Source organism: Apiospora aurea, assembly GCF_038362705.1.
Source record: "Apiospora aurea strain CBS 24483 chromosome Unknown utg000009l_segment0_segment0, whole genome shotgun sequence".
Classification (NCBI taxonomy): domain Eukaryota; kingdom Fungi; phylum Ascomycota; class Sordariomycetes; order Amphisphaeriales; family Apiosporaceae; genus Apiospora; species Apiospora aurea.
The window spans coordinates 2,542,312-2,681,829 of NW_027117396.1; the positions used below are offsets into that span (position 1 = coordinate 2,542,312).

Here is a 139,518-nt window from a genome sequence, read left to right on the forward strand (position 1 = left end):
GGTACTTCGTAAATATATAATTAATTTAAATATTCGAGAGATGCCTCTCGATTTCGCTAATATAAAAAATATAGCTAATTTTTTTACCGCGTCGCGCGGCGGCGACCGCGTCGGTAAGTACTAGGTTAAGCGTTTTATTAATCGTAACCCGGACTTAAAGATTAAAATAAATTGTCGGTACGATTACTAAAAAGCTTTTTACGAGGATTTTAAAGTTATTTTTACTTAGTTTACGCTAATCGTGAATATAAAAGCGAAATACGGGATTGTTAACGAAAACATTTAAAATTTCAACGAGACCGGCTTTATAATAAATATAATCGGGTTAATACTCGTCGTAATACGCGCCGAGCGGCGTAAAAAAGCGAAGTCGGTCCAGCTTAATAATCGGGAATAAGTAACGACGATTAAATATATTAATTCGTAGGGCTAGTATATTCCGCCGTTCTTAATTATTTAAAATTAATATCACCTTGTAAACTAGTCCCGCGAAACCGATTTACCGGGTAATTAAATAATTAAGCCGATTTTTAATAACTAGATTAATAACGAAATAAGCTTAAACTAAATTAAGTATTTTAATAAATATACTAAATTGTAAACGAAGGGTCGTTACCGCCTTTTAATTCTCGACGGCCACAAAAGCTATATTTCGGCCGAATTCGAGGTATACTATTAAAATAACGATATTATTATTATTAGTATACCTCCTTATTTATCGCACTTGCTTTAACTTTTCGATATAGTATTTTATTTGCTTTTAAAGCGTGTTTATTCGAAAGAAATCGAGCTATTTATTAAGGCTTTTATAAACTATATTATTAAGCTCGAGTTTTTTATCGCTTTTAAAGCCGCGTATTTTATTATTTTTACGGAAATTAATATTAAATCTAGATTTAGCGTATTTAATTTAATACCTTATAACCTTAACGAAGTAATTAATAAACTAAATATACGTTTTTAAACGCCTATACTTAACCCATCCCGTCTAGGGACGGCTAGTACCTACGACCTTTAAACGCCGTCTAACCCCTAATAAATAATTAAGCACTCTACTTATATTAAAAAGAGGGTATTTACCCATTAAAAAAGCTCTCCGACGCCGATTTTAAATACGGTAGACTAAATAGCGAAAAATATAACCAAAATAGCCTATAAAATAACCCTTATACGTAATAAAATATATATATTAAAGGAAGCTAATTTAATACTTTTTAAACGCCGGAGAGCTAAAAAGTCGCGAATCTAGTTTAAAAAAGCCCTTATTATTAAGGAATCTCAGCAGCTATAAAACGAAAAAGCAAAAAAAAAGCGTTCAGCGCTTAATAAAAATAAAAATAAGGGTTCGTTAAAACGGAGGGCGACCGGTAAAAAACGTTATAATATCTACGGCGAGATAAGTCATAATACGCGAACATGTAAAAAGATATAAAATTAAGCGAGGAATCGGATAACGAGTAATTTTAATTAATTTTAAACGTTATAGTTAAATTAATTTATATAAAAGGGTCGAGAAGTAGAAAAGGTGCGTCGCCAAGTGATATGCGTCGCGTAATAGTAAACCACGTTAATCGAGTTAAAGTTTATAAATTAAGTTACGTGTTTTAAATTACTTTATCCTTTTATTTTATAAAATATTCGATCGTTATATTTAATATATAAGTTATTTTTATTATAAACCTTAATATAACTTTTATAAGATTTAATTAAAAGTATAATAAGCTTACTTTTTTATAAGCACTACGAAATTTTAATAATAGTATAACTCGTTAAATAAGTATAAACTTAATTACTTTATCCCCTTAATTTTTAAGTATAACTTAAATAGTAAAGAGCTTTAATAATTTAAAGACGTTTAAAATTTAATTTTAATTAAAAGCTAGCTTTACTATTTAAATCGTAAGTAGTAATTAAAGAAATACGGAATATATTTGCCTTTACACAATTATATACGTCAGGCCAGTTATATTAAACGGTTAGTTCCATAACCTTTCTGTCTGCCGAGGTCCGGCTCGACGCCGATCAGCGGGACGAGTGAGACACGGGCCCTTGGACCATGCGACGCGCACGGCCTGATGGAGAAGCCCGACCCGGACCCGAAGGCAAACACGGACGGCAAACAGCGCGCGACGCCGTGGAAGAAAGGTTTTCAAGACACCCTACCGAGTGCTTGGTCACAAATCCCCTGCCAGCCTTGCATTCTTCTAGTTCCAAAACTCGATACGGCAGACCCTGCATTTGGCTGAACCCAAGATGGACATTTAAAACAGGCCACGTTTGTGCACAGTTGCTAGAGACGAAGAATGCGACTCTCGTTCTTGATGTCATAGCTATGTCTAAGAAGCGATGCTGTAATCAGTCTTTACCGTCTAATTACCTCTAGAGCTCTCAGCATGTTCCCCTACGTGGCAACCCATGTCTTCGTGTGATTACCTTTATTTTTTTACCCGCGATCTAAATGGACCATCACCCCTGAACTCGCTCTATTAAAGTTGCCTCCCTTAAGGCTAGGTCTAGGATTTCTATAACCTTAAACGGACGGAGACCCGCTTATTTCATCGTAATAAAACCCTTTTACACCACTCCGGGTAATATAAACTCTTATAGAGAGGGCGAGCTTATCCGGGACCGTTTTATCTTAATTACGGGCTTATAATATATTAAAACTTATAGTGTATAATAATATAGGCCGCCTTAATAAAATTAGTTTTAATATAATAAAAAGGGTACACGTATAAAAGCTATAGCTATTATAAAGATTAAAATAACCTTTATTTTAATATAATAATTAAAGTAAATATTATTACTTTTTAAAGGTTAAAGCGTAATAAGGTTATAAAATATCCTTTAAAATGAATAATAGATTAATATAATTATTAATCTTAAAGTTATATTATATTTTTATTTATTTTATTTAGCGAAGTATCCTTTTTAATAACCGTTAAAATTAAAGTAAATATAACGTAGTTTATTATTAAATTAGTTATATTACTTCGCCGATTACTTTTTTTACTTCTCAACTTTTTTATATAAATTAATTGAATTATAACGTTTAAAATTAATTAAAACTACTCGTTATTCGATTCCTCGCTTAATTTCTTTTTTTTATACATTCGCGTATTATAACCTATTTCGCCGTAAATTTTATAACGTTTACCGCCCGTCGCTCGCCTTTTTAACGAACCTTTATTTTCGCTTTTATTAAGCATTAAACGCTTTTTTCTACCTTTTCGTTTTATAACTATTAAAATTCCTTAATAATAAAAGCTTTTTTAAATTAAACTTACGACTTTCTAACTTTTTAACGTTTAAAAAATACTAAATTAACCTCTTTTAATATATATATCCTATTACGTATAAAGATTATTTTATAAATATTTTAATTATACCCTTTACTATTTAATTTATCGCATTTAAAATCGGCGTCGAAAAACTTTTTTAATAAATAAACACCTTTTTTAATATAAATAAAGTACTTAATTATTTATTTAAAGTTAAACTACGTTTAAAGGTTATAAATACTCGCCGTCCCCGAACGGAATAAATTAAATATAAACGTCCGGAAATATATATTTAGTTTATTAATTACCTCGTCGAAATTATAAGGAATTAAACTAAAAATATTAAATCCGGATTTAATATTATTTTTTATAAATATAACGAAATACCCGGCCTTAGAAATAAAAAAAATTCGAGCTTTATAATATTATTTATCGAGGCTTTTATAAATAACTCGATTTCTTTCGAATATATACGCTTTAATAGCGAATAAAATATTATATTCAAAAACTAAAATAAATAAAAAAAGTAAAAAAATATATTAAGCGTAATAATATTATTATTTTTATAATATTCCTCGAATTAGGCCGAAATATAGCTTTTATAGCCGTTTAAAATGAAAAAGTAATAAAAGCCCTTTTTCGTTTTTTTAATATATTTATCGAAATACCGAATTTAATTTAAGTTTATTTTATTATTAATTTAACCGTTCGAAATCGGTTTAATTATTTAATTACTCGGTAAATCGTATTTACGAAACTAATTCGCGAGGTAATATTAACCTTAAATAATTAAACACGGCGGAATATATTAATTTTATAAATTAATATATTTAATAACCGTTAATTATTCCCGATTATTAAACTAAACCGATTTCGTTTTTTTACGTTAATCGACGTATATTACGATAAATATTAACCCGATTATACTTATTATAAAACCGGTCTTATTGAAATTAAAAATATTTTCGTCGAAAATATTATATTTCGCTTTAATATTTACGATTAATTTAAATTAATCGAAAATAATACTTAAATTCTTATAAAAAGCTTTTTAATAATATAATAAGGTTAAAGATTAACGGGCTTAGTATAACTTAAAGTAATTAAGCTATACGTGACTATAAAGGGTATATTATTAAAAAGCTTAACGCTTAGTATTATAAAATAATAAGATTAGAAATATACACTCTTTTCTCACTATTTACGATCACTTAATATTTCTCACTATTTACGATCACTTAATACTTTTACACTTAATTACGATAATATAGTAAGCCGCGTGCTACTTTATACCCTATATAAAGTTAACGAGTGCCGACTATAACTCCCTCGTACGGGTTATATATTTTTAATAATCGTATCGATAATTTATTCGGGTTTTAAAATATAAATTCTAATTAATAAAACGCTTAACTTAATATTTATCGATATAATCGCCGCCGCGTAATATAGTAAAGAAATTAACTATATTTCTCATAGTATTAAAATTAAAAAGTATCTTTTAAATATTTAAATTAATTATATAATTATAAAGCACCTCTTTTTTTATTATATTTAATTTATATCGTAAATATTAAACTTCGCGTTATAAAGGTTAATTACTAATTCGGTAATTTAAAATAACTCGGGGAACGTTATATACTTTTATAATAACTTATTTATTTAAAGAATTTATCGGATTTCGCATTATTTAAATTATTAAAACGATTTTATTTTCTTTAAATTAAATAAGCATTATAATTATAAAAGTATTACTTATTAATGTTTAAATATATAAGAAATTAAAAATAATAGCCCGCTTAATAATATAACCCGCTTAATAATAAACCACGTTATATATTTTTAATATAATATACCTTTTAAATTCGAGTAAAACACGGTAAATTTAATAAGATTTAAAAAACGACTTAGAATTTATTTTACTTATACGCGTTACTTTTTTAATATTTATTTATAACATAAAGCGATACGCGCGCGTAAACGTACGTATTATTACTTAAATATTTTATATAAACGTCATTAAAAGCTTATAATTATCGTATATAAAAATAGAACTCCATTAAAACGTACGGCAATAATGGTATATATACTCCTAATGCGACATAAGTTTATACTTATCCACGTCCCTAGGGGAATAGAGAGTTTGCCGACAAGCTAATAGATTTACAGGGTAAGGGTATCAAAAGCGGCCCCTTACCGGCCAATGTCACATGCAAGTGACAGTCAAGAGCTTTCCACATCACGTTGTTTCTAGGCATAGTTACTTCTCTCTTTTCTCATATTCAGAAAAAGTGAACGCCTGACATATAGCCCGAGGGGCGAGATAGGGAGGGAGGGTCTGGCGAGGTCAAGGATGCTTACACTAGCTTTCGGGGTATATTGCATAAAGTATCACAAGGCAATAATGCAACATCCCGTCACTCTAAGCTCAGCTTCCTTCCCGTAAAGCCACAAAGTGCAGTATCCCGCTAGTCTAATTCCGCTTCCTCCCCGCCCGATACGGCCATCTTCGGCGCAACTGAGACTGATCGACAACGCACGGGGGCGGCCGAGGACGAACGGCTACTGCACGGCTACACGGCTTTTGACATTGTCGACGCACCGACGAAGTCAATGTGAGAAAATCACCCAAGTTGCATTACCGATCGCCGATTGGGTCGGAGATACTGCTAGTTGCAACCAACTCGTACTGTCGGACGAACCTGCAATGGAACTGCGGCACCATAACTTGATCAGCGCTAAGATTCCACGCAACAAAAGCCAAACCCGAAGAAATGGTGCTGCCACTCACGGCCTTGATCAGCATTACCGTAGCCCTGGAGGTGGCATCTGTGATGGGCAATGACGTTACCAGTAGCGATCCATTGAATCCACCTCGCTGGAGCTGCGGTCGAAATCAAGGGTCCCTCCTCTTGATTGGATTGAATGTAGATATTCATATTTATAACCATCCCCGATCTCTGAACCTAGCCACGAAGTCACTTTCCTCGTCATCTACAAAACGCCATCTTACCTACACTATATACTCGTTTACACTGTTGGTCTGTTACTAGACAAAAGCCACAGCATTGGAGTGGCGACAACGATCGAATCTGCTTATAATACTACATACCGCATTGCTTCCGCAAACATGGCGCCCGCCTCCGTCATGTCCGGCACGGCCCAGCCCCATACCCTCGTGGGGATGAGCATGGAATCCATGATGATGTCAAACTCCACAACCTCGCACCGAGAGTCCTCCTCTCGCTCGGTCGCCAGCAGCTCCGCCGCCATGATGGAGACGCCCGCCATCTCGAGCGTCGTCTACTCGCTCAAGCGCCGCAGCGAGGCCGAGCTGGGCCCGGGCATGTCGGCGCAGATCATGAGCGAGACCCACCTCTCGATCCTCGACTGGATCGCCGTGCAGCGCATGAGCCACCTGCCGGCCGAGGGCAGCAGCTACGACAAGGTGCTCGCGTGGACGCAGCTCTTTGTCGAGCGGCTTCACGCCTTCGAGCTGGCTACTGACGAGTTCGCGGGCGGTAGCAGCCTCGCCACTCGGGTGGCCTACGGCTACTGCGCCATCTTGCTCAAGGTCGGGATTCCTCCCTATCCACCTCGCTATCCGACCTCCATCCGCTGACATCATATCTGCGCATTCCAGTTGGGCAAAGAGAACGCCTCGGGCTTGCTCACTTCCCTAGGCTTTTTCTACAGCATATCGACGACGCTGGCGGACCTCCTGGAGCGCACCGAGATGTTCCGCGTCTCGCAGGAGATCCGGGAGCACCTGGTGCTCGCCACCACGGACCTGGTGACCGTCGTGGCCAGCGTCGCCACCCACTTCTACAAGGCCATCCGCAGCGCGTCCAACGAGTCCGTCTCGGTCAACATTTACACCACCTTCGCGGAACAGATCAAGACGTTCCGGGACCGGTGCGACAAGATCGCCGACGCCATGTGGCGTCATCAGCTGCTGGCCCATGACATGGGCGCCGAGACAGTGGCCGATGTCAAGTCCATCAAGTCGTGGCTTGCGCCCGAGGACCGCGTCCTGGCCAACGTCACGGGCGGCGGGGTGTCGCTCCTGGCCCAGGAGCGCGAAGAACTGACCTGTCTCTGGGTCGCGCCCCAGCTGACGCGCTACCTACGAGGCCAGGACAAGGTCCTGTCCATCAGCGGCAAGCCGGGCTGCGGCAAGACGGTCGCCTCGTCCGTCATTGTCGACTATCTGCAGCGGCCGATTTCAGGGGTCCACCACAGCGCCCTATACGTTCCCATTGGTACGTATTTCCTCACCTCCCCGAGTCCTCCCCGTACCTGTCCCATGCTAACTACGATCGCCTATGTTCCCAGACGGCAACGTCCCCGTCGAGACGGCGACGCGCGCCATCGCCAAAGTCATCATGAGCCAGCTCCTCGACAAGCGCGTCGGCAACATCCAGCTCCTGCAGACCCTGCGCGACGCCTACAAGGCCTGCCAGACGGCCGCCACCAACGACGAGTACGACGACGCCGTTTGGTCGGCCATGGGCCGCGCCCTGAGCGCGGGGCTCCCGGGCGCCGCCCGGGAGGTGGTCCTAGTCGTCGACGGCATCGACGACGCGTCGTGCGACGAGAAGGCCCTGTTCCAGCGCCTCGTGAGCGCGACCGGCAAGGCCGGCGGCAGTGTCCGGCTCATCACCCTGGGCCGGGCCAAGATGGCCGAAGCCCCCGGGCAGGCGGACATGCAGATCAGCGACGCCCTGGTCTCCGACGACATCATGGCCGTGGTCCGGGGCCACTTCGAGTCCGACACCGAGTTCGGCCAGATGTCCGAGTTCGAGCAGGAGTCCGTCGTCTCCGCGCTGACCGAGGCCTCGGCCGGCTCCTTCCTCTGGGCCAAGCTGGCGACGAAGCGCCTGCGCCGCGCCGTCGGGCTCAACGAGTTCCGCGCCGCCGTCGAAAAGATGACCAAGGCCAAGCCCGCCATCACCGAGTTCGTCCAGCAGTGCGTGCACGCGGCCAGCATGACGGACGAGGCCCGGCTCATGCTCATGTGGCTGGCGACGGCGGAGCGGCCCCTGTCGCCCAAGGAGCTCGGCGCCCTGTCGTGCGTCCAGGCGGACAAGGGCGGCGCCCTCGCCGACGCGGGCGGCGTCGACGTGCTGGCCACGCTGAAGCCCGTGCAGGGCCTCGTCATGATGCAGCACGGCCTCATGTGCCTCCGCCACGGGCTCATCCGGGACTCCCTGCGCGAACTGCAGGGCAAGGGCCAGCTGGTCCCCGCGGTCAAGGACGCGCACGCCGACCTCGCGACGCGCCTGCTGTCGTACATCAAGACGGTGGCGCCCGAGCAGCACGAGCCGTCCGTCCGGCTCCTCGACGACCACGACAAGGCCCAGCTGCTCAGCCGGTACCCGCTGCTCGACTTCGCGGTCCGCCACTGGCCCGTCCACCTGACGCAGTCCAAGGCGTTCGAGAGCGGCGGCGACGCGGGCGCGGCCAGGGCGTTCAGCAAGGTGTTCCCGACCACGGTCACGTCGCTGCGCCTGCAGGCCACGCTGTGGCAGCACTGCCCCGTCCCGCTGCTGCTGTCGTACCAGGCGACCGTCACCACCATCTACCGCGAGTGCTTCACGGCCAAGAGCCCGCTCACGCTGCAATGCATCGTCTACCTCGGCATCATCCACCGCCAGATCGGGCGCGTGGACGAGGCCGCCGACCTCTTCTTCGAGGCGACGACGCTGAGCGGCAAGCGGCGCCCGGTCGACCCGACGTTGACGGCCCAGATGGCGGATTACTATATCCAACTGATCGAGGGCAAGACCACTACAAGCTCAAGAAAGGACGTCTTGTCTAAGCTGGACGAGGTCTTCTCCATCTTGGTCGAATGCTACAAGTCCAAGGTTGGCCAGACGTCGAGCCAGATTGTGGCTGCTACGCTCCGTCGCCTGGCCGAGCACTACCGCTCCATCAAGGAAGTCAGCAAGTACGAGCAGGTCATGGAGTCCCTCCTCTATCGCGTGGAAGCCGAGCCAGACACTGGGAGTGTCGTCACGGAGACCGATACCGACCTCCGAGTCCAGCTGAAGGGCACGAAGGAGACCACCATGACGGAGGAGGGGGAGGAGGAGGAGGGCGGTGTATTGCACTTGGAAGTCGAAGAGCGTGACGACCTGATTCAAGGGTCCGGCGACTCCATCAAGGAGGCTGAGCGATGCGTCGCAGAGGGCCTCATCGACGCTGCGGAAAGGGTGTACATTGACGCATGGCAGCGAGCGAGTCGCGAATACAGCGCCCACCGGTCCATCATCTTGGCGGAAAAGAACCTGAAAGTGGCGCTGAGCTACTCGAAGTTCCTGCAGTCTCAAGAGCGAACCTCGGAAGCGTCGGCGCTCCTCGTCAGCGTCTCGGAGGAATACACTCGCCAGTCTTCGACTACCATGCTCACAGAGACTTCGGCCTCGCTCTTAGTTCAGGTGGCCAAGACCGTCAAGTCGATGGGTCTCACTTCGGTCTCACTGGCCATCTCCAAGTCCTGTCAGCAGTACTACCGATCCACCAACCGCACGCAGACGTCCATGTACAAAGAAATTGAGGAGACTATTGAGGTTACCTCGCAAAAGGTCTTGAAGTCGACCGATTCCTCCTCTCAGACGGTCACTTCGGAGAAGAGTCGCGAGGAGTCGGTCTTCCAGTACTCTCGCTCCATCACCACGATGCGGTCTACAGCCTTTGAGCAAGCCAACAGCCTGATTTCCCAATACATGTCCCAGCACCGCTGGCAACAGGCAACCGAGTTCATGATCAAAGTGCTCCGCGGCATCTGGCCATCGTTGCTCTCCGTCAGCATGCAGGACATCACCCTGGTCCAGGACCACGTCGAGGACTGCATCGATCTTACCAGCCGCTTGGCCGAGTGCTATTCCATCCGCCGCCGCCGGATCGACGAGGGCGATATTCGTCTGCGTGTCTACCGCGCTTTAAGATCCGGCCGTGAAGTGGACGACAAGCCGCGAATGGACGCCACTCAGGCGCTTCTCTCCTTCTACGACAGGACGTCCCAGCCCGAGCCCGGGATCGCGATCCGCCAGGAGGTCCTGGACGATTTGATGGCGCGGCACGGGGAGCAGCACGACACGGTGATCCAGCTCCTCTGGGACCTCGCGGAGCGCACTCGGCCGCGCCCCGTCTCGGTCGGCTACTACCAGCGGATCATCCGCGCCATCAACGGCGACGCCAAGACCAGCAAGCCCGAAGCCTTGAAACCCATCACCTTTGTCGCGACGGAGCTGTGGAGCAGGGGCGCCTTCTCGGAGGCCTTGCCCTACTACAAGACCCTCTTCAACACCTTCCTGACGGAGCCCAAACCGAGCCCGGCGCTCGAGGACCAGACGCTGCTGCGTGAATGCTTCGACCGCTACCTCGGGTGCTTGCGCCATGCCAACATCGCCTTTTCCGTCCTCCACAAGATCACGACCGAGTACCAGACGCAGTGCAAGACCGTCTTCGGCGCGTCGGCCTCCATCACGATCCAGGCCACGCTTACTCTTGCCAGGGTATGCCAGGAGTCGACGACCACCGTGTCCCAGGTCATGGAGTTGTACGAGGAGCTTCTCCAGACAAAGACGCAAGAGATCAACCTTGAGGAGATCTCATCGGATCTAAAGATCATGCAAGAGGAACAGACGGCTGCCGACATGGCATTGACATCATCCTCCAACTCGACCAACCTCACGTCCTCGCAGATTGAGCGAAGCGTCGGGATCCTGCGCAAGCGCTTCAGCTCGGTGAAGGAATCGCGCGGCTGGGCCCACGAGGAGTCGCTCACGCAGCTCGAGGAGCTCGTCCGCTTCCAGAGCATGCAGCAGCATGAGACCGAGACCATCACGCGCGAGCTCAGGGAGGCGACGGTCAGCATCCTGACCACGTCCTCCAAGTCCTCCCCGACCCAGCTGGTCGCGGCGGCCAAGACGATCGCGTCTAGCTACACGACGAGCAACCAGATGACGCAGGCCACCGAGATGGCGGACGAACTCTACCGCCAGCTGGTGATAAAGGGCACATCGAACGCCAACAGCAGCCAGATCGACCTGTCTTCGTGCGGGCGCGAAAGCCTCGTCTTCCTCGCCCAGCTCGAGTACAGCCTTGGCCGCACCCCGGCCACCCTGACCGAGATCATGGCGGCGATGGTCGCGCAGTACACCTACTTCGCCGAGTTCCAATCCCTGACCCAGTCGAAAGCCAACGATTTCCTCGAGGTATCTAAGGCCGCGGCACGAATTTACCAGTGCCTCGAGAGCTCCGGCCGACACGCCGCCTCGGCGCGCGTCTTCGAGCAGTACGCCTCGTGGGTGCACCATGCTGACGCGAGCCTTCTGCCGATGGCCAAGCTGTCTCCGGGCCAGGCCAAGATCCTGCTCCAGGCCATCTTGGGACACCTGAGCACGCACAAGTCCACCGACATGGTGCGCACCGTCGGTATCATCGGCAACACGCGGGTGGCGGAACTTCTCAAGGAAGAGCGTTACGACGAGGCTTGCGGCCTCGCCACCGCCTGCTTCAAGGTCATCGCCGTCAAGCCCGACTACTACCGAACCGCCGCCATGGCCAAGCTCGTGCTGACCATGAGCATGCTGGTCGGCCGCTGCGCTACGAACAAGAAACTCGCCCTCGCCCCCGACGCGCGCAAGTCCCTCCTCGAGACCTCCAAGCCCATCCTCGAAGACGTCCTGCGCATCATCCTGCCCGCCGACGACCAGAGCGAGAAGAGCGAGAACAGCAACAAGAAGATCAACACCCCAAAGACCAACACCAAGATCAACCTAGCCAAGCTCGACCCCGCGCACCTCCACCGCCTCCTCGTCCTCCTCGGCGCGCAAGAAAACTACCCGACCCTGTCGCGCCTCCTGACCGCGCTCTGGGCGTCGCGCGAGGCCCAGCACGACTGGGCCCCGCGCGCGACCTTTGCGCTCGCGGGCCGCTACATCCTCGCCCGCTACGTCGTCGGCGACGCCGCCGCCGCCCTGCGCGTCGCCGAGCACATCGTCTACAACTGCCGCCGCGTGCACGGGCTCTGCCACCCGGCCACGCTCGAGATGGCCGGGCTGCTCGCGCGCCTGTACGCCGGGGTCGCGCGGCGGCACCAGGAGCGCACGGGCACGGGCAGCGCCGGGGCCGCGGAGATTGCGAACCGGTATTACCGCAAGAGCGCCGCGATCTACGAGGATATCCTACGCGGGCTCACGGACCCGGGGTACGCTAGCATGGACGGGAACGGCGGCGGCGGCGGCGGCAGCAGCAGCAGCAGCAGCGACAGCAACACCCGCCGCAGCAGTAGCATCGGCAGCAGCGGGTCCCCTGGCGGCGGTAGCAGTGGCTTCACTGGCGACACTGGCATGCTGTATTATGGCAAGATGAGCGGCAACGACCGCGGTGGCATCTTTGCCGCGCCAACCACGGCCAACGACGAGCCCGAGCGGTCCGACGGCCAGATCGCGCGCCAGCACCTCTGGCTGCTGCGCCTAGCCCTTGAGCGCGCGGGCGGCTGGTCCAACAAGGGCTACGCCGAGTACGAGCGCCTCAACGCCGACGTGTTTGCGCGCTACCCCGTCGAGATGGAGGGAGCCGCTGGCGTTGAGCGATGGGACCTCGCGGCCTACGGGTGCGGCCGGGCCCAGTCTGATGATGATATGCTTAGGGCTGAGGAGCTTTCACAGTGGGGGCTGATGACGGAGGCGGAGGATGAGGACATGAACTGAGGTGGTGGGTAGGGGGGGGAAAGTAAGTGTAAGAGTAGCCCCTGCGAGGGATATATGTGTAGGTGGAGGAGGAAAATGTAGGGAAGTTATAATCGGTCGTTCGAGAGCCTATCGTTACGGTTTCCTTTGTTATTTTCTTTTTGTTAGTTATTAAGATTATCCATATACAACACTCTGGTTAACTAGATGAGAATTCTTCCGGCGTGACCCGAGAAGCAGTTTCGCCTACCCTAGGCATCCGACAATGGCAAATCGGGACATGCCAACTCACTACCCCGATCTCACACGCAGCATCACCCTTTGCCACCCCCCTCCCCTCTCTTTATCTATCACGATAGACGACGCTCGTCCCCTCGGAAGCGCTCGTCCCATTTCAGACTCCACTGCACGCCTCCGTTCCTCCGACAAGCGCGCAAACACCGCAGCCGGCAGGCCCCTCTCGCCCTCCTCCCGGAAAGCGCGCAAAGTCCCCTCGCACCGCATCAACCTGGAAAAGCCCTCCAAGTCATCCTCCCCCAGAGCCGCGCCCCGCCGCAGCAGCGCGACGGCCCCCGCGAAGTGGACCCGCTGCCGCAGCTCCATGTCCCGCAGCCTCTTGCGCGCCAAGCGGCTCATTTCGCCCGGCCCCCCTCCGCGGCGGCGGCGCCGCCGCCGCGCGCCCGGGCGAGCGCGTCGTCGCCGGGCAGCCGTGCGAGGCAGCGGCTTAGCGCCGTCGTCGTCGTCTGTTGGGTGGGGGTGCCGTAGTAGTAGTAGCAGCAGCAGCAGCAGTAGCAGTGATAGGCGGCGGTATGGCGCGGTCGAGGTCGGCGCCGTGCCGGACGAGCACGTCGAGGGCGCGCTCGGCGTCGCGCATATGGGCGTCGGCGTCGGCGTCGGCGTCGGTGGGTGCCCCGGGCCTGTCGTCGGCGAGGTCGGGGTGCGGGTGGAACAGGTAGTGCAGCGGCGCGAAGCCGGCGTAGTCCGGGAGGTTGGGATCGAGCTGCAAGCCGCCCCCGTCGTTGGGGTTGGAAAGGAGGAACTCCAGCAGGTCCGCATTGCACTCGGCAGCCGCTTGGTGGAGGACGTGGAGGACGGCGCCCTGGCCTTGGTAGATGATGCGCTCGAGCGGGATCATCGCCCCGTCCGTGGTCAGGGACGAGCCGGCCCGGATCAGCTTCTTGGCGATCCCGAGGCGCCACCGGCGCACCGCGGCCGCGTCGAGCTGGGGCACGGGCATGTGGGATGGGTACAGGCGGCCGTTCAAAGCCGCGGCCCACGGCTGGACGGACATCAGGATGGCGTAGTAAAGCGGGTTGACCCCCGGGTCGACAGGGAACGACGACGGTGATGATGACGATGAGGGGGAGGACCGGTACGCCGGCCCATAGTGAGCCGTGTAAGCATCCAATCGATGCGTCATGGCCCGAGAGACGCAGCACTTGGAGAGCTTGGGCCCATGGTCAAGAGCAAGGCCTCCCCTGGCCTCCCGGCAGGTCGGGGGCGGCACCATGTGCCAGCAGTATGTCCACAATGTCCTCGTGCCCGAAGACGGCGGCCCAATGGAGCGCCGTGATGCGGCTGCGCAGCGGCACGGCCCGGGCGTAGCAAGACCCCCCCCGGATGGCGGTCCCTGTCGCACTCGTGACGTCCGTCGTGGTGGTAGACCGTGTAGTCCACCTGGTTCACGCGGGCTCCGTTTTCGAGGGACCAGCGCACCGCCGCGGCGCTGCCCTTCCGGGCCGAGATGAAGAGGGCCGAGGCGCGGCTGTATTTGACATCGAGCTTGTAAACCTCCGGCGTCACCACGTTGTAGAGACGGCGGCAAGTCGAGGCCAGGGCCAGGGCGACTGGCCATGCCGCAAACCGGTCATATTCCCATGACGCGAACTCTCTCGAGACGTCGGCGTGGCTTCTCGGACGCGAGAACCAAGGACGCCCGTAGCCCAGCTTCAAATGATTTTCTCTCTTAACGCCATCGAGATCAGGACACTTTGTCCGGTTGCTGAGGATCATTTCCAAAATTTCAAATATGATCTCAACAGGCAACATGTCCAGCCTAGGATGATGCACCAGGAACTTGACTTGCTCGCCGGCCACGATTGGCTACAAGTTTCAATGGTCGATGATGATGGTTCGCCGTAGGTCTTGCTTGTTATAGAACTCCTGTGTATCTGATTCCATCTGAAGAGAGCATCCCGAGAACCAGTTTGAAGGTTTTGTTTTCAATTCATGTATGCTATCCCTTTCATCCCGCTCAACCTTACTCCCCATTTGAGAAAGCAGAGCAAGATGTGATTGTAAGGATCCAGGAAGGTCATAAAAGTTGTCAGACCAAGGCCTAAACCAAATCGCGACAAGACGAAACCACGAAAGCTCGAAACTTGTCATAATATGCCCACAAAGGAAACTAGATTTTTGAATGCAATCAATTGATACCTCAAAAAAATGCTCAAAGCAACTCATCCTGGGTGTTGATCAACCCTATTCCCACAAAGGGGATATAATGATACGCCATACCAAGTGTGTGCTGTGGTTGTACTAATACACTCTCTTCTTCCCATGGCCCCCCTCCCTCCACATCGATAGGTAAAAAGGGGGATGCAAATCCAACAGCCTTTATCGTGCCCAACATCAACCCAACGTTTCTGATCGCAGGCTTACAGCTTCATCCCCGACATCTTGGCCACACGCAGACTCTGGCGCATACTGAGATCAAGCATGATCTCCTCACTACCACCAGGGATGGCGTACGCACGAACGTCGCGATAAAGCCGCTCGACCTTGGCGCCCTGCCCGCCGCGCGAGTACGACAGCCCGCCAAAGATCTGCGCCGCCTCGCGGGCGCAGAACTCGAAGCAGAGCGTGGACTGCGCCTTGAGGCCCGCAATCGGCCCGCCCAGCCGCAGCATGGCCTCGGTCTCGCCCATGCGCTGGCACTGGTAAATCAAGTTCTCGAGCCAGTTGTACGAGGCCTCGATCTGGCGCGCCATGTGGGCGAGCTTCATGCGGATGACGGGGTGCTCGATGAGCTTCTTGCCGAAGGTGCGGCGCTTGTTGCCGTACTTGACCGACTCCTCGTAGCACACGCGCGAGAAGCGCAGGCACTGGATGATGATGCCCATGCGCTCGTGGTTGAAGTTGGTCATGATGACCTTGAAGCCCTGGTTCTCCTTGCCGAGCACGTTCTCGACCGGCACTTTCACGTCCTCGAACGTGATGTACGTCGTCCCGCTGCTCCAGACGCCCTGGCAGTCCATGCGGCGCGTGCTGACGCCGCCGAAGGAACGCTCGATCAGCAGCAGCGTCACGCCGTTCATGCCCTTGTCGCTCGTGCGCACGGCCGTGGTGAAGTAGTCGCACCAGATGCCGTTGGTGATCCACTTCTTCTCGCCGTTGACGATGTAGTGCTTGCCGTCCTCGCTCAGCTTGGCCTCGCACGTCAGGTTGGCGACGTCGGACCCGGCGTCGGGCTCCGTAATGGCCAGGCAGATACGCTGCTCGCCGCTTAGGATGCCGGGCATGATGCGGTCCTTGAGCTCCTTCTTGCCGAACTTGATCAGGGGCGGGCCGCCGATGCCGTAGCCGCCAATCATGTTCCAGACGAAGCCGCCGGAGCCGACGCGCGACAGCTCGTCCGTCACAATCATCTCGTGGAACAGGTCCCACTGCTCTGGCGGCACCGACTTGACCGTGTTCTTGGTGTACTCGACCGGGTAGTGCACGCCCAGCAGGCCGGCGAGGTAGCCGCGGCGGCCGGCCTCGAGAAAGATCTCGCGCGGCACCTCCTTCTTCTCATCCCATTCTGTGACGTAGGGCTCGATGTCGCTCTCGACCCATTCGCGGATCTCGGCTCGGAGGGCGGCGTGGGACTCGTTAAAGTAAGGAGAGTGGTACTATATCCATTCCAAAGATAGTTAGCTTCAGTTTCTTCCGAAGGCGTGCGCACTGCCGAATTGCGAGGAGGCAATAAAGTAGGAACAACTTACGCCTTGGTACCAGCTGGGGTCGGCGAAAGGAATCAGATCACCGTAGGGCTCGAGGGCCTCGGCTTCCTCCTCGACGGCCTTCTTGGCCTCCTTGGTGGGCTTGGGCGCGGCGACGGCGGGCGAGGGCTTGGCGGCCTCGACCTTGGGCTTCTTGGAGTCGAGGGAGCCGACCTGGAGGGACTTCTTGTACTTCTTGAGGATGCCCTCGTTGTGGTATTTCCAGAACTGCTTGGAGGCGTCCTTGCCGGCGACGCGCGTGAGGATCTTCTTGCCACCTGTAGCAGCCCCGGCCGAACATTGGTCAGCATGCGATGCGATGCGATTCGCGCGAGGCGCGACGGGAAAGGCGGGAAGAGGTGGGACGAGCAGCAGCTAGCGGCCGCAGGAAGTAGCACGTACCTGGGTGTTCGTCTTGGAACTTTGTCAAATCGTACACATCTTCATCGACAATGACCCACAGGTCGTCAGCCTTGTTGTGGGCGGCGACGTTGCTCGCCTTGAAGGTTTGAGACATGGCGGAAAGTACGGGTTGTCCGAATTAAGAAAAGCCGTCTCTAGGTGAGTGTCGGTAGGCAGGCGGTTGGTGGGTTAGGAAAGTAGGGAAAGAAGCAGTAGCAATTGGTCAGAGATGTTCTATATTCACTATCTCCAGAAGAAGAAGAGGAGGAGGAGGAAGAAAGAAAGACGACCGACACACAACGGACCAGGGACGAAGTATGTAATTGTCATGTCATGCTTGATGGCATGGCGCTGGCTGCTCCTCTGTCTTTTAATAACGGCTGACGAGATGAATGCGAAACCAAACTAGCCCGGCCACTGTCGGCAAAATCCCACACGCCCAAGGCAGCACGCGCCCCAAAAACCAGCCCACAATCACATGCCGCTCGATGGAGAACCGAAAACAGACAGCAATTCCATGTTCACATTCCGGGGACCACTACTGCCCATGACCCATCAGCATTACATAGGCGATAATGCGCCAGTCAGTGACTTGGGGCGTGGCTGCTGGCTGCTTGGATCCTACCTAGGCGTGGCACATGCCACAGCAGCGAAGAAGCATTTCGTGCTTGTTCCCCCACAGAACCCTCCATTGGAGCCTTGCCGCATGCCGCTGCTGCCAATCTCCGGGGTAGACAGATGTGCCTCCGTGGGGAAGAAAGAATCTTTTTTTCTTTTCATTTGGGGTCATGTGGTTGCAGTGTGTTCCGAAGCAGTGCAGTGCAGAGTGTGTAGAGCAGCAATTCAGCTCGCATGTGATGGCAACGTAGAAGGCAGCGAGAGCTGATGTCATCCCCAAAGCCGCCCAGAAGCACAGCGCGTGTCTAGTGATGGATTACGCAGTGCTTGATTGGTCCCAAGAGCGGTGGTGGATCTCTGCACTTTTGCCGAGGTCCATTAACCTTAGTGCTGGCGTTAGGGGATCTTCTGCTGAGCGGCAGTCAGGAAGATTTCCCCGGCTCATCCTCTACAGGATGCCTGCATATCTCTCTATCTTCGCCGACGCCATCGCTTTCATATGACTTGACTTTATCCTAGTCACTGCATGCATATAACGGTTGCAATTCTATGTTGACCAGGTTGGAGAAACAATAATGAGCCTCGATCTCCAAAGATAGTACCTACCTACATGTCCCCAAACTGCTGTTGCTCCATGTTGCAGCCGTCTTGTGCTAGGGCGCCGCGGTTCGACCCGTTCGTTTGGGGGTGGTCCGCCACTAAAAACCCTCGGGCGCGCTATTGACCACATCTTCCAGGGGTTTCAACCAGCTGACCCAAAACCTCAAACCTGGGGTATCCGGCTGGCCGAGAACGCATACCACCCCCCAGAATGGCAGATGAGTAACATATGCCGTGGTTAAACCTTCATAGTTGATTGAATGGGAACTTGACCCTGCACCATCCGCTTCGCTATTCTAATGTACACTGGTTTGAACTGTACAAGCCTCACCCATTCTCCGATGCAACGGTTGTCGCGCGTACGATATAATGTCTTAGGTGACACGATGATACCCACCAATGCTGCGTCGGACCGACACCACCCAAACCTCGAGGGAAAAAAAGGAGGGACATTTAAAAGGAGTGCATGCATGCTTGCCGAGGCAGACTTGGCCAGAAACGAACTTCGAAATCATGCTGCTTTGGCATGAACCGCCTCGGTTAGCTCTCCCCCGTCCACGGGAGGAGCCCCGTCCACAGCGCCGTCGCCGTCCGCCTTCTCCTGATACAGCTCGTCCATAGCCGCGTCGAACTCGCGCCGGAACGCATCCGCCTGCTCCACGAGCGCGAGCTCGCGGAGGTACTGCTCCACCACGCTGATGGCGCGGATCTCCAGGCTCTGCTCGATCGGCCGGTCGCGCCCGCCCGCCGCGCTGCGGTGCTTCGAGACGCACATGTCCATGACGAGCGGCGCCAGCCGGAGGATCTCCTCGTGGTCCAGCTGCTCGCGCGCGTGGCCCAGCATCGACAGGTACACGTAGGCGCGGAACTGCGGGTGCGCCCCGAGCTGCGCCGACGCGAGGATGCGGCCCGCGTGCCGCGCGAACTTCTGCGTCTCGCGCATCTCCTCGTAGATGTTGAGCAGCTGCAGGTTCGCTTTCAGGACCTGGTCCCCGCCCACCTGCGGCATGGCCTCGAGGCGCGCGAGCAGGCGCAGGTAGTACGACTCGGCGACGCCGACCTCGACCAGGCCCTTGAGCGCCTGGTTCAGCACGGGCGCGCCGCGGACGTAGACGATGGCGCCCGCGAACTCGGAGGCCGGGTCGAAGTGGGACTCGAGCTCGTCGAAGTAGAAGTCGAAAAAGGCCGAGAGGTTCCGCTGGAACTCGGCGACGCTCATGCGCGACATGCGGTTCAGGATCAGGTAGAGCGGGTAGTAGGGCGACGCGGCGCCCTTGAGGCGCAGCAGCTCGACCATGTGCTTGATGAACATGACGACCAGGTCCGGCAGGTTGGCCGAGTTGTAGACGGCGGCCGAGAGCAGCAGCACGATCAGCCGCGGGTCCGGCGCGGGCGACTCCATCAGGCTCGACAGCTGGTCGAAGCAGCGCGATATGACTCGGAAGGCCTCTTTCGTCTTGCCCTGCTGGACGATCATGTCTCCTCCCAGATTGAACTGACAGTACCCTAGGAAGCGTTCATCAGCCAGTTAGCTATACATCTGTGCAGCAAATTGCTCGATGGCAAAATGAAGAAATGCGTAGCTCGGTATTCCTGTCCAAAAGGGGACGGGCGGACTCACAGCCTATAATCCCATTCCATTTCCCCTCGTACAGCGTCACGTCCTGGTCCTTCCTCCACAGGCCCACGGAGAACAGGCCGCGAACATACTTGCGCGCGAGGAACAGGGACTCCTCGGGTGCCTTGACGAGCTCGGGCGTGGCGATGGGGAACAGACCCGTGCTCCATCCGGGTGAAGGCGGACGGTTCAGCTGCTTGCCGCTGGCGGATGATAGTCCCGCCATGCGGGCACCGTGGGCTTCCCGCCATTTGCTGGGGTCTGTCTTGGCGTCGGACCTGGTCTTGTATTTCCTCAAACCCCTTTTGGTAGGAGGTCAGTCAATTGAGAGGTGAGCCAGGCGAAACCACGATTGCCTGGGGGCAAGTGCAGGGAGGTAGTCTGTCGTGAAGGAGAGTAAGAAAGAGCGTACCATATCCTGAAGCGCATCTTGTACATCCTCTCCCTGCGCATGATGTTGTTGTCAGGAACATTCTCACTTCGCATCCAGGCTGCTGAGCAGCAGGCGGGGATGGCACGCCATGCATATGTGGCACGAAGAAGCTTACGTCGCGACAAAGTTGTGCTGCTCGCGCATGATCCGACAGACATCCGGCAGACCCAGGCGGCGCTTGATGTAGAGGTCGACGATGGTGTCGCGATGCATCTCCCACTCGTCCGAGCCGGCGTAAGCGACGCGCGGCGGCCGGCGCACGACGGTGAAGTCCATGGGGGCGTGGAGGCCCCCCGGTGTGGTCGCCGGGGTCAGCTGCTGTTCGACGTACGTGCTGCTCATGGTCATGGCTTCCAGGTCAAGTAGGCCACGGTCTGAAACTAACATGGCAAGGTACGATACGGTACGATACGATGCGATGCGATGCGATTGATTAGCCCGCGGAGGAATTACATTGAAATTGTGGAATACAGTGGTGAGGCGTAGTCTAGTTCGAAATGTCGGATCATCATGGATGTTATGTCAGGCAGGAATTGCAGACACGCAGGTCCAGCAAGCAAACAAACAAAGCAGGCTTTCGATCATTTCATCGTTTCAGCTTGGCTGTACGACAGTCCTCGTAACCCCCTTCCCTCCCTCCCCCCACTTCAGCCCAGCTCCTCTCCGTCCTGCTCTGATCTGACCTTACTGTACTTTCTTCTTGGCAAACAAGGACTGCTGACTGGCTGGTCATGTGCTACGTACGTGCTGACCTGACCTGTTGCCTGCAGTTGCTCAGTGCGTTTGATGGCTGTGTAATGATCGAACAGCCCTTGATTGGGGCTCGCCTCTCCCTTGCTTTCCCGCGGGTGGCTAAAAACTCCCCAACTGCCGGGGCATCCCATTGGTGTGCGGGTGGGTTGAGGTTGTAGACGCGCCCGGGGGCTTGGATGGATGGCGCCATGCGTTTATTAGCGATCCTTGGCGTCACCGGGTGCTAACCTAAGTACTTTAGGACTCCATACGATGGACATACAGTACATACCTTCTCATGCCGTTGCTCTACCACAGCACGCGAGGCGGGGTTATGCTTGTCTGGTAGTAGCCTAGGGTGCGGTGCACACTCCGCATGCATCCAGCCGGCAACTCGAAGCCGGCGGCCCAGCAGCGGGAAGACCTCCATTCTGGGCCAGGACAGTGGGTACTCCCGAGGCTCACCCTCTCACCCTCTCACCACTCACCAAGCCTTTACTTGAATCCACCAAGAACCTCAACCTCACCTCAATGCTACATGCCTGCACCGTCGCATCAGATAGGCGAGATATGCTTCACCGATATTTCGGAACAGCTACCCCTCCCTGCAATGGCTTGGATGGGAGCTGCTGGCAATCAGATTCGGCTTGTACTGTATGACCACGTCTGCATGGCCTCCATCCTCATGCCGCGAGGATAGAGCAGCTGCTCCGCTGACGAACGTTGTTGCCGGGGGCTACGATGCGGCGGGGCATTTGGCGGTTGGTTACAAGAACTAACCTCCGCAGTGCTTTAGCGTTGCCATCAGGCAAAGCATCCATGTATCAATGATTGGGCCGATCCGGAAACGACCGTCGCCAAGTCACTTCCATCGAAGCGATGCATCATGCTGGGGCTGTTCGCATATGACTCGGACGACAACGTCTCCAAAGTTCGGATGAACCGACAACGATCCCGTGCCTAGTTAAAGGCGGAGTTCTCCTCGCCCCGGTCTTTTCCTTCCGAGTGATCCCTCATTTTCTTATCGCCCACGGCTATCCGGCGTTCCTGCTGTCTAAAGGTGTGAAGCTCTTCCGGCCAACTGCGGTGATCTCGGTGGCCGCCATGCCAGAGGCGCTAGGATAACCTCTTACCCGCTGACCTTCTACAACTTCGTCACCTTCGACGTTATCTTCGGCACCGCTTCCCTCTACATCGTATTGAACGTGCTGGTCATCAGCCTCCGCCTGTTCTCCTCCTGGAAGAGACATGGCCGCTTCGCCATGGGCGACTGGTGCGGGCTCTTGGCTACTGTACGTGATACTTACCGTCATACAACAGCACATGGAGTATACCCTAGACCCCGGCTGACCCAGCCCTAGTTCTTTACACTCGGCATGATAGTTATCATGTTAATAGGTATGCCTACCCCTCTTTCCTTGTCCGAAGCCTCGATAAAGGATCGCCATGCCTAATCACAAAGGGGCCAGGCGCCAGCACTCGGAGCATCGGAAGGCACGACATGGACGTGGGCGACGAGGTAGCAGAGCTCCATATTTCAATGGTAGATTACAAGGTACCACCACCACCACCGCCACCACCCAGGCCCATTCATGATAGATGCTCACGGAACCTTGGTGAAAGTTGCACTTTGCGTACAACATCATTTTTACCCTCTCCGTGGGCTTCATACGGCTCACCCTTCTCTTCTTGTTCCTCCAACTGTTTCTCCACCATCCCCTATATCGGGTCATCCAAGGCATGATAGCACTAGTCGTTATTTGGGTGGCGTGCTACATGGTCATGGCCTTCTCGTGCGGCAAGGTCCCGGATACGTCGGTCGTGTCCCCGCACAATGTCCCGTCCAGGTTGTGCCCAGGTTTCCGGCTGGGAACGCCGACGCTGCAAAAGATTGGCTTCTCGGTCGCCCTGACGGATTGCGTCATTGACGTGGCCATGTTTCTGCTACCGCTGTATCCAGTGAGTGCCTGTTGCCCCATATAGGCCTAAGTAGTTTGAAAGTTGATCATCGTCACTCCAGGTCTTGAAGATGAATAGTTCGTCCAACCTGTGCTCGATGCATTCCAGCCACTCGTCCACCTCAAGCTGACGGGTCTAAGTGCGAGGACGAAACAAGGTGTGGGTCAGCATCGTGTTTCTTCTAGGCATATTGTGAGTAGGCAATACCCCTGTCGGAACTGCCTCGAGTCTGTTGCTAACACCTGCGCGGCTCCATCACGGCGTCCATCATCAAGCTGGCAATCTTCACGATCATCAATACCCCTATAGGCACGTCGTCTCATGATAATACGGTTTCATTAAGAATGACCAATGCCACTGTAGGCTCGCAGGCAGCAACACCGTTAGGCATCAACGACGTGAACGGTAAGCCGCCCTCTCCTTCCGGTCTCAGACCCCAGGAAGCTCTAACCGCGGGGAAAGCACTCCAGGAGTCAGCGGGACCATTGCGTGGTGGACGATGACGGAGTGCTCGCTCGGCAACATCACGTGCAACCTCCCCATCATCTCGGGATACATCTTCCAGCGCTTCTTCAGGGCCCGGGTGACATACGTCTCCTCCCATATCGTCACCATAGGGCGCAAGTCGCTACGGCTGAACCCCGTGGTGCCGCCGGATCTGACGCTGGATCTGACGCTGGACCAGACGATGACGCAACAAACGCGGGCTGTCGCCGGGACCGAGGACGGCATATCGCCCAGCACAGTCGACCATGTCGAGTCTTCACCACTGGAGATACCACGGGGGCAGACATGAGGCAAACATCTTGGCTTGCGAAGTTCCGTTCACCAAAGTGCCGGTGAGATGCGGGACGTGAAGCGAGGCGGGGATGACGGCTGTAGAAAGCCGACCCCGTGGGGATAGTGACGAGCGGCTTCGGGCATCGAACGAACCAATGCCTGCGAACCCAACTAGAGGGCTATCTCGAGCGTGGGACAGAGCTCAACTGGTCATGACCCTCCACGCGCGCAGTCAATTTCGGAGGCTTTGTTAAGTTAACATCAACCAAGTCCTAGGGAGGTGGGAACTCCCGGGCAACTGAAGGTCGATGTTGTCGGTTGATTACCGGCAGCATATGAGATTTCAGCGGCGTCCTTGCTTTATTGCCAATGTCTAATCCGCGACGAACCTAGCAGCAATCCTGTCTCACGGATCTCGGAAATGGCTGGAATGCCCATACCCACGAAGAACGCTAACCCTCTGGCCGTCGGTGTTCATCTCTTCAGATGGGCATTAGTCGTCGACATTAACGTTTCTTCGCCAGACCCCGATAGCGGAGCGCATTGCGAACGAGAGATTTCCACCAATGAATAACCCGGCTCGTACTCGGCCAATGCGGGCGTATGGGCGCCATGGAGATGGAGAACGGAGCAGGGTGGCTCGGTACTGCGATATGGCCTGATCGGGTAGGTCGTTGTTGGCCAACTGCCGACTGTGGTAGCTGGCGCCATCTTGGCCCTCTTGGCGGGGGTCCTTGGCAATTTAGCCAAGCGATTCCAACGTTGGCCAAACCCGATAAGAGATTGGATCCAGGGGAAATGTAAGGGAATACATGGATGCAACAAGACAGGAGCAATTTGACAGGATGAGGGAAGGAGAAGAATGAAGTAACATTACGAGCAAACGGCAGAAAACGAGGGAGGTTCTGCATCGACATATGTTAGTTGCATGACACGCACAAGGGGAGGAGCCGCAGCTTTTCCACGAGTGACGAGTCCCAGCTATAATAGCCCCGACACGTTGGATGAGCACAAGGATGCCATTGCTTATCGGTTAGCGACCCATGCACCAGATGCAAGTTCCATCCACTCCGCAATCTATAAAGCGGAGCCCCTCCCGTATGACGTGACTCTATACAGGAGATATCGTCGCTCACTTTTGTCCGTTTCGGCGCCTTGATTGGGGCGGGACCTAACAGGGAGATTGGGCACGCTCGTTGAGGAGGGTATATCAAGCTGGATCTTACCAGCCGTCCAGACCGTTGTTTGGGTGGCGGGGAAAAATCAGGATAACTCGGCAAGATAATGTTGCTACCCCCGGCTTGAAATTGCTCAATCGCGGCTCTAGCGTTCACTGTTCGGCTGGTTCTGCAACCACTACGAATCTGCCGCTTTGATAACAGACGCCCTCAGCTATCATCCAGGAACGGAGCGAAGGGACCATGGGGCACTTTACCCCATGTAGGATAGGCCGCGGCAGGGTCAGGTGAGCATGACTCCCGGGCTGCCGAGATTCTTGGAAGCGCCGCACAATACGATTGAGGAAGGTTGCTAAGCTCCGATATGGGGATCCCGTACGGGCGTCGTCAAAAGCAGAGCCTCGACAGCTTCAAGCTCCGATCCAACCTTCCTCTTCCGCCCTAGGTCCGGCTTTCCTATCAAGGGGGATTTGGAGAAGAGGCCAGGCTCTTAACAGTCCCCGGGCTCAGCCATGAAGTCCGGATCGATGTATAAAGACCCGTTGATCATCGCCCCTAGTTCCCGTTTGTGTCTGACCATCCACTCGGCACCCGCGTACCGTCACTCGCTTTGGCTGCCTCCCGATTGGTCCCCTTCCTTCGTTGATCCCATAATTACTCAGACAGTCGATTGCCTCCTCCTCCCGCTAGGATGCAGTTCAAGTCCCTCTTCCTCGGCGCCGTCGCGGCCTCGAGCGCCCTGGCCGCGGACCGCCTTTGCGGCTTCAAGGAGCCCACGGCCGAGGACGTCGCCATCGCGCAGAGCTTCGCCGCGCAGGAGGCCGAGGCCCTGGCCGCGTCCAACGAGACCATGTCCCTCCAGGCCCAGACCAACGTCAACGTCTACTTCCACGTCATCGCGACTTCGCAGTCCACCAGTGGTGGCTACATTAGCGTAAGTACTTCGCTAACACAACCTTTCATTTCATTCTCCAGACTAGAAAGAAAAGCACTAACCTGAAGCGCACGCAGGCCTCAAGCCTGACCAGGCAGCTCGACGCCATGAACGAGCGCTTCGCGCCCTACGGCTTCTCCTTCACCCAGGCCGGCGCCGACTGGACCGTCAACAGCGCCTGGGCCCGGGACGGCTCCGAGCTGACCATGAAGAGGCAGCTGCGCAAGGGGGACGTACAAGGACCTCAACCTGTACCTCCTGGCCGACATGGACTACCTGGGCTACGCCTACCTGCCCAAGTCCGTCAGCAGCGGGTCCTCGGACTTCTACTACGACGGCGTCTCCGTCCTGGGGTCGACCGTGCCGGGCGGCTCCTACACGGGCTATAACCTGGGCCTCACCGCGGTCCACGAGGCGGGGCACTGGCTCGGGCTGTACCATACCTTCCAGGGCGGATGCTCCGGGCAGGGCGACTATGTGGATGATACGCCGCCTGAGGCTAGCGCGGCATCGGGGTGCCCTATCGGTCGCGATACGTGCCCCGGTGGTGGTGTTGACCCTATCCACAACTACATGGACTACACTCAAGAGTAAGCAGCGTTTACCTCCTTTTTTGGGGGTTCAACCATTACGTTTTGCTAACCTGGTGGCCTTTCTTCTTAGTTCCTGCTACGAGGAGTTCACTCCGGGCCAGGTTACCCGCATGAACAGCTACTGGAAGAACTACCGTGCCTCCAAGTAAGCCTCGGAGGCATGGGGGTTCTGTTGCTGATTATCAATGCCCTTGGCACTTGTGTCTCTACCAGAAATCCATGAGGAGTTCGGGATGGTGGCTATTAATAGGCGATCCTGTACATACATTCATTTACTCTAATGTTGAAGCCGCCCACAGGGATAGAGCCTGTAAATACAACAATGTACTTATGGGGAAGCCTATAGCCCCATTAAATATGGCGTTCTTCGATGTGACTTATCAGGTACCATCCTCTTCGCCCGCCAGAACCTTCCCAGCCAGCGTCTCGGCCATTTCCTTGTCCCAGGCCTCGGGAAACCACCCCGCGTCCCGAAAGGCCTTTCGAATGCCATCTAGCTCGTCCGGATCATGCCACGGGTTGTCATCCACCAACAGACAGCCGTCGGGGTCTACATAACCCGGGTACCACTCGAGCGAGCGCAGCCTCTGCTCGCACGCCGCGAAGAACGGCTGGATGCGGTAGTAGGCGTACTCCATCTCGTCCGGGCTCCACGGGTTGGGGTCGGGGAAGTCATCCTCGACCTCGCGCTGGACCTCGTCCTTGCACTGGGGGATCCCCAGCTCGGACCAGACGTTGCCGGCGTTCTGCTCCACCAGGACGACGCCGTTGCTTCGTGTCGATATAGACTTTGTAGTAGTACTCTTCTGTCTCCTGGTTGCTTCCTAAGAGTACTAGCCGCGGCGGTATGCGCGAGGTCGGGACCGGAATGTATTGAGTCGAACAATTTGAGGTAGGACGAGAGAGCTTCGACTGCTTCATTATGCGGATGCATGGTTTCGCACTATTCCGAAGAATGGATAGGCGTCTCTTCACCCAACAATAGTTCTATTAAGCAAACAGCTCGACAGGGAGGTTTACAATGGGGTCGGTTAGATGGCTTAACTTGACACGTGCAGGAGTACTCCTCTCACCCGGCTCAGCGGAACGTAGTGCATGCAGATTAAACTAAAGTCCGTGGCTACTGCTGCCGTTGGCAACATCTCATCTAATAGGCAGCTTTTTGTCGGTTTTTTGGTATATTAGTACACATGTGATCTGATGCTATTAGTTTATTCCAGGTCATGCAGTCGAAATAGTAACTAGTCGGGTTTTTATCAGCCAACAACCATAGTAATGGGTAGAAAAAGCGTAACAGATTTACGTCACCCTGTACCAATCTGGTCTCGGTCTGGGTCGCAAATTTCCTCAGCATCCAAACCTCGTTCTCCGTCAAGCTCTCGAATCATCCACTGCGCCACATCCTTGTTCCACGTCTCGGCAGGCCACCCCGCGTCGCGAATGATCCTCCGCCTCTCCGCCATCGCGTCCCTGTCGAGCCCGTCGCCCGCGTCCTCCACCAGGCCGTGGTCCCAGAAGTTGGGGCACCACTCCAGCGAACGTAGTTTCTGCTCGCACGCCTCAAAGAAGGGCCGGATGGCGTATACCTCGTAGTGCACCTCCGTGGCCTCGTCGTACGTCTCCTTCTCGGGCAGCTCGTAGTCCTTGTCCTCGATGTCGACATCTGTGCACTGCGGGATGCCCAGGTCCGGACAGATGCCCGGGTCGAGCTGCTCGACGAGGATCACCCCGTGCTGGGTGTCGAGCATCACGTTGTACCAGTACTCCTGCTCGCTCTGGTTGCTCCCGAGGCACACGAAGTGGCCCGGCATGCTGGGGCTGGGGAAAGGGCGACCTTGGCGCATGTCCTCGCTCCATTGGCGTTGCCTCTCGAGGAGCTTGGAGTTCAGAAGGCTCACGAGTTCCAGCCTTGGCATGAACTCCGGGCCATCACTTTCCCATTGCGGTATGTGACGCAGAAACTCTAGAGCCGCATCCGTGGTGCCATCGCATGCAAAGACCTCCTCGGTAATCTATGGCCAGCCTTCCGGTGGCGGGAACTTCAGTGCCTTGAGAGAGCCGGGCTGTGCCCGGTGAAGCAGTCTGATGTATGAAGTGAATGCCGCAACCGCTTCCTCATGCGAGTATCTGGTCGTCATAGTGCACAAGAAACGAAATGTCTCGAAGTTACTCAGATCCTATTGACATGGAATTTAGAGTAAGTGGAAGAAAGTGAACAGTCAGGAAGAAACTAAAGTACTGGAATGGACGGAATGGCGAAGTGATAGGTTCTTAATTCTGTAACGTTAACTTTTTTTTAATTTCTTTTTTCTTTTTACTTTTCGACTTTTATTAGCGTAGGCTAATAGAAGTAAATAACTTAAAACCGAGTAAATTTAATATATATCGACTTAAAAAAGTATTATATTTTAATATTTTTTAAACTTTAAAAATAATTTAAAATTTACGATTTTTATAAATTAATAAAGTCTTTATAGCGGCTTGCGGAGAATACGTAAAAAAATAACTTTTTTCCGTTCTCTTTTTTCGATCGTAATAATTTAAAAACCTACGCATAAAAGCTTGCCCTCGATCCTTTTTTATTTATTTAATTTGAGCTTTTTACTAATATATATATTAATTATATTTATTATTTATTAATTTATTTATTTATTATACCTATTAATATTAACTACTTTAATTAATATTAAATATTTTATAACCGTTAACGTGGTTTACTATTACGCGACGCATATCACTTAGCGACGCACCTTTTTTACTTCTCGACCCTTTTATATAAATTAATTTAACTATAACGTTTAAAATTAATTAAAATTACTCGCTATTTAATTCCTCGCTTAATTTTATATCCTTTTTATATGTTTACGTATTATAACCTGTTTCGCCGTAAACACTACAGCGCCTTTTACCGGTCGCCTTTCGCTTTGACGAACCCTTATTTTCACTTTTATTAGGCGTTAAACGCTTTTTTTTTTTACTTTTTCGTTTTATAGTTACTAAAATTCTTTAATAGTAAAGGCTTTTTTAAACTAAACTCGCGACTTTTTAGCTCTCCGGCGCTTAAAAGTGCCAAATTAGCCTCCTTTAGTATATATATTTTATCGCGTATAAGGGTTATTTTATAAACTATTTTAATTATATTTTTCGCTATTTGGTTTACCGTATTTAAAATCGGCGTTAAAAAGCTTTTTTAATAAATAGATACCCTTTTTTTAATATAAGTAGAGTACTTAGTTATTTATTAAGGGTTAAACAGCGTTTAAGGGTTATAAGTATTAGCCGTCCTTAGACGAGATAAGTTAAATATAGGCGTCCGGAGACGTATATTTAACTTATTAATTATTTCGTTAAGGTTATAAGGTATTAAACTAAATACGTTAAATCTAGATTTAATGTTAGCTTCCGTAAAAACAGTAAAATACGCGGCTTTAAAAGCAATAAAAAACTCGAGTTTAATAATATAGTTTATAAAAACCTTAATAAATAGCTCGATTTTTTCGAATAAACACGTTTTAAAAGCGAATAAAGTGTTATATCGAAAGGTTAAAGTAAATGCGATAAATAAAGAGGCATACTAATAGTAATAATATCGTTATTTTAGTAATATACTTCGAATTCGGCCGAAATATAGCTCTCGTAGCCGTCGAAAATTAAAAGGCGGTAGCGACCCTTTGTTTACGATTTAATATGTTTATCGAAGTATTTAATTTAGTCTAAACCTATCTCGTTATTAGTCTAATTATTAAAAATCGGCTTAATTACTTAATTACCTAATAAATCGGTTTCGCGAGACTAATTCGCGAGGTAATATTAATTTTAAACGATTAAAAACGGCGGAATATACTAGCCCTACGAATTAATATATTTAATCGCCGTTGCCTATTCTCGATTATTAAATTAAACCGACTTCGCTTTTTTACGCCGCTCGGCGCGTATTACGACGAGTATTAACTCGATTATACTTATTATAAAGCCGGTCTCGTCGAAATTCTAAATATTTTCGTTAACGATCCCGTATTTCGCCTTTATATTCGCGATTAGCGTAAACTAAGTAGAAATAATTTTAAAATTTTTATAAAAAACTTTTTAATAATCGTACCGACGATTTATTTTAGTCTTTAAATCCGGGTTACGGTCGATAAAGCGCTTAACTTAGTATTTATTAACGCGGTCGCCGCCGCGTAACGCGGTAAAGAGATTAACTATATTTTTATACTAGCGAAATTAGGAGGTATCCCTTAAATATTTAGATTAATTATATATTTACGAAGTATCTCTTTTTTAATTAAATTTATTTTACGTCGTTTCGATCAGATTTCGCGTTTTAAAGTTCAGCCGTAAATTCGATAGCGTAAAATTAATTCGGATATATTATAAGTTTTTATTATTACTCTTTAGTTTATTTAATTCGGTCCGTTTCGTATCGCTTAAATTATTAAAACTATCCGATCTTTTTAGGATTAATTAGGCATTATAGTTATAGAGGTATTACGCGTTAAAGTTTAATTGTATTAAAATTAAATTAAGGTGCGTCGCTAAGTGATATGCGTCGCGTAGTGGTAAACCACGTTATAATAAATTAATATTTAATACTTTATATAAAACTATTTATAACGTGGTTTACTACTACGCGACGTATATTATTTAGCGACGCACCTTAATTTAATTTTAATATAATTAAACTTTAACGCGTAATACCTCCACAACTATAATGCCTAATTAATCCTAAAAGATCGGATAGTTTTAATAATTTAAGCGATACGAAACGGACCGAATTAAATAAGTTAAAAAGTAATAATAAAAGCTTATAATATACCCGAATTAATTTTACGTTATCGAATTTACGGCCGAATTTTAAAACACGAAATCCGACCGAAAAGATATAAAATAAATTTAATTAAAAAAGAAATACTTCGTAAATATATAATTAATTTAAATATCCGAGGAATGCTTTCCGATTTCGCTAATATAGAAAATATAGCTAATCTCTTTACCGCGTCGCGCGGCGGCGACCGCGTCGGTAAACATTAAATTAAGCGCTTTATTAACCGTAACTCGGACTTAAAAACTAAAATAAATCGTCGGTATAATTATTAAAAGGCTTTTTACGAAAACTTTAAAGTTATTTCTACTTAGTTTATATTAATCGTAAATATAAATAGCGAAATATAAAATCGTTAACGAAAACATTTAAAATTTTAACGAGACCGGCTTTATAATAAGCATAATTAGGTTAATACTTATCGTAATACGCGTCGAGCGGCGTAAAAAGGTAAAATCGATTTAGCTTAATAATCGGGAATAAATAACGACGATTAAATATATTAATTCGTAAGGCTAATACATTCCGCCGTTTTTAATCGTTTAAAACTAATATCACTTCGTAAACTAGTTTCGCGAAACCGATTTATCGGGCGACTAAGTAATTAAGTCGACTTTTAATAATTAAACTAATAACGAAATAAGCTTAAATTAAATTAAGCATTTCGATAAATATATTAAATCGTAAACGAAGGGTTATTATCGCCTCTTAATTCTTAATAATTACGAGAACTATATTTCGGCTAAATTCGAAGTATACTATTAAAATAACGATATTATTACTATTAATATACTTCCCTATTTATTACACTTACTTTAACCTCTCGATATAGTATTTTATTCGCTTTTAAAACGTGCTTATTCGAAAAAATCGAGTTATTTATTAAGGCTTTTATAAATTATATTATTAAGCTCGAGTTTTTTATCGCCTTTAAAGCCGCGTATTTTACTATTTTTACGGAAATTAACATTAAATATAGATTTAGCGCATTTAATTTAATACCTTATAACCTTAATAAGGTAATTAATAAGCTAAATATACGTCTCCGGACGTTTACACTTAACCTATCCCATTTAAGGACGGCCAGTACCTACGACTCTTAAACGCCGTTTAACCCTTAATAAATAACTAAGTACTCTACTTATATTAAAAAGAGGGTGTTTACTTATTAAAAAAGCTCTCTAACGCCGATTTTAGATACGGTAAACTAGATAGCGAAAAATATAATTAAAATAACCTATAAAATAACCCTTATACGTAATAAAATACATATATTAAAAGAGGCTAATTTAGCATTTTTTAAGCGCCGGAGAGTTAAAAAATCGCAAATCTAGCTTAAAGAAACCTTTACTATTAAGGAATCTCAGCAGCTAAGTCGATGCACCCCCTTACGCTTACACCCCTTAACGGTTATCGGCGAAAAATAAAAACACCACAAGTAATAACATAGTAAATTAGTCTATAGAAAAACAACGAAAAATAGTAAAAATATAGAAATAACGTTATTCTATTTTAATTGAATTAAAAGCCTTACTTTCCGTATTAAAACTTAATTCCAGTGTTTCTTATAATAATACCGGCGAAGTTACACGCGCCGGCGTATACGAGCCACTTATATTCTCCCTTTTTGTTTCCTTTACCTTTATTATCGATATATACTTCCGGTTAAGGTCGAGGATAAGTCTTTTCCTTTTTTTTTCCTCTTTTTTTTTAAATTAGCCTTTAGCTAAGCCTTTTCGTGTTAAAGCTGGCCGATTTAACCGTTTAAAGAGTTTAAGCTTTTTTAAAGTTTTCGAAATAGTACCCTCCGTGTTACGTTATTAAATCGCATATTATTATTCTTTAACTTTTCGGCTAAATCTTTAATCTACTAGGAGTTAATTAGAATGGCTAATGGAAGTGCCGTATATTCGGCCTCCGGATCCGGTGTTAGCTTCTTAGCCGGTTTTGCCGTTTACGAGGCCTCGAATTTTCGGAGCCGAGAGTTTAGGGGCTTATTAATATTACGAGGGAAAATGCTAGCTGTTTTTTATTCGCCGGCGATAATATATAGCTTAAAGGTAAAAGTTTTAACCGCCGCGTAGTACCTTAAAAACTTTTTTTACTTATTCTTATATTATTAAGCCCTAGGCAGTGTAGTGTAACCTCTCGGTGGTATTTCTTTTTAAATATACTAAACACCTTTAAATTTAAGGGTTATAAGAGGTGCGACGTGTAAACCGGAAAGAAGAGGAGCTAAATTTTATTCTCAATATACGTTAATAAAAACTCCTCGGTTAAATAAAAAACGTAGCTATTTAATATAAAAAAGCGCTACTAGTCGGCATTATCGGGGGTAGTTTAAAAAAGGAAGGTTTATTTAAATTATATTAACGCCAGCTCGTTACTCGTTTAGCTTTTCGGTAACGCCGCGAAGGTCTAGCTTTTTATTTAATCGGTAAGAGTATTATTTTCCTCGGGAAACTATTATAATTAAAACTATTAGCCTTTAAATATAATTATCGGCTTAATAAACTAGTTATCGGCATTAATTATTTTTACTATAATTATTTATTCTCGGTTAATAAAACTTTTAACGATAACTTTTCGCATTTCGGCAGGGCCGATTACTATTTAATTACTGCCGGCACCTAGCTATATATTAACTTCGTTACAGTTTTAAATAAAGGCCGGTAAAATAAACTTTAAGAAGTCGTGCTTAAGCCTTTTAAAAAACTCTCGGATATTTTCCTTAGAAATATTGTTAATACGCCGAAAATTTATAATATATAAAAGAATAGAATTTAAGTAAGGGTAGCGCTTAAAAAATTTATTAATCCAGCGTTTTTTTAGTATATAATAACTTTCATTAGCCTTAAGTATACGTTAAGCAAATATTTTAAGGTAGATATATAGTAGTGCGACACCTAATGAAACCTGTGTAAGAGCTTAAAACGTAATTCGAGACTCCTCTACCGGAATTAACACTTAGAGCGACTCATTTTTATCTTTTCGAGTTAACCGGCCTTTTATCCGAGCCTTTAAAATCGTGCGGTTAACCCGGTGTTTTAAGGCGGCTATATTAATACGCGCGCCGCGAGAAACGTCTTAAATCGCACGATTAAAGTTTAACTTACTTACTATAGCGTTAAGTATAAAAAGAAAAAGAAAACGAAAAGAAAGAAGTAATTTAATTAAAAGTACAACGAAAATTAATTTATATACAGTTATAAAAAAAGGTGGTGTTAATTAGGGATAGTGTTTTTACCTATGTCCGTTGAGGGGTGTGAGCGTAGGGGGTGCATCGACTTATAAAACGAAAAAGCAAAAAAGAAGCGTTTAGCGCCTAATAAAAATAAAAATAGAGGTTCGTTAAAGCGGAGGGCGACCGGTAAAAAGCGCTGTAATATTTACGGCGAAACAGGTTATAATACGCGAATATATAAAAAGAATATAAAATTAAGCAAGGAATCGAATAACGAATAGTTTTAATTAATTTTAAGTATTGTGATTAAATTAATTTATATAAAAGGGTCGAGAAGTAAAAAAGGTGCGTCGCTAAGTAATATACGTCGCGTAGTGGTAAACCACGTTATTTATACCGAAAATTTTTAATCGAAAATTTAAAATACTTATTAAAAAAATAAAGTAAATCTTAATATTTTTAACTTTTTTCGCTATAATAAAAGTAGAGGGAACGGGGTGCTTACGCACCGGTTCTAGCTTTACTTAGTCGCCTTATATATATAGAGACTTAAGCCCCTTAAAAAATATTATAAGATAAACGTTAGCTTTATCTTTTATTACCCCCTACTTACCGTTATTATTTAAATTCGTGCACTTTTTACATTCGCTTTTTATAAAACGTATTAAATTAATTATTATTTTTTATTTAGAAAAGTAATCGATAAAAACGATAAAAAGTTTATTTAAAGATAATATAAAAAACGTTAAAAGTTTATTTAATAATAAACACTATAAAAATAATAAAATAAAAGAATTAATAAAAAAAACTCGAAAAAGCGAATAAAAAAGCTAAAAAATAAGCTTAAAAATACTAACTTAAATAAAAAAAAGGGGTGAAAAACGTAAAAAAGGGTAAAAAAACCAATTATATTAATAAACTCTATTAGTTTAATATAATATACATTAAAAAATTTAACTTAAAATAAATACAGTTTAACCTTATACTTAAAAGGATCTATAACGTTATTAAAGATTTTATATTAAAACAATAATTAGGGAATTAATTATAAAAGTGATTAAGGTCATCACCGTTCGCGCAAGACCTGGCGGGGACAGGTATAAAGCATGTGACTGTTTCTAGGGGAAGTCAAAAGCTCTACATTGGATGCGTAGTGTCGCACGCAAAAGTGGAACTCCACTAAAGCGTACGGCAATAGTGGCACATGTACTCAATGCGACACGTAGTAAGCTATTTCTGCAATGCTGCGGTAATAAATGGTTGCATCGCGATGGACATTTCCATGACGAGAAATGCAAGGGTCCGATGCTGTGGAAGATCAAGAATCCGGAGGTCTTGAGCGGCAGCATTAGATTGGTTGGAAAGTGACAACATACGCTTGTCGTTAGTTTGTGTCGTCATCACCAACCAGCCTCGTGACGTTGGTAGCGGGCAAACAAGTCCGGGCTGAAAGACAGGTGGGCACCGCCAATATCCTTGCGCATAGCTATTCGATCGAGAAAGCGATGCAAAATCAACAAACCGAATAGCTTCGATCGATTTCGATAGTCAATTTTTTCTTGGACAAGATCTACCAACGCGACGGAAATTCCGATGGCATATGAAGCAGATATCAGACCAGATGCCGACGATGTTCTACATCAGACCGACAACTACAACGATGGCCTGAGTTTCAGAGGGCCCAAGAACCACTTGAACGCACGCATCGTTGCCATCTCGGATGCCGATGTCAGGGGCGTTCACCAGACCGAGAAACATGTCGAGGCCCTTCCGCAAACGGCAGATCTGGGCTGGAACAAGGATGCCGAGGACATGCCCAACTCGCTGATGGAAGGCATGAGTAACGACGATTACTGGGTTCTCGTGCGACGGTTTGATAACGTACGTACGCGCGGTCTGAGGAAAAACCGAACGCTTTGCTGACCAATTACACAGCAAATCTTCACGCTCAAAGAGACGGTCAAGCCCCTGGCAAGTGGGCTGGATTTCAACTTGGCAGAAGGGGCCGCATTTGAGCCCAACAAGCTGAGGAGTCAATTCGAGAGACTATACATGGGCGTGGTGAGCTTCAGTCATCGCATCCCTACTCCATGGCTTCACGCAAGGAAAGTGGCTGCTTTAATGCTCATGGCTGACGACATCTAGCTTCTGGGTCTCTTTGGCGGCATCAAGCATGTCTCAAGGTTAAGGTCCTGGCGGGAGCCGAGAAGGACAGGCGCATTCTGCGCCGTGAGTTGCTGCATGCGACCAAACCCTCGAGCACACGCTGACCCTTCCAGGTCTACTTCCTGGCCTGGCACTTCAACATCATCGCCACCGTCCTCACCGCAACCGCCATGGCCCTGATCGCCTACCCCCGCGCCCGCGCCGCCCTCTTCCCGCCCTCCCCGCTGGCGATGGTCGACTGGCAGAGCGGCGGCATCGCCAAGCCGCGCGCCGGCGTGCTGGGCTCGGCCGACACCGCGACAGGCGCGCCGCAGACGATCAAAGGCGAGGCCGTCGAGAACGAGGCCAGCAACTTCGTCACGGGCGTCGCGGGCATCGCCATGAACGTCATGACGGCCCAGGAGCCCGGCGCCGAGCCCGAGAACCTCGACGGCGAGTCGCACGTGACGGACGACCTGCCGCAGCCCAACGAGGCGACGACGCTGATAGCGACGGCGAAGGATAAGTCGGCCGGCATCAGCAAGCCGTCGCACGATAAGACGAAGCGGCCGGTGGAGGAGGCGATGTGGTCGAAGATGCTGCCGCTGTTGAGGGTGCTATGGGTGATATCGGATACGTGGGAGCGCTTTTCCAAGTACGTCTTCTCTACTCGCACAAGGTAAAGCCATGCTAACGATCCTACAGTGCACTGAGTCCGGTACCGCCCTTTGTCAAGGACAACCACCGCTTCCAAGTCGCCGCCTTGCTCGCCCCCGTCCTCATCGGCTCCGCCCTCGTCCCCGCCCACGTAATGGCGAAGCTCGCCGGCCTCCTCTTCGGCATGGCCTTCTTCGGGGACCCGTTCATCAAGGCCGCGACCGGTTGGCTGCACCAGAACTACCCGGACTGGCAGACGCTCATCTCCCTGGACGCCACGATCCTCAAGGGCGTGCCCAGCAACGCGCAGCTGACGATTGCCCTCCTGCGCCGGGCCGAGGCCCGCGACGGGCCGCTGCCGCCCGCCCCGAACCCCGAGCAGAAACGGACGACCCGACCCATGAGCGTGGACGGCTCGACGCTCGACACGCTGGGCGCGGACGCGCCGCTCGGCGCGACGCGGGAGGAGCTCGAGGAGTGCATGGAGGTCGACCGGGACCGGCTCGACCAGGCGGGCGGGCCCGACTCGGAGGTCAAGGCGATCGGGGGCCACAAGACGTCCAAGGTGCTCAACTTGCTGAAGCACGGCCTCAAGGGCGGGGCCAAGGTCGCGCTGGCCGCGGACCGGGTCCGGGCCAAGGCGGGCCGGCAGGGCGCCCGGAACCGCATCGGCACCGTGCCCGCGGCGGCCAACGCACAGGAGCCCGACGACGACGGGCCCACGACCTTCACGGCGCGGCACGACGGGAAGCAGGGGAGCGTGCGCATCAGCGCCGAGGGCGTCGTGACGTTTGAAAATTTGTGGAGCTGCTACGTGGGCGATATTGTCGAGCTGCGGAAGCATAGCGGGCTCGGCAGCAAGGTCAAGCTGGCCGTCGGCTGGGCCATGGAGCGAAAGATCTGGGACGCCCTGGAGATTAAGGACCGCAAGGGGAATGCGTACTTGCTCACGGCGGTGCCTCTTAGGGATCAGCTGTTTGACAGGCTGTGCGCCATGGGAGGGCAAAAGTGGGAGATTTGGTAGAGTACATGGAAACCTGGGCAGGGAAATCTAGGGGTAACCTTGGATGCAGCTTGTGGTATGGCGCGGCAGACCGGTTAATGTAATGCGTGGAAGAGATTCAAGAGACGCATACAATGATACATGTGGCGTCCTGGCTCTCGGTTTGTTTCACTATATATCGAAATGATTAACTCAAGGGATTATGGTTCGAAACGCATGCGTACGGCACAGCCGCCGGACATGGCGTTAAGATAATGTCCGACCATACCCCTGACTCCTTGTAACTGTTCCCGTCATGTATTTACAGAAGAAGTAAAGCCCCTGCGTCTGTTAGAAATTCAAACGTATTGTTGTAGTACAATATGGTGATTGGTAATCAGGTGCATATACGACGCAACTTGCATAGGTCTATTAAGCCCCATTCGCTATGGATTAGTTGGAGTAGTAGAGCCCAGCGTACCTCTCGTGTTCGGTGTATGGCGCCATGGGGCATATCATCCGCGGAGTATCGTCAACGTTGCGTAGCAAGAACGAGAATACCCGAGCCCCGTGGGTACGCGCGCAACGGAATATTTGATAGATTTGAAAGACCGAGTCTAGGAATGAACGTTCTTATATCGCGGCAGCCATCTCGGCGTTAGGAGAGTGTAAAACAACGACACAATCAGATTGAGTGCCATAAAGTAAAAACTTGGACATTCGGACAATTCTCCTACCTAATTATTACCTATAAAGGGGCCTGCCCAATCGCAATAATACGAGGGAAGATTAAAACGTCCAGAGACTCAGCAAACCAATTTCTACCAGCCAACCTGATTGTTCGCTGTTTGCAGCACTATCATCTGATACGATATTCTGATATTAATCAGCCCAATAATACCCGAACAGAAGCAGAATGGATCCAGCCGGCCCCTTCGGATTCCCTCCCGCTACCGGCGCCAACTTCACCCAGACAATCCACCAGAAAGTGCCCCCAGCCCTGAAGCCCAGCGTGCAACCCCTCCCAACCCCCTTCGTCGTCGCCATCACGGGCGCCAGCGGCGGCCCAGGCCGCGCCGCTGCCGAGGTCTTCGCGCAAGCCGGCGCGACGGGCCTGGTCCTCACCGCCCGCTCGATCGCGGGCCTGGAGGAGACGAAGCGGATCTGTGAGAGAGCATCATCGTCAACCAAGACGAAGAACCAAAATCCTCTCAAGGCCACGCTCGTAGTCGGCTCCGTAGGCAACGAAGCCGACGCACAGAAGCTCGCCACCGCGGTGCGAGACGAGCACGACGGCCGCCTCAACATGCTCATCAACAACGCGGGCGTGGTGTCGACGGACGAGTCGGCCTGGGGCCCGTTCGATAAGATCCGGCCGGACCAGTTCGAGGTTCCCATGCAGACGAACTATGTCGGGCGGTTCCTCACGATGCAGGCGCTGCTGCCGGCGCTGATGGCGTCGCCCGGGAAGGGGACCGTGGTCAACGTGACGAGCATCTGTTCGCATTTGACGTCGCCGGGGCACGGGGCGCCGGGGTATAATATCTCGGCACTCGCGTCGAACCGGCTGACGGAGATGGCGGCGGAGGTGTATGCCGTGGACGGTGGTACGGGGCCGGTATTTTACTCGGTGCACCCGGGCGCCGTGGCCACCCATATGCCCGTGGGCGCGTCGAAGGAGCTGTTCGAGGCCATGTGCACGGACGAGGCGGACCTTTGCGGCGCCGTCTGTCTCTGGTTGGGTCGAAACCGGCCCGGCTGGCTCAATGGGCGCTACATCTCGGCGACTTGGGACATGGCGGAGTTGCAGGCAAGGAAGGACGAGATCGTGGGGGCGATAAGTTGAAGTCTCGGATGGTGCTTTAGAGTAGTGCCCATTACAATATGAGTCGGAGGAGCTCGACTTGAAGATGGTCTCTTCGACTTGGTGTAGTTGGTCAAGTAAGTTCAGGGGGTCAAACCATGTTGGGTGGTGGTGTACTGTACATTCTTCAGTATGTAAACTGCTTACTGTCTATTCCGGCTTTCAGCCCACATGGCCTTCGCGTCCCCGCATTCGGTGAAGTGCGCCAAAAGGCCCTCCAAGGAAAACATCCGTTCACGCGGTGCCCTGTCTCTTTCTCTCATCCCTCTCAGCACGTGGCCGCGGAAACACCCTTTGCAGAAGACCCCGGACTCGGACTGAGCCGCGTCCGCGCCGCGCCACGGGAGCGCCGTACATGCCATATGGCGTTTTCGGAGCGCATCGGACCGCCTGGCGTCTGCCGCGGTGAGAATTTCCGGTTCCCGGGGCGGCTGCTGGAAAGCTACCCCATGCGCTGTCAATGCTTCGAGGGCCTCCTTTACCGCGATCAGGTGTTTGGGCCGCTCGACGTAACGGCCGGGGACGGTACGCAGCGTTGCTTCCTGAATGTGCGGCCTCGCCTCGCCCATCTTGACGTCTGTGACCTTGCAGAAGGTGGCTGTGCCCAGCATGCGCAGTTCCTCCGCGGTCCGGAAGCAGGGGAAGCAGCAGCGTGTAGCAGACGGCAGAAAGAGGAAGCCCCCAAAGAACGCGCCGCATACCGTACAGTCGCGCGTCGTCAAGACGCGATACAGGTCCATAATAGTAAAGCGGTTGTCAAGGTTGCCGCGGAGCAGGCCGCGCAGACCCTCCAGACCATGTGTGGCGACGACGACATACTCCTTCAGAAGCTCGGTACATAAGATTCGTGCGCGCCGATTGACCTGGCGGAACCGAAAATAGGAGAGAACGTCGAGATGGGGATGCAGCAGGGTATGAGCTCCAGGGGTAGCCGCTGGTCTAGGATGCCAAGACTGGCGGTGGGCGGGGTGCTGAAGGCGGCCCGAAGTAAGTCCCTAATCGCCCTGGTCTCAGCTGGGCTGGTACGTACAAACACGCAGAATGTCTTCTTTGATTGGGTCTACGGGGGGTTGATGACATCGTTCTGATTTCTCGACGTCGGGGTTTTACAAGAGATGGAGATAAACTTGGGTGTAAGACTCGCCGGCCTTCGGGGTTTGCAAAGGCCGGCATTTTCACCAAGGTAACACCAACTGCAGCCCCTTGCATCCGTTAGCGCCAACACACCAGTAAGATGCAACCCCTATCGGCTGCCCCCCCCTCAAATGACATACCTAAAATAGATGTAAAAATCAACAACATCAGCAATAGATAGGTCAATTGAACAACGCACACTGCATTTTAAGGCCTGTTTCGGCTGGTGCGCACTATAATAGAATCACCCTCACCACCAGCTCGATTTACATCACTTTCCACCACCTCATCGGCGCGCCTTTTCGGCCTTTTCGGCCTCTTCTTTAGCCTTCCTTTTTTAACGTCCTTTTGAACCTCCCTAATGTTTATTATATATATAAAGCCCTTATTAGGGTCCTCGTTAACCTTCCTCTTTTTTTAAGATTTTATTTTCTCTAAATTTACCTCTAGACCGGCTTTTTTCTACTTTAACCGGCCAATTTAGGCCGTTAAATTATTAATACTCTTACCGAGTTTTTTCTATAGTAATCTCTTAATTAAATTACCGGTAGTAATATTAATACTAAGTATCGTAGCCCCTAAATCTTTAACCTGCCGGCTGTTTTTAAGCGTCTCGATCTTTCTAGCCTTCGGTTTAACTAGCTAGCGCGTATCCTCGGCGGCGATGGCCTTATCGATAGCTCGTACTATATTAGTGTAACGAAACCTGTTATTTATCGGCTTATCGATATTAAAGGGGTAAATACTAGTTATTACTTATTTATTAGCGATAACTTTAAAGGTAAAGGTTACTTTACGTCTTTTAGCCCAAGCTCGAAAAAAGTCCCTTTTTTTAACGTAGCTATTATTAATAACGGCGTATACTAAGTCGAGCTCTTTTTAAAACCTTTTTTTAAAACCCTAAAACAGCTAATATTTAAGGGCTGGAGTATATAAGAGCTGTGTAGTGGTAAATAAAAGAGCTATACTTTAGCTTTTAACGCCGCTAGTATAAAGTTATTATCGATATAATTTCTATATTTATTTAAAATTAAGAGCTTTTATTAATTAGGGTTATTAAGCTTAGTTAAGGGGATAAAGATTTTTTTTAGCTATTTTAAGGCTATAGGATTAGAAATTTATCTTTTTAGTAACGCTTTAAAGGCTTAGTTTTTATACTCGCAGTTAATTTTATTCTTTTTTTAAAAGAACTATTATTACTAGACCGATTAGCTTTTAAATATAATTAAAGGCGGTAGGATATTATTAACAGTATTAATATACTTTAGAATAATTACTTACTCGCGATTAGCCGAGTTGTTCCGCATTAAATTTTAATAAGCGGCAGGGCCGATTATTATAGTACCTTTCCTTATCGTTATTACAGTTTTTATTTTATCGGCGTTAAATTTAAATCGAGGGGGTATATTTACAATAATAATAGTGTTAAGCCGATTAAAAAACCCTTGCACGGCCCCGTTTAATGTGTATGTAAAGCGCCGGAAATTTATCGCTTTAATACGCACGGTCTTAAAGGCCGGATAATATTTTAAAAAACGGTGCACTTATCGCTTACCGATAAAGTAATCGACCTTTTTTATAAAGAGGATACGTTGGGCATATATACGAAAAAGTCGATACGTAAATGCGTAGCCTAAGTTAGCTTAAAAAAGGCTTATTTAGTTAAAAAGGTCTCTTTCGTAAAAGTGAATAACTGCCGAGTCTTATCCTGCTTTTTTTTTAAATATTAACCCCTGAATCGGTTGCGAAGGGTGCCCCTGTTAATGTTGTAGTCTTTAGCCGCACGGTTAATACTTCCGCCGGCCAGCACGGCTTGGACCGCTTGGGCAATGCGAGCTTCTTTAATTATATTAGTGGTAGTGAAAAGAGGAAAAAAAAAAGAAGAGATTAATCTACTTTAATTAATAAACGAGTGAGATTTAACCCCTTTATATACTGTTGTTGTTGCTCAGGGGCTCTAGAATCATCTGAAATCTAGAGGGGTTATTTGAGGGGGGGGCAGCCGATAGGGGTTGCATCTTAAGCACTTGATGAGGTCAACTGCTCCCATAATGGCTGCCGCATTTTATCACCATCCCTGACGCCGTTCCTTGAAAGTAATGTTCTTCACCATAACAACACTATCTTTTTTTGAGTAGTTTTATTTCCTTTGCCCAGTCTCGCGGGTTGGTGTTGGCCATGGAGTCTAACGCCCGCTGGTACATGCTCGCCGTGGCGATTGTCGCCTACTACGCTACCCTTGTCTTCTACCGTCTATGCCTCGACCCTCTGGCTCGCTTCCCCGGTCCCAAGTTGGCCGCCATATCGCGCTGGTACGAGGCCTACTACGATCTGTTCCTGGGCGGGAAATACACATTCAAGATCGCAGAGTAGCACAAACAATACGGTAGGCTGTCAGAGATAGACGGCTTAAACACCACGCTGATGCGCAACAGGCCCTATCATCCGCATTAGTCCATACGAACTGCATGTAGCTGACCCAACATTCTTTGAAACGCTCTACCGCTTGGATGGGCGTTGGGATAAGTATTCCTGGACATATGATGCATTTGGGCCCCGCGACGGGGAGACGCATGCCAATTGACTACCGCAGCTGGACTTGGCAGGGTCATATGTACTGTATTCCGGAAGCCACACAGCAACTTGACTGCCAGGTTTGGATAGATAAGAGACTTGTCGTGTTGGTGACAGGCGTAAGCCCATTATTCCGTCTAGCGTACACCACTGGTTATTCCATTCGTGTATATATACGCACCACAGTGCAGTTCTCTTTAGTCTTTTCTGGCTTTCCTTTAGATGGCACTTCATCCATCAGCTGACACTCTACCGTGCAACAGGAGATCTCGTAGTTTATTTCAATCACGGCCTACTTCCAGGGCCGAGCGACCCAAACGAACCAATTACGCACACCATCAACAGCTTCCACAATGAATCCTGCCACCCCCGCCTGTCCCGAGGACAGCATTCGACTGATTGTCTTCTCAGAGCCGCCATCCAGGTCCTTGGGGAAACCCGAGACGACGACAAATTTGACTGGGAACCCATCACTTTTGCCTTCACCCATCTTGGGTGTCCTGGCAACTCTATTTGCTGGTGTCAGCATAGCTCAAGCCATTGTCTTTGCAAGAAAAGGCTATCGAAAAGGCAACCAACGAGCTATTGGCGAATGGGCATTGAAGGCGAAGAGCAAATTGATCTGGAGTGAGATGAACTGGCACCACGCCACCCAAACCCCCATTTTCCTGTTCGATTCTCTCATTTCGTGGGAACAATCCGAAGATGAAGTCTATTATGAAACCCCCTTCCAATTCACAGCAACTTGGCCTGCATTCTTTTCTGTGACAGGACTGATCGCCTTGGAACCACCGACAGAAAGAGATGGCCTCAGATCGGTGTCTACTGAATATCTACCAGACGACCTTGTTGCCGCACCTGCGTATGCCCCAGGTGGTGCAATAGTTGTTGCGACCGCGATTTTAGGGGTACGAAGTCAGAGTTTCGGCAAAGATCTAGGGAATATTGACATTGTTGGTCGTGATTTCCAGTTCGATTTCCGCCATAAACCAGACTGTCGGGCACAGCTCACGATCTTGCCAGGGGCGTTTAGAACGGCAATGCAGTACACTCATGGGAAAATTCATATCAACCAGACACGAAACAATGGCCACGCAGAAGACGGATCCGATAAGTTCATGAGTCGAATGAAGAGGCTATATCAGAGCATATGGGACGCCCGACAGTCCAACCACTTATGATTGCAACTCCAGCCAAAAAATATCAAGTTGCACTTCCTCTTGAGCCCATGTATTTTGATGGTCCTTTGCTTCGTCTTGAGTCACTTGCTTTTCCTGGCCTGCCGGTATGAGTCGGGGAAAAAGGAAGAAGCAAGAAAGTTGCAAGTTGGTAGAAGCGACTCGTCTAAACATCCCTTACGTGACATGAGTAATCATGCTGGTGTTGGAAAAACGCTGTTATTCCATTGAAAGAAGTAATTACTCTATAAGACCTAGACGTCGATGGATAATTCCGCAATTTGTACTAGAGTAGGCCCAGACTTATATGCTCACGGTATCACTCGTAGCCGCTAACCATCTTGTCCACTGTTTCTAAACCTTTCCGGCTGTAGCACCTTAACTATCCCAATTCTCGGTGCTGATCACGTCTCGGGCGTTCGCCCCCAGATCCAATAGTAGCTTTATCATTTCCTCGCATCTACCCACCTACTCTTCGTCTTCTAGACCACCTATACGACCCTGATCGAGCGTCTGACACGCAACGAGAATAGGAGTGCAGCCGTACGTGCAGCCGCTGCCGACGCATCTGTCCTGGTGGTGAATACCCGCCCCCGGCCGCTCTAGTAAGAACCGCAGCACCTCGGGCTGCTGCCACTCAATCGCGCGGTGCACCAGCTGCCGGTGCCACTGTCCCGCGGTGGGTCGCGAGCGGTCCCAGCCTTCGCGATAGTCGCCGTCGGGGTAGTCTGCGTACTTGAGCCGCGCCTCGAGGACGCCGACGCTGCCGAGCTTGATCACGACCTCCCAGGGCATCCCGCCCTGGGCGCCGGGTTTGCCGTGCACGAACGGGAGGGTGCGGTGGTGCGTGAAGCAGTGCGCGGCGCGCAGGTATGCCTCGAACGCGGCTACGTCGTCTCGCTGGATGACGTCGTAGAACGTGCGGTCTGGGTCGTCTGATCCAACGCAGCAATGGTTGAAGACGGCGTCGTCCTATTCCAGTTTATTGTTGACGATGGGCGAGCATGCAATTAGGTGCTCTTGGCCGGGCTCACACATGACTGTATACTTTGAGTTATGTGTATACGGAATGCGTCGGGGTGGTGGTGTTTAGTGTTCAACTATCGCAAGCTTCTACGCGGACGCTGTTGTCTTATAGAGAGGGTCTGATTCCGAGGTTATTGTTCAACAACGAACTTCATCTACCAATATCCCGAGGGTCAAGGATTGAAACTGGCCCTGGTTGATATGTGGTTCTTGTTGGACGAATTGGGCTCGCCGAGTTGATCAACCGACCGGATCCACAGGCTGTGAACAAGAGCTCACGGCGAGTGGACCCTGATAATAGGTCTACAAGGGTCCCTTCGGCAGCACATCCACAATCTCGTACGACGACCAGTGTGGAGGTTGGCCAAAAGTACGTATTACATATAGTATCTATGCTCATAATCCATGAAGAAGCTCACGCCGCATACCGCTTAGGTCTGTCAATATTCTGACAGCAGGCATCCAAGTGACACCAAAGGCGTCTGCATCAGGGCACGTACCAATAACGACTACAGTTCATCGTGGCGCTTGTAGGCCTTCAGAAACTTCTGCAGGTAGTTATCAAAATCGGTGGCAGAGTGATCCTTGTAGTAGACCGGATCGGAGACTGAAGGCCCAGAGCAGCAGAAAGACCTTCCTCCTATCTTGCATGTCTGGGGAACGTTCTTGGAGTATGCGGTGAAGATATCAAAGCCATGCTCCTCGGCGACCATGATGGTATTTAACGGGCAAGAGGACGTGCATAGTATACCGTGATCGGCCTCTGTATGAGTAGTACGGGCATACCATTCGCAGTTGGTGAAAGCCTCAGGAGCCGCATCGCCTTGGCAGCAGTAGCTACGAGTTTTGCCACTGCGGCAGTTTTCCATCCCTCCCGATCCCGTCGAGGATGATACGACAAAATTCGGATACCCAGGCGTACAAGTGTCATCATCGTCCTGACAATCACTCCAGTTACACTTAGACCACGGCGCGGTGGAAGGAGTCGCGTCACAGCAGGCCGCTTGGTGCCCGTTGTGACATGCCCTATTGGTGCTTCCTACCTCGACCTGACCGCTGGCGCACCCACCCTTGCAGTTTCCCGAGGGCCTGTGACCGCTCCACTGACAGGTGGGCACGGGTGAGTTATTCGGACAGCAGAACGTCCGGACCGAGCCCTTCGGACATCCAGTCCCATCGAACATATGCTCGTCCCTGTTGCCGTCCCGTCGCACATGAGTAAACCCATTCCCGCACTCCTCGCCGCAATTGCCCCACCGGCAGTACTTGGCCTGTGGCTTCTCAACAACGGGTTTATTGTAATACTCCTTGCCGACCCTGAGCGGGTTTCCCAGAGCCTCGGCCAGACCATACGCATTGGTCCCCATCCTATCGTCGTGGCTGAGCGCCCACACCATAACGCCTCCGAGGCACTGCGACTTGGCGAAATCCCCCTTGAGCTTGAACGTGTCTTTGTCATCGAAGGAGACCCACTGGTCAGTGCCCCACGCGATGGTCTTGACCGCTGCCTCCTTCCAGAGGACGGGTTCCAGGCTCTCCTCGCGGATGATTTCCGCGATCTCCGAGTTGAGAAGAATCCCCGTCTGGCGCGAGCACTGCCCGGGTTCTCCCCGGAAGCGTAGACGCAGCCCGGCTTGCTGCACGCCGGGTCTGTCAGGGTGACGGAGCGGCCGTAGAAGGCTAGGCCCAGGGTGACTTTGGAGGAGTCGATGCCGTTGCGCCAGACGAGGTCCAGGGCGGTCTCGATCTCGGTTAGGTTCGTGTGCCCGTTGAGGTGCGCTCCATTCCACTCGTCGCCAATGCCCCAGGCGCCGTGGAGGTCGTAGCTCTGGAGGTTGAACCAGTCGACGGGCGGCTCGATTGCGGCGAGGTCAAAGTGCTGGAGGTAACGAAAGCTGGTTGGTATCGTGATCGAGAGGCCGTACCCATAGTCATCGAGCGATGATCTCAGGTTAGAGAGGAATTTGGGGAGGGTTTCAAAGTCTTCGGGACGGCCGTTACGGTTGGCGGCGACTGGATACTCCCAATCGATATCCACGCCCGTGAAGCCGTAGGTCAGCATGAATATCGCTAGGGAAGAGAAAAAGACATTTTGCTGGATAATGTCGGACCGTGCCAGGTCGGAAAGGGTCGTGGGAGTAGGCTTGTTCGCGTTGTCGAAGGACGAGCGGCCGATTGACAGCCAGACTTCCATTTGAGGTTCTCGAAACTTGAGGGAGTTTAGCGTTTTGTATAAGGCCTCGTCTCCGGCCGCGGCAGGGATGACTTGGAATGTCTCGGGGTCGATGCTGGCAAAGGCAAAGTTGATGTGGGTGTAGACTCCCTGAGGGACCAAGAGTGGCGGCATGGTATTACAGGCCTATTGACTGTATTAGCACACATGTTTCTTCCATGTCACGTCACACACTGAGCTCTCCTGAGACGCGCTGTATAGGAACACCGAAAGCTGCTCACCCTAGTGTTAGACCACGCCTCGTAGTACCCGACAACGCGTTTGATCTTATGAGAGTCAACAGAGCAAGAAGGCCGCTCTACCTCTTTGTTGCCGCAGCAGCCCGTGTTGCATGGTGTGCTGGCGTCGCACTCTGAGGCAGAAACTAAGATGCTAGGGTTGCCTAGAAGAAAGAGGATGACTGTCCAAAGTCGAATAGACAACATAGCGGTATATAAGCCGCTGTCGGCTCTGTATCAGCTCAGGGTAGACAGAAAGAGGAGAACGAGCAGGTTGATGGTCAATGGAGAGGAACTGAAATGTTCAATGCTGCTGATTTTATCGATTGCTATAGCACTGGTTGTTTATATTTGACCTTAAGGGCGATTTTAGACTGGCAGATCCGTACATTTGGACTTAGTCTCGGCCAATTGCGGTGCGGAGAACCTACGGCGTGCTACTTTGGGTATAATCGACCCAGGGGTCTTGTGGAGGCGTTGTTTCCTCATCTTATCCGAACCACAATCATGGCCCAGGCAGCTCCGCGACCACTTATTATATCCGCTTTAGCCCAAGTCATGATCCACCAGCCGCCGAAGCAAGGTCCAACTGTAGCCTATCGGGACACCACCACAAAGAGCCGAACCATAAGACCCAGCGGGTTGGCAAAATGTCTGATGTTGAATCGGATGTACGGAACGCCCCGAAAACGAACTCTTTCCGCATTCAGCTCACCGTTCGCAAATTAAGAAGCCTTTTTCAAAGATCTGGTGTCACTGCTACTTTTACCACGACCCGATTCTCGTACGTATTAGTCCCGAGGTGATTGCCCGTTTTAACGCGACCACGAGCACGCTTTGACCTACAAACATTGCTTTATATCTGGGCAATTTACTTCCGTGACCTGTACTTGGTGACCACAACTTCTACATCCAATGGCTTTGTCAAGGACGTCGCGATACTCCCGGGGACCTCTCGGCTGGATGTCCACTGTTGTAGTGCTGGCCATACTAGCAAGCGCAACCTTCGACTCTCGTGGTCCGATTAGAACCTTTAGCCCTACCATTAATGAGCACGGGCATGGTTCGCCGCCTCGAGGCTGGACTTTGTTCGAGGAAGGGACGCTGAGCGCGGTGGGCCTCAAGAAGGAGTGCGAAGCTTCGCTATACCAGCAGATCCAATGCGACGCCAGCACAAAGTCGTTGACCACGCAGAAGTTTGACGGTGGCGATAAGGCCGTGGTTGACCACGCTTGTACCGATGGCTGTTCTCGCGCCCTGCAAGCTCTGCACATCGCCGTGGACACCTCTTGTGGCGCGAAGGCTGAGCTGGTGCCGGGTATGCCAATCCTTGATCTCGTCGACAGGCTATGGTATAACTGGAACCAGTCCTGCTTTGTTGACCCGGACTCGGGCAAGAATTGCAATAGTAAGTCAGCAGCCTCTTCTTCACACAAGTTCCTAGGAAGGACTGACCAGATGACCAGACATGATTGCTGAACTACCGGATGTTGATTATCTGGCTGAGCTCTCAGATTCGGATATCTGCTCTCACTGCTTTACCCATAGTCTTGAAATGATGCAGGCCTCCAAGTACCCATCAGCTCACGACGATGAGTTATTTAAGACGCAGTACAGAAAGTTTGCAAAGAGTGAGTGTGAACGTTTTTACGTTGGCTAGGTATATCTGTTGAATAGTCACTGATGGATCCAAACCAGGATGTAACCTACATGTGACCGACTTCGAGGCCACCCCAAGCGTCTTCAACTCACCTCCCAGCGCACCGAAACAGCGAAATTGCGTCTCGGGTAAAGCATACGTGGCAAAGGAAGGCGATACGTGTGATTCCATCGCCAGCACCAACATGGTCTCCGCCGCCACCCTTTTCTACACCAACCCGAACATCCTAAACTGTTCCGCGGTGCAGGTTGGTGCGAGGCTGTGCCTTCCGCTCGCATGCGAAAGAATATGGCGCGTTCAGCCTGATGACACATGCAGCAGCATTGCGTTAGAATCGGAGGTATACACTCAGGACATCATCCGCTTCAACGCGCAGCTCAACCAGGACTGCTCCAATCTTCAAGGTGCCGATCCGTCGTGGGGGTCCGTAGTCTGCACCTCCATACCCGGCGGGAAGTATGCCGGAATCCCGGCTTCGGACTGGCGTCCAATGGAGGGGGCAAGCGGCCGCGGCTCAGGGTATTCGGTTGCTAAGGTTTCCCCGCCACATGGTGGCTCGACCCTCGCACCCGGCACCACGCTAGAGTGTGGTGCCTGGTACACGCATGACGGCAGCAGGGAGTGCGTGCAGATTTGCCTGGCAAATTTCATCAGCATCAAACTGCTAATGGCCGCCAACCCGTCGCTTGGCTCGTCGACGTGTGACTCGGATCTCATACGGGGCGAGACCTACTGCGTCTCGCCCCTCAGGGGCTGGGACAGGCCATCTCGCCGGCCCCGTCCGGCGGTGGCATAGCCAGTGTGAGGCTTGAGTCTTGGCCAAGAAGGATGGCTTACGATCAACGTACCGGGAGCTTCCTTTACGAAATTTCTCTTCTCTACAGAGACTCGGCTTTCAGGCTCACGCAGTGATGGGCCGCTCGAACAGTAATATGTAAAACAATCACCCCTGCAATCTGCTTTTTGCCTTCACATATCGTCGTAAAGTCGTGTAAGAAATGAGAGACGTTGGCCAACAATAGGCTGCACTTGATGATCGCTGTGGGATCAGAGAACAGTTACCCGACCGCAACAACATGAAGAAAGTCATTCCTCTACTCAACAAGCTAGCTCTCCTAACAGTTACTTGAGAGATGGTTTATACACCCTAAGAAACTCCTCCTCAGCCTCCGTATTCTCCCGTCCTAAGACGAGGGCGACGCTGGACTCAGGGCTCGCGGTGGCCCAGTCGTCTAGCTCGTTGCGGCGGGCCTTCTGGACTAGGTCGCCGAATTCCGTCTTGAGCTGGTGGTCGAGGCCATCGAAGGCGATGATCCATTCGATCGGGGGCCGGTCAAACCAGAAGGCCAGGACGCGTTGGACATCCGGGTTCCCGTTTGCCGCGCTCATGGTGGGTCGGTCTGTCGCGACGGAGTAGAGCCTAACACTGGAATAACAGGCTATTGGAGTTGGTAATTTGAATTGGAATACCCCCGTGGTGCGAGAGACGTGGCGTGCAAGAAAACCCATAGCAAGACAGTACGGTTCAAAGATACGAGAAGGAATCGAGGGGAGGTTTAGCTGTATTACTTTGCTAACCAGTTGGTGGTTGCAACCCCTGAAATACTAACCCCGCACTAATGCAAGGGGGCTGAATTGAGAAGTTAGAACCAACAGCCAAGCATGGCCTCAATACAACGCTTGACTGATTCGTGAGCTGCCCTGTCTGATCGAGCATTGAATTGACATTGTCTATAGAACTGGAATGAAGAAAACCTAAAATTAGGCATATAGGTAGAACTGTACTGGCCTTGCGGGGCTATTCGGATCTTGACTTTTTTTGGTTTTACTTCTTAAATTATATTAGCGCAGGCTAGTAGAAATAAATAATTTAAAACTAGTTATATAGCGCTACCGGTAGTATATACGAAATTAGCTAGTTAAGTGAAATTGAAATATATTAGGCTAGAGAGGAAAAAAAGGAAGGAGGAAAAAAGGTTAGCTTTATTATAATGCGAAGGGTAAGGTAGTAATATATAGGGCACTATATCGAGCAATTAATTAATTTACGTATATCGGCTTTAGTAAAGCTTAACTATATAATTACCCCCCCCTTTTAAAAAAGCGCGCCTCGAGCTTTTAATTTAATCTCTATTATTTAGTATAATTTAAGGTTATTTATAATTAATTAAATCCTATGGATTTTAAATAATTTTAAACTAATCCTTATTAAAATAATATTCGATAAGGTAAATATTAAGATTATATAAGCCCTTTACGGCCTTATTTAATTTTATATTTATCGGCTTTAAATTATAGGCGTTAATAACGCTAGGATTTATTTTATTAAATTACTTATTTCTAGCTTTATTATTCGATTAAAATATCGGATTAAGGCTTAATTTAATACTTAATTTATAATAAAGCTTAATAAAGTTATCGTCAGCTTCGAGTAAAGTATTAAATTATATTTTACGTTTATTAAGCCGATTTTAAAGTTTAACGTTTAATACGTAACGAAAAGTTTAAATACGCGTATCGTTTAAAATAAATGAATAATCGAACTCGCTTATAAACGTCTCTTATTTTATAAAAAAAAGGCTAAACTATAATCGTTTTAGCGTAAGTTTTAAAGTTTTTTTTTAGTACGCTTAATTTTAAAGAAATCGGTGTAAATACGTATAAATATTTTACCTATCGATTTATAATTCTAAGTGTTCGTATTAATATAATAAGTGAAATATAATTAGATTATACGTTCAAGTTTATTTTTTAAGCGCGAATATTAATAGCGGCGTTATTAATAAATAACGTAGTTTACTACTACGCGACGTATATTATTTAACGACGCACCTTTTTTTACTTCTTAACCTTTTTATATAAATTAAATTAATTATAACGTATTAAGTTAATTAAAACTACTCGCTATTTAATTCGTTACTTAATTTTATTTCTTTTTTCGTATATTCGTATATTATAACCCATTTCCCCGTAAATACTATAGTGTTTTTTACCGGTCGCTTTCCGTTTTAACGAACCCTTATTTTTATTTTTATTAAGCGTTAAACGCTTCCCTTTTACTTTTTCGTTTTATAATTACTAAGAGTTTTTAATAATAAGGGCTTTTTTAAATTAAACTTGTAATTTTTTAACTCTTCGGCGCTTAAAAAGTATTAAATTAACCTCTTTTAATATATATATTTTATTACATATAAGGGTTATTTTATAAGCTATTTTAATTATACCCTTCGTTATTTAGTTTATTATATTTAAAATCGATATCGGAGAGTTTCTTTAATAAATAAATACCCTTTTTTTAATATAAGTAGAGTGCTTAATTATTTATTAAGGGTTAAACGACGTTTAAAAGTCGTAAATATTAGCCGTCTTTAAACGGGATGGGTTAAGTATAGGCGTTTAAAAACGTATATTTAATTTATTAATTATTTCGTTAAGGTTATAAGGTATTAAATTAGATACGCTGAATTTAAATTTAATATTAGTTTCCGTAAAAACAGTAAAATACGCGGCTTTAAAAGCGATAAAGAACTCGAGTTTAATAATATAGTTTATAAAAGCTTTAATAAATAGCTTAATGTTTTTCGAATAAGTACGTTTTAAAGGCGAATAAAGTATTATATCGAGAGGTTAAAGTAGGTGCGATAAATAAGGAGGTATATTAATAATAATAATATGGTTATCTTAGTAGTATACCTTTAATTCGGCCGAAATGTAGCTTTCGTAGCCGTTAAGAATTAAGAGGCGGTAGCAATTTTTTATTTATAATTTAATATATTTATCGAAATACTTAATTTAGTCTAGGCTTATTTCGTTATTAATTTAACTATTAAAAGTCGGCTTAATTATTTAATCGCCCGGTAAATCGGTTTTACGAAATTAATTCGCGAAGTAATATTAATTTTAAACGATTAAGAACGGCGAAATATATTAATTCTACGAATTAATATATTTAATTACCGTTACCTATTCCTAATTATTAAGTTAAACCGATTTCGCCTTTTTATACTACTCGGCGTATATTACGATAAGTATTAACCCGATTATACTTATTATAAAACCGGTTTTATCGAAATTTTAAATATTTTCGTTAACGATCCCGTATTTCGCCTTTATATTCGCGACTAATATAAACTAAGTAAAAATAAATTTAAAATTTTCGTAAAAAGCCTTTTAATAATCGTACTAACGATTTATTTTAATCTTTAAATCCGGGTTATAATTAATAAAGCGTTTAACCTAGTATTTATTAACGCGGTAAAAAAACTAACTATATTTTTTATATTAAGGAAATCGGGAAATATCCCTCGAATATTTAAATTAATTATATATATACGAAATACCTCTTTTTTAATTAAATTTATTTTACGTCGTTTCGGTCGGATTTCGTGTTTTAAAGTTCGGCCGTAAATTTAATAACGTAAAGTTAATTCGAGTATATTATAAGCTTTTATTATTGTTTTTAATTTATTTAATTCGGTCCGTTTCGTATCGCTTAAATTATTAAAACTATCCGATCTTTTTAAGATTAATTAAGTATTATAGTTATAAACATATTACGCGTTAAAGTTTAATTATATTAAAATTAAATTAAAGTGCGTCGCTAAATAATATACGTCGTATAGTAGTAAACCACGTTATAAAAATAATAATATTATTACGCTTAATATACCTCCCTACTCCTCTTACTTGTTTTAACCTTTAAATATAGTACTTTATTCGCTATTAAAGCGAGTATATTTAAAAGAAATCGAGCTATTTATTAAAGTATCGATAAACTATATTATAAAATTAAAGTTTTTTATTACCTTTAAAGCAATGTATTTTATTATTTTTACGGAAAATAATATTAAATCTAGATTTAAAGTAATTAATTTAATACTTTACTATTTAAATGAGGTAATTAGTAAATTAAATATACGTCTTTAAACGTTTATACTTAACCCGTTACGCCTAAGAATAGCTAGTACTTATAACCTTTAAACGCCGTTTAACCCTTAATAAATAACTCGATATTTTACTTTTATTAAAAATAAAGTCTGTATTTATTAAAAAAGCTCTTTAACGCTAATTTTAAATATTATAAACTAAATAACGAAGGGTATAAACGTAATGACGTATTTAATAACCCTTATATACGTAAAAATTTATACCTTATAAACGATTAATTTAACCCTTTTTACACGTTAAAGAGCTAAGAAATTATAAATCTAGTTTAAAAAAGCCTTTACTATTTAAAAGCTTTAAGAGCTATAAAACGAAAAGGTAAAAAAAAAGCGTCTAGTGATTAATAAAGGCGAAACTAAAGGTTTATCGAAATAAAAGGTAACTAGTAAAAGGCACTTCGATATCTATAAAGAAATAAATTATAATACACGAATATACGAAAAGGAAATAAAATTAAATAATAAATCGGATAACGAGTAATTTCAATTAATTTAATGTATTATAATTAATTTAATTTATATAAAAGGGTTAAGAAATAAAAAAGGTACGTCGTTAAATAATATACGTCGCGTAATAATAAACCACGTTAATAAATTAATAAAATACGCGTTAATTAATACATTAGTTATTAAATTTTATAAACGTCGTTAAATTATAACGCTTAAAATTAATTCGAGTTTAATAATAAAAAATAGATAAATAAAGCAGCGCTATGTACATATTAATATCACTAATTTTAAGGATTTGGTTTATAAGTAAATCGCGTAGATTTTTAAAACGGTTATAATAGCTTACGCTTTAAAGAAATAGCTTTAATTTTATAGTAAATTTAATAGGTAAATAAAAAAAAATAACCGTTTCGAATTAAACTAAAACAAAAAATAAAAAAATAAAGCTATAACGTGGTTTACCACTACGCGACGCATATCACTTGGCGACGCACTTTAATTTAATTTTAATACAATTAAACTTTAACGCGTAATACTTTTATAACTATAATGCCTAATTAGTCCTAAGAAGATCGGATAGTTTTAATAATTTAAACGATACGAAACGGACCGAATTAAATAAGCTAAAAAGTAATAATAAAAGCTTATAATATACTTAAATTAACTTTACGTTATCGAATCTACGGCCGAATTTTAAAACGCGAAATCTAACCGAAACGACGTAAAATAAATCTAATTAAAGAGGAGGTATTTCGTAAATATATAATTAATTTAAATATCCGAAGAATGCCTCCCGATTTCGTTAATATAAAAAATATAGCTAATTTTTTTACCGCGTTACGCGGCGGCGATTGCGTTAGTAAGTATTAAGTTAAGCGTTTTATTAACCGTAACCCGGATTTAAAGATTAAAATAAATCGTTAATACGATTATTAAAGGGTTTTTTACGAGGATTTTAAAATTATTTTTACTTAGTTTACGCTGGTTATAAATATAAAGGCGAAATACGGGATCGTCGACGAAAATATTTAGAATTTCGACGAGACCGGCTTTATAATAAGTATAATCGGGTTAATATTCGTCGTAATACGCGCTGAGCAGCGTAAAAAAGCGAAGTCGGTCTAGCTTAGTAATTGGGAATAGGCAACGGCGATTAAATATATTAATTCGTAAGGCTAGTATATTTCGCCGTTTTTAATCGTTTAAGGTTAATATTACTTCGCGAATTAGTTCCGCGAAACCGATTTATTAAGCGATTAAGTAATTAAGCTAATTTTTAATATTTGGATTAATAACGAAACAGATTTAAACTAAATTAAGTACTTCGATAAATATATTAAATCGTAAACGAAAAGTCGCTACCGCCTCTTAATTTTTAACGGTTACGAGAGTTATATTTCGGCCGAATTCGAAATATATTATTAAAATAACGATATTATTATTATTAATATACCTCCCTATTTATTATATTTGCTTTAACTTTTTAATATAATATTTTATTCGTTTTTAAAGCGTATTTATTCGAAAAAAATCGAGTTATTTATTAAGGCTTTTATAAACTATATTATTAAGCTCGAGTTCTTTATCGCTTTTAAAGCCGCGTATTTTACTGTTTTTACGGAAACTAATATTAAATCTAGATTCAGCGTATTTAATTTAATACCTTATAACCTTAACGAAAAAATTAATAAGTTAAATATACGTTTCCGGACGTTTATATTTAACCTATCCCGTTTAGGGACAGCTAATACCTACGACCTTTAAACGCCGTTTAACCCCTAATAAATAACTAAGTACTCTACTTATATTAAAAAAAGGGTGTCTACTTATTAAGAAAGCTCTCCGACGCCGATTTTAAATGTAATAAACTAAATAATAAAAGGTATAATTAAAATAGCTTATAAAATAACCCTTATACGTAATAAAATATATATATTAAAGGAGGCTAATTTAGTACTTTTTAAGCGCCGGAGAGTTAAAAAGTCGCGAGTTTAGTTTAAAGAAGCTTTTATTATTAAAGAATTTTAATAACTATAGGACGAAAAGGTAAAAAAGAAGCGTTTAGCGCTTAATAAAAATAAAAATAGGGGTTCGTTAAAGCGGAGGGCGACCGGTAAAAAACGCTGTAATATTTACGACGAGATAAATTATAAGACGCGAATATGTAAAGAAAATATAAAATTAGGCGAGAAATCGAATAGCGAGTAGTTTTAATTAATTTTAAGCGTTATAATTAAATTAATTTATATAAAAAGGTTAGGAAGTGAAAAAAAGTGCGTCGCTAAGTGATATACGTCGCGTAGTGGTAAACCACGTTAATCGAATATTAATAAACGGTAATACTTTTATAATCTAATAGTATTAAAACGATAATACTATTAAACTTATTTATTAACTATAATACGTAAAACTTAAAAAAAGTAACTTATAAACTATAAAACGACACTACGAAACATCACTACCATTAAACTATACCCCTATATTTACGCTTACCTTTAATTAATAAGCGACTTTACCTTAATAAAAAGATATAAAAAAAACCTCGGTCGCAAAAAAAAATAGTCGAAAAATAAAAGCCGCCGACTATAAAAAAATAATATTAAGCGGGATAAAACAAGTCTTTATACTACACAGCGAATAATTAAAATATCCACGAACATATTATACTAATAATAAATATAAAAGAAACCTACGTTAACGCGCTACTCGATAACGGAGTATAAAAAAGCTATATCTCACTAAAAATCATTAACAGCCTAAAATTAAAATAATAAAAGAAATCGCCCTATATCGACTTAAGACTGTTAATAAAGAATTTATAACGTATAAAAGTAAAAAAATACGAAAAGAAATCGCGAACCTTCCTATTACTATTAAATAACGATATAAACAAATCACGTATAATATTACGGAAATATCAGGATATAATATAATTTTAAAGATACCCTAATTACAGGTAAATAATCTTAAAGTTAATTAAAAGACTAGCCGTTTTTAATAAAATACATTAAAAAAAAGCTTAGCCCTTAAATAGCGTTTATAAAAAAAAACCTTAAATAAGCTAATAATACTTCGAGTTTACGTTATAGCTAAAAAATTAAAACTAAACGTTACTATACGAATACCGAATAATTATAAAGAATTCAACGACCTATTTAATAAAGAACTAAAAATAAAACTACTAAAATATATATAATAGGATTATAAGATACCCCTTAAAAAAAGAACCTTATTTTATACCGATATATCGATTAAACTAAGAACACGAATAAGCCCTAAAAGATTATATTAAAAAGACCTCGCTAAAGGATATATACGACTATTTACGTTATTAATAAAATACCCTATACTCTTCGTACCGAGGAAAAGCAAAAATAGGAAACCTAAATAACGAATATATATCGATTATCGTAAACTTAACGATATCACTATTAAAAACCGATACCCTTTACCTTTAATTAGCGACCTACGAAATAAATTATACTAAGTTAAAATCTTTACAGTTTTAAATTTACTAAATACCTACGAGCTTATTAAAATTAAGAAAAAAAAGAATAAAAAACTATATTTCGAATTAAGTACGGGTATTTTAAATACTTTATTATACTTTTTAACTTAATTATTGCCTTAGCTAGCTTTTAAAATATAATTAACTATATATTACGAAAATATATCGATAAGTTCGTTATTATCTACCTCGATAACATCTTTATTTATTCGAAAAACGAGGAGTAATATAAAAAACACTTAAAGTTAATACTTTAAAAACTATAAGACGTTAATTTACTAATTAACCTTAAGAAATCGAGTTTTATAAACAATTAATTACTTTCGTAAAATACGTAGTATCCCTAAGAGAAATCCGAATAAAATCTTTTAAAGTATTAATAGTTAAAAAGTAACTTACGCTTATAAACGCTATAGAAATCCGATTATTCCTTAAACTAGTTAACTATTATAAGATCTTTATCCCTAGGTTTAATAAAATAATAACACCCTTAACGAACTTAATTAAAAAAACGAACTATTTTAATAAACGAAAACGAAAAAATCGGCCTTTTAAAATCTTAAAAGAAAAATCGCTAACGAACCGGTGCTTCGTATAATAAATCCTATTAAACTATTTAAAGTCGAAACTAACGTATTGAACTATGCGATCGGAGGGTAATTTAATTAACGAAACAATAATAAGAAACTATACTTAATAATATTCTTCTTAAAAAAATTAAATAAACTAAAGCTTAATTATTAGATTTATAATAAAAAATTTATAATGGCACTATGTGAGGGGGTGACGTAGTTATATAAAGTGATAAAGAAAAAGGGAAGATCACCTAGGCTAACTGTGCGTAAAACTAGCAATAAGGTGGCCAGCAGTGGGGCTAGTGCAGCGGCATAGACCACACTGGCAGGCTAACTAGGTAATCCCCCTAGTGGGGCCTATTAAATAGCCGGCGGCTCGGAAAAAGCTTGCCGATTTCGGTAGGTCCTTTATTTAATCTTTTTTAACTAAACTATAAATCTAATATATATAATAGGACTGTGTGTTTTTAATTAGCTTATAACGTGGTTTTTTTCGTATTATAATACGGTAATATTATAATATAAGATTATTATAATACGTCGTTTATTATTATAACGTGGTTTACTATTAAGTGGCCCGTATTATTAAGTGGTCCACCCTTATTACTTCTCGACCCTAATTAAACTTTAACGCGTAATAACTTTATAACTATAATGCTTAATTTAAATTAAAAAAACCGAATCGGTTTAGCTATTTAAGCGACACGAAAGCATTTAAATCTATTAAGTGAAAGAGATACTGTAAAAGTATACGACGTTCTTAGAATTATTTTATATTACCGAATCTATAATCGAACCCTATAACGCGATATTTAATATTTACGGTATAAATTAAATGCGAATAAAAAAGAGGTACTTTATAAATATATAATTAATTTAAATACCCGCGGAATATTTTTTAAAATCGCTAGTGTGGAAAATATAGCTAATCTTTTTACCGCGTTACGCGATAACGAGCGCGTTAATAAGTATTAAATTAAGCGCTTTATTAACCGGAACTCGGACTTTAAAACCTAAATAAACCGTCGGTACGATTATTAAAGGGCTTTTTATAAAAATCTAAACGTTATTTCCGGTTAATTTAGGCTAGTCGCGAATATTAAGGCTAAATACAGTATCGTTAACGAGGATATATAAAATTTCGACGAAACCGGTTTTATAATAAACATAATCGGGTTAACCCTCGTCGTAATATACGCCGATCGGCGTGGGAAAGCGAAATCGGTTTAACTTAATAATCGGGAATAGTCGACGGCGATTAAATATATTAATTCGTAAAGCTAATATATCTCGCCGTTTTTAATCGTTTAAAGTTAATATTACCTGGCGAACTAGGCTACCGAATACGATTTACCGGGCGATTAAGTAATTAAACCGATTTTTAATAAATAAACCAATAATAAAATAAGCCTAGATTAAATTAAACACTTTAATAAACATATTAAATCGTAAACGAAGAATTGCTACCGCCTCTTAATTCTCAACGGCCACGAGAGCTACATTTCGGCCGAATTTAAAGTATATTATTAAAATAACGACATTATTATAATTAATATACCTCCCTATTTATCGCACTTACTTTAACCTCTCGATATAACACTTTATTTACTTTTAAAACATACTTATTCGAAAGAAATCGAGTTATTTATTAAGGCCTTAATAAACTATATTATAAAACTCGAGTTTTTTATTACGTTTAAAGCTACACATTTCGCTATTTTCACGAAAATTAATATTAAATCTAGATTTAGCGTATCCGGCTTAATACCTTATAATTTGGACGAGGTAATTAATAAGTTAAATATGCGTCTCCGGATACTTATACCTAGCTTATCCCGTTCGGGGACGGCTAATACTTATAACCTTTAAACGTCGTTTAACCTTTAATAAATAATTAAGCACTCTATTTATATTAAAAAAGGGTGTTTACTTATTAAAGAAGCTTTTCAACGCCGATTTTAAATACGGTAAACTAAATAACGAAGAGTATAATTAAAATAACCTATAAAATAACTTTTATATATAATCGGATACGTATTTTAAAAGAGGCTAATTTAGCCTTTTCGAAGCGCCGGAGAGCTAAAAAATCGCGAATCCAGCTTGGAAGAGCCCTTACAATTAAGGAATCTCGAAAGCTATAGGACGAAAAAACAAAAAAAAGCGGCCAGCGATTAATAAAAGCGAAAATAGTGGTTTATCGAAAAAGCGCGCGACGGGCGATAAGCGTTATAAGATCTGCGACGAAACAGGCCATAATACGCGAATATATAAAAAATATATAGAATCGAGTAACGAATTAAATAACGAGTAAATTTAATTAATTTAAAGCGTCGTAATTAAAATAACTTTTATAAAAGTGTCGAGAAGTAGTAAAAGTGAACCACTTAATAATACGGGCCACTTAATAATAAACCACGTTATATTAAAAATAATTTATTAATTTTTTAGTAATAAGTGTTTACGAGGTTTACCGCGTTTATATTTTAATTAAGCTATAGCCTTAAAGACTTATAAATTATTAATAGCTAAATTAATAAGTGGTACGTTAACGGGGTTTTTACGAAAATATCCTTTACTTCGTTTAATTAATTAATTAATAGGCTAAGCGGGTAAAATATTAAAAAAGTCGATAACGTTATTAACGATTACGTTAATAACGACGGAACGGTTACGGGGACGAAAACTTTTTCGTTTAGGTTTTTTAATAGCCGGAATAAGCGAAAAAGATACGTAATCGGGTTAATTATTTTAAAAAACGGAACGTTATTTCTTAGGTTTTCCGCGACGAGGTTACTATAATTTAGTAAGCTTTTTACTTTCTCGTGCCTAATACTTTTTAATTAACTCTTTAAAGCCGTTTAAAGTATTTTTTTCGTTTTTAAGTATTTTAATAATAAGCGAAACTTTTTTACTTAATAAGATATTCGTACTTATTCTTAGTTCTGTTTTATTTATAGTTAAGAATAATCTTAACATTGTAACGTGGCAGTTTATCTTTTTAATCGGTTTTAATAAAACTTAGAGGAGGATTTTTTTTATTAAAAATATCTTTACTATTCGGGAACGGTGCTAAATGCTTAACGGAGATAACTAGGTGAACCTTAATGTGTTCGGGGAAATTAAGCTTATAAGCTAATCTATCGATGCGTTCGAGCACTTTAAATAAACTTAATCGTTATTGTAAGTATTTCCGGGAAGGGTTATTAAATAAATAGTAGCCGTAATATAGTTTTAAGTAAACTTTACTATTAACGTTAAACTTAATAGTTTAATAATAGAGGTTATAATAATATTTAATAGTAATAATTATATAATTTATAATAAGAAAAGCGTTTTTACGTATATACTCGCGTATATAACGGATTTCGGAGAGACTCTTTTCGATAACGTTAATATCGGTAATAATATTTAATAAACCGGGAATTTTAAAGCTGAAGATCTATTTATAGGGTATAAAATTAATCGTACGCTAGTAGGCACTATTTATATTTTATTAAAGCGGAAGAATAAAATTTAACCACTTTTTATTAAGGAATATAACCGTGTAAAAGCGAATACTAATCTCGATTTCCTAGTTTTTTCGTTTTAAAAGATTATCGGCTTAAGAATACTATACGGTTATAAATAATAAACGCGTATTAAGTGATTTTTATATACCCTTCTAAAAATCGCTTATAAACTTAGAGTTTCGATTAAAGACGATGCCTCGTAGTATTTTTTAATTAGAGAAAAAAAGCTAAATTTTAAAAACCTCTCCTTAATCTTTTACTATATATTAAGTATTACTAGGAAGAAGTATTATACGTTTAAAGGTTTAATACGATACAGTTATTATATAATTATAGTAGTAATTATATTCCCTTCTTTTTAATTATTAAGGAGCTTTTTCGGTATTTATTTAAAGGAAACTTAAAATAAAATCGATCGTAATATTACGTATCGGTAACGGATCCTTATTTTTAAAGGGTTAGTAATCGCTAATTTTCGGTTAACGATTTATCGTATTAAGTTAATATCCGGGGTAATAAACATAGTATTATTCTATTAATCGTTTTTTATTCTTAATGGCGAAACTTTTAAATGCCTTTAACATTTTCTCGATTCCTTAATAATATCGATCGTCGTGAGCTATCATTATAAATTTATAGATGAGCTTATATAATATATAAAGTTTTTATTAATATAAAAGATTAATATTATAGAGTAGACTATCGCGAACCTCGAAAAAATAACCGGGACAAGAGAAATTCTTAACGACCTCGTTAATTTTAATATTTCTTTTAAGGTTTATAATAATCGTTTTAAAACGAGTATTAATTCGCTGTCTTTTAATTAATTACTAACGGAATTAATTATTAAGTAAAACTTCGGCCTTTAAAAAATAGGCGTTATGCTCTATATATTAAACTTCGTTCAGCGTCGTAGGTTCGGCAGAATATGCTTTAGTGTTTTAAATGGCTAAAAGACGGCTTAAGGTATTAAAGACGAAGTTAATTTTTTCCGTAATATAGTAAACTTATAAGCCGTATTATAATAGGTAAATAAAGGCATTAATAAGTCGAGCGTTAGATTAATCCGTACTGATTATATTAAGGGTTATTTAATCGTAAATTCCTTTAGTCGCAGCGTAACCTATTAAAATAATAACGGGGTTATTATTTAATTAAATCGTAGTACGTAATTTTTTAACTATTTAAATAAAATATACCACCTCGAGCTTAAAAAGAATATATTTAATTTCCGGTTAGGATAGTATACGGCTTAAGTACGAGATAAGTTAAATTTAATTCGAGGGAATTAAGGAACCTAGAGTCTATTTATAGCTAGTTTTAAGGTAAAAAGCTATAACGCTAAATCCGCGTTGGATTAATTTATTAAGCTATATAAACAGGATTTTATTAGGATTAAAGTGAAATAAAGCGGTGTCCTTATAAATGGTTAACTAAAAAGCGTTAAAAAAGGCTCTTTTAAGATCCGTTAATTTATAATATATAGATTTATAATAAGCTATGCGCTTAGCTAGATTACCGTTAACTATTTTACCTTACTTACGTTCTTTAGCAAGTAATGTAGTCTTACGTTTTTAAAAGGGTTTAATAATTTAAGCGTAGTAAAGTATAAAATAGCGGAGAAATTTAGCGGTACCGATATATTATTCGAGGGCTTTTAAATTATTAGGAAATACGAGTTTTTTAAAGGTAGTAAAACGGTTTTTAATATTAGTTAAACTAAGGTTATTAACGCGGTAACCGAGTAATTTAATAAAAAGATAACCGAGGAATGACTTTATAAGTAATATAGAGATGTCGCGGGAGTTAAATAGGGTAAAAATCGTTTTTAAGTATTAAATATACTCGTCCTCTATTTTAAAAAAAATAACGATATCGTCGATAAAAGCACGGTAAAAATGTTAGTACTTCGCTAAAAGCTTATCTATAAATCTTTACGCGTAAATAGGACTATTTCAAAAACCTATAAGAGTAACTATTAAACGTTTTAAACCTCGATAATTTATCATAGTAAATCGGTCTCGAAAGTCTTTATATATTAAAAACTAATAAAAAAAGGCAATTGCGTTAACGATAATAATAAAATATTTTCCTCGTAAACTAGAAATAACATTGTTTTATAATAATAACGGGTATTAATTAAAAATAGCGATAAAATTAAAAACGCGAAAATTTACGACGACTCGTTTTTTAAGTTTATTATAAACTTATCGCTAAACGACGAATAAAAGGTTAGTAAAGGGTAAAGGTTTATTTACCCACTTTATTTTTCCCTAATTATAAAGAGCGTTATAAGTAGCGTTAATAACCTTCTAATCTTTTTTACTAAGAGGGTATAACCGGTAATTTAACTTACGGTTTTATTATCTATTAATTAAAAGGATCTTTATTTATTTATTTTCGAGAATATTAATCGGCTTATTATCTTTCTAGAGCTTAGGAAATTTTTTAACGATTTCGATAAGTTTATCGGCGAAAGACTTTTTTTCGGCGTAAATATTTATACTTTCTTCAGTCTTTAATTTAGAAATATCGGTGGGCTTTTTAATACTTAAAGTAAAGAAATGCTCGGTAATTTTCGGTTTATCGGGTTCAGGTAGTATTATAAGTGATACGTTCGTCGGGTAAAGATTAGTTAAAGAATAATTGTTAGAGTTAATAATAATATTATAAACTTTATCGGTAAAAGAAGTGCCCTTTATAAAAATAGAATCGAAAATAATGTTTATAAAATTAGTATACGAACTATTTAAATTAGGGATTATATTCGAAATAATAGCGGTTATAATAGGTATTATAATAAACTTAGCGTTGATTCGAATAATAGCGTTATAGTTAAGAGTAATTTAAACAGTAATAAAAAGTATACTAACTATAGTTTTAAGACCTAAAGTGTCCGAAAGTATCTATGCGACGTTTATTAAAACAGCTGCGGTAGTAAGAGTAGTTATTTCGGCCTTTTAAGTTGTTTTAAAAAATCCGGTGCTTATATTTTTTTTAATGCTACTTAACTTCTTTCTTTTAGGAAAAGTGACGGTTTTATTCGTTAAGTTAGTTATTATGATAGCCTAAGGGCTTTTAGGGTTTATAATAATATTATAAATAGTGTTTATTTCGGAGTAAAAATAGAAATTACGGCTTTTAAGGAGGGGCTTATAATCGACTTAAGTATACGCTAACTCTTTAAGCTTAAGAGTTATTTTACGTGTATTAAAAACTCGTCGATTATAAGGGTTATTTTTAAATAAAACCTGGAAAATAGTCTTAAAATTAATAAGTTTCTAGTAGGTAATTTTTATAATTGTGTAATTAATAACTATACTATACGGGTGTAAAGTATTATTTCCGAGAAGTAGGTTAAAAGTAAAGTCGCTTTTAACTTAAGCTTCTCTCGTTAACTTAATTAACTTAAACTTACCTATAAAGTTAATTCTTTTTAAATAAATAGAGAATCGAGCCTTTTAAGTAATATCGGCTCGTTTAACGCCTTTAAGGCGGCACTTTTCGTTTTAAACTATATAGTTTAATTTAATTAAAAAGTCCTAATTAATTAAATTATAACCTATTTCGGGATTAAAATAAACGTAATTTATATCCCCGTCCGGTAAAGTACGAGCTTTTACTTTAAAGTAAGTATAATTATTAATAGAAGTATTAAAAGTTTCGATTAAAAGGGCTTTTTTAACGATGTATAAACACTCGTTCGCATCGTTTACGTCGTTCTTTAAGACGCTTTAACGAGGCTGCGGTAAAATGCTTAAATCGATTTTTTAATAGTTATATACCTTACTATAACTATAAATATATTAAAACAGTTTATTCCGGGAAGGAAAAAAGTTACTATAATAGTAATAAATAGTGCGGTTAACGGTAAACGGAGGTGAAGATAGTATCTTTTTTATACTATCGCACTTTTTTAATAAAGCTTAGTCTATTCTTTAATAGGGAATAAAATATAATATTTAAAGTAAACGTGGTTTTAATTATAAATAATATAAACAGGGACTTTTTTATTAAAGTCGAAATCGGAGGAAAAAAACGAGGATAAATTAAATGAATTATCGTTATACTTTTTAATATAATAGGAAGACTTTTTTTTCTTATCGTTAAACTTATTTTTTTTTTTCGTATTTTTCTTTACGAGCCTTCTTTTTTTCGGATTTGTCCTTGTGAGACTTTTTATTATTATCCTATTTGCGGCTTCGCTTACCGCTATCGGAGTTAGAGTTATTATTATTCTTTTATAATTTTCCTTTAAATTTGCCACTTATTTAGCTAAAGTTTTTTTTTATATCGTATATATAACGCGACTGTTTAACGTTAAGGTGCTTTTGTTTAATTAAGGTAAGCAAGCTAGACTTAGCTTTATTAACGCGCTATAAATATTAAAGAAGTAACTCGAACTGTCGAGGTTATATAAAATATTGTTTAATTTTAAGGGATATTTTTAACTAAATATAAGTTAAAATATTATAAACATTAATATTATTATCGTTAAAGGTTCCTATTATGCGGGAGTATCGTAATATTTTATTAAAGAATTAAGGAAAAGCGTGCTTATTCGAGGTAATATTGTAGAGTATAAGCGTTATATCGTTAAATTATAAAATCGCTTCCGATAAGTTTAAGATAAAGCGACTATATAAAGTATTTAACGTTATTATTAATCCGGCTCGTCGTAAGTTTCGACGGTTAAGAATTATAAGTTTACTATTTTACTAAACAGTCGCAGGTCCTCTTAATAGCGTTAAGAAAAGCGTTAAGATTTATTACCTAGCGGGGCCTTCGGGATTATTATTAATAAACGTCCGGATACGATCAGTAAAAACGCGAACGTTCGTAAAAATTAAGTCGCGATTATACTAAACGATATCGATATTTTTTTATCCTCGAATTCTAGGTTAAATATACCGATATTATTACGTTTAAGCTTAAATAACTCTATTTTAAAGGAGTTAAATTTAGTTAATTAGTTTTAAAAAGTTAATTAAATAGTTATAAGTAAATTAAAATTTAATTATTATAAACTAAATAAGTTAAGTTAATAAGTAAATTTAAACGTATTAAGTTTATTACTTAAGGGATTACTTATACTTAATTTTAATTAATTTAGAATTAAATCCTTAAGTTCTTAAAAGCTTTAAATATAACCGTTCGAAATCTTATTTAAGTTAATTTTTATAATCCCGAGGTTTTATTCCGTGTTCGCTTAAAATTTCTATAGGTTATTACCTATTTTTTCGACTTTCGTAGTAAGCTCGCCGATTCGTCGGTCGTGCTTAGGTAAAGTTTTATTAATTAAGTCGATGTTAATAACGACCTATTCTATATTATTAATGTTAGCTTAAACCTTTTTAGGTCTCGGAACTCTATTAACGGTCGAGCTTTAATCTCGAGTTTTACCGCCGCTCGTAGCGGACGATTCTTCGTTATTCCCTATATCGATAAAGGCGGTGTTTAAATTAAAATCGTATTTTTTTGTTTTTAAATCGGGATTAAAAAACCTAGTAACGTTTTTTTAAAGTCGCTTTCGTTTTACGATTTTTGGTTAAAGGGGGAAGGTTCGGTTATTTTTAAGGTTAAAGGTAAATAGGTGCGGGGTTTACGAGTGGGTAATAGTTTAGAGTTAAGTTATTCGTTATTTAGTTCGCTGTTTTTATTGCGCGTTATAGGCGGTGTTATACGGTTATTTATAAACGAGTAGCTAACCTTTTTATGCGTAGAAAAGGAAAGGAAGAAACAAAGAAACGAATATAACGTGATAGATAGGGAAGTTTTAATTTTATTATTTTAAGTATTTAACGTTCGTTAAAATAATAAGTTAAGAGGGATTAATAGTTTATTTAACGTTTAGCTTTATTATATAACCGATTCGTTTATAACGAATAACTTAAGTATTTAATGTTCGCCAAATTACTCGCTTAAAATTAAGCTATAAAAATAAATTACTTGTGAAAATTTTTCGTAAGCGGTAATAATGTTACGAATTTTCGCCAAGGTATTTAACATTCCTTTAAAAAGATCTTTAAACAGCGGTTAAACTATTTAACGTTCGCTCGTTATATTTAATAGTAATACGAATAGCTACTTAATATTAACTATTCGTATCGAGGCTAATTAAATTAATTAATAAAGGCTTACTACTATACGCGGCTTTAAAGAAATATTATCATTATAATAGCACTATATAAAAAGGTAACGTAATTATATAAAATAATAAAAAAAGAAAAAAATTACTTAAGTTAACTATGCGTAGAGCTAGTAATAAAGTGGCTAGCAGTAAAGCTAATGTAGCGGCATAGACTACACTAGCAGGCTAACTAAGTAATCCCCCTAGTGGGGCCTATTAGTTTATAACTATTATTATTACTTTTAAAAAATAAAGGCATTATTTAAACGGAATAAAAATACCAGTAAAAGTTTATATAAACTATAGAAATTTTATATCGTTTACTATTAATAAAAAGTTAAATAAACGATAAATATAATAAGTAGAATTTTTATCGGAATTTAACTTTATTATTATTTATCGGAAAAATAATAAAAACGGTCGAGTTAACGCGTTTAGCCGTTAACTAGACCACTAAAAAATAATTTTAACCGAAACCCGAACTATTTTTATATAAAACTAGAATAATAACTTCGTATTATCTTAATAAATTAATATAATTAATAACGTAATATATAATAATAAATAAATCGTAAAATTTTAAACGTATTACGAATAAATAAACACTATATAGTTTACGCCATTAAAAGCCGGCTCGAAAAACGGCCTAATATACTACTACGGTAAGCTATACATCTTAAAATAATATAAATAAAAGTTTATTAAAAAATTCCACGAGTATCCCGCACACGATTACTAAAAAATCTATAAAACCTAAAAACGAATCACTAAACTATATAACTACGAAAAACTTAAAAACTAAATCGTTAAAATTATAAAAAAATACGACCTTTATAATAAAACCAAAATAATTAAATATCGACCCTATAAAAAACTATAATTAATCCTATTACTTAATAAAGCTTAAAGAACTATTACTTTAAATTAAATTATTAAATTATCACCATTAAAAAAACCATTAATTAAAATTATATACGATAATATTTTAATTATTACGAATAAACTTACAAAGTATACCTACTTTTTACTATATAAAAAAACTAATACCGCTAAGAATTTAATATATACTTTTCTTAAAATAATCGCTACTTAATATAAACTACCGGAAACTATTATCTCGAATAAAAATAAACTATTCATATCTAAGTTTTAAAAATTACTTATAACATAACTCGGTATTAAACATAAACTATTTATAGCCTATTATCCGTAAACGAACGGCTAAAGTAAATAAATAAACTAAATATTAAAATAATATCTCTAATATTACGCTAACTATAAATAAAATAATTAAGTACAATTATTACTAATAATATAATTTATATATAATAATATAAATAACGAAACGATACGTATATTATTATTTAAAGTAAACTACGGGTTTAACCCTAATATTATAAAAAAACCCCTAGAAAGAGAATTAATACCGATAGCGACTATTTAAATCGAAAAACTAAAAAAACTATAGGTATCGCTATAAAAAAAACCTTACCTTTCTTTAAAAGAGGATGAAAAAACACGCCGATAAAATAAAGTTAAAAGGATTAACTTTTAAAAAAAGAGAAAAAGTTTATCTTTTATAACGAAACATTAAAACTAAGCGACCAAGCGAGAAACTAAACTTTAAAAAAATCGGACCATTTAAAATCGTAGAAATTATTTTAAAAACTAATTATTAATTATCGTTATTAAAAACTATAAGAATATACCCTATATTCTATATTTTTTTACTTAAACTAACATTAAAAAACATTAAATTTAAAATATAGCTGGAAATCGAAATAAATTAATACGAATACGAAATTAAGAAAATACTCGACAAAAAGTAAATAAAACGTAAATAAAAGTACCTCGTTTAATAAAAGGATTACCTATTTAACGTAATCCACGGTCTAATTAAATACACGGTCTAATTAAACACTTTCTTTTAATTCTATACAACTTATATTTCATACCTTATACTTTTACTACCCACGATAATAAATTAATAAAAAAAAACGATATATAATTAACGCTTTAAGCGTTTTAAAAAACCCTAAATTACGCGTACGAGCCGCAACGCGAATATATAATATTCCCTATACAACTTTACGTTACCGGCATCGCGGTAATATTTTACGACGAAATACGTAATCGTTAACGTAAAAGTTTACGAATTTTAAAAAAGTAATTAATTGTATAATATATAATTAATTTAAATTCGAGATCGTTTCCGCCTCGAATAAATAGTATTAAAAATATAGCGAATCGATTACTTAATTTACGTAACGCAGGACGCGTCGATATTAACTAGGCCTCTAATTTCGTATAATAATAACTAGATTTCCGGACGCGTTTTAATCGAAAAGTCGATTATTAAAAAGTCTTTTACGAAAATCCCGACGCGTATCGCGCGTAGTTTATTTTCGTATAGAATATAATTAATAAGTATAAAATTTAAAAAGAGGATATATATAATTTCGACGAAACCGGGTTTTTTATAAATTAAATCTCGTCCGAAATAATCGTAACTACTTTTAATTAACGCGAAAAGCCTAAGGTAGTATAATAAAAAAACCGGGAATAAATTATAATAATATAGGGCGTTAAATTACACGGTTACGCTATCTTTTTATATATTATTTTTACCGGGAAAACGCACTTTTTTTCCTAGTATAAAAATAGCCTATTACTAAAAAATTAAGTAATCGCAATTATTAAAAATAATTAAATTACGAATAAAAAAAGCGAGGACTAAATTTAATACTTCGATAAATATATAAAGTTTTATACGAAAAATATTTACCGCTTATTAATTTTTAACGGCTATAAAAACTACCACTCGATAGTTTTCGAGCTTTATTATAAAAAAAACTCGATTATTATACTTTATATACTTTTTTATTCGTTATATAAGCTTTAATTTTTTAATATCGGCTGTTTTTATATATTAAAAAGGCGTACGGGAAAAAGGATTAAAGGTTTTATACGGGCGTATATTACTTATATTTTAAAAGAGAATTTTTTATTAGCGTTTTTAAAAACGTTCTAAGCGATTTTCACCGTTTCGAATATATAAAGAGGCTTTCGAGGGACCGGACTCGTTCCGTACGATCCGGAATATATTATTTTATAATTAAATATAAAACTATATACTTTAACACCTCCGGGGACGTTTTCCGGCCTACCTATTCTTTAGGAATTAAAAACCCTAAATAACCCGATTAAAGCCTAATCTTAAACCGAATATATTCGAAACCGTATTATACGGCATTAAAATAGCTTTTCGACGTTGATTTTAACTGGACTTAATTAAATTACGAAAGATATAACGTAAATAATACACCGGCTCGCTTTTTTAAAGGGTAAAATAACCGTATTACGAAAAACAAATAAAATACTTAACCGGCGCCGCCGTATAAAAAAAACCGGCTATAAAATAAAGAATTACTTCGTATATAAACTAAAAAAACCTATAGTTTTAAAAAGACGTTAATAAACAATTATAAAATAAATCGCGCCGAAATAATAATCGTATAAAAAAACTTAAAACGCGCCCGCGACGCTATAAAATTTACGGGGAGCCCGGGCATAATACGCGTACCTATTAAAATAATATAAAAGTATTTAAAAAAAAGGATTCCGATTAATTTTAATATATTAAATGCGTTATAGTGGAATTAATTTATATTTCGTTATACGAAGCCTTAAAAAGTGTTTAATTAGACCGTGTATTTAATTAGACCGTGGATTACATTAAAAAAACACTTAGGAACCTAAAAAACACTTAATAAACATTATTAAAGAACTTCGGAAATTTACGTAATAGAAAGCTCGGGAAGCATTAACGGACTAAAACCCCCGAAGACCGTTAAGCTTAAAAAAGACTAGTTAATATCGTTAAAAACCTTTATATATTAAAAATTATTCGCTAAATACCCCTTATAATGTTTTAAAATAAAACGAATATCGTTTTCCTTATCTAATTCTTTTATACCGCGATTAAATAAATTAATACCCCGTTCCTTTACTTTTAAACGGATTTTCCGGATTTAAAATAACCGACCCGCTATATCGGCAAATTAAAACTATAGCTTTATTAGCTCGGAATAAAACGAGAGCAGTTTTTCGCTCGCTTTCTCTTTATCCGTATTTAATTTACACTATTTAGTTAAAACCTTTTTTAAAGAAAAAGCTACTAAAAAACTATCGCATTAACGACCTCGATTTACATATTTTTCGTAGTACGAAAAATAATCGGCGATTTAATAATTAAGTTTTTTATTCTTAAAGTAATACGAATAAGGTATATCGGTAGAACGACCGTTAAAAATAATATAATTATTAAAGGAAAAACGTTCGCGAGCTTTAATAGAAAACTTTTTAATATACTTAAAAACTATGATAAATATATATTATAATAAAAACAGAAAAAGTTAAAAGACTCACTAAAACTTTAATAAAAACGAATAAACTAGGGTATTTATAAATAATCGGCGCTTTAAAAATAAAATAAATAAAAGAAAAAAAATAGTGTTATAACTTAACTTAATTATACGACCTAAACCTACTTTTATAAAACGGCTCGATAATACCCCGAAGCCATTATAATAAATAACTACGTTACGTAACTACGGATTAAAAGGATTATAACGCACCTAATAATTTAAAAGCGACGAGATTACGGGGATCGTAATAATTCCCGCGATAATAAAACTATAAAAAACAGAATAATTCTCCCAATTAATAAAAAAAAATTAAATATATAATTATAAACGTTTCTTATATATTTTATATAAACACTCTCTACTTTAATAATTAATTTAAATATTAATCTTTACCTATTAATAAAATATAAACCTTAACGATTTATTATAATACTATAAACTACGCTCTAGCATTTATTTAAAACTTAATTACTCTATTACTCTACTAATAGTATAATTCTATCACCCGTTTAAGTACTCCCTCGTATAAACTAATATAAACCCGCGTACGTTCTACTAGGTTTCTATTAAACCCTTAATAGGCATCGTTATAAAGCCCTTTTAATCGAAACTTTTAATATTTTTATTAATAATTACACTTAATTTAAAATAAAAGCCCGTACCTCACCGAACGGGAATATAAATCACGTTTACCTTAATCTCGGAATAAGTTATAATTTAATTAAATAAAACCTTTTAATTAAACTAAACTATATAGTTTAAAACGAAAAGTACCGCTTTAAAAGTATTAAACGAGCCGATATTATTTAAAAAGCTCGATTCTTTATTTACTTAAAAAGAACTAACTCCGTAAGTAAACTTAAATTAATTAAACTAATTAAAAAAGCTTAAGTTAAAAACGACCTTACTTTTAACCTATTTTTAAAAAATAATACTTTATACCTGTATAATATAATTATTAATTATATAACTATAAAAATTACTTATTAAAAAGCTTATTAATTTCGAGACTACTTTCCATGTTTTATTTAAAAGTAACCCTTATAATTAACGAGTTTTTAATATATATAAAATAACTTTTAAACCGAAAAAGTTAGCGTACGTTTAAGTCGATTATAAGCCTTTCTTAAAAAGCCGTAACTTTTATTTTTACTTCGAAATAAATACTGTTTATAATATTATTATAAACCCTAAAAAGCTTTTAAGTTATTATAGTAATTAACCCGATGAATAAAACCGTTATTTTTCTTAAAAGCAAAAAATTAGGTAATATTAAAAAGAATATAAACACCGGGTTTTTTAAAAATAACTTAAAAGGCCGGAATAATTACTTTCGCTATCGCAGCTGCTTTAATAAGCGTTATATAAATACCTTCGAATACTTTAAGTTTTAAAATTACAGTTAATATGTTTTTCGTTATTGCTTAAATTATTCCTAATTATAGCGCTGTTATTTAAATTAACGCCGAGTTTACTATAATATTTATTATAACCGTTATTATTTTAAATATAGTTTTTGATTTAAACAGTCCGTATATTAATTTTATAAACATTACTTTCGATTTTACTCCTATAAAGAACACTCTTTTTATCGATAAAATCTATAATATTATCGTCGATTTTAGTAATTATTTTTCGATTAACCTTTACTCGATAAACGTATTACTTATAATACTACTTAAACCCGATAAACTAAAGATTACCGAGTATTTCTTTATTTTAAGTATTAAAAAGCCCATCGACTTCTTTAAATTAAAAACCAAAAACGTATAAATATTTACGCCGAGAGGAAGTTTTTTACCGATAAATTTATCGAAGTTATTAGGAAGTTTTTTAAGTTTTAAAAAAATAATAAGCCGATTAACGTTCCCGAGGACGAATAAATAAAAATCTTTTTAATTAAAAAAAAATAAAACCGTAAGTTAAATTACCGATTATACTTTTTTAATAAAAAGGATTAAGAGGTTATTAACGCTATTTATAGCGTTCTTTATAATTAAAGAAAAATAAAGTGGGTAAACGAACCTTTACCGTTTATTAACCCTTTATTCGTTATTTAGCGAGAAGTTTATAATAAACTTAAAAGGCAAGTTATTATAAATCTTCGTGTCCTTAATTTTATCGCTATTTTTAATTAATACCCGTTATTATTATAAAACGATATTATTTTTAGTTTATAAGGAAAGTATTTTATTATTATTGTTAACGTAACTGTTTTTTTTTTATTAATTTTTTATATATAAAGACTTTCGAAACCGATTTACTATAATAAATTATCGAAGTTTTAAACGCTTAATAGTTATTTTTATAGGTTTTCGAAACAGTTCTATTTACGCGTAGAGATTTATAGATAAGCTTTTAGTAAAATACCGACACTTTTATCGTGTCTTTATTAATAATATCGTTATTTTTTTTAAAATAAAAGACGAGTATATTTAATATTTAAAAACGATTTTGGTTTTGTTTAATTCCTGCGATATTTCTATGTTCCCTATAAAGTTATTCCTCGGTTACTTTTTTATTAAATTGTTCGGTTACTGCGTTAATAGCTTTAATTTAATTAATATTAAAGATCGTTTCGCTGTTTTTTAGAAGCTCGTATTTTTTAGTAATTTAAAGGTTTTCGAATAATATATCGGTACCGTTAGATTTTTCCGTAATTTTATACTTTATTACGCTTAAATTATTAAATTTTTTTAAAAGCGTAAAATTATATTATTTATTAAAAGACGTAAATAAAGCAAGGTAGTTAACAGTAATCTAGTTAAACGTATAGTTTATTATAAGTTTATATACTATAAACTAACGGATTTTAAGAGAGCCTTTTTAAACGTTTTTTAATTAATTATTTATAAGGATACCGCTTTATTTTATTTCGATCTTAATAAGATTTTATTTATATAGTTTAATAGATTAATTTAACGCGAATTTAGCGTTATAGCTTTTTATTTTAAGATTAATTATAAATAAACTCTAAGTTTTTTAATTCTTTCGAATTAAGTTTAACTTATTTCGTATTTAAGCCGTATATTATTATAATCGGAAGTTAAATGCGGTTTTTTTAAACTAAAAATGGTATATTTTATTTAAACAATTAAAAAACTATATATTACGATCTAATTAAATAATAACCCCGTTATTATTTTAATAAATTATATTATAACTAAAAGAATTTATAATTAAACGACCCTTAATATAACTAGCACGGATCGATTTAACGCTCGGCTTATTAACGCTTCTATTTACCTATCACAGTACGGCTTATAAGTCTATTATATTACGGGAAAAATCAATTTCGTTCCTAATACCTTAAGCCGCCTTTTAACCGTTTAAAACATTAAAGCGCGTTCTACCGAATCTACGGCACTGAACGAGGTTTAATATATAAAGCATAACGCCTACTTTTTAAAGGCCGAAGTTCTACTTAATAATTAATTCCGTTAATAATTAATTAAAAAATAACGAATTAATACTCGTTTTAAAACGATTATCGTAGACCTTAAAAATATTAAAGTTAATAAGGTCGTAAAGAATTTTTCTCGTTCCGGTTATTCTTTTAAAATCTATAATAATTTACTTTATAACATTAATCCTTTAAATTAATAAAAATTTTATATGCCACATAAACTTATTTATAAATTTATAATAATAACTTATAACGATTAATACTATTAAAAAGTCGAAAAAATATTAGAAATATTTAAAATTTTCGCCGTTAAAAATAAAAAACGATTAATAAAATAATACTATATTTATTACCCCGGATATTAATTTAATATAATAAATCGTTAACCGAAAATTAACGATTATTAACCTTTTAAAAATAAAAATTCGTTACCGATATATAATATCATAACCGATTTTATCCTAAGTCTTCTTTAAGTAAATACCGAAAAAACTCCTTAACAATTAAAAAAAGGGAATATAATTATTATTATGATTATATAATAACTATATCGTGTAAAACTTTTTAAATGTATAATATTTCTTCCCAGTAATATTTAATATATAATAAAGGATTAAAAAAAGTTTTTAAAATTTAGCTTTTTTTTAATTAAGGAATACTACGAAATATTATTTTTAATTAAAACTTTAAGTTTATAAACGATCTTTAAAAAAGTATATAGAAATTACTTAATATACGTTTACTGCTTATAACTATATAGTATTCTTAAGCCGATAGTTTTTCGGAACGAAAAAACTAAGAAATCGAGATTAATATTCGCTTTTATACGTTTATATTTCTTAATAAAAAATAATTAAACCTTGTTCTTTCCCTTTAATAAAATATAAACAATGCTTACTAACGTGCGATTAATTCTATAACTTATAAATAAATTTTTAATTTTAAAATTCCCGGTTTATTAAACATTGTTACCGATATTAACGTTATAAAAAAATCTCTTTAAAATCCATTATATACGCGAATATATATATATAAAACGCTTTTCTTATTATAAATTATATAGCTATTATTATTAAATATCGTTATAATCTTTATTATTAAGCTATGAAACTTAATATTAATAATAAAGTTTATTTAAAACTATATTACGGTTATTATTTACCTAGTAACCCTTCCCGGAAGTATTTATAATAACGATCAGGTTTACTTAAAGTGTTAAAGCGCATCGATAAATTAGCCTATAAATTTAATTTCCCTAAATATATTAAAGTTTACCTCATTATCTCCGTTAAATATCTAACACCGTTATCGAATAATAAAAATATTTTTAATAAAAAAGTTTTCTTTTAAGTCTTATCGAAGCCGATTAAAAAAATAAATTACCGCGTTACGGTATTAAAATTATTTTTAATTATAAACGAAATAAAATTAAGGATAGGTACGAATATTTTATTAAGAAAGTTTCGTTTATTATTAAAATACTTAAAAACGAAAAAATACTTTAAACGGCTTTAAAAAGTTAATTAAAAAGTATTGGGTACGAAAAAATAAAAAGCTTATTAAATTATAATAATTTCGTTATAAAAGACTTAAAAAATAACGTTCCGTTTTTTAAAGTAGTTAACCCGATTACGTATTTCCGTTGCCCGTTCCGGCTATTAAAAAACTTAAACGAAATTTTTTTTATCCTCGTAATCGTCCCGTTACCGTTAACGTAATCGTTAATAACGTTATCGACTTTCTTAATATTTTACCCGCCCGGCCCGTTAATTAATTAATTAAACGAAGTAAAAAACGTCTTTAAAAAAACCTCGTTAATATACCGCTTATTAATTTAGCCGTTAATGATTTATAAATCCTTAAAACTATAGTTTAATTAAAATGTAAACGTAGTAAGCTTTATAAATACTTATTATTAAAAGATTAATAAATTATTCTTAATATATAATAATAAATAATATATTATAATAACTTTATATTATAATATTATCGTATTATAATAAAAGAAATTATATTATAAACTAATTAAGGATATATAATTTTATTATATATATTAAATCTATAATTTAGTTAAAAAATTAAATAAAAGACCTACCGAAGTCGGCAGGCTTTTTTCGAACCGCCGGCTATTTAATAAGCCCTATTAAGGGGCCTTATCGATTAGCCTATTAATATAGTCCGTATACTAGTATTAACCCCACTGCTAGCTACTTTATTACTAGCTCTACGCATAGCTAGCCTAGGTGCCTCTTCTTTTTTCATTATTACTTTATATAATTACGTTACCCTTTTACATAGTGCCATTAGTAATAAGGTTAGTTTATACGATAATTTTAACGTTTATCGGCACCGCTTTTAGTAATAAAATCTCTACCATTCGGTTAATTATTAAAAGAGTTTAATATAATTATATAACGCTATCGATAGTATATACGAAATTAGTTAATTAAGTGAAATTAGAATATATTAAGCTAGAAAGAAAAAAAAGGAAAAAGGAAAGAAAAGTAGCTTTAATACAGTGCGAAGGGTAAAGTAATAATATATAAAGCACTATATCGAGTAATTAATTAATTCACGTGCATCGGCCTTAGTAAAGCTTAGCTACGTGACTAAACCGAGTAAATTTAATATATATTAATTTAAAATAAAAGTATTATACTTTAATATCTTTTAAATTTTAAAAAAGTAATTTAAAATTTATAACGTTTATAAATTAGTAAAATCTTTATAGCGGCCGGAGAAAACGTAAAAAAAACTTTTCTCCGTTCTTTTTTTTAATCTTAATGATTTAAAAGCCTACGTATAAAAGCTTACCCTCGATTTTTTTTCGTAGTTTTTTTTATTAATATATACGAATTATATTATTATTTATTAATATATTTATTTATTATATGACGTATATTACTTAACGATACACTTAAATTTAATTCTAATATAATTAAACTTTAACGCGTAATACCTTTATAATTATAATACTTAATTAATTTTAAAAAAAGTAAATAGTTTTAATAATTTAAGCGATATAAAATAGATCGAATTAAATGAATAAAAAAGTAATAGTAAAAGCTTATAATATACCCGAATTAATTTTATATTATCGAATCTACGGCTAAATTTTAGAACGCGAAATTCGATCCAAACGATATAAAATAAATTTAATTAAAAAGAGGTATTTCGTAAGGATATAATTAATCTAGATATTTAAAGAATACTTCCCGATTTCGTTAATATAAAAAATATAGTTAATTCCTTTACCGCGTCGCGTAACGGCGATTGCGTTAGTAAGTATTAAGTTAAGTATTTTATTAACTATAACCCGGATTTAAAGATTAAAATAAATCGTCGGTACGATTATTAAAGGGCTTTTTACGAGGATTTAAAGTTATTTTTACTTAGTTTATATTAATCGTAAATATAAAAGCGAAATACGGGATTATCGATAAAAATATTTAAAATTCCGACGAGACTAGCTTTATAATAAATATAATTAGGTTAATATTTATCGTAATACGTGCTAGGCGGTATAGAAAGGCGAAATCGATTTAGTTTAATAATTAGGAATAAATAACGGCGATTAAATATATTAATTCGTGAAGCTAGTATATTCCGCTATTTTTAATCATTTAAACTTAATATTATTTCGCGAATTAATTCTACGAAACCGATTTACCGGGTAATTAAGTAATTAAGCCGATTTTTAATAACTAGATTAATAACGAAATAAACTTAAATTAAATTAAATACTTCGATAAATATATTAAATCGTAAATAAAAAGTCGTTACCGCCTCCTAATTTTTAATAACTACGAAATCTATATTTCGGTTAAATTCGAAATATATTACTAAAATAATAACATTATTATTATTAGTATACCTCTTTATTTATCGTATTTACTTTAACTTTTCGATATAATACTTTATTTATTTTTAAAATATATTTATTCGAAAAGAATCGAGTTATTTATTAAGGCTTTTATAAATTATATTATTAAACTTAAGTTTCTTATCGCTTTTAAAGCCGTATATTTTATTATTTTTATAGAAACTAATATTAAATTTAAATTTAATATATTTAGTTTAATACCTTATAACTTTAACGAGGTAATTAGTAAGTTAAATATACGTCTCTAGACGTTTATATTTAACTTATTCTATTTAAGAACGGTTAGTATCTACGACCTTTAAACGCCGTTTAACTTTTAATAAATAATTAAGTATTTTATTTGTATTAAAAAAAGGGTGTTTATTTATTAAAGAAACTCTCCGATACCGATTTTAAATGCGATAAATTAAATAATAAAAGGTATAATTAAAATAGCCTATAAAATAACCTTCATACGCGATAAAATATATATATTAAAGGAGGTTAATTTAATACTTTTTAAGCGCCGGAGAGCTAAAAAAATCGCGAATTTAGTTTAAAAGAGTTTTTACTATTAAGGAATTTTAATAGCTATAAGACGAAAAGGTTAAAAAGAAGTATTTAACGCTTAATAAAGGTAAAAATAGGGGTTCGTCGAAGCGGAGGGTAATTAATAAAAAACGCTATAGTATTTACGGTAAGATAAGTTATAATGCGTGAATATATAAAAAAAATATAAAATTAAGCGAGGAATCGAATAACGAATAGTTTTAATTAATTTTAAGCGTTGTAATTAAATTAATTTATATAAAAAGGTTAAGAAATAAAAAAGGTACGTCGCTAAGTAATATACGTCGCGTAATAGTAAACTACGTTATATTAATATTAATTATAATCGACGTTAAGTTTTTTTATAAACACGTTAACGAGTTTAAATTTAATATATAATATTAAAAATATATAACCCGTATAAAAAGAGTTATAATTAACACTCGGTAACTTTATAAGGGAATAAAGTAGCACGCGGCTTATTATATTATTATAGCTTAGTGTAAAGGTATTAAATAAACGTAAGTAATAAGAAAAGAGTGTATAAATTTAATCTATTTATTTTATAATACTAAGCGTTAAGGTTTTAATAATATACCCCTTAAAGTTATATATAACTTCGCCGCTTTAAGTTATACTAAGCTTTATAATCTTTAACTTTATTATAATATAAAACTATTTATTTCGATATTAAAAAACTTTTAATAAAACGTTTCGCGATAAAATCGAAATCGTATAAAAAAAGTTTTTAAAAAAGAGCTTTTAATTAAATAGGTTTTTATATAATATATTTAATTAAGTATTACTTTATACTTAATAAAATAAATAATGTCACCGATTAAAATTTTATTAAAAATTAAATAATGAAAATTTAAAAGTTTATTAAAAATAAATATAATAAAATAATGTAAATTAATTTCGATGAAAATTATTACTTAAATAATTAGCTTAAATAATTAATTAAAGGGTTTAAAGAAATAAAAAAGGAAAAAGCCGAGGGGTAAGCTTAAAAGTATAAATTTAAACGAAAAAGAGGGTAAAAAGCGTAAAGAAAGCGTCGTAGAGAAGGCCGGCTATACTAATAAACTCTACTGGTTTAAAACACAATATACACTAAAAAATTTACCTTATAATAGATGCAGTTTAACCACATGCCTAGGAGGAGCTATTCAGGTCTTAAACAGGTGATAGAAAATCTTGAGCGATGGCTACCTAGGTCCTAGGTTGCATCGTAGACGATTATGTGCTTACCTTCACCTGTATGGAAGCAAATTTGACAACGGGAAAACGACGCTGTGAGTGAGGTATTTCGGAGGTATCCAGGCAAAACGAGGAGAGACTAGAGGTGTTTAACAGCAGGCGACGAGGTCGGGCAGGTGTGCCTGCAAGGCCAAGATGGTGTCACCAATCTCGGAGGAAATTTGCAGACCATAAACTTGGTGCGGATGGTGATTGAAAGTCTCTGACATGGTAATTATGAAAAGAACCCTGAATGGCGGCACATATTATGAATTTAGATACATGTCTGGTTGCGTCTAAGGAGAAGCAGTCATGTTTTATACGCAGCTTTTTTGCCTCTCCAATGGGTGCGACATACAACTAAGTCTGACCGTGGGAAAGAAAACAATCCAAGTCCTATGTGTGACAAATATTGGAACACTTGCGACTGTATTCATGCGATGCTTTTCCGTTGGTCCTAGCTTGCCGAGCTGATGCCCAAGCAGAGATGACGGGCCCGAGCAACGACTATGTTTCCGGCAGGTTATTGCTAGCGTCAGTGATGCTGGATAGACATTCAAAGTGATCTTCGTAAATATGGAGTCGCTTTCAAGTGCTGATGTCGTAGCCCAGGTATCAATGCGCTTGAGATCCGGGGTCCGGGCCTCTCCCGCCCCGAGGAATGTGGGCGGGCTTATCGGACCCGCGGCGCCGAAATGAAGTAACCCACAAGATCCGTATTACTCCGTACACCGCCAAGCAAATCAAACGGTTCTCGCATCAGCCAATGGAATCTAGGATAGTATCGAGTCGTATGGCGTATGTTCCATTACAGCTGTAAGAGGGCAGCGGGGTTCGACGGCTGAATCCCGACACACGCTCGCAGCCCAGATGATGCAGACGGATCTGGACAAAGCCACCCAAACGCAAATACGAGCCTCATTAGGATCTCCGGATGGCGGTATTCGAATTGACACAGAAGCAGAGTGCACTTACTATAAGGGGGTGGTACGCTTTCGTGGATGAGTATATTTACTACGACCAACCTAGCATCTTTTGGTCAGTTCTTCTCGTCTCAATCTTCGCCTCAAACAGGACGATACCTAGCACACCAGTATTCTATCTATCTCATATACCTACTACTTTACCAATACCCCATCATGACTGACTACGCACCTCCCACCGGCCCACCCCCACCAGTCGTCCCCGAGGGCTGGACGTCCCGCTGGAACGAACAATACCAAGCCTGGTAAGTTGGTCGCTGCACATTTCTTTCCCACTTCCTGCTTTCTGTTACAGAACTGACCCATATGTTGTGACTAGGTTCCACGTCAATCTTTATACCAAAAAGTCGCAATGGGACAAGCCCACATCTCCGGCCGAGGACCCTAACGCGCCGGTACCATCCGGTCCACCTCCGAGCCAGGCTACCGCCGAGAAACCGGCTGCCCCAGTGAGGCTGCCGCTGAGAAGCCGACAGCCGAGCGGGAGTTCGTAGAGCAGGCACCACCCGCTGTCGATCTAGCCACCAGACCCGGCGCCGCTCCCCCATCGCCAGCCTACTCCGGCGAAAAGGCAACGAAAGAGAAGGGCAGTTTCTTCAACAAGATCGTCGGGACCTTCCAAGAAAAGACCAAGAGCGCTTTCCCTCAGCAGCAGCAGCAGCAACAACAACAGCCAGAGCAAGGATACTGCAGCACGCCTCCGCCCCAACAACAGGGGTACTACGGCGGGCCACCCCCACCAATGCAGCAGCAGCAACCGTACTACGGCCAACCGCCATCCCAGGGCGGCTACTACGGCGCCCCTGTGTCCCAGTATCAGCAGCAGTACCAGCAGCGCGCCTGAGCAAGGCAAAAAGGGAATGGGCGCTATGGGCGGGGCAGCGCTGGGTGTGGGCGCGGGTCTCCTGGGCGGGGCCTTGATCGCGGGGGGCGGTTTCGAACGCGGAGGAGGAGGCTTACGAGGAGGGCATGGCTGATGCTGAAGATAGTGATGATGACTTTTAGGAAGGAGGGAGATTAGCCGGTGGGCGTTACTGGAGTTCCAATTTGTGAGTCACGAAGTAGAACAGGATTTGGGAAATAACAGATAAGGGTCACTTTCGTGTACATCAGCAATCTGGGTATCTCGAGTAGTGAGATTCTATTCATAAGCGTGCTGGTATGGATCATCGAGTCCTTCCCATTTGCTCTAAACCTCATGGCCACATCCAAGATGTCGCTCACCCAGAGCTTCTAGCTCCTCAATCATGATCACATCCGGCCCCACCGATCTAGTCCTGACTTCCGCAAACATGGAGGCATTGACGGGGGTCTTGGGGATGAGCTCCGTTCCGTCCATGGAGAGAATGGCGAGCATGTGTGCAGCGGCCTGGGGAGATCTTGTTAGCGCGACTTATCCGATGCATAACTACAATAGCCGTGACAGCCTTTTTCACGATTGTAACCTTACCTTGGCGTTGACTGTGAGCGTCTCCGGGTCGGGGTTTTCAATGGTATCGCACTCCTGGTGATAGCACGGATCCTGCGCCTGCCCGGTCCCCGTATGCAAGAACCCAAACGGCTTATTGAGAACCTGCCAGAACGACGCATAATCGCTCCCATTCGTCAGCACCGCGGGCGTGACCTCGTGACCCTGCCCCTCGAAGTGTTCGACCCAGATCTTCTCGATGAGGTCGGACCCGGGCGGCGCGACGGACCCGTGCGTGCTGCCGTCGGTGTCGGCGACGCCGAAGTAGCCTTTCGAGACCATGTCGAAGTTGAGGTACGCCACCAGCCGGTCGACGTCGGCCGTCGCCAGGTTCGCGCAGTAGTACTTGGAGCCGACCAGGCCGTTCTCCTCGGCGGCCCACCAGGCGAAGCGGACTTTGTTCTTGGTTTGGTATTTGGACAGGGCTTTGGAGAGTTCGAGGAGCAAGGTGGTTCCGGAGCCTGTGATGATGATTAGATCGTGACTCCGATAAAGGGGTTGGTCGTGAAGGCTTACCGTCATCGTTAATACCGGGACCGGCCTGAACACTGTCGAGATGTGCACCAAGCTAGGTTTCTTGTTAGACCAGCACTTCAACCAAACATGGGATACGATCTGCTTACCATGATCACGTTCTCCTCATCGCCTCCTTCGAGTTCAAGGATCACGTTCTGCGTGGTCCTCGTCTCAATCGTCTGCGTCTGCTGGAAATGCGCCGTGACCGCCTCGCCGCCCGCGATGCGTTCCTTGAGAGCCAACCCGTCGGCCTCGTTGATGTACCCGCAAGGCGCGAGGTCCTCACTCGGTGCGCTGAGCGTGCCGCCCGTGACCTTGGCGGGGGTATCGTTATACACAATGACCGCCGCTGCGCCCGCCGCCTTGGCGGGCTTGACGCGGCCCGCGAGCGTGCCGCCCGTCGGGCAGCGGAACCGCTGGATCAGCACGATCTTGCCCGTGACGTCGATGCCCTCATACCCAGCCGCGTCGCACCCCGCCGCACCCTCGGGGCCCAGGACCAGCTGCGCCGTGATGCCCTCGGCGCTCGTCGAGGGCGAGTACGTGAGGCCGTAGACGTAGATCGAAGAGGAGTTGCTGCCGGCTTCGTTGAACTCGATGCTCTCGACCGAGTTGTACAGCCCGGGCAGGTCCTGCTTCCACGCCTTGGCCCCCGGGTACTGCGACACGAGGTCGTAGACGTAGTCGACCGAGGCGGCGTAGCCGGGCAGGCCGAAGGCGCGGTTGCCGCCGTGGGCGTGGGCGATGGCGTTTAGGGACTCGAGGTGGGACATCAGACTTTGGGGGATTGTTAGCAATTGGGGTTGACGCATTGATTGGTTAATTGGTCGGGGATGTATTACCCTTCGGTTTTCATGTCGGCTTGGAGCTTCTCGGATTCCACCATGACTTTGTAGGTGCCCATGACGCAGGTAGCCAGGGGCAGCATGGCTGCGATGGCCATGTGGTTTCTCATCGTGGCGGTCGTGTTGGAAATGCTCCAACTACTTGGCTCTGGAGATGAATGGCAAACGAGGAGGCCAATGTGTCGGGGACAGGCAAAGTGTCAAACGGGACTTTGACCTAATATATACTGCGCGATAGCTGTGGTCGTCATACATGCCTTTGACCAGGGCCCTGGAATATTCGATATCAATTTTATCTTCATTTTGACTGGCTGGTGCCATGCGGCGCACTCTGCCGAGGCCTGGGCGCTGTCCAAATCATGGGGGCCGACGGCATTGGTAGCGGGTCCGCGATCTGGATGAGGAAGGTCGAGTCTGCCGGGTTGGAGTTTGCCAAGCCGCCAAGGGATAAGCACGAAAACCGAGCTTCTGATTGTGCTATCGCGGGCTGCCAAGCCCCACGGGTACCGGCTTCGGCCCTTGCAGAAGCAATCTGGGAAAGGGGAGGCAAACCGCAGACACGATGTATCACGGTAAGTGATTTTCTATGCAAGGAAGTTCGTTGGGGAGGGTGGTAATTACATCATTGAATCGAAGAGGCTGAAACTTGATGAATACAAACAGTACGGAGAGAGATTACGTCTCTGCAGCTTTCCGGTCCGAGGTAAGCCGCCCTCTAATTACACTCAAGTCAGTGGTATTTGGTACGCCGGAATGAAGAAGGGTGTCTACACCTTCATCAATCCGAGCCTAAACCAGCTCGTTTGCGCAGGACCATACAGATGGAATCCTTGGCAGCGTATGCAGGACGGAGAGCTCTTTACCAACTGCAGCTCCTTACAGCCGCAAACACCAGCAAAGTCCCGTTTCGCGGCGTAAGCGAATCTAACGATAAGCCACTGGGAAGTATCAGTCGGTTAGCAAACTAGTAGCCGGCCCGGTCGAGCGCCTACCTCGACGGCTCCGACGCGGCGGGCGGCTTGTTCAGCGCGGTGCAGGTACAATATTCACCTTACATGCGCCCGTTTCTGCCCAACTGGTAAATACGTTGCATATTAAGATTCCTCTTGCACGAGTATATCGTGCGTGGGAATGCTTGATTAAAACTAAGCGTAACCAAAACAAGAAACAATCCCCCCACTCCGGTTCGACTCCCATGCTGGTTCATTCTTCCTGTTCCATTTATGTACTCGCGTACCCAAACAGGCGAAGTCCGTACTAGTGCCGGGGTATTCAAAGATCGCGGCCAAACTGTCTGTAGACGCGCGTGCTGCTGTTCAGCCTATATATATGAAACAAGCTGCTCCAGCCGTCTTCGCCGGACAAGGGTGCGTCGCTGTTCAGTGGTGACGGTGGCTCCTTCCCCGTCGCCTCGAATTTCTTCAGCGAATCGACGATGTTTGGGTACGCGGAGGAGGCTTCGATCCTTGTCAGGCCGGGGAACTGTGCCTAGAGGTTCAGATAGTCAGTAGTTAGCAAAAGCCTTCGTTAATTGATCGACTGGGGATTATTCGGTGGCGCTAACGTACTGGGAGCTGTCCCAGCACCGGTTCAATGCCTTTGACGCAGAAGTCACGCTTTGCATCTTCTTCGATGTGAGGCTTCAAGTGGACGAGCTTCACATTGTGGCTGCCGAGCTGGGGGACGCGGTTATACGCGGTATCCCGGATGGTGAGGCACTCCAGCTTGGGGAAGTCGACGCCTGCCAGCATCATCCCGATAGCCTCCTCCTCCAGTTTCTGCCGCTCCCGCTTGGGGTCGACGCGAACGCACCTCGGCATCCGTACCGGCACCGTCGGCTTCCTGCGGTAGGTCCGCACGGCGCCGAGCTTTACGTGCTGCGCGTACAGGTTGCGGCGCGCTGGCGCAATATTCCAAAGCAGGCGGCCGAGGCAGGGGTCGCCGCCCATCTGGCACGGCTGGCGCCAGAGCACGGGGATCGCCATGGCGAACCAGAGGCGGTTGACGCAGGCCAGGGGGCGAGGGCCCTTTTCTTTTGCGGCCAGATGGGGCAACAGCCGCAGTCGCAATGGCTGAGGAGGAGCTGGAGGTCGTCGTAGATGAGATCGACGACCATGGCGACGATATCGGCCATGCCGAGCGCTTGCTGCAGGGCGCTCTTGGTGGGGGGAGGAGGAGGAGCCGGACATTGTTAGAGGTGATATTGCGAGGGGGCGCTGGGGCTAAGGGTGGGTGTCGAACGGCGTATAGAAGAGTCGTAGTGTGCGGCAAAAGTAGACGAAGGAGGTTTACCTTACTCGCAGTCAATTAATATTGGAACAGAACATTGGCTACTCAATTCAATTTCCCCTTTCTCCATTATCAGTTTGTATCTCCAGTGGTAACAAGATCGATAAGGTTTGCGTGCGTTATTTCCGTCTTCTTCCTGCTTCCTGGCTTTGCTGAAACTTTGTGATTTCCGCGAAGTTGGGTGGTCCATAAGCCAGGACACAGTGAATATAACACAACACGAAATCATGGCTCATCACCGATCCTAGCACACCTGCGGACTCACACCACCCGCCTCCTCCTTCTCCAACTACTCCTGCTTCCCAGGCCGGACCATGGGGACCGAGGACGGCTTCTCGTTAGTGAGATGCGACACATCCTCCACCGCGAACCCAACCTTCTCGTACACAGCCTTGCCCAGGGGGCTCGCGAGCAGAAACGACGGCAGCCCGCGCTCGTCGGCGTAGGCGTTGCCCCATTCCACCAGGGCGGTGCCGATACCCCGGGCGCGGTGCGTGTCCAGTGTGGCTAGGGCCTCGAGCACTGTACATGGCGCGAGTAAGAAGCGAGGATTATCAAACGCAGCGCGATCCTGCTCAGCTTTACTAGATTGGCAAGTACTTACTAAAATGCTCCCTGCCATCCATAAGCAACCCCTGCACCCTCCGCGACGGCCCAAAGATCTCCTCCACCGTCTCCAACTTGATGTCAGGGATGTCGTCAAACTCAGACCAGCACGCCTGCCAGCCCCAATCGTCGCCAGGCCGCATGTGGCGCCACACGGCAAATGCCACCACCTTGCCGCTGTCGACGTCTCGAACGGCCCGGATCGTGGTATGGGGCTCCGATTTACCGCTGCCGGGTCGCTTGGGCTGCCCCGTGATGTTGAGCAGGTGGTCCCGCTCCGAGTAGACGCGGCCCGAGGTGGTGTGCGGGAAGAGCGACTGCATGCGCTCCGAGGTCCAGGCGTTCCATTGGACGTCGACGATATCGGACACGTCGGCTGGGGTGGGGGTTTCGATTTTCCAGGGGATCCTTTCCTTCCTGTTGCTTGTCTTGGTGTTCGCGACAGCAGAAGTCGGTGCTAATGTGGATGTTGCGTCGGCCATTTCAAAGAATGGTGATGTTGGTAGCTCAAAGGTCACTATTGTATATTTCAAGGATATCTGTGGTGTAACAAGTGAAAGGGGGAAGGCGGACTATCTAAATACTCGGCTCGAGATGCGGTTTAAATCATCCTGTTGCCTATTTTGTCGGGCGAGCCCGACGCCCGCGTCTCGGACCAGACCTCGGGGCTCAGGCCGCGTAAGGCCTACGTTGCCACTCTTACGGGACCAGCGCGACCCCGGCCGCATCATTCGTATGATCCCCCAGGTTCTCGCGAGGTTAGCTTCAGTTGGATATACGGTAGCTGCATTAAGATTTTCTGGATTACGTCCATAAACACGGCCAATTGCCTCTCGTCAAAAGCTTGAATGGCATCATCAATTCACCAGTGGTGGGGGAGGTGAACTAGGGTCGTTGCTTACAAGGGCTTATACGCTTGTGTTCTAGGGGTGGTTAGCGCCGCAACTCACCAGCGACCCTCGGTCCTCGGCTTAAAACAAGTGGACGAACAGCATTATAAACAGCATTATCATTACGAGTGTCAAATACCAAACCATGACTGACTACATATCGCGTCGTAAACTCAGGCCCTTTTTCTCAACCCACACGACACCTAAGCATCCCTTCCCTACTTCAACATACTACTCCTCCGAAGTATACCGTCCCGACGTCGTGATGGCATTGCTCAACGTCCCCAACTTCTGGATATGATCCGCCAGCGACACCGAGGTGGTATATGCCTTCCTGGCAATGTACCCTTGTCCATTCTCGCCCGCGTGCTCAACATTCCACTCCAGGATCTCCTGCACCATCCCCTCCATCGTCGTCACCACCCCCGTATACCCCAGCCCCCTTCGCTCACCGGCCGCGCCGCCTCATCGTTCGTCGCGACCAGGTGCGTGCAGATGGAAAACAGGCCGGGCTTCAGATATCGCGCGTCGCCGCGGACGGCGGGGATGACCCCTTTGAGCCTGGGGAACTTGTACGGCAGGACCGACCACCACTCGATGGCGTGGGCCATCAGCAGCATCACGGCCGGCGGCAGCGGCAGGACCATGAACGGGTGGATCGAGAGGGTCCGGATCGCCGTGTACATGTGGTTGTAGGCGATGGGCGGGTTGGGGTCCGTGACGACGAAGGGCCGCCCCGCTTGGGGACAGTCGGGCCGCAGGAGGGCGGCTTCGTGGTGCAGGTGCGCGACGGCGACGTTGGCGCCGTGGACGAAGCTCTGCACGATGTGCGTGGCCCAGCTGTAATGCGATCATCTGCTAGTCAGTATTGCTCGCGGCGTAGAGCGCAGGGGCGGGCGAAGATGGGTCGATAAAAACAACTTACGTTGGCATGACGGCCCGAGCGAGAGGGTCGCCCAAGATGTTATCCGCGGGGCTGCCATAGACGCCGTTGGCGGGCCGGATACACCCCGTCCGGAACCCCTCCCGGTTCGCTGCGCAGACCGCCCGCTCCGCCACCGCCTTGGTCGCCGGGTAATTCCCAAAGAACTCGTCGTGCGGGCGTAGCGGCTTCCCAAAGAAGTCGCGACAGTCAAGGACCTGCCAGAAGTACCGCGGCCACTCCCCGAGCAACAGCCGCCCCAGCCCCACGAACGGCTCGATCGGCCGGATCGCGATGGACGCCGAGCTCGTCACGCTAACGACATCGGCCCCCGCCGCCTCGGCCGCGTCCAGGACGTTCTGCGTCCCCGCCACGTTGACGCGCTCGGGGAACGCATACACAAACTTGGAGCGGTCGGACGGGATGATGACGGCGGCCGTGTGGAAGACGGTCAGCGGCAGGCGCGACACGGACGGGTGCCATTCGCGGCCGAAGGCGGCGCGGACCGACTCTCGAGACGTGATGTCGGTCTGCACAAAGCCGACCTTGGTGGCGGGCCCGGTCTTGAAGTCGCTGCGCTCCGTTTTGCGGATGTCGATGATGCGGATGCTCTGGGGCGGGGTGCCGCGGGCCAGGAGTTGGAGGACGATGAAGCCTCCGACGAGGCCTGATGCGACGGTTAGAAGAGGTTGAACTCATCTGAAGGGAAGGGGTTGTGTGATCGGTCAAGCGGCTTACCAGATCCTCCAGTCACGATGTATCGTCGGCTTTGCCTTGGCGGCAAGTTGGCTGTGTAGTCGACGGGATGCGTCCGGAGCTTCTCAAAGATCTCCTTGAGCTTTGCGGGCTGCCATGGCGAATCCGTGAGCTTCCGCACCTCTTCAGGAGTGCCCTTTAGCAAGTAGTTGATGCGGGCCAGGTACGCGACCAATAAGGCGACGGCTATGTAGGCGCCGGCGGTCAACCAATCGAGCAGCGTGTATTCCTTCATTTTGGCCAGTGAGGGGGAGGTGACACGAGCATCGACGCAGTGAGATGCTAATTCTAGGGCGCGCCATGGCTAAAGGGTCAGGGTCCTTTTTAGGAAGAATTCCGAAGTGCCGGGTGGCTGTGGTGGAGGGTGGTATTGGGCCGTCAGTGGGTGGTGCGACATGAATGCGAAAAAGAGGCCGGGGCGTTGGGTTCGTTGAAGTCATCGGCTGGCGAGGGGGTGTTTGTTTTGAGTCCGGCATTGCAGCATTTCGGAAACATTGGTAACATGTTGAGCCTAAAGTAATCGGCTTGCCAGCGTGTCAGGGGCCGGGGGTTTTGCTAGCTCCAACTCTTTCGTAATGTAAAACCACGATGGCGCCCTAGGTCACCCCCTTCCGTCCGGGACTGGCTCCATCCCCACGCGACGCGGATGGTTCGGAAACATCTCGGGAACACACGTTCGGCGTTCCCGGCAGGCAGCCGAGTCTGAGACGACGGTCCCATATCTGCGATACACGAGAGAATTGCTCAGATCAAATAAAGGTACGAAAACGATGGCCAAAGAGCAGTTCGGACCCCCTCAAACCTTTCGGAACGGCAATAGATTGAGAGGGTCTCATGCTTCGGACGGCGGTTTCACTAGCCGCACTCTATCTTGACTTCACGAGACGCCACTCCAGGGCCAATTCATGCCGTCTTGATACTGGAGGCCCGCTACAAAGTCTCTCTCTGTTTCTCATGAAGAGACTGAAAATAGTCAGGTGACTTGCGACTGATAGCAAGATGACAGCCACAAAATATCGCCTATCACCGTTGAGCCGTCCAGGTTGGCAGGACTCCAGCGCCACCAACCCCAATGCCATCCCCAAGTCGTGTCGCTGCAGATTTGCGCAGCCGAAGTTTCGGGTGCGGAGTACTTCCTTCGTGTGGTCTCTTTGCCTGCCTACAAAAGCCATGATTTTGACGCGCGACCGTGCTAGTGCATCTCTGCGATGCGCTTTGTGGCCTTCATACGTCCAGCAACCAGCCTCCTGCCCACAGCTTTGCTATTCGGCCTCTAACTCTCAAGTTTACTGTCCGTTGGATCATGCACACCAAGGTAACCCTACCCGAGTCAACTATGGCGACGCGTTGAGTGGCTGGTAGAGTGGCGGCAACAGCAGGCACAGAAAGGCCGGTGTCCGAAGACGAATACGAGCCGTGGCACTGGTTAGCCGGGAGTTCTACGGAGGAGGACTAGGGTCGGCTCGTTCAATCCTTCTGCGTACGCCCGAATGTTTGGGCGAATATGTCAGGCAGAAACCATGAAGAATCATGGAAGATAGGAGGCTCTTTGGGCTGATTACGTGCCACCCTAAGTCCATATGCCCTCATACTCCTATGGGCTGGAGATATCATTCTCACCCACGCTTCGCGGATGGCTGCTGTGTTGCTCAACGTTGATCAATCAACTACATGCACGTGAAAACAAGTGTATGAATGAGAGTCTAATATATCATAGGAAGCAAGCTGGCAAACATTCGTGCCTGCTGATTTCTGCCCGCCAACATTTGTTTGCGTGCCCTTTACCAGAGCCGAGTGGACAGCCAGATGCCGTAGCAACAACGAATAAGAGAAGCTGCGAATAGGCCCAATTCCTCTCCACATCACCAATATCCAACCGTTTCTTACTCAGGCTCATCTGCCCCGTAGCCATGTCAGATACCAGCGCCGCTCAACGGGCTCTGTGTCTGCCCGAGATCGCCGCGCTGATCGTCGACGTGATCGACCAAGACATCCACGCCCGCCACAGCCTGGACCACGACATCTTCGGCTTCGTCAATTTCATACAAGACAACCCAGCACGTCTATTCGAGCTCAAGCGGCGTGTCCTGGGGCCCCTCGCCTGCCTCAACCATATGTGGTTCGCGCTGGTGATACCGCGCCTATGGCGCCAGACGTGCCTCACGCGCAGCGACCCCAGTCTCACCACCATCTTTCAGCACATATCGCCGGCTTGTCGCAGCATGTAGGCGCAGTACATCGAGGTCGGCGGGATTGGACTGGTTCCCGTGGGGAGAACCTGGCAGAATGAAGAGTGGCCCACCTTCATGCTTTACAAGGTCGAGTTCCCTCGCCTGAGGGGGGCTGGTCATTCGACACGACGGCCGTCATGGCGTCCCGTTCCTTCCCTTCCTCGGGCGTCACAGGGTCGAAGTCATTCTTTTGCACGCCGCGAGCTCCCAAACTACTTTCAGGGACAGGCCCATCGTGGTGGCGGATTTGGAAATGATCCTAAATCTGATTCCGGTAAGCTTCAGTTGGGCCATATTCCGTTTCCCTTTCTTTCCCCGCTAAGCAAAGGAGTCCGAGAACAAGGCGGGGTTTTACTTACGGTCAATTTATAAAAACTGCGGGAACTGTTTCCGCACCTCAAACGGCTCACACCTTCCACCCTATATCTTGGCGAAATGAACCCCGTGTATCTGCGGAAATGCGAAGAGACTATAAGGGAAAAAGCAGCGACGGTCTGAGCCGGACAGCAGTACCCCCTTTAAGGTTTTCTTTGATCGCAAATTGCCCGAGGCCAAGAAACCAGACACCCTCCATGGCTGTTTCCTGTCCCTCGCTGGTCAAGATCGTGCTTTCGCACTTGCGTCCTGAGTGTGAGGCAGGCAATATCACAAGTCATTATACGACGCTTCTAGTAACGGGGGTTTCCCCTGTATAGTTGTCTAATAACTTGCGCGATGATGTCCTTGGGTGCTAGCTCCATTCGTCATAGCATTATTTCTCTTAGCCTGGTAACAAATGGTATGATGCAGACTTGCAGCAAAACATACGTTGGGCATGTTTACACAATCTGATTTGTGCTTGGGGAGGGAGATCATTTGCCTGTTTGTCGCCAGATGGGGTTGGCTGGATGATGAATGAGAAATGGTGAACCAATTTGGACAATACAAATAATCAGTGTTATCGCTCTTTCTCCCCCTGGTCTATGTATTTTCGACAATTCCCATCCGCGCTACCCCCGAAGATGTCGACTTACCCTCTCTCTAGCACCGGGAAGCACGTGTTGTCCATTCCGGAACTCGCCACGCTGATCGTATAAGATGCAACCCCTACTGGCTGCCCCCCTTCTGATTGACCCCTCCTGATTTCAGATAATTCTAGAGCCCCTGAGCAATAATAATAGTATATAAAGGGGTTAAATTTTACTCGTTTCCTAATTAAAGTAGATTAATCTCTTCCTCTTTTTTTCCTTTTTTATTACCACTAATATAACTAAAGAAGTACGTATTGCGCAGGCGGTTTAGGCCGTGCTGGCCGGCGGAAGCATTAACCGTATGGCCAAAGACTATAACGTTAATAAGGGCACCTTTCGTAACCGAATCAAAGAAAACCCTAGTAAAAAAAGAAGTATAAAGCTCTATAATTATTCACCCCTACTAAAAAAACCTTTTTAATTAAATAGGCCTTTTTTAGGCTAGCCTAGGCTACGCACTAATATACCGGTTATTTCGTATATACGCTTAGCGTATTCTTTTTATAAAAAAGGTCGATTACTTTATCGATAAATAATAGGTACACCGTTTTTTAAAACGTTATCCGGCCCTTAAAACTATACGTACTAAAATAATAAATTTTCGGCGTTTTATATATATATTAAACGGGGCTATACGAGGGTTTTTTAATCGGCTTAATACTATTATTATTAATAGTATACCCTCTCGATTTAAATTTAACGCTAATAAAATAGGAATTACGATAACGATAGGGGAGAGTATTATAATAATCGAACCTGCCGCTTATAAGTCGTTAATACGTAATAACGTCGTTAACCGCGAGTAAATAATTATTTTAAAGTGTATTAATATTTTCGGAGAGTTTTTACCTTTTTTAATTATTTTTAAAGGCTAATCGGTATAGTAGTAGTGATTCTTTTAAGATAACGATAAGGTTAATTACCTTTATAAAGGCTAAGCCTTTAAGGCTTCCCTTAAAGGGTAAACTTTTAACCTTATTACTTTAAAGTGGTTAAAAAAGATATTTATCCCTTTTACTTAGTTTAATAACCCTAAGTAATAGAGGTTACTAATTTTAAACGGCTACGGTAATTACATTAACGAGGACTTTATATTAACGGCTTTAAAAGCTAAGGTTTAACTCTTTTATTTACTATTATATAATAGCTATATTCTCTAGCCTTTAAATATTAATTATTTTAAGGTACTAAAAAAAAGGTTTCGAAAAGAGCTCGATTTAGCGTACGTTATTACTAATAACAGCTACGTTAAGAAAAGAAACTTTCTTCGCGCTTAAGATAAAACTTAAAAGGTTACTTTTACTCTTAATACTATTATTAATAGTTAATTAATATTAGGGCTCTAGCCGATTAATATAAATAAGCTAATAAATAATAGGCTTAAAAAAGCTACTATATTTCGAGCTATCGACGACGCTAATAAAGCTAAGGATATACGTCGGCCTACTTAAAAAGGGCTAAAACAAGTGGTAACACTTAAAACTAACCGGCAAGTTAAAGATTTAGTAATAACGGTGCTTAATAAAAAGGTAATACACTCTAATGCCACTAAGAGGCAGCTATAAACGAAGCTCGGCAAGAGTGTTAATAATTTAACGGCCCGGATCGGCCGGTTAGAGTAGGAAAAAGCCGGTCTAGAGGCAGATCTAGAGAAAACAAGAGTTTAAAAGAAGAGAAAGGTCGACGAGGACCCTAATAAAGGCTTTGTTTACATATTAAACATCAAGGAGGTTTAAAGGGATGTTCGGGAAGGTCGGCCAAGGAAAAGGCCGAAAAGGGGCGCCGGTGAGGTAGTAGAAATTGATGCAAATCGAGCTGGTAGTAAGGGTGACTCTATTATAGTGCGCACGAGCCGAAACAGACCTTAAAATGCAGTATGTGTTGCTCAATTGACCTATCTATTGCTGTTGTTGTTGATTTTTACATCTATTTTAGGGGGTCAGTGAAGGGGGGGCAGCCAGTAGGGGTTGCATCTTACTACATCTACGAAAACGTCCAATCCACGCCCTATTCCCACAAAAAAGATCTCTTCGCGCGTACCGACTATGTCGACACCCCCGGCGTCCGGTTCGACGTCAAGAGAGCCATGTTCGCCCCCTAGCCCGCGTCAACCGCCTCTGGTTCTCGACCGTCATCCTGCTCCTGTGGCGCCACCCGACCCAGACGCGGACAGACCAGTGCCTCGCCAGCCAGTTCTGGCACATCGCGCCGGAGCGCCGCCAGCTGTACGCGCAGTACGTCGAGCGCGGCACCCTGGCGTTCACGGGCTCGCCGCGCACGCTCCGGAGCACCAAGAAAGAGGTACGGAAGACGCCGTACGGGGGAGACGGCCGAGTCGATGCTGGAGGCCGTCGACTTCCCGCGGATGAAGACGCCGGTGATCATGGCGCGCTTGGGCGACCGGCTCCCGAAGCTCGGGAAGAGTGTGGTCGAGAGCATCCTCTTCGACCCCCATGGGCGTCACGTGGGCCGGGATCAGATTCATCGAGATCTGCGGCAAATCGAGGTACGTCCCACCGGAGCAATGAGAATGATGTATTGCTGCTTACACATTACGCGAGCGTAAGACCATGTTCGAGGACCTGAGACGACTCCAGTTCTACCTCTTTGTCCATTCCATGACTAGTGTCGTGAAGAAATTTGAAGAGAGGGTAATGAGGAAGAGAGAAAAAGTACCCGGGGGCGGCATCCCCTTGAGAATCGATAGGCCGAAGGCCCAATATCCCGAATTTTGGGGTTCATCCAATGGTGGCGCTTGAGCTGGAAATCTGACGTCTGGAGTTTAGCTACATCTTAAACACGCGCGGCTCGGTCCTACTTGTACAGTTGCGTGCTAGGACTAGGGATATACATTGGCAGACGATCTCTGGCATGTCTGCATTTTAGCCATGTATGGGAAATGCGACATGCGTTTGGGACAATGCAATCAATGATCAGGCGCGTTTCTACTGAAGCGAGACGGAGTTCAGTCGGAATGAATGTAAATGAATGTACAAATGTAACTATGAAGGACATCAACTTCTCAATCCCATGCTCTCTACTTTTCACCGAACAGCTACAAGCCCTACAACCCCCGCTCCCATGACTTCAACCCATCGAGCTGCATAATACGTCCTATCCTCCTCATAGGACGGCAGTGACCGCAGCGTTGCTAGTCAACTGCAGCAACTTATCTATTTCGCCGCCGGCAGCTTTGTAGTTGACCGGGAACCCGCACCAGCCGAACTGCTCGTGGTTGGTGACGCCGTATGCGGAGCTGTCCTCGCCGATCTCGCCCGCGAGGTTGACCTTGCCGCACGACTTCTGCACGCCGTTCCAGGCGTTATCGAAGTTGGTCGAGTTGTACACGTCCTTGCCGCCCCAGTAGCAGAAGTAGGCGACCACGTCGCCCATGATACTCCAGACCGTCTCCTGGCGGCAGGAGTCGGGGTAGGCGGCGCAGACTGTGGTTCCGGTCCATGTCAGCAAGAAAGGGTTGGGATTGGGTGGGAACGGGAAGTTCGGGGAAAGCCTGCTGAAGATGTAACGGAAAACTTACTTCTCTTCACTTCGTCCATGGCGTCTCGGACGAAGGGGCCGTAAAGCATGACTTTGTGGCCGTGCTTCTCGTGGCAGGTAGTGGTCCACCCCCGGGCTTGCAGCACCGGGTGGTCAGTACCGTTGTTGACGACGGTCTCGACCACATCGACGGCATCGTCGATGGATCGCTTGCCGCCGCCGATGCGTCCCTTGGTGTTGTAGACGCCGTCCATGGAATGATCGACACGAGGCTGAACCACACTGGCAAGGGCGGAGGAGGTCAGGGCGATGATGGAGAAAACGGCGGAGGAACGCATGATGGGTAATGGTATAAATAAAGAAGTGGGATAAGTAAGTAGTAGAGTGGGATCGATGGTTGTGGTTGAAAGGTGATGCGATATCTTCGTGTTGTTGGTTTGTTGGAGTGGTGAAATGAGAAGAAGACGGATGCGAGAGTCCGAATACTTATACTCGCGGCCTGATGATTGATCCCAGAAAAGAGCCGTTCAAGGTCCGTCATAAAACATCATTATAGTCAGAACATGGAGATTGCGAACCTTTGCTCCGCCCAGACGACGTGGGCAGTGTCCAGCTCTCATGTTGCGGCACAGATATTGACAATCTCCAATTTTCGCATGCCTTCCTATTGCCACCAGAGTCTGGATATGACTATAGTCAAGGGCTGTGCGGCCATGAGGATCGGATCATCGGCCTTTTCAACTAAATTTAGATATTTGGGAGGGCCGACCTCTATGGGATCCAACAACCCTGGAACAATTCAGGATAGAGTTTAGTGTCGGTGTAATAGGAGTAATGTGTGTACCCGTAAGCCAAGCCTGGTCAACCACGGTATAGACTTTGCCGCTATTGTGGAGATGAGCTTCTATAACTTCTACATGTCAGCCTGGCAAGTCCACTCTTAACTGCGACTATTTGCGGCACAGGACTTTGTGACTATACGTAGCCTGTGTACGTTCCTGCAGTTACCAAAGATAAAGTGTGGGTACAGCGACAAACACTCATATTGCGGTGCTTGAAAGCTGCTTGGCGGAAGTCATCACGACGTCAAATAGGTTTGTGCCTGTTGTGCCGCAGTGACCAATTCGGTTCGTGGGTTTGCTTTGCCGCATGGTTGACGATCTCGTCGTGGGTCGCGTTGTTGTGCCACAAGAGCCCGATTTCCTATTAAGGTTATCTGGCACTTGTGGCTATATCCACCTGCCTCAGATCGCCCCGTAATTCCTTTCAGTCAAGGACTCCAGCCTATTTTCAATTTCTGTATAGATCCATGATGCGTCGGCTCAGTCCCCGGCTCTGTGGGAAACCTCCGCAATAGGGCAACGATCTGCCCCTTGGCCTACAACGCCCCTGCGAATTAGTTGGACCCTGGAAAAGGTCAACATGGCAGCGAAGTCCATAACTGATGCCGTGCAGCGTCTTTTTGTTGAGCGTCTTGAAATCCACGATCCTGTGAATCTAGAACGGAATATCTCTTTGGCAGTGATACTACTTCATAAGCAACTGGATTTTCTCATTTCAAAATATCAACTTCAAGAAACAAAAGATTCCATCTAAGTACAATCCATCGTACTGAACCCACTTTCCATCGTCCACCGTACACCACCCACCACCATGCAGCCAACCCAACTTCTCTACCTAAGCATCCTCCTCGCAGGTGCCGAAGCCGCCGTGGCCCGCCCCGGCAGCGCGGACCTAGCCCTCCGCCACGACGAGACAACAACAGCAACGTCCGTCCAGCTCTACCAGCGGGACTACGGCATCCCCCGTCCGAGCTGAGCGGCGTCCTGCACGAGTGCCAGGTCTTCTACGACAAGCTCGTCAGCACCGTCTCCGCGGCGCCGGGCTGGTGGTGGCAGGCCCTCGCCCAGGGCGCCCAGTGGCCCGTCGCGGCCTGGGGCGTCTGCCACCAGCTCGGCTTCCAGCGCTGCTCCGGTAGCGCCGCCGTCGGGGCCGCCGCGGGGCTGCGCGTCATGGTCAACGAGATCAACTCCGGCCAGGACTCGCCGCGGAACGGGGCCGAGGCGGCGGAGCTGCCGACGAAGACGGGGAATAGCAAGATGATTGAGGCGCGCCGGCTGCGGGCTCGCGTGGCGGGTGATCTCGCATCCAGCGGAATTGCCTTCGAGTCCGTCTCCGACGTCCGCTCGCTTCGGAACGCTCGTCGTGACACCGCTGGCGACACTGCTGCTGCCGCCGGGTACACGTTCGATATTCGCGGCCTGGCCGAGGAAAAGGGCGGTCCAGCCGCGGACTACAGCTTCACCGCCTTTGGCGACGGCACCGGCCATGTCCACGTCGTGCCCCGACGGAACAAGACTGCCGCCCCTGGCACTTTGGGCAAGCGAGGCGGGAGCCCCGGCTTCAAGATCAGCTACCGGGTGCGGGAGCGGGGCAACCCCGACATCTTCCCCAGCCCGCACGCCGTCGATATCGCCACCCGTGGCATCGCGGACGACTGGGCGAGGCGGGCGGACGAGGGGAAGGACCAGTTTGGGGACTACATCGCGGCGATTGGCATGGGCAGCTCGGGGACGACGGTGCAGTTCCGGATTATCCCCGAGAAAAACAAGTTTGGGGAGAACTATGAGGATGTCAACAAGTGCAACACTTAGGTTGGGCATGGCAACCACCACTTGGAGTTTCTCGTCAATTTAGGAGCCTCCATAGAAGACAATATCTGGAGAAAGCAGAAGGCAACGTCGGCGGAGGGGCCTGTGGCACACATCCTACGATGTTCGTAAGCAGTAGAGTAGACTAGCTTCCGTTAAGTTCTTAGGATCGACGATGCAATGTTTTCCTATGCCACTAGACTTTACCGTGCGCCTGTCCGTCTGAATAAATGAGCACTTAGAAGTGAAAATAGTGTTGCTGGTATACATTTCAAATTTGCGTTTGGTACTCCACCAAACAGCCCGATCTCAACTGTTGTTCACAGAACAGTTCCTCGTACAAGTAAGCGTCGTAGTAGTCGCAACAGCATCGGCTAGCCTCTTCCCGGCAATAGAGAAATGTAGGCCTGAATAGTGAAGTCTGCGTTGGATGTCAAATTACAGCACGTAGAGCAGTCTAGGTCTCAGGCGTCGATCCCTTGTTGAACAGCTGGTGGGGGCTTCCTGCGGGACCTGGAGGATGCGGCGTAGATACGCTAGCAAGGGTTGTGATCGCGGCAAAACAAATACAGATCTGCAACCCAGGAACCTTATGTTCCTAACCGCAAAAGGCAGAGCGACACTTTTCGTGCGGCACAGTAACTACGCCCTCAAAGATTCCAGAGGCGTAGTACATACCCCACAGGCCAAAATGCAATATCCGGCGCTCAGACGCCGTGGGAACCGCCACGCCGGGTCTCCTCTGTAATGATTCCGGGTCGTTTTGGTTAGAATCGACGCTTCCCACCGCCTGCTGTCGCAGGAGGATGGAGACAGGGGGTCGCCCTTTGACGCGCCTAGCGCGCTACGTAAGATATTTTATTTATGTATTTATTAGTACGGTAGCACCTTTCTCTTTTATCTTTTCTTTTTTCCTTTAGATAGCACTTTAGCACTTAATATACTATCCGAACGCTCTTTACCGTACGATAATTATGAGCCCGGAGTTTCTTATTAAATAAGTTCGTTATTATTATTACACCGCTTATTTTATTAAACCTTACGTATTAAAGAGCGATTCTAGATTTATGTTTTTTTATACCTTTCTATTTTCTTATCACTTTTACGACGCCTATAATATTTAAACCCTTTATTAAACTAGCTAATATTAAGCTCGAGATTAAGCGAGATTAGTTAAATTAATATAACTCGTTTAAAATAAATACTTTTAAGCGTAGCATTTAAATATACCTCGATCCTAATGTACTTAACGACGCTTATCTCTATAATAAACTTAAGCTGCGTATAATCGACGAGATTAAACAGGGTTTAACCGAGAACTTTTAATTAATAAACGAAATTAGCTTAATAAACCCTATAATAGGTGTATATATAGCGGTAAAAAACTCGGAGCCGATATATAACACGCTTACCGATAATATTATTAAACGTATTAAACTTAAATAAAGCGAATAAAGTATAAAAATACACCGTTATATAGCACGAAAAAATGCTTTTATTACTATTAATGAGTAAATTAAGCTTACAGTTTTAAAAACGCACGTTAACGTAGCTTATAACAATATTTACGAATTAAACTAATCACTTACACTCTAGAATATTATCCGCTAGCTTAAATAATAATTTAAACCCTCCGCAAGTTCGTATATTACTTTCGTTCGAAATTAATATAATAAACTTTTAAAGCGAGCTAAGTTAAAAAGAGAAAATCTTTAGCTTTAATTAATATAATAAAGTAAAGCTTATACGAACGCGGTTTTCGAAAAAATCCCTAAAGTATAAGGATACTTAATAACCCGTATATAGTTTAAAGCGGTTAATAAGCGATTAGCATTAAGATAAAATTAACGCCGATTAAAAAAATTCGATTATATAGAGTAAAAAAAACGTATACTAATAAGCTTAATTATACTAAGCTTATTATTAAAAAAATAAATAGAACGAAACGAACCGAAAAAGGGAAAATATTTATTCTACGCTTCGTTTAATAATAAACGGGAAAAATACGGATTAACTAATAATCGTAAATCGTAAAGCTTATTAAGCTATAATTACTTTTATAAACCCCGCTTCGATACTTAGCCACGTTATCGTTAGCTACTAGTAAACTATTACTCTTTAAAGTATACTTTTATTAGAAAGACTAAAAATAAACCCTTTAACCGGCTAATTCACTTAAACTAAAAAGGCGTACGCGAAAATTAAGCACCGATTAAACTTTAATACTAAATAAGCCTCGCTACGTTAATAGCTTATTAAATTTAACTAGATTAATTTAAGCAGCTCCGCACGAAAAGAAGTATTATACGCGATTATCGATTATATATTTTTTAACGTTAAAAAAGATTTTAATATATCGATTCACTAGAACTAAGGATTATATAACCTCTTATAATCGACTTTAATCGACAGTTATAACTCTTATCATATCGTTAATAACGAGGACTTATTAATACCAGGGTTTTTAATATTAACCTCGGCTAATAAATTTATAAAAGCAGGTATAACCACGTTTCCGATTAAAGGGTACGAGGTAAGAATTATAAAAGATACTTTCACGGCGTAAAGCAAGTTAACCGACCTTAAACTTAACAGGGTAACACTAATTAAAGGCTTCTACACTAATATTATCTCTAAATTACTTATAAAAAGCGTTAATATTTAATACTATAAAAAAACTACACGCTACGAGTAGGATCGCTAAAAAACAATGTCGTAATACGAAGGTTTATAAGAAAAGGTAACCTAGTTTTTATCGAATATAAGCCTTTATTTACCTCTTATATTAATTTCCTATTAATAAATACAGCCGGCGTAATAAACACTTACGTAATAATAAAACGCTTTATAGCGGATAAAAAGCCCGCAAAAAAAGTCTATATAAAAATAAATTTAAAAAAGAAATAATATATAAAAATAGGATATTTAAGTTTAAAGGCTCTCGTAAAGCTCGTGTACACAGCTAAAAGTGTTTTAATTAAAAGTTTAACGCAGTTAAAGTGCGAAATATATATAACGTCGCTTATAAAACGCGTTATTTCGCGAAAACCTATTAAGAGAGTACTTAAACCCTTTTACCGTATACTTTAAGACCTCTTCGAATACCCTTTAAGGTATAAGCCTTTAAAGTATATATTATTATTAAAGGATAATTATAGCAGTAAGGTATAAGCGTACCCTACGAAATCTCGCTTATACACGGAATTATTTAAGGTAATAAAAGGATTTAAACGGTATATTTAACGTAAATATAGTTTTTTTTATATACTATTTTAAATATAATAAAGAAACTAAATTATTAAAAATCTAAAGAAACACTTAATATAATCTTTAATACGAAAAAAAAATATTATTATAGAATAAAGGCCCGTAAATATTAAAAAACCGATAAATAGTTAAGAGCGAGCAGGATAAGAGGTAATAAACGTCGCTTTTAAATTAAAAGTAAGCGTTAACCTATTAAAGAACTTATAGCCCGAAACTATTTAAATAACTATTAAGTTATTAAATATATATCCTATTTAATCTTAACGGTAGCGAAGCCTTAATAAGGTATTAAATTCGTGGTTTACGAGCTATTTTAAATAATATAATCCTGCGTAGGTTAAAGCTTTTTAAATAGATTTAAAGCTTAATTAGAGCGGCGTATAAACGTTCGAGTATAAACCTTATATATTCGATCGTAATAAAACTAAAGGCCGGCTATATAGGGAGTTTAAAGTGTTTTTAAAGGGTTATATAAGGTACTTAGTAAATTACGAAGCTATTAATATTTACTGTATATAAATTTTTAAACTAGCGAGAGTTATCGTTTTACGCGATATTAAACTTAATAAGGACTTTTTTTTATTAAAAGGGGGAAAAAAGAGAATTAAACTAGAGTAAGGAGTTCGTTAAAAAAGTCGAGGAAATTACGCTTTTTCCAAGCTTTAAACTATTATTATACGCTACCTTTATTCCTTAGACTTTAATATTATAGGAGGAGTTAAATGATTTTACCGATCTTATCTCTCGTTTCGAAGAGCTTAAAGGGTTAATCTTTTTAAACTTAAGGGATGCGGTAGTTTTCGATGCGCCTATTAACGAAGCTTTAGGGGTAAATTTAATACTTAAATTACGTTCGGAAAGTTATAAAGTTAAATATAATAATACGAGTAGTACGGAACTCTTATCGCTAGGCCGTATATTTAAACCGGAAATAAAGTCCGGAGCGAAAGAGCCAGTTAAAAACCTAAAAAAAGGAACCGAAATAAATAAGCTACCGCTATTTATTTTCGAAAAACGCTAAACGAGCGAGCTTATTAATATAGAGAGCCCTAGAGATCCGGAAACTTTTAAAAGACGAGAAATAGCGTAATCCGATAGGGAAAAAAAACAATAAGCTCTTAAGAATATTTTTTTATTATAGAAAAACTTTAAAACGAAATTATTATAGTTATACTATTAAAGGTAATAAAAACGTTTATATTTAAATATAAGCCGCGTGCGCGTTATTAAAGGCATATAAAAGGGTTATAAGAGCTTAATTAAGAACGATTACGCTTATTACGGCTAAAAAAATAGAAAAGTAATAATATTAAAAGCACGTTTTTTATATTAAATAGCGAAATAAAGTTAAATAACTTATAAATATTAAAGGATTATAATAAATTAATTTTTCGTATAGCTCCTACGGTAGCTTTATATACGTTTTTTATTACTTACTTTTTTAATATTAGTAAGGCGTTATTATTAAGAGATAGAGAGTATCGTACTGCTTATATTATCGTTAGGAAGGTATATTTATTAAAAAAGGTAGTTAGAAAGGCGGTATTTAAGCCTTATTTAAAATTACCTCTATATTTTTAAAATAAAATAGCTACTTATCTTAAAAAAGAGTAGTTTATAGCCGTTACTAAGCGAAAAATTAATAACTTAATAAAAATAAGGGCTTAAGAAATTATTAAGCGTTTTTATAATAATACCCTATTGCTATTAAAATAGGTGTTTATTAATAAATTCGACGAGAATAACGTTTATATATTATATAAAGTTTAGATTTACGTACGAGGCGATAAATAAAATATAAACTTACTCGCGAGTATATATACCATAATATTAACCGCGCGATCCTTTTAAATCGTAATAGCCTTAATTACGAAATTTAATTTAAAAGCGAAATAATTCGATATAGTTAATATATTTCTTAATACGACCTTCGTTAAAAAATCCCTATTAGTATACTATAAACTCCTTTTTAGAGTACGAGTAAGCCGGGATATATATTAAGTTTTATAAAGCCTTTTACGGGTTAAGAGAATCTCCGCTATTATAATATAACGATTTTTTTAGTATTTTTTATAAGCTAAGCTTTATCGGTTTAAAAGAGGAACCCTACTTATTTTATAATAAAAAGCGTACGATATTTATAGTTTTTTATATAAATAACTTTTTAGTTTATTACCGAAAATTAGGGTAGAATAGAGCTAATAAATTAATAGCTAATATTAAATAAATATATAAGGTTAAAGACTAAGGTAATATAGCCTATTACTTTAACGTACGTGTAATTAAAAATAAAGTTAATAAACGTCTTTAATTATCCCACGATGCTTACTTAGAGAAGGTAGCAATTAAATATAGTTTAAAAAGCATTACGAGCTACGGTAATACCTTTACCGACCGAAAAGCTATTAGAGTATACTAGCGAAGCATTAAAATCGTAAATTAAAGGTTATTAAAAACGAATTAAATTATTACTTTATAACTTTATTATAATTCGCCTTAATATTACGTTTACGTACTTATAGCTATTAGAATTCCTAATAAACCTTAACGAGGAATACTTTAAGGCCGTTAATTAATATATTCGGTACGTTTACGGCACTAAGTTCATAGTAATCTCCTTCGGAAAACAAGAGAACGGCGCTTAGGCGTTAATTATAATAAGTAACGCCTCTTTCGCGAATAATTTAAAAACGCGCAAATCGTTTTATAAATATATTATTATATTATTTAATAATTTAATCGTATAAAAAGCAGCTTAGTATAACACGGTTACTATATCGACTACGAAGGTAAAATTACTAGCTTTATAACAAGTAATAAAAAAGTTAATTACATTTAAACGTTTATTTAAAAATTTAAAGCTAATACTTAGCACCCTATTCTTAATATATTACGATAATTAATAAACTATTAAGCTAATTATAAGTTAAAGGGAGAAAATCTCTACGAAACTAAGGCACGTAAATATTTAAAACCTTTAACTACGATAAGAGTATTAAAAACAAGCTTTTTAAATAACTTACCTTGCTATAAAAAATATACCAGTAAATAAATTAACGAAAAACCTTTTATGTACTAAATTTAAGCACTAGAAAAAACTCTTAAACCTATAGGATATTCGGCAATTTAATTATATATTATAAAGAGGTAGGCACGAAGCGATAACGGAATAATTATTATAATCACTAAATTTCTATTAATTTAAAAAATCGAACCCCGAAGGATAAAAACTACTAAGGTATAAAGGCCCGCGAAAAGTCTTAATAAATACACCGGCTTATTTAATTTATATATCTTAAACATAGAAAATAAAAACGCTATAAAATATTAACTACTATTAAAAGTGGTACGCTAATAATAATAAGACGAGGGTTAACTATTTAACTTAACTCGGAATTAATACTAATAAAAAATCCTTAAAATTAAATCCTACCGGGGTAGGAAAAAAGCTTTTAAAGGCGAGGCGCTTCTTAATAAGACGACCACGTACACTAGAACTAGCACTACGCGAGGGCGTAAACAAGGGGCTTAAAATAAACGAAGCGCTTAATAGGTTACTAACTTTACATTAAGTATTAGCGACGGCAGGCTTATTAGCACTATCGTAAAAATAATAAGCTTAGTTTATAGCTTTAATATTTATAAGCGTATAAAAAGTGTAACGATATTCTTTAAATTACTTTTATAAACATTATTAATAAATAAGATTAAATTACTAAGTATTTTAATAAGCTTACGCTAGTTTTACTTTTATTTTAAATAACGTAATTAACGGCCTCCTTAATAAAATAACGGGTAATATAGTATATAATTATAAGGGTAAGGTTTTCGTAATTAAATTATATTAATATATTAAAGTATATTAAGTAAACTATAAAGATATATATATATAATTATTTTTATAATAATTAAAACATTTAATAATATTAAAGCCGAGGGTTTCACGATAACGAAAAGCTCTTACGATATTAAAAAGCACCGAGCATAAATAATTTATATATATATCACGGTATACTTTATTAAGTTAAATAAACTTTAAATTTTTATTTAAAGAGCCTCGAGGGGCTTAACGGCTAAAAGAAATCGAGGTGCTTAATTAAATAAACGAATTAACGCTAATAAATAGTTTATTATAAGTAACGGCGGTATTTAAAAAGGCTATAATAGTTTAACGTTAATTATCGCTTATAGCGGCAGGAGCGGCACGCGTTTTAAAAGGTTTAGCAAGCGCGGCGGCAGGCTTAGCGACGGGCTCTGCGGGCTTATTAGCGGGCTTAACAGCAGGTTTATTAACGGGGTTAGCGGGCTCGGTAATAGGTTTAACGGGCGAGGCGGCGGGGTCCTTAGCAGCGGTAATAAGTATAGCGATAAATTATTTAATATATTTAATATATTTAGCGGAAAATTATTTAAGCTACGAAATACGTTTAGTACGCTTAGCCTTATATTAAGCCTTTTTTTTAATATCCTTTTTACGTTAAGCGCGGCTTATAATAATAACTTATCGAAGATTCTTTAAAGGCGAGAATATCTCGTTATTATCTTTATACTTATAAGGTAACTTAGCAGGGCCACGAGGAAGATTATCGTTACCTCCTCCTTCGCCGGTATTAATAATATATAAGCTAGGGGTAAAATTTATAACTTTATATATTAAAATTAATATCGCGAAACCGTTTAAACGCGTAGCATTAATTTACCGGTAAATATAATAGGTCGAGTAATGTAAAAATTCTTATAAAATAAATTTAAAGTAATAATTATAAATTATCTTATAATTAATAAGTATTTATAGGCGAGGCGTAATATAAGGATTTATATATATCGCACGGTAAAAAGCGTTTAAATAGTATATTAAGTGTTAAAGTGCTATTTAAAGGAAAGAAAAAAAGGATGAAAAAAAAGGTGCTACCGTATTAATAAATATATAAATAAAATATCTTACGTAGTACGCTAAGCGCGTTAAAAGGCGACCCCTTATCTTTATCCTCTTGCGATACACCCCCTAATTAGCTTATTAAATAGGTTAATTATTTACGTAGGTAAAATTAAAGCTATCGTAAGCTAATAATCGTAAGGTAAAGGTACCTTAATAATTATTGCTTAAAAAATAAAAGTTTTAGCTTATTAAAATAAATATAATATATTCCGCTTATAATAATTATTAATATAAATAATAAATATAGCCCTAAGTAAATAATTAACTACCCCGTAGTATACTATAAAGCATTTTTAAGCGTAGTTAATTAGCCTAGCCTTTTTCTTTTCTTCTTCGTGCTCTTATTATTACGTATATAAATCCTTATATTACGCCTCGCTTATAAACGCTTATTAATTATAAAATAGTTTATAATTATTACTTTAAATTTATTTTATAAAAACCTTTACACCGCTCGACCTATTATATTTACCGGTAAATCGATATTACGCGTTTAAACGGCTTTATAATATTAATTTTAATATATAAAGTTATAAACTTTACCTTTAATTCGCACGCTATTAGTATTAGCGGAGGAGGAGGCGGTAATAAGCCTCCTCGTAACCTTATTAAATTACCCTATAAATATAAAAATAATAACGAGATACTTTTACCCTTAAAGGATTTCTAATAAACTATTATTATAAACCGCGCTTAGCGTAAAAAAAAATATTAAAAAAAAGGCTTATTATAAAGCTAAGCGTGCTAAGCGTACTTTATAACTTAACTAGTCTTCCGCTAAACATACTAAATATACTAATTAATTTATCGCCTTGCCTACTGCCATTGTTAAAGAGCTCGCTATTACCCCCGCTAAGTCCGTTATTAAGCCTGCCGCTACTGCTGAGGAGCCCGTTGTTGCGCCCGCCAAGCCCGTTAACAAGCCCGCCGTTAAGCCCGCCGAAACTCGTACCGCGCCTGTCGCTATAAGTGATAACTAACGCCAGGCTATTATAGCCTTTTAAATACCGCCGTCGTATATAATAAATTACCTGTTAACGTTAACTCGTTTATATAATTAAGCACCTCGATTTCTTTTAACTATTAAGCTTTTTGAGGCTCCTCGAGTAAAAGCTAAAAGTTTATTTAATTTAATAAAGCACGCCGCGATATATATATAAATTATTTACGTTTAATACTCTTTAATACCGTAAAAGCTTCGCGTTACTATAAAACCCTTAGCTTTAATATCACTAAATACTTTAATTATTATAGATATAATTACGTATATATATTTTTATAAGCTATTTAATATACTTTAATATACTAATATAATTTAATTATAAAAACCTTGCCCCTATAATTATATACCGTGTCGCCCGCTACTTTATTAAAAAGGCCGTTAACTACGCTATTTAAAATAGAGGTAAAATTAATATAAATTTATTAAAATACTTAATAATTTAATTTCGTTTATTAATAATATTTATAAAAGTAATTTAAAAAGTACCGCTATACTTTTTATACGCTTATAAACGTTAAAGTTATAAGCTAAGCTTATTATTTTTACGATAGTGTTAATAAACCTGCTATCGCTAATACTTAGCGTAGAATTAGTAACTCGTTAAGCGTTTCGTTTATCTTAAGTTTCTTATTTACGCCCTCGCGTGGTATTAGTTTTAATATACGTGGTCGTTCTATTAAAAAACGCTTCGCCCTTAAGAGCCCTTTTTTTACCCCGGTAAGATCCGACTCTAAGGATTTTTTACTAGTATTAATTTCGAGTTAAGCTAAATAGCTAGCCCTTATTTTATTGTCGTTAGCGTGCTACTTTTAATAATAGTTAATATTTTATAGCGTTTTTATTTTCCGCGTTTAAAATACGTAAACTAAATAAACCGGCGTGCTTATTAAGACTTTTCGCGGGCTTTTATACCTTAATAACTCTTATTCTTCGGGGTTCGACTTTTTAAATTAATAAAAATCCGGTGATTATAATAATTATTCCGTTATTGCTTTATACTTATCTCTTTATAATATATAATTAAATTATTAAATGTCTTATAAGTTTAAGAGTTTTTTTTAATGCTCGAACTTAATACGTAGAAAGTTTTTTATTAATTTATTTATTAATATATTTTTTATAGTAAGGTAGGTTACTTAGAAAGCTTACTTTTAATATTCCTGTCGCAGCTAAAATTTTTAAATATCTACGTACCTTAATTTTATAGAGATCCTTTCCTTTTAACCTATAACTAGCCTAATAGTTTGCTAATTATCGTAATATATCGAGAACGAGGTGTTAAATATTAGTTTTAAATCTTTAAGTAAACGTTTAAGTGTAATTAATTTTTTTATTACTTATTATAGAGTTAATAATTCTGCCTCTATAGTCGATATAGTAACCGTGTTTTATCGAGTTGTTTTTTATATAATTAGATTATTAAATAATATAATAATATATTTATAAAACGATCTACGCGTTTTTAGGTTATTTACGAAAGAGGCGTCGTTTATTATAATTAATGCTTAAACGCCGTTTTTTTATTTTTCAAAGGAGATTATTATAAACTTAGTACCGTAAATATACTAGATATATTAATTAGCGGCCTTAAGGTATTCTTCGTGAAGGTTTATTAGGAATTTTAATAGCTATAAATATATAAACGTAATATTAAGGTGAATTATAATAAAGTTATAAAGTAATAATTTAATTCGTTTTTAATAAGTTTTAATCCGTAACTTTAATGTTTCGCTAATATACTTTAATAGCTTCTCGGTCGGTAAAAGTGTTACCGTAGCCCGTGATACTTTTTAAACTATATTTAATTACTACTTTCTCTAGGTAAGTATCGTAAAATAATTAAAAACGTTTATTAATTCTATTTTTAACTATACGCACGCTAAGTTAATAAGCTATATTACCTTAGTCCTTAACCTCGTATATTTACTTAATACTAATTATTAGCTTATCGGCTTTATCCTACTTTAATTTCCGGTAATAAATTAGGAAGTTATTTATATAAAAAACTACGAATATCGTACGCTCTTTATTATAAAATAAGTAAGGTTCCTCTTTTAAACCGATAAGGCTTAATTTATAAAGAGTACTAAAAAAATCGTTATACTATAATAACGAAGATTCTCTTAACCCATAAAAAGCTTTATAAAACTTAATATATATCCCGGCCTGCTCGTACCTTAAAAAGAGTATATAATATACCGATAAAGATTTTTTAACGAAAATCGTATTAAGAAATATATTAATTATATTAAATTGCTTCGTTTTTAAATTAAATTTCGTAATTAAAGCTATTACGATTCGAAAAGATCGCGCGGTTAATATTACGGTATATATATTCACGAATAAGTTTATATTTTACTTATCGCTTTATATATAAATCCGAGCTTTATATAATATATAAATATTATTTTCGTCGAACTTATTAATAAATACCTATTTTAACGATAATGAAATACTATCGTAAAGGCGCTTAATAATTTCCTAAGCCTTTATTTTTATTAAGTTATTAATTTCTCGCTTAGTAATAACTATAAACTATTCCCCTTTAAAATAAATAACTACTTTATTTTAAAAGCGTAAAAGTGGTTCTAAATAAAGCTTAAATACCGCCTTTCTAGCTACTTTTTCTAATAAATATACCTTCGTAACGGTAATATAAACAATATAGTATTTTTTATTTCTTAATAATAACGCTTTATTAATATTAAAAAAGTAAGTAATAAAGAACGTATATAAAACTACCGTAAAAGCTATATAGAAAATTAATCTATTATAATCCTTTAATATTTATAAACTATTTAATTTTATTTCGCTACTTAATACGAAAAACGTGCTTTCGGTATTATTATTTTTTTATTTCTTTAACCGTAATAAGCGTAATCGCTTTTAATTAAGTTTTTATAACCTTTTTTATACGCCTTTAATAGCGCGTACGCGGTTTACGTTTAAATATAAACGTTTTTATTACCTTTAATAATATAACTATAATAATTTCGTTTTAAATCTCTTTTATAATAAAAGAAATATTTTTAAAAATTTACTACTCTTTTTCCCTACCGGATTACGCTACTTTTCGTCTTTCGAAAACTTTTAGATTTCTAGGGCTCTCTATACTAGCAAGCTCGCTCGTTTAGCGTTTTCCGAAAATAAGTGACGATAGTTTATTTACCTCGGTTCTTTTCTCCGGGCTTTTAACCGGCTCTTTCGCTTCGAACTCTCTTTCCGGTTTAAGTATACGGCCTAGCGATAAAAGTCTTATACTATTTATATTATTACGCTTAGCTTTATAATTTTCTAAATATAATTTAAGTATTAGGTTTACTTTCGAGGCCTCGTTAATAAACGTATTAAAAACTGCCGCACCCTTTAAGTTTAAAGGGATTAACCCTTTAAGCCCTCCGAGACGAGAGATAAGATCGGTAAAATTATTTAACTCCTCCTATAATATTAAGGTTTAAAAAATAAAACTAATATACGGTAATAATTTAAAATTTAAAAAAAGCGTAATTTCCTTAACTTCCTCGACGAATTCCCTACTCCGGTTTAACTCCCTTTTTTCCCCCTTTCGGTAAAAAAAGTTCTTATTAAACCTAATATCGCGTAAAATAATAGCTTTAATTAGTTTAAAAATTTATATATAATAAATATTAATAGCTTCGTAGCTTATTAAGTATTTAATATAACCCTTTAAAAACACTTTAAACTCCCTACGTAACCGGCCTTTAACTCTATTATAATCGAATATATAAGCTTTATACCCGAACGTTTATACACCGCTTTAATTAAGCTTTAAATCTACCTGAAAAGCTTTAACCTACGTAGGATTATACTATTTAAAATAACTCGTAAACCACGAATCTAACACCTTATTAAGGCTCTATTACCGTTAGGATTAAGCAGGATATATATTTAATAGCTTAACAATTATTTAAATAGTTTCGAGCTATAAATTCTTTAATAAATTAACGCCTATTTTTATTTTAAAAGCGACGTTTACTACCTTTTATCCTGCTTACTTTTAATTACTCATCGGCTTTTTAATATTTACGGGCCTTTATTTTATAATAATACCTTTCTCCTCGCACTAGAGATTATATTAAGTACTTCTTTAAATTCTTAGCAATTTAGTTTCTCTATTATATTTAAGGTAATATATAAAGAAATTATACTTTCGCTAAATATACCGCTTAAATCTTTTTATTACCTTAAATAACTCCGTGTATAAGCGAGATTTCGTAAGGTACGTATATACTTTATTACTATAATTATCCTTTAGTAGTAATATATACTTTAAAAGCTTATACTTTAAAGGGTACTTAAAAAGGTCCTAAAGTATACAGTAAAAAGGTTTAAGTGCTCTTTTAATAAGTCTTCGCGAAACAATGCGTTTTATAAACAACGTTACATATATTTCGCATTTTAACTACGTTAAACCTTTAATCGAAATACCTTTAATTACGTACACGAGCTTTATAAGAGCCTTTAGATTTAAATATTCTATTCTCGCATACTATTTCTCTCCTAAATCTATTCTTATATAAACCTTTTTTACGGGCTTTTTATTCGCTATAGAACGTTTTATTATTATATAAATACTTATTACGCCGGCTGTATTTATTAATAGGAGATTAATGTAAGAGGTAAATAAAAGCTTATATTCGATAAAAACTAGGTTACCTTTTTTTATAAACCTTCGTATTACGATATTATTTTTTAGCGATCTTACTTATAACGTATAATTTTTTCTATAGTATTAAATATTAACGTTTCTTAAAAGCGGTTCGGAGATAATATTAATATAAAAGCCTTCGATTAATACTACCCTGTTAAGCTTAAAATTAATTAACTCGCTTCGCGCCGTAAAAGTATTTTTTATAATTCTTACCCCGTACCCTTTAATCGGAAACGTAATTATACCTACTTTTATAAATTTATTAGTTAAACCTAATATTAGAGACTTTAACACTAGTAAGTCCTCGCTATTAACGATATAATAAGAGCTATAACTATTAATTAAGGTTAACTATAAAAGGTTATATAATCTTTAGTTTTAATAAACCGATATATTAAAATCTTTTTTAACGTTAAAAAATATATAATTAATAATCGCGTATAATACTTCTTTTTATACGGAGCTACTTAAATTAATTTAATTAAGTTTAATAAACTATTAACGTAACGAGGCCTATTTAATATTAAAGTTTAATCGATGCTTAATTTCCGCGTATACTTTTTAATTTAAATAAATTAACCGATTAAAGGGTTTACCTTTAATCCTTTTAATAAAAGTATACTTTAAAGAGTAGTAGTTCGCTAATAGCTAACGATAGCGTAACTGAGTATCGAAGCGGGGTTTATAAAGGTAATTATAGCTTAATAAACTCTACGACCTACGATTATTAATTAATCTATACTTTTCCCGCTTATTATTAAGCGAAACATAGAACGAATATTTTTCCCTTTTCGGCCCGTTCCGTTTTATCTACTCTTTTAATAGCGAGTTTAATATAACTAAGCTTATTAGTGTACGTCCCTTTTACTTTATATAATCGAGTTCTTTTAATCGGCGTTAACTTTATCCTAGTATTAATCGCTTATTAACCGTTTTAAGCCATGTATAGGTTATTAAATATCCTTATATTTCGGGGATTTTCTCGGAAACCGCGTTTATATAAGCTTTATTTTATTATACTAATTAAAGCTAAAGACTTTTTCCCTTTAACTTAGCTCGTTTTAAAAGTTTATTATATTAGTTTCGAACGAAAGTAATATACGAACTCGCGGAGGGTTTAAACTATTATTTAAACTAGCGAATAATATTTTAAAGCGTAAACAGTTAATTTAACTTATAAATATTATTATAAATTACGTTAACGTGCGCCTTTAAAACCGTAAGTTTAATTTACTCGTTAATAATAATAAAAATATTTTTCCGTGCTATATAACGGTGCATTTTTATATTTTATTCGTTCTATTTAAGTTTAATATGTTTAATAATATCGTCGGTAAACGTGTCGTATATCGGCTCCGAGTTTTTTACCGCCGTATATACGCTTATTACAGGGTTTATTAAGTTAATTTCGCTTGCTAGTTAAAAGTTCTCGGTTAAATTTTGCTTAATTTTATCGATTATACGTAGCTTAGGTTTATTATAAAGATAGGCGTCGTTAAGTACATTAAGATCGAGGTGCATTTAAATATTACGCTCGAGAGCACTTATTTTAAGCGAGTTGTACTAATTTAACCAGTTTCGTTTAGTCTCGAGCCTAATATTAACTAGCTTAATAGGGGTTTAAATATTATAGGCGTTATAAAAGTAATAAAAAAATAGAAAGGTATAAGAAAATATAAATCTAGAATCGCTCTTTAATATATAGGGTTTAATAAAATAAGCGGTATAATAATAATAACGAGCTTATTTAATAGAAAACGCCGGGTTTATAATTATTATACGGTAAAGAACGTTTAAATAATATATTAAATATTAAAGTATTATTTAAAGGAAAAAAAGAAAGGATAAAAGAGAAAGGTGCTACCGTGCTAATAAATATATAAATAAAATATCTTACGTAGCGCGCTAGGCGCGTTAAGGGGCGACCCCCTGTCTCTATCCTCCTGCGACAATATACGTAGTGATGAGAGCACGAAGAAGAAAAGAAGAAGGCTAGGCTGGCCAGCTACGCTTAGAAATGCTTTATAGCACGCTACGGGGCAGTTAATTATTTACCTAGGGCTACACTTATTATTTATATTAATAATTATTACGAGCGGAATATATTGTATTTATTTTAATAAGCTAAGACTTTTATTTTTTAAATAATAATTACTAGGGTACCTTTACTTTACGATTATTAGTTTACGATAGCTTTAATCTTACCTGCGTAGATAATTAACCTGCTTAGCAGGCTGATTAGGGGGTGTGTCGCAGGAGGATAGAGACAGGGGTCGCCCCTTAACGCGCTTAACGCGCTACGCAAGATATTTCATTTATATATTTATTAGCACGGTAGTACCTTTCTCTTTTCTCCTTTCTTTCTTTCCTTTAGACAGCACTTTAACACTTAATATACCATCCGAACGCTCTCTGCCGTGCGATACCTGCTCATGTCCATGAGCCCAGCCATCGTTTGGAGCTGCATCCCGACTGTACGGCACAGCAGTTCTCCATGAATCCATGCCGTCCGCCTATGATGCACATCCAATCCTGTCTGTCCTATTTTTAGTCGATCCACTCAAATCTCCTAATATACAGCACTACCACGCGGCACGTATCGCCACCCATACTATCGCCCAGCGATGACGCAATATGGCTATATCAAGAGTGCAGCCAACAAATCTAGGGAGAGATACTACGGCTCCGTCTTGCTATAAAAGTCCAAGCTACAGTCGTCCTTTAGCTGACACTGGAATCTCGGCATATCCAACTCACTTGCTCTAAACAAATCGTACCCTAACCGCCACTACAAAACCCTCTCCTCGTCAAAATGAAGTTCTCTGCTCTCATCATGGCTTTTGCTACCGCCTTCGTGGCAAGCGAGAGCCTCGTCGATCCACAGACCAACACCACTCTCGAGGGGCTTAAGGCCCGCGCCAAGGGGGGCGAAGTCATCATCGGTGTAAGTCCTCCCCGTCCGAGTTGAGAGTAGGAGCAACGGCTGACAGACGATCCTCTCGATTCGCGATTGTTCAGACATGCCAGCTCAGCAAATCGTTCAGCGAGCCGGCCAAGTCGTACGGCATGTGCATGCACGCCACCGAGAAAAACAGACCGTGCTACCAATACAGCCCGGTGAGTTATAAAAAAAGGGCAACGAAGCGCGGCTTCGACACACGCGGAGATTAGAAAGCACGTACTGACGAGCCTGATGGGTTGTCCCACAGTGTCAAGTCCGCGGAGCGCAGTGCAGCTATTTCAAGAACGGCAAGAAGGCGGACGATAACTACGAGGCCTTGTGCGCGAGCGATCTGAGCCTGGTGGACGGTAACCCCATCAACTACTAGGGGTGTTTGGCGGTAGAGCATTGTTGGCAGCTGGGAGGCGTGGCAGTGTGTTCGGATTGGGTTCAGAAGGAGGGTTTTGTTTCGTGCACCACCTAAAGGGGATGTTTGGAATCAAGGTTAAGTCGGGCAGTAAGACGCTGCCAGTGTGGTCATGACCAGATGTCATATATGCCAAGACTTCAAGTAGGTATCAAGGGATTTGAATGCAGAAATTACGTAGCCCAGCATCGTCTCAGCAGGCGTCGTTTGGTGTTACCAGGCTGTGGGCCTGACCGCCGCTATTGTATTGATAAGGCCTTGGAGGTGCAGGATGGCCGGCGAGAGAAAGATGGTACTGTCAAAGTATTTGGAACTTCAGAAGGTTGTTCAATTGTCCTATGTGCTTCGTGAACTCTGGAGTGCCACTCCTCTCATCTTAGTAAATATCATCGTCAGTCGATACCACTGCTTCGAGTTTACATCCAACTGCGACTTGACCACCTTTGGGACGGTTTCTGTCAGCAATCGTCGGCAGAGTACATAGATATGAGAAACCACAATTTTGACGGTGGTATCAGGAATAATCTGTCCAGCACCCAATTGCAACACTGTCTCATCAATTCACCTGGGGATGTAGTCGACAGAATCTCTAGCTAGAGGAGCTGGCATTGTCCAGCAACTTGGATCCAGCGCAGACAGTCGTGCCGGTGCAAGAAGTAACTATGTCCAATGTCTCAGCATCAAATTCTTATCCGTGCCTCCCATAACATACAACCGGACTCAAGTGAGCATTTGTCACATTGCAATATTGGTGTTATGCTGTTGATCCCATTCTCATTCAATCTGCAGCTGGTGAGGCAAACTTGCACAATTCCACACGAGCTGCGGTTGATGCAAATTTCCATTGCACTTACCACCGTGAATGCGAGTTCATTTCTCTTCTACAACTTTCTTAACAGGTGCTGCTGCTTTGCCGGTCTTCCAAGCTCGAGTTTGCCGAAGCCTCAGGTCCCTCACTTCACCTTCACCACAAGTCCATTACCCAGGCTTGAGTGAGGTTGCCCAAACAACCACTAGATCAAGCCCTTCATTCTTGTTTCTTTTCGCTCTACACTCCAGCACCATTCCTTGCCAACCTCTACCTCCCAAACATCCAACCTGTTCTTCCAATCTGTCTGCAACAACCCCCACATTCCGCCCAAGCCTTTGGGTATTCGGAAACTTCATCTCCTACTATTCGGGTTCCCAACCTTTCCTGTTTTTGAGTTGCCTTGTAAAAGTCACAAGCCTTGGCACTTGAACCCTCGTTGTTTTCTCAGAGCGACTCGCCGTTCAAGGTCTTGCACCTTTGGGTAAACACTGTTTCCTTGCCTAGTTCCTTTCGCAACTTGCAAGAGCAGCCCTTCATTTCTTCCCCTCCACAACATCTTTGGACGCCACTGTTGCAAGGCTTCAGGAATACCAACTCTGGGTGTTCCATTTCCTTGGAGGATCATCTAATCGATACTTTTGGACTGCTGTCGAGGGTGTATAAATCATCAACACTAGGTGAGTTGACTCGGATCTGGGTCAAGCCTCCATCTCCTTTCTACAGCATATTCGCATTTTTCCGTATCCCTGATGTCACATAATCATTTGCCGTATCATCAGTTGCTAATACAGTTATGGCATGGAAAGTCGTCCACATCTCGATCGCGTCCAGGGTTTTCACAGATGCATCATTATCTTGTTGCCCGCAATCAAGATCACTAGCCAGGGCTTCGAGAGATATTTCAAGCATACCACAACGGAATTGCTTGCGGCACAGTATATCTCATCATGTCGCTGCTGTATGAAGTCTTCAAACGGCGGGACTACCGGACCATGATTGACTACATTCAATCGGATACCCCAGTCGCTCAGAACTTCAAATGGAAGCAGGTGCAGGAGATCAAGGAGTCCTTGAAGGCCAAGGACTCATTCTCCTCCGTGGAGGAGTACGTCGCTACCATCATGATGGGCGCAAAGATTGTCCAGGTCATCACCGAGTATGAGCAAGGCTTCCTCTTCGACAACGCTACAATCCGGATCTTGAGGCAGAAGGACCACGGTCTCATCGCCATTGTCGAGCTTCCCAAATTCCACCGAGAAGCTATCAAGGATCGCGATGCTCTTACCATCTCGCCGGGCGATCGAGGTTTTCTACGCCTGGAATACCGCACAAAGGGAGAGGAAACTGGCTCTGTGCCCACCAAAGTTGTAGTTCGTCTCCACATGGAGTTCATTGAGCCATTGCCATCTTCACCTCCGGGCGTGCTGGCAGCCAAGTTGAAGCCCCGTCAGAAGAGACCCAAGAAGAGCGATAGCGACCATAGCTTGGGCAAGGATGAAGACATGCCTGATCTTTATACGACACCGAATATCGGCGACCTGCACAACAGTTTGACGAACAAGAAAACCATGGCGTTTGTTCTCAAGACGCTACCGCAGATTCGAGTACCCGCCTCCGTGAAGGGGCCAGATTCCATCATGAGATACATCTTGAATCAGCCGGGTCTGAAGGGAGAAGTCGATACCGTCGTTCGACACACCGAGTTTGTCTACGTGTACCAATCAGTGTCCGGAATTCCAACCTTGCTGAGATCGTACTTGGCGTTTGGTCCCAGACCACAGACACCTCGGGTCGACATATATTCACCGCTGGAGGACAAGAGTCTTGTCGACTCCGACTGTATGCAATTGAACCAAAGTCAGAGGGCAGCTCTTGAGTTGGGAAGATCTGCCCCTGCAGGATTTGTTATTGCGCACGGTGGCCCGGGCACAGGCAAGACCCAGTAAGTAATGCCTCCATTTTCAAAGATTCATGTCATCAGTATAAGCTAACCTGTACTCCCACGGTAGCTTCACTGTCCAACTCGTCAAGCCATTCTTCCTCGACAAAAAGTCCCACCAAATCCTGATCACTTCGGCTGGCAATCGGGGAGCCGACAGCATCGCCCTCGAGCTAAGCAACTGGCTGCAAAGTCCGGATTCCTCTATCCGAGGCAATTCCTACATCGTCCGTCTACACAGCATCAAGACAGAAACCAGTATCTTTCTCAAGGATGCCGAAGAGGCGAAGCGGGAGGCGCTGCGTGAGATGGCCAAGCAACCTGCTGACGCTTCACAGCAGAACGGAGAGACCAAAGGTACCCGCGACGCCATCTATGACCACTACCGAACCTTCGCCTGCGGTAGATTCAAGGGAGTCGACGACGAGCGCGTGCAGCACATTTCCTTGTCTGTCGGTGCGATCATGAAACAAAGACTGTCGACGAAGCCCGAGTTGGAAAGGCTCTACAACATGTATGGGAGTGGTGAGATTTACAGGGACGAAGACGTGGAGCATTTCATCAGAAGTATCCACATTTTCATGCATCAGATCATCCATGGTGCCACGGCTGTCTGTGCCACTGTTTCTGGAGTCGCCGACGCCTTGGTCAGAAAAGCATACGAAAACTGCGAACTGATTATTGTGGATGAGGCTGCTCGTGTGGCAGAGTACCAGTGGTGGCCTCTACTAGGCTTCTACCGGAAAGCTGTCGGCAAAGTCATGGTTGGTGATCCCTTCCAGATGGAGCCCGCTGGGGGCAGAAGCGAAGAAAAGAGCCCACTCGGAAAGCAGATGGCATATTCACTACAAGCACGCCTCCAGAAACTTGGTTTCAAATCTGGCTTCTTCGACACCCAATACCGAGCAGTCCCGGAAATCGCTGCCATCTACAACCAAACGCGGTACCAAGGACGGCTCAAATCCGGAGACGAGACACTGGTCGAGCGACGACCACTTGCCCAAGCCATCATCCAGCACAACAAGAAGAACTACGGTTTAGCTCACTCGGTTGTCTTCCTTGATGTCAAAGGAGCCGTGGAGAAGAATGACAAGAGAGGCATGCCCAAGTTCTGCAACCAGTACATCGTGGCTGTGACCAGCATCCTCGAGAACCTCATCAATGCAGGTTTCGGAAACGGCGTACATCCTGCAACCATCGCGGTTCTTACTCCCTATCGTCTTGAGTACAAGCGGCTGAGATATGCGAGAACCAAGATGAGCGACGACTACCCTCAGGCTGAGGACATTGCCATTGAGACAGTGGACAAGATACAGGGCATGGAGTATGACATAGTCATTATTGACCCTGTCGTAAATTCCAGTGTTGGCTTCTTGAACCACCGGCGACTGAATGTCCTGTTCTCGCGCGCCCGGAGCGGTCTCTACGTCGTCGGATGCGCTACGAAATGGAGCCTGCTGTCTGGTTGGCATGAAAACGTAGACGATTTCGAGGACTTTGCCAAGCAGCTGTATCCTTACACCAAGTGCTTCCCCGACCCGAATGACCTCGAGTCAGGTCGCAAGGTGTGCCCGAAGAGTAACAAGTATTACGATCCCGGCGAGTTCGAGCAGGTTCCTGAGAAGTCCAAAACTTCAGAGGACATTCGGGAGGCCCTACGCAAAATGAAAGAAGAGGCTGACAAGAAGGAGGATTCTGGCAAGAAGGAGGATTCTGACAAGAATGAGGAGATTGACAAGGTCAATGGGTTAGTTTCGTCATTGACGGTTCTTGGCGTGGAAGATGATTCCTAGGACTGTTTCAAGACACGGAAGCAATTGACACACACTGTAGAGTAGAATTTCTCCTGCACAACACATGATAGATAGGAGACACCAACGTTGCTAATTATGGCCAAACTACTCCTTGGGATGTTAACCGGGTAATATGTCCTAAATCATGCGTGAAATCCTGTAGAAGCCCAGCCTCTGATCCAACCACGCGTCCCACGAATGCTTGACCGTTTACCTTGCCCCAGGTAGCCCGCCTCAAACTGCACGGGTCATGTGTCCGAGAACCTCCAAGGCGGAAATACCGATACCGGCTCGTGTTAGTAAGACAGGATGCATGTACGTAGGATGCAAGCACACACGAAGCAAGGCAATGTATCAGAACACCAAAAGACTGAAGATACAACAAACGCAAAAGTGAAAGACATGATTTCCATGGCATTGCAAGCTCATGAAGATATTTCGGCTCTCTCGGTGCACAGCTGCCAATGCGAACCAGGAACCAATAGGAAAACCTTGCAGCATGTGTAAGACCAAAGTCCGTTCCCCAATTGGTGCCCGGATTGCCGCCTTGACAGCCACTCAGTGCACACCAGAATTGCGCCACTGCGACAGCACCACACCAAGAACTACTTCCCGATCCAACACGGGAGATCTGCCAGAATCTGATTCCAACCGGCGTCGCAGCTCTGGCTCTGTAACAGCCGCAGGCAGATGCCGAACACGGTGGATAATACCAGTGATCATGACGTCACATGGCCAAATCCCCGTCCCACATTCTCCACGATTAGGCGCCATCTCGGCGTTGTCGGGCATCTCAGATTCTCGAGTTTATCTACACCGTAACTCGACAAGATAAGGTTCAGCAGCAACCCGGAATAGGCAACTCTTCGACTTTGTATAGTCCTATATCCGAACCTTATCGGCTTTTACGTTTGCTTATTCCGCTAGCACAACATGGCGGACCGCCCGACCTACACCCGTGCCCAATTGGAGCAGTACTTCGACCGCATCGTGCTCCCCCAAGCCCGGCGCGTCTACTCCGTCTCCGAGCAGCTCGGGACCTCCGAGGAGCGGTTGTCCTACCTGACGCGGCTGGTCAAGCACCAAGTCGTCAAGGTCCCCTTCGAGAACCTGTCGCTGCACTACTCGTGGCACCGCACCATCAATGTGCGGCCCCAGTTCCTCTTCCGCAAGATCGTCGAGAAGCAGCAGCACACCGGCTTCGGCAGCGACGAAGCCGCCGGCGAGCCTCGGCCCTGGCAGTGCCACCGCGGCGGCTACTGCATGGAAGTCAACTCGTTCTTCCACACGGTCCTGCGCTCGCTCGGCTACAACGTCTACCTCGCCGGCGCCCGCGTCTTCTCGCCCGAGACGCGCCGCTACGGCGGCTTCTCGCACTGCGTCAACATCGTCACGCTGCTGGGCGACGACGGCGTCCTGCAAAAGTACATGGTCGACGTCGCCTTCGGCGCCAACGAGTCGGCGCAGCCCCTGCCGCTCACGACGAACCTCGTGCACACGCAGATCGCGCCCGCGCAGATGCGGCTCGTGCACGAGGCGATCCCGCAGCACCTGAACCAGGACGCCAAGTGCTGGATCTACCAGCAGCGCGTCCGGGCGGACGCCGAGTGGACGCCCGCGTACTGCTTCGTCGACTTCGAGTTCATCCCCGAGGACATTGCGGGGATGAACCTGAGCCCCTGGAAGAGCCCGTCGTCCTTCTTCCACCAGAAGGTGCTCGCGGTGCGGTTCACGACGGACCGGGAGGCGCTGGTGCCGTTTGCGGGCGAGGTGGGGAGCAGCGTCGAGGACGGGGAGGCGGGGCCCGGGTCGCCTGACGAGACGGCCGTTTCGCAGGGCGAGTTGGACGGGGCGATTATTCTGGATCATGACAAGCTGAAGTGGCGGCGGAACGGGGAGACGAAGCTCGAGGTCATACTCAAGACGGACGCGGAGCGGGTCGAGGCGTTGCGGAGGTACTTTGGCATCGTGTTCGACGAGGAGGACTTGGTGGCGATCAAGGGGACGAAAGGGGAGATCAAGTCGTGATATCCATTAGCATGGTAGAGATCATAGCTATCAGTAGAAGCATGGAGATCCGCCCCTAGGGCAACTGTCGCTGGGCAAGGGCTAGAAATCATGAGTCACGTATGATATATCAGCCATGGAATTCCACCAGTAGCTGTGAGCAAATGAGACATTTCGACTGACATAATGCTTCTTAGCCAGCATGCCCTCCACCTTGCAGAATCGATCTTGACCGTGAACATACCCGAACGCAGCTGACATTCGGAACATTCATGCCAATCGCACAACCTTGATTAGATCAGTTCTCAGTTGTTGGCGACTTGCTAGAGGCTTGCCGGTATTGGCGCAAGGGCATCGCCGCTCCTGACGGTGTCGAATCACTTTCCCTTGTCAAAGACAAAAACTGGTGCAGAATCGATGTACTGTGTTGATAGTAGCGATGGGGTATGCAGCCCTTTGTACATACAAAGGTCGAAGCAGTATCAATTATCGACCGCCCTCTGATTGCAATCATGACATTCCATAGTATTTTTCAAGTGTTCACATCTGCGTGACTCCGTTTGGTAGGCTGGCCGTCCCCAGCTTCAATATTTGCCAACCTTGACATTTGTGTGTTGTAAGGATACGGTGTATGGTGATCAGGGGAGCGTCAAGTTCCCGTGAATACATTGTCCATAAGCCAAGTACACAGCTAGGGAGAGGGCTGTATTCACTTGCATGATGTGTTCCTCCCATTCAAGTGTTCCTATTATGACAACAACTGACATTGTCCAGCGGGCCTCCTGTTTGTTGCATTCAATGTTCGGCCATCTGCCGCTGTATTCAATTCTCCAGGTCTGTATAAAGGCGTCCCCTTCTCCAGCTTCAGTTCCCGGTTCCTGCTTCCCATCCACAACCAACTCTGAAGTCTCACCAGCTTCAAGCACACCAACAACAGCATCTCTTAATCCTTCGACTTTACTTTCTCGCATGCCCCCAGCCAACAACAACCCTACATCGCCAAACACCAACCCACCCCAACCTACTCCTACTCCTACTTCTTCTTCTACATCTTCCGCAGCCCCAACCGGTTCATCCTCAACCTACAAGATGCAGTGCGTCACCATGGTCTCCACCATCCTGGCCCTGGCCCTCGGCGCCGCCAACACCTCCCCCGTCGCTCACGCTCCCCGCGGTGAGCTCGCTGCCAACACCGCCTGGATGTTCCAGTACTGCGACGCCACCGGCCTGGGCGGCAGCTGTGCCAAGAAGTCCGACGACGGCAACCTTCAGGTCTGCGGTAAGTAGCATCCCTCTCGCCTCCTCCGCTCCAAACTTGCTGCTGCTTTGCTGGACTAGCTAGCTGCTCTCTTGGGGTCTTCTTCGAACTGACGGTTGATTTTCACTATACAGAGGACCTTACCGCCCTGGGCGGTTCCGAGGTCAAGTCCATCAAGACCTTCAGCGGCTTCGACTGCTGGACCTACGCGTAAGTCATCCCCCTCCCTTCGACTGTTTTTACCTTCTTCTTTCTTTTTCCTGTGTGGTCTTCTTGCTAAGCATTGGATGTACAATGATAGTGAGTCCGGCTGCAACGGCCTCGCCACCCGCTACCTCCCCGGCACCTACAATAACCCCAAGACCTTCAAGACCTGGCGCTGCTACACCGGCTCCGGCAAGGACGCCGAGGCCTCCGCCTAAGCGACCTCTCTATCACAGAGGAAATTTCCCCGTCTTGGGAGTCGATACACTGAGACTCTGGGGAAACACGAGGATATGGAAGAAATGACAGGTTGACTCGGGTGGTTTCCGGTGGCAAAGGGCAATGGCGACCCTAGCTTCTCACATCGGGAGGAAATCTTCTGCTTCTTTCATAGGGAAGGGAGGAACCGAAAATGGGGGAGCTACTGCACACTGGCACGCGGGTGTAAGCGTCAGCACATATCCGAGAACCAATGAATCTGGTAGCTAGATGAATGAGACATCGCTACCGCCATAGCATATACTGCGTAGTCAGCGTTTTCCTATGTGATTGAACAATGTGACAAGGTGCAACTACCTTCCTGACTTCGTTCTGGTTGCTAAACTCTGGAGGTAATTCGCAATTATTTTCTTTGTGGACATATTAATTGCAGCGGCAGTTCCACGGCAGCACACTGGACCTTCGCAGGACCAGCTTTGAGCTTCAGTTCCTTTGGGCCGGCGATTGTTTGGGGACATGGCACCATTGACATTTGAACTCACGAAATCCTCCTCATGCGCCATATTGGACAGTTACTACCAGAATCCGAGAAGCATGGGCACGCAGGGATGGCAAAATAGCACGTTGCAGGGTATGCAGATCAACAGCTGGTAGGAATAATGTCGCAAATGACGAGAAAGGTTCAGCTCAAAACGATGCATGACTTCTTGAAATCCTACTTTTGTTTCACGGCTACGTATTTTCGGTTTCCATCATCTAGTCCATAGTGACAGTGGATATGGAGCAGTGTTCCCTCCTCAAGAGCGATAACATCCGTCTCCATGTTTTCCTACCCCTGGCAAGTGCTTAGAGCTCACCGGAAAAACCAGTCCGCGGCTTTGGCAATCACCAATCACATGAGCATTTCAACCCATATAATATGTCTAGTAATGGTATTACTCTTATACAGACAACTCCAGTCCAAGTCAAGCTGTCCGTTGAATAGGCTGGGCCAACCCAAGAATTCAGGGGCAAAGCACGGTCTTAGCAAGCAGCTGGAGGAATTCACATTGTAACAGAATTGCCCCTGCGTAAACAAAAGCAAGGCGGCCTTTCAGGGAGTTGATTAAAAGTCTATGATGTATGTTCATGGGTACTATGGTTCAATTATCGGTTTGGACCTACAGATCCGCCAATGTTTTGTATAGCCAAACGTCTGGGCGCTATGACAAGTAAGTCCAATCCGCAGTTCTCAGTACATCTTCCCAGACCGACGACCGGACTTCTACATCACTGTCCTACGCGAAAAGATTTAGGGTATTGCCGCAATCAAGAGCCGTACACCAAATTTGGGTGTGTAGGTGCCATCTTATTGATCGTGTCTCCTATAAACCATTCAAGCAGCCTCATCCAATGTCATTGGAAGACTTATCGTCGGGGCATGCCACGTCCACGTCCGCGGAGAGCCCTTTGGGCAGCTCCCGGAGGCAGAGGCCTGCCAGGCTGCTGTGGTTGTTGGCTCTCCTCGTTCCTGATGGTCTCGTCTACCCCCAGAATCAAACAGCTGGCTTCCGTCGCGGCCTGGATGGCGTTGATCTTGACCAGGGCCGGCTCCCACACGAAGCGCTCCATCATATCTGCCACACCCTCGTTGGTGAAGTCAACACCCGCCCATGTCGTGCCCTTGCGGTGCTCCACGCGCAGCTTGTTCAGGATATCGGTGGCATCGAAACCGGCGTTGTCGCACAGCTGTCGGGGAACGACCTCGAGCGCCTTGGCGAAAGACTTGATGATGGATTGTTGCTTGTGCGACACCTTCTGGTCGGCGAAACCGTGCAGGTAGGCTGATACCTCCATCTCTGTAGCACCACCACCACCAACGATCATGTGGTTCTTGATAGCACGCTTCACAATCATGATAGCGTCGTGGAGCGAACGCTCAACCTCGGCAATGAACTGCTCGGCACCTCCACGCAGCACAAGAGTGCAAGTCTTGGCCTCGGGGCAGTCCTCAAAGAAGTTGAAGCGCTCACCACCGATCTGGCGCTCCTCGAACTTTCCGCAAGTTCCCAGGTGGTGCGCCTGGATGTCGGAGCATGTGGACTGAACAGTGGCACCGGTAGCCTGCACGACACGCTCCATGTCTCCGGCAGCAACACGGCCGGCACAGAAGACGTCGCGGTCGGCGAAGTATTGGGTGGCCAAGTCACCAATAGGGAGCTTGGACAGCACAACCTTGGCGCCGGTCTGGTAGATGGCCTCGAGCTTCTTGTAGATGATCTGCCACTCCGCGTCCACGATAGCCTGGTACTCGGAAACCTGCTCGACACGGACCTCGGCGTTGTCCTTCTCGGCCTTCAACTCCAGCTCGACGTTTAAGCAGCAGATCTTGGGCTTCTCGAAGGACTTGGGCTGTTGCTCGAAACCGGCGTAGGAGAAGGTCTTCTTGAAGGCGACACCGTTGATGAAGAGGGAGTCGGTCAGGGAGCCACCGGGAATCTTCTTGATGCCGATGAGCTTCTCGTCGAGGTCGTCTTGGTCGAGGGACAGGACGGCGTCGACGACCATCTTGGTGAAGAAGTCTGTGTTGCGCTTGATCAGCTTGCTGGTCATGGCGGTGCCAGCGAGCTTGACGAGGGTATCGCGCTTGTTGGCCTCGTCGGTTCGGACGGCAATCTCCTTGATTTTGTTGACGGCCATGGTGGAGGCTCTCCGCAGGCCCTTGATGATGATCTGAGAGCTCACACCCTGCTCGACGTGCTCCTTGATCTCCTTGAGGATCTCGCCGGCGAGGACGACGACTGATGTGGTTCCGTCACCGACTTCGGCATCTTGTGAGCGGGCAATGTCGACGAGGATACGGGCGGCGGGGTGGACGATGTCGAGGAGCTTCATGACGGTGGCGCCGTCGTTGGTGATAGTTTGGCGGCCATTTTCGTCAACCATCAGCAGGTCACCTCCGTAAGGGCCCAGGGTGGACTTGATGGTGGCCTGGACAGCTAAGCAGGCATTGATGTTGGAGACGATTTGACCTTTACCCTGCGACGCATCGGTGCCTGTTCAAGGGAGAAGGTGTCAGATATGTTACGCGTTGTGTGGCTTTTCGAGGTTGCAGCAGCAGCAGGAGATCGATCCACAGCCTCGCAAGTAGGCAAGTAGGGAGGAGGAGGGGTTCAACTGACCTTCTCTCAGGACGACAATGGTCGGGGTTTGCCCGCCGAACGACATGATTAGGGATGTGTGTATTTACCGACGAAAAGGAATGGGTATCGTGCAGGTTGGTAAAGAGGGCGGAGGGTCGTCAAGAAGTCGTGACGTTGGGACCGAACCAGGCTGGAGTTGGTTGGGATATGGAGGTGAAGACAGCTTCTGGAGGGGCACGTCTCGGGTCACTAATCGTAGCTTCCCTCTGCTTGAAAAATTGTTGTTTGGCTGCCTTTTGCGATTGACAGGCGCCGATAGTCCGTGCACGACGACCAAATTGATCCACAATTCGACGTCGACCTGGGACTTTGGCCTTCCTTGGACTTTTTGGACCCTTGGCTTTGGCTGCGCTGCTGGCGGACCGGCGCTGGAGCGGCCCGACCGTTGCTCTCGTCGTGCCCCGCAGTAGGTAGCAACATCGATGTATCTCGCTTATCGATAACGCCAACATCAGTCCCGGCACCGCTGAGAGGAGAACCGCTTACAATCAATCCAATGACCGCAGCTTGGCCTTTTACGTATGTAGTAGCACACTGACAGTGGAAGCAATTGGAGTATGATGGGCAATAGGCGCGTAAAATTCATAACTTCATAGCTTGGCTTTCTTCAATGGCCTCAAACGCCGTTCATCCATCTCAGCCCCCATTGCCCGGGTCCATGGTAAGTCACTCTGCCTACCCACCAAAACAAGACGGACCATCGTGGATTCCTGTTCCCCCTTTCTCCTTCCTCCCCACTTTTAGAACATCAGTTGCTTCAAGCCCGACGGCGCATGGCACTTATCGCATAGCACCTTGACCTTGGCCACCCGCAGCTTGGCCCCCTCCTCGCTGCCGCACTTGTCGCACGTCTTGCCCAGCATGAGCTGCCGCATGCCGCGGAAGGTGTTGATGCGCATGAGACTAGCCCAGATCTTGGGGTAGGGCCCGCGGGCGCGCGCCTTGTTGCCCTGGATCGTGTCGGCCACGGCGTCGAAGTCGCGCAGGCAGCACACCATGGCGTTGGCCGTGTGGTTGACGCGCAGCAGACGCAGCAGCGTCCGGAGGGTGCAGTGCTCCAGCACGATCATGACGAGCTCGGTGGGCAGGTAGTCCAGGTCGCCCAGCCCAGCTTCTATTGGGTTGTTGTTGTTGGTATCATCCCCGCCGTCAGTGTTGGTAGTGGTTGACAGTGGCGCCGCGTTGGTGATCTCGAACGAGCTGTGTGCTCCCGCTGCATAGATGCGGGCCTTGTACAAGGCGGCTCGGTGGGTGCGGGCATTGGGGGCCTGGCTGTATAGAGCCCCGTCGAGTGAAAGGCCCCAGGGGCCGCGCTGCTCCCGTCTTAGGAAACCAGGACGGCGGAATGGCTGCATTTGTGACTGCTAAGGCTACCAGATTCTTTGTAACAAGTATTGACCAAGAACAAGCAGAAGAATGATGTTGCAATGCCTCGGCCTGTTGATGCTCTAGTGAGGGGATGTTGGTTTTGTGAAGTGTAGCATGGCTTGGGCGTGTAACCAGTCACGGCGCGGGTGTGGCTGCCTTAGCTGCTGCTGCCTTGCACAGCAATCTAACTGCTCAGCGCCTGCTATTGGGAGCGTCAACCCAATATGCACCTGCAATTCTGAAAGAGGGACAGCCCGAGACTTGGGCTCCAATGGATTTTGCAGAAACCAGAAAGCAACATCCCAATCGGTATTTTCGAGGCTCCCAAAACCGCTCAAACGTGCTCACACGGCTTACTTATATTGACGAAAGTTCCAGTGCTACCCAAATAAGGACTTCTTTCTCTTGAGGAGTCAGAGATTCAAACATGGCACCGCGACTTCTCATTGCAAATGTAAAACATAATTCAGACCAATGAGTGATTTCTCTGTGTCCACGTACCTGGGGACAGCTTGCTTCTTGCGTCGATCTTATATAGCCCATTAGATTAAACGAAAATGCAAAGACTCATACACCCTTTTACTTTGTCCGTGTTGATAGACGTTCTATTCGTAAATCAGGCCTTCTTAGGGACCCGGGAACTCAGACAGTACCCTCATCGGATATCACTTCTTCTCCTATCCTTTCTTACCACCACCCTCTCGATCCCGCAGCCCCTTCTCCTCCCTTTTCTCGGCTTCCTCGAGAATCTTTACAATATCGGCATACCGCCTCGCCCCCGCCTCCGTCAGCGCATCCGCCCTCAGCTTCCCCGTCTTCTCCAGCCCCGGCTCCGTCCTCCTCCGCAACCACCGGCTCGCCACGCCCTTGGCCCCCGCCCCCACCCACAACCGCACCGTCTCCGCGTCCCCCGCCCGCGCCGCGTTCTGCAGGCACGACCGCGGCATGCTGTCCGTCCCGTCCGGGTCCGCGCCGAACTCGAGCAGCACCGCGGCCGCCAGCGCCGCGCCGCGCCGCGCCGCGCCGGCTCGCGCACACGAGCGTCTGGTCGAGCGTCCGCAGGAGCGAGGGGTCCCGCGTTTCGGTTTCGCGGTAGCGCCCGAGCAGCGTCCGCAGCGTGGCGGGCTGGTTGCTCTGCGCGGCGAAGTAGATGGCCCGGGGCAGCTGGCTCTCGACTTTCAGCTCGGGGGCCGGATTCGCCGTTCGGCGGTAGTTGCAAGTAGAGCTCGAGGATGCGGTGGTGACCCAGGTAGGCCGCTGCGCCTAGTGAGGTCCTTCCGATTTCCAAGTTTTCATGGCCTTTAGTTCGGGGATCCTGGATGCTGGCGCCTTGATCCAGAAAAGCTGCAACCCCTCTAGCTGGTCAGGCGCAGCGGCGGCCCAGGAGGGTCTTCCGAAGAAGGATGGCGGATCTGGATCTAAGCGGCACAAGCTGCCGAACAACTTCGCCGACGACAGATCCCCTGTGCATGCCGCTTATCGCAAGGCAATTAGGCCAGCTGGCACCCTCCAGTTCATACTCGGAGTCTTCGCCATACGGCTTATCCAACAGAGCCTTGAACACGTGTGCCCGTTTCACGAGAGCTAGGCAGTAACAGGCACTGTCCTGTATCCGCCGGACCTGCAAAAGGTCGCCCTCCAGGCCTGTCTGCTGCAGAAGCAAGTTAGAGGTCACGCGGACAGTCCGGATCCAGTTATGTGTAGTGGGTTTATCGGTATAGAGTCGGTGCAGGAGGTAGCGAGCAATGACACGGGGGCAATGCCTGATCCTTTGCATCGATTCCTGGTCGTGTGCCCCAACCTCTATGACCTTTGTTGTAATAATGGCGTTAAAGACCTCCTTTTGCCAAAACGCCTAGGGTGCATGAGTTTAGCAGTACTATAACAATCCGCGTTTGTACGTACGGCATGTGAAGCGGAGTTTCAGGGACTCTATGAGCCCTAGCCTTTGCACAGTAGCCGAAATCAAAAGTCGGAAAACATCCAACGGGAGGTCTAGTAGTTGCACCATCTTCTCTAGACGCCTGCCAATGGGGCAGACGAGGACAGATATGGAAGTAGCAGGTTCTTGGAAGGACATGGAACTCGAGGCTAGATCGTATGGCTGGCTAGAAGTGGGTAATTATGTCGGTAGTCGAGTAAATGATACCCACTCCTGTTATATATCACATGGCTACTAGCTAACGACACAGATGTGTGTGTACAGTAAGCACTGGGTTAGACAGCTATTATAGCGTGATGACACTCATGCTTAATAGTTAACCTCTCTATCGCTAGTTCGCCGAAAAATCTTGGAAAGAGACACTGTCCCGCTACTTTAGTAGATATAGGATAATAATTTAGCGTTATTTTCTCTTCGCTTTACTATTCGATGTATTCTTATATTTTAAAGTGCGGCTTTATTTCGTCTTTTTAACTGTTTATAAGAAAATAAATTCTACGTTAAAATATTAATTAAGTAATTAAGTGGCGAATTTTTTCTAGCCTTTTAATTAATTAAAATAATTTTAAGTTAAATTTAAATAAGCACTTAAAAACGACTAGGTTATAATATAAGCTTAAAGGCTATTAATTATTAATTATATACTTATTTCGCACGTAAACTCACGTATAAAAGACGTTATTATTTTAGCTTATTATTATACCTTTTAAACTCTTTTATTTAATATTAAAATTAAAATACGCTATATTAACTTCATAAACCCTTTACGGGCTTTAAAAATGAGTAGTACTATTTAATCTCTATAATAAAATAAAACGATTTAATTAAATTTTTACGTAACGTAATCCACGGTTTAATTAAATACACGGTTTAATTAAATACTTTCTTTTAATTCTATACAACTTATATTTTATACCTTATACTTTTACTACTCACGATAATAAATTAATAGAAAAAGAACAATATATAATTAACGCTTTAAGCGTTTTAAAAAAACCTTAAATTACGTATACGAGCCGCAGTGCGAATATATAATATCCTTTATATAACCTTATATTACCGGCGTCGCAGTAATATTTTACGACGAAATACGTGATCGTTAATATAAAAGTTTATGAATTCCGAAAAATAATTAATTATATAATATATAATTAATTTAAATTCGCGATCGTTTTCGCCTCGAATAAATAATATTAAAAATATAGCGAATCGATTATTTAATTTATATAACGCGGGACGCGTCGGCGTTAATTAAGCTTTTTAATTTTATACGACGATAATTAGATTTCCGGACGCGTTTTAACCGAAAAATCGATTATTAAAGAGTTTTTTACGATAATCCCGACGTGTATTACGCGTAGGTTATTTTTATACGGAATATAATTAATAAGTATAAAATTTAAAAGGAAAATATATATAATTTCGACGAAACCGGGTTTTTTATAAGTTAAATCTCGTTCGAAATAATCGTAACTATTTTCGATTAACGCGGAAAGCTTAAGGCAGTATAGTAAAAGAACCGGGAATAGGTTATAATAATACAGGGCGTCGAATTACACGGTTACGTTATCTTTTTATATATTATTTTTGCCGGGAAAACGCACCTTTTTTCCTAGTACGAAAACAGCTTATTATTAAAAGACTAAGTAATCGTAATTATTAAAAATAGCTGGACTATAAATAAAAAAGGCGAGGATTAAATTTAATATTTTAGTAAATACACGAAGTTTCGTATAAAAAATGTTTACCGCCTATTAATTTTTAACGGCTATAAGAATTATTATTTAATAGTTTTTAAGCTTTATTATAAAAAGAATTCGATTATTATATTTTATATAACGTGGTTTACCACTACGCGACGCATATCACTTGGCGACGCACCTTTTTTATTTCTCGACCTTTTTATATAAATTAATTTAATTACAACGCTTAAAATTAATTAAAATTATTCGCTATCCGATTCCTCGCTTAATTTTATATTTTTTTATATGTTCGCGTATTATAACCTATTTCGCCGTAAATATTATAACGCTTTTTACCGGTCGTTTTTCGCTTTAACGAACCCTTATTTTTATTTTTATCGGGCGCTAAACGCTTTTTTTTTTACTTTTTCGTTCTATAACTACTAAAATTTTTTAATAGTAAAAGCTTTTTTAAGCTAGATTCGCGATTTTTTAGCTCTTCGGCGTTTAAAAAGTATTAAATTAGCCTCTTTTAATATATATATCTTATCGCGTATAAGGGTTATTTTATAAACTATTTTAGTTATACTTTTCGCTATTTAGTTTACCGTATTTAAAATCGGCGTCGGAAAGCTTTTTTAATAAGTAGACACCTTTTTTTAATATAATTAGAGTGCTTAGTTATTTATTAGGGGTTAAACGGCGTTTAAAGGTCGTAGGTACTGGCCGTCCCTAAACGGGATAGGTTAAGTGTAAGCGTTCGGAGACGCACATTTAGCTTACTAATTACCTCGTTAAGGTTATAAAGTATTAAACTAAATGCGCTGAATCCAGATTTAATATTAGCTTCCGTAAAAATAATAAAATGCGCGGCTTTAAAGGCGATAAAAAACTCGAGCTTAGTAATATAGTTTATAAAAGCCTTAATAAATAACTCGATTTTTTTTAAATAAATACGTTTTAAAAGCGAATAAAATATTATATCGAGAAATTAAAATAAATGCGATAAATAGGGAGGTATACTAATAATAATAATATCGTTATCTTAATAGTATACCTCGAATTCGGCCGAAATATAACTCTCGTGGCCGTCGAAAATTAAAAGGCGGTAACGACCCTTCGTTTACGATCTAGTATATTTATCGAAATACTTAATTTAATTTAAGCCTATTTTATTATTAGTTTAATTATTAAAAGTCGGCTTAATTATTTAATCGCCCGGTAAATCGGTTTCGCGGAATTAGTTCGCGAAGTAATATTAGCTTTAAACGATTAAAAACGGCGGAATATATTAGCCCTACGAATTAATATATTTAATCGCCGTTGCCTATTCTCGATTATTAAGTTAAACCGATTTCGCTTTTTTACGCCGCTTAGCGCGTATTACGACGAGTATTAACCCGATTATATTTATTATAAAGCCGGTCTCGTTGAAATTCTAAATATCTTCGTTAATAATCCCGTATTTCGCTTTTATATTCGCGACCAGCGTAAACTAAATAGAAATAATTTTAGAATTTTTATAAAGAGCCCTTTAATAATCGTACCGACGATTTATTTTAGTTTTTAAGTCCGGGTTACGGTCGATAAAACGTTTAACCTAGTGCTTACCGACGTGGTCGCCGCCGCGCAACGCGGTAAGGAAATTAGCTATATTTTTTACACTAGCGAGATCGGGAGGCATCCCTCGGATATTTAGATTAATTATATATTTACGAAATACCTCTTTTTTAATTAAATTTATTTTATATTATTTCGGTCGGATTTCGCGTTTTAAAGTTCGGCCGTAAATTCGATAGCGTAAAATTAATTCGGGTATATTATAAGTTTTTACTATTACTTTTTAACTTATTTAATTCGGTTTATTTCGTATCGCTTAAATTATTAAAACTATCCGATCTTCTTAGGATTAATTAAGCATTATAATTATGAAAGTATTACGCGTTAAAGTTTAATTATATTAAAATTAAATTAAAGTGCGTCGCTAAATAATATACGTCGCGTAGTGGTAAACCACGTTACCTTTTTATTTATTATATAAACTTTAGCCTTTTAATGTCGGCTGTTTTCGTGCGTTAAAAAGGGCGTACGGGAAAAAATTAAAGGTTTTATACGGGCGTATATTATTTATATTTTAAAGGAGGATTTTTTATTAATGTTTTTAAAAGCGTTTCAAGCGATTTTTATCGTTTCGAATATATAAGGAGGCTTTCGAGGGACCGGATTTATTTCGTACGATTCGAAATATATTATTTTATAGTTAAATGTAAAACTATATACTTTAATACCTCCGGGGACTTTTTCGGCTTACCTATTCTTTAAAAATTAAAGATTTTAAATAACCCGATTAAGGCTTAATTTTAAACCGAATACGTTCGAAACCGTATCGTACGGTATTAAAATAGTTCTTCGACGTCGATTTTAATTAAACTTAATTAGATTAAGAAAAGTATAACATAAATAATATACCGCCTCGCTTTTTTAAAGGGTAAAATGACCGTATTACGAGAGGTAAATAAGATATTTAGTCGGCGCCGCCGTATAAAAAAAAACGGTTATAAGATAAAGGATTACTTTATATATAAACTAGAAAAAACCTATAGTTTTAAAGGGACGTTAATAAATAATTACAGAATAAATCGCGCCGAAATAATAATCGTATAAAAAGGCTTAAAACGCGCCCGCGACGCTATAAAATTTACGGGGAGCCCGGGTATAATACGCGTACTTATTAAAATAATATAAAAGTATTTAAAGAGGAGGATTCCGATTAATTTTAATATATTAAATACGTTGTGGTGGAATTAATTTATATTTCGTTATACGAGGCCTTAGAAAGTGTTTAATTAAACCGTGTGTTTAATTGGACCGTGGATTACGTTATATAAAAAAGATATAGAATTAAGCGAGGAATTAAATAGCGAGTAATTTTAATTAATTTTAAGTATTATAGTTAAATTAATTTATATAAAAGGGTTAAGAAATAAAAAAAGTGCGTTACTAATTAATATACGTTATATAATAATAAACTACGTTAAATAAGTTAATAAAATTAATCGATTAATAAAACTAAAAAAAAAAAAAAAAACACCAACCGGCTTTTTTTCTCTTTTAATTAAAAGGTTAAAATAAATACACTACTAAATTTTCGGCTAATATATAAAAAAAAGGGGCTATTATTAAACGTATACTTTTAACCCTTTTAAAGGGACGTGCGCGGCCTGAAAATTCAGCTGGCTAACTAGAGTAAACACGTTTTAATTATTATATTAGCAATTGCGGCTCTAGTTTCCGAAGCACAACTGCAGAAACATCTTATACCACGAGTGCATAGGTCCGTCGGCAGAACCTCCGGCGGGTGTTGGTGGGGTGCGAACCAGCCGCTGAAATACCCCAACCTTCATTCCGCCAATCACAGGCGACGGCACCAGCCCGATCCAGGTCGACGGAGCAGGCGTCGCATTCAGTAGGTCGGAATAAGCTCATTCTCGACCCCATCTGATTCACGCTTGGTGCCGAGAAACGTCTAGCGCACGGAATGTGCTGCCGGGGATTGCAGGTGTACGGTCATGTAGTGCGGATGCCTCTCCTCCGGTCGCTCCAAGGTACGACGAACATGAATCATTAATCGCGCCTCTATAAAGGGCAACGTGGTTCGCTTGTCCCAATACCAAGCTCGGTACCAAGACTGTCAAGCATTGCCCAGAGTCGATCATTGGCCTAGCTCATCGAAGTCAAGAAATCACCAAGCCTCCTGAACTAACATGGGTATCAACGCGGGTCTCGGTGCCTTGCTGGCAGTCGCTCTAGCCGGCCAAGCACTTGCCCAGCAAGCGGCCTATGGTCAATGTGAGCTTAGCCCAGACCGACAACTCTTATATCAACGACTAACATACGATGAATAGGTGGTGGCAACGGCTGGACGGGCGCGACAACTTGCGTGTCGGGATACACCTGTTCGCTCGTCAATGAGTGGTACTCCCAGTGCATCCCCGGCTCGGGTGGAGGTGGAGGTGGAGGTGGCGGCGGTGCCTGTTCGTACCATTCCACCCCCCTAATCTATTGATGGATCAGTGTTATGCTAACCTACCCCCACCCAACAGCCCCAACCA

The 139,518-nt window shown here is 42.6% G+C and overlaps 37 protein-coding genes across 37 annotated transcripts in view; 19 read left to right on the top strand and 18 right to left on the bottom strand.

Annotated features, from left to right (window-relative positions):
• Positions 1-6,411: 6,411 nt before the first annotated feature.
• On the top strand, positions 6,412-13,003 carry PG986_013917 (NACHT domain protein; the record flags this gene model as incomplete). Its single annotated transcript, XM_066850139.1, has 3 exons — positions 6,412-6,855; positions 6,925-7,543; positions 7,617-13,003. The coding sequence occupies 3 exons, from the start codon at positions 6,412-6,414 to the stop codon at positions 13,001-13,003; spliced, it is 6,450 nt and encodes a 2,149-aa protein (XP_066694282.1).
• Positions 13,004-13,273: 270 nt separating this feature from the next.
• On the bottom strand, positions 13,274-13,618 carry PG986_013918 (uncharacterized protein; the record flags this gene model as incomplete). Its single annotated transcript, XM_066850140.1, has 1 exon — positions 13,274-13,618. The coding sequence occupies one exon, from the start codon at positions 13,616-13,618 to the stop codon at positions 13,274-13,276; it is 345 nt and encodes a 114-aa protein (XP_066694283.1).
• Positions 13,619-13,706: 88 nt separating this feature from the next.
• Positions 13,707-14,995, bottom strand: PG986_013919 (uncharacterized protein; the record flags this gene model as incomplete). Its single annotated transcript, XM_066850141.1, has 2 exons — positions 13,707-14,560; positions 14,629-14,995. 2 exons carry the CDS (start codon positions 14,993-14,995, stop codon positions 13,707-13,709), a joined length of 1,221 nt encoding a protein of 406 aa, XP_066694284.1.
• A 644-nt stretch (positions 14,996-15,639) lies between these two features.
• Positions 15,640-17,482, bottom strand: PG986_013920 (uncharacterized protein; the record flags this gene model as incomplete). Its single annotated transcript, XM_066850142.1, has 3 exons — positions 15,640-16,875; positions 16,969-17,243; positions 17,368-17,482. 3 exons carry the CDS (start codon positions 17,480-17,482, stop codon positions 15,640-15,642), a joined length of 1,626 nt encoding a protein of 541 aa, XP_066694285.1.
• Positions 17,483-19,096: 1,614 nt separating this feature from the next.
• PG986_013921 (uncharacterized protein) lies at positions 19,097-20,978 on the bottom strand (the record flags this gene model as incomplete). Its single annotated transcript, XM_066850143.1, has 4 exons — positions 19,097-20,091; positions 20,207-20,505; positions 20,616-20,648; positions 20,752-20,978. The coding sequence occupies 4 exons, from the start codon at positions 20,976-20,978 to the stop codon at positions 19,097-19,099; spliced, it is 1,554 nt and encodes a 517-aa protein (XP_066694286.1).
• A 1,424-nt stretch (positions 20,979-22,402) lies between these two features.
• On the bottom strand, positions 22,403-22,618 carry PG986_013922 (uncharacterized protein; the record flags this gene model as incomplete). Its single annotated transcript, XM_066850144.1, has 1 exon — positions 22,403-22,618. One exon carries the CDS (start codon positions 22,616-22,618, stop codon positions 22,403-22,405), a length of 216 nt encoding a protein of 71 aa, XP_066694287.1.
• Positions 22,619-23,150: 532 nt separating this feature from the next.
• PG986_013923 (uncharacterized protein) lies at positions 23,151-23,357 on the top strand (the record flags this gene model as incomplete). Its single annotated transcript, XM_066850145.1, has 2 exons — positions 23,151-23,327; positions 23,352-23,357. The coding sequence occupies 2 exons, from the start codon at positions 23,151-23,153 to the stop codon at positions 23,355-23,357; spliced, it is 183 nt and encodes a 60-aa protein (XP_066694288.1).
• A 314-nt stretch (positions 23,358-23,671) lies between these two features.
• On the top strand, positions 23,672-24,123 carry PG986_013924 (uncharacterized protein; the record flags this gene model as incomplete). Its single annotated transcript, XM_066850146.1, has 2 exons — positions 23,672-23,732; positions 23,798-24,123. 2 exons carry the CDS (start codon positions 23,672-23,674, stop codon positions 24,121-24,123), a joined length of 387 nt encoding a protein of 128 aa, XP_066694289.1.
• Positions 24,124-25,976: 1,853 nt separating this feature from the next.
• On the top strand, positions 25,977-26,961 carry PG986_013925 (metalloprotease; the record flags this gene model as incomplete). Its single annotated transcript, XM_066850147.1, has 4 exons — positions 25,977-26,219; positions 26,297-26,470; positions 26,520-26,809; positions 26,883-26,961. The coding sequence occupies 4 exons, from the start codon at positions 25,977-25,979 to the stop codon at positions 26,959-26,961; spliced, it is 786 nt and encodes a 261-aa protein (XP_066694290.1).
• Positions 26,962-27,192: 231 nt separating this feature from the next.
• On the bottom strand, positions 27,193-27,909 carry PG986_013926 (uncharacterized protein; the record flags this gene model as incomplete). Its single annotated transcript, XM_066850148.1, has 2 exons — positions 27,193-27,636; positions 27,886-27,909. The coding sequence occupies 2 exons, from the start codon at positions 27,907-27,909 to the stop codon at positions 27,193-27,195; spliced, it is 468 nt and encodes a 155-aa protein (XP_066694291.1).
• A 207-nt stretch (positions 27,910-28,116) lies between these two features.
• Positions 28,117-28,728, bottom strand: PG986_013927 (uncharacterized protein; the record flags this gene model as incomplete). Its single annotated transcript, XM_066850149.1, has 1 exon — positions 28,117-28,728. The coding sequence occupies one exon, from the start codon at positions 28,726-28,728 to the stop codon at positions 28,117-28,119; it is 612 nt and encodes a 203-aa protein (XP_066694292.1).
• A 7,707-nt stretch (positions 28,729-36,435) lies between these two features.
• Positions 36,436-38,644, top strand: PG986_013928 (uncharacterized protein; the record flags this gene model as incomplete). The annotated part of the gene is made up of 5 exons (XM_066850150.1): positions 36,436-36,699; positions 36,754-36,879; positions 36,964-37,047; positions 37,098-37,618; positions 37,669-38,644. Coding segments are annotated over 5 exons (1,971 nt in total), but the record flags the coding sequence as incomplete, so codon positions are not given.
• An 874-nt stretch (positions 38,645-39,518) lies between these two features.
• On the top strand, positions 39,519-40,448 carry PG986_013929 (NAD(P)-binding protein; the record flags this gene model as incomplete). The annotated part of the gene is made up of 1 exon (XM_066850151.1): positions 39,519-40,448. The coding sequence occupies one exon, from the start codon at positions 39,519-39,521 to the stop codon at positions 40,446-40,448; it is 930 nt and encodes a 309-aa protein (XP_066694294.1).
• Positions 40,449-40,557: 109 nt separating this feature from the next.
• Positions 40,558-41,206, bottom strand: PG986_013930 (Cryptococcal mannosyltransferase 1 family protein; the record flags this gene model as incomplete). Its single annotated transcript, XM_066850152.1, has 2 exons — positions 40,558-40,582; positions 40,614-41,206. The coding sequence occupies 2 exons, from the start codon at positions 41,204-41,206 to the stop codon at positions 40,558-40,560; spliced, it is 618 nt and encodes a 205-aa protein (XP_066694295.1).
• Positions 41,207-43,778: 2,572 nt separating this feature from the next.
• Positions 43,779-44,054, top strand: PG986_013931 (uncharacterized protein; the record flags this gene model as incomplete). The annotated part of the gene is made up of 2 exons (XM_066850153.1): positions 43,779-43,969; positions 44,036-44,054. 2 exons carry the CDS (start codon positions 43,779-43,781, stop codon positions 44,052-44,054), a joined length of 210 nt encoding a protein of 69 aa, XP_066694296.1.
• A 473-nt stretch (positions 44,055-44,527) lies between these two features.
• PG986_013932 (uncharacterized protein) lies at positions 44,528-45,207 on the top strand (the record flags this gene model as incomplete). The annotated part of the gene is made up of 2 exons (XM_066850154.1): positions 44,528-45,134; positions 45,182-45,207. 2 exons carry the CDS (start codon positions 44,528-44,530, stop codon positions 45,205-45,207), a joined length of 633 nt encoding a protein of 210 aa, XP_066694297.1.
• A 53-nt stretch (positions 45,208-45,260) lies between these two features.
• Positions 45,261-46,291, top strand: PG986_013933 (uncharacterized protein; the record flags this gene model as incomplete). The annotated part of the gene is made up of 2 exons (XM_066850155.1): positions 45,261-45,288; positions 45,963-46,291. 2 exons carry the CDS (start codon positions 45,261-45,263, stop codon positions 46,289-46,291), a joined length of 357 nt encoding a protein of 118 aa, XP_066694298.1.
• Positions 46,292-46,887: 596 nt separating this feature from the next.
• On the bottom strand, positions 46,888-49,036 carry PG986_013934 (glycoside hydrolase family 18 protein; the record flags this gene model as incomplete). The annotated part of the gene is made up of 3 exons (XM_066850156.1): positions 46,888-48,015; positions 48,075-48,737; positions 48,833-49,036. The coding sequence occupies 3 exons, from the start codon at positions 49,034-49,036 to the stop codon at positions 46,888-46,890; spliced, it is 1,995 nt and encodes a 664-aa protein (XP_066694299.1).
• Positions 49,037-49,744: 708 nt separating this feature from the next.
• Positions 49,745-51,285, top strand: PG986_013935 (LysM domain-containingprotein; the record flags this gene model as incomplete). Its single annotated transcript, XM_066850157.1, has 3 exons — positions 49,745-50,237; positions 50,296-50,460; positions 50,507-51,285. The coding sequence occupies 3 exons, from the start codon at positions 49,745-49,747 to the stop codon at positions 51,283-51,285; spliced, it is 1,437 nt and encodes a 478-aa protein (XP_066694300.1).
• A 326-nt stretch (positions 51,286-51,611) lies between these two features.
• On the bottom strand, positions 51,612-51,878 carry PG986_013936 (uncharacterized protein; the record flags this gene model as incomplete). The annotated part of the gene is made up of 1 exon (XM_066850158.1): positions 51,612-51,878. One exon carries the CDS (start codon positions 51,876-51,878, stop codon positions 51,612-51,614), a length of 267 nt encoding a protein of 88 aa, XP_066694301.1.
• Positions 51,879-84,226: 32,348 nt separating this feature from the next.
• On the top strand, positions 84,227-84,914 carry PG986_013937 (uncharacterized protein; the record flags this gene model as incomplete). The annotated part of the gene is made up of 2 exons (XM_066850159.1): positions 84,227-84,315; positions 84,521-84,914. 2 exons carry the CDS (start codon positions 84,227-84,229, stop codon positions 84,912-84,914), a joined length of 483 nt encoding a protein of 160 aa, XP_066694302.1.
• Positions 84,915-85,259: 345 nt separating this feature from the next.
• PG986_013938 (uncharacterized protein) lies at positions 85,260-87,009 on the bottom strand (the record flags this gene model as incomplete). Its single annotated transcript, XM_066850160.1, has 5 exons — positions 85,260-85,439; positions 85,521-85,999; positions 86,055-86,106; positions 86,162-86,831; positions 86,897-87,009. 5 exons carry the CDS (start codon positions 87,007-87,009, stop codon positions 85,260-85,262), a joined length of 1,494 nt encoding a protein of 497 aa, XP_066694303.1.
• A 1,162-nt stretch (positions 87,010-88,171) lies between these two features.
• On the bottom strand, positions 88,172-89,088 carry PG986_013939 (uncharacterized protein; the record flags this gene model as incomplete). Its single annotated transcript, XM_066850161.1, has 2 exons — positions 88,172-88,387; positions 88,468-89,088. 2 exons carry the CDS (start codon positions 89,086-89,088, stop codon positions 88,172-88,174), a joined length of 837 nt encoding a protein of 278 aa, XP_066694304.1.
• Positions 89,089-89,477: 389 nt separating this feature from the next.
• On the bottom strand, positions 89,478-90,276 carry PG986_013940 (acyl-CoA N-acyltransferase; the record flags this gene model as incomplete). The annotated part of the gene is made up of 2 exons (XM_066850162.1): positions 89,478-89,710; positions 89,793-90,276. The coding sequence occupies 2 exons, from the start codon at positions 90,274-90,276 to the stop codon at positions 89,478-89,480; spliced, it is 717 nt and encodes a 238-aa protein (XP_066694305.1).
• Positions 90,277-90,915: 639 nt separating this feature from the next.
• On the bottom strand, positions 90,916-92,597 carry PG986_013941 (uncharacterized protein; the record flags this gene model as incomplete). The annotated part of the gene is made up of 4 exons (XM_066850163.1): positions 90,916-91,089; positions 91,137-91,524; positions 91,610-92,273; positions 92,345-92,597. The coding sequence occupies 4 exons, from the start codon at positions 92,595-92,597 to the stop codon at positions 90,916-90,918; spliced, it is 1,479 nt and encodes a 492-aa protein (XP_066694306.1).
• A 1,675-nt stretch (positions 92,598-94,272) lies between these two features.
• Positions 94,273-94,590, top strand: PG986_013942 (uncharacterized protein; the record flags this gene model as incomplete). The annotated part of the gene is made up of 1 exon (XM_066850164.1): positions 94,273-94,590. One exon carries the CDS (start codon positions 94,273-94,275, stop codon positions 94,588-94,590), a length of 318 nt encoding a protein of 105 aa, XP_066694307.1.
• A 3,058-nt stretch (positions 94,591-97,648) lies between these two features.
• On the top strand, positions 97,649-98,247 carry PG986_013943 (uncharacterized protein; the record flags this gene model as incomplete). The annotated part of the gene is made up of 4 exons (XM_066850165.1): positions 97,649-97,670; positions 97,705-97,904; positions 97,930-98,109; positions 98,230-98,247. The coding sequence occupies 4 exons, from the start codon at positions 97,649-97,651 to the stop codon at positions 98,245-98,247; spliced, it is 420 nt and encodes a 139-aa protein (XP_066694308.1).
• Positions 98,248-98,726: 479 nt separating this feature from the next.
• On the bottom strand, positions 98,727-99,439 carry PG986_013944 (uncharacterized protein; the record flags this gene model as incomplete). The annotated part of the gene is made up of 2 exons (XM_066850166.1): positions 98,727-99,046; positions 99,142-99,439. The coding sequence occupies 2 exons, from the start codon at positions 99,437-99,439 to the stop codon at positions 98,727-98,729; spliced, it is 618 nt and encodes a 205-aa protein (XP_066694309.1).
• A 1,315-nt stretch (positions 99,440-100,754) lies between these two features.
• Positions 100,755-101,755, top strand: PG986_013945 (uncharacterized protein; the record flags this gene model as incomplete). The annotated part of the gene is made up of 2 exons (XM_066850167.1): positions 100,755-100,870; positions 100,966-101,755. 2 exons carry the CDS (start codon positions 100,755-100,757, stop codon positions 101,753-101,755), a joined length of 906 nt encoding a protein of 301 aa, XP_066694310.1.
• A 16,690-nt stretch (positions 101,756-118,445) lies between these two features.
• Positions 118,446-118,962, top strand: PG986_013946 (uncharacterized protein; the record flags this gene model as incomplete). The annotated part of the gene is made up of 2 exons (XM_066850168.1): positions 118,446-118,577; positions 118,843-118,962. 2 exons carry the CDS (start codon positions 118,446-118,448, stop codon positions 118,960-118,962), a joined length of 252 nt encoding a protein of 83 aa, XP_066694311.1.
• A 1,797-nt stretch (positions 118,963-120,759) lies between these two features.
• PG986_013947 (uncharacterized protein) lies at positions 120,760-123,544 on the top strand (the record flags this gene model as incomplete). Its single annotated transcript, XM_066850169.1, has 2 exons — positions 120,760-121,754; positions 121,822-123,544. 2 exons carry the CDS (start codon positions 120,760-120,762, stop codon positions 123,542-123,544), a joined length of 2,718 nt encoding a protein of 905 aa, XP_066694312.1.
• A 933-nt stretch (positions 123,545-124,477) lies between these two features.
• On the top strand, positions 124,478-125,572 carry PG986_013948 (uncharacterized protein; the record flags this gene model as incomplete). The annotated part of the gene is made up of 1 exon (XM_066850170.1): positions 124,478-125,572. One exon carries the CDS (start codon positions 124,478-124,480, stop codon positions 125,570-125,572), a length of 1,095 nt encoding a protein of 364 aa, XP_066694313.1.
• A 1,083-nt stretch (positions 125,573-126,655) lies between these two features.
• Positions 126,656-127,231, top strand: PG986_013949 (uncharacterized protein; the record flags this gene model as incomplete). The annotated part of the gene is made up of 3 exons (XM_066850171.1): positions 126,656-126,830; positions 126,944-127,019; positions 127,111-127,231. 3 exons carry the CDS (start codon positions 126,656-126,658, stop codon positions 127,229-127,231), a joined length of 372 nt encoding a protein of 123 aa, XP_066694314.1.
• A 1,408-nt stretch (positions 127,232-128,639) lies between these two features.
• On the bottom strand, positions 128,640-130,439 carry PG986_013950 (T-complex protein 1; the record flags this gene model as incomplete). The annotated part of the gene is made up of 2 exons (XM_066850172.1): positions 128,640-130,267; positions 130,394-130,439. 2 exons carry the CDS (start codon positions 130,437-130,439, stop codon positions 128,640-128,642), a joined length of 1,674 nt encoding a protein of 557 aa, XP_066694315.1.
• A 715-nt stretch (positions 130,440-131,154) lies between these two features.
• Positions 131,155-131,769, bottom strand: PG986_013951 (uncharacterized protein; the record flags this gene model as incomplete). Its single annotated transcript, XM_066850173.1, has 1 exon — positions 131,155-131,769. The coding sequence occupies one exon, from the start codon at positions 131,767-131,769 to the stop codon at positions 131,155-131,157; it is 615 nt and encodes a 204-aa protein (XP_066694316.1).
• A 690-nt stretch (positions 131,770-132,459) lies between these two features.
• Positions 132,460-133,793, bottom strand: PG986_013952 (ankyrin; the record flags this gene model as incomplete). Its single annotated transcript, XM_066850174.1, has 2 exons — positions 132,460-132,809; positions 133,688-133,793. The coding sequence occupies 2 exons, from the start codon at positions 133,791-133,793 to the stop codon at positions 132,460-132,462; spliced, it is 456 nt and encodes a 151-aa protein (XP_066694317.1).
• Positions 133,794-139,170: 5,377 nt separating this feature from the next.
• PG986_013953 (uncharacterized protein) overlaps positions 139,171-139,518 on the top strand; it is a gene marked incomplete at both ends in the record, with an annotated part of 1,439 nt that continues 1,091 nt past the window's right edge. Inside the window, 2 exons of the mRNA XM_066850175.1 lie at positions 139,171-139,249; positions 139,312-139,440. Coding sequence (XP_066694318.1) covers positions 139,171-139,249; positions 139,312-139,440 — 208 coding nt within the window. The remainder of the gene's footprint in view (positions 139,250-139,311; positions 139,441-139,518) is intronic.